Here is a 144,179-nt window from a genome sequence, read left to right on the forward strand (position 1 = left end):
GGAATTGCCTTCACAGATAAATATACCAAATAATTTTCTCAGAATAAGCTATATTTTTTCTTTATTTAGGGGTTACATCTTTAATAAATAAAATTTACCAAAGAGAGTGAATTAAGCCTTTTGGCTTCCTGTACTCAGATTCTTTAGCATGAACTTCCTAGAGTGACAAGGATTTTATCCTCCCTTTATGCTTAACACGCTAGATGAATCTGTCTGCCATCTCTTTTAATTTAAACTGGCAACGCTGAGGATTCCTAACAATATCTCTGACCCTTGAGAAACAAGATATATAGCAGACCATCAATTAGTTGTTTAAAGTGAAGGGATATGTCACGTGGAATACCACGCCTCTCTGCTCTGTTGCACAGTATACCCACACCACGATGTCCATTTATATTTCTAACGAGTACCAAAGAGCTAATACCCTTGAGAAACATCATAAGTTAGCAAGTTTGATTGATGTACATTAGGCAGTCAATGACTTGTTCTATCTGGAGTATTTCCCTTTGTGCATGAGGAGAAGATGGTCAAAATATGTATCAGACCTGAATCAAATTAAAGCCCAGAAGATTTCATTGCAATGCTGCTTTTTGTTTCATACATAAATTTACATAAAATTGAATTACTTAAGATTTCATATCTGCTTCAGTTTTCCTTCCATTTTAGACATTCTCAAATGAAAAGTGGTTTCACAGAATACTGCATTAATTGTTTCTGGAGGGTAACACGATCAACTTGGCTATTTTCTAATTTAAGTTCAGGAGATACTATCATTCCTTGTGAATTTTTCCTGGTTATAAATTTATAAATTATTCACATTCATAGTCACTGAAAGAAACATGAAGGGCGAGTGTTATCAAGAGGTAACAAAATGATTACTGGGAGGCCTGCCCTTTTCTTTAATATTTCTAGTGATCATTTGACCTTCAATGAAGGGAATTTCCCTTCCATAGAGTCATCCCATAAGAATTAATAACTATGACATTGAACACTAAAATAGGTATTTTTAAGTCACCTTTTGTGTTGTATTTTGTTTTGACACAACTAAGCATTGAGACTATTCATAATGTTAGTACTTTGAACATTAGGAAAAATTCAACTTATTAGAGATATTTTAAAATGTGTGATTTAATTCTTAAACATATTTATAGAATGCCAAATTAACTCAACTTAATAATCTGCATCATAAAAGTTTAGAGATGTGATAGGTCTAGGCAAACTGGTTGCCACCCTTAAAATATAATTTTACTTCCTGACTAAATAATTCTTACATAGATAATTGTAGCTTTGTCTTAAATGATCTACTACACTAATCACATATGGATGCAGTTGAAATTTACACAAATCCCTGTTGAGGATGCTGTTGCATAAGGAATTCACTGTTTTGTCTCTGGCCCATTTGCTATTCTTTTCCACCTCCTTTGGTCAATTTCTATTCAGTATTAGGAACTAACTGTCAAAAGTTCTCAGATATATGATCAATTAATTGTTGCTCTTTTTTCCTTGTGATAATCCTTAAATTCATTAATACCACTTTGGCACCCAGATTTCCTGTTTGTTTTGTGATAAATCCTCTCCAACAAATATATTAGCCAGACATTTATTTTCTTTCTCCTATAATACTAATGAATTTCTGAATCTTTCATTTTGACGTTTAGAGCCCTCTCACATTCCTTTTGATGAGATGGATACGTCTTTTCTGTTGAAACAGAACCTAAGGGAGCAAATGTACTTTATTATTAGTGGTATTCAGAAAGGTTAGTCTTACATGCTGCTAGCTTATTATCTGTTCCATTCCATTCTGTCCTTCAGTTGAACTGAATAAAAGATGTGCAGAAAGATGAATCTTAAAAAGTGGAGTAAGTTACTTTTGTAAGCAAATGGAATTCAGTTCACACTTTACTACAAATTCTAGAAGATAGTCTAGCACCAAATTTCAATCTGCTAAAATATATTTCTCAAATATATTAAAAATTGTAAATAATATCCAATTTAATAGGACCTCCTCACCAGTTATTGCTCACCTAGGTAGTGCAGCTATCCCAGTTAGTATGGTGGGGGAAGCAAGAGTAAAATTCAATGAACAAACAAAAAAGCTGAGTAACCTATATTTGAGGTTTACAGACCCTGTTGCTGAAAGTTATGACTCTTGAACCCTAGCACCTCCTTCCTCACTGACTAGACAGATTACCTTAAAATGATTCAGTAGAGCACTCTGTTTCAAATTCTCAAATAGCGTGTCTTTCTTCCCTTCCAGATTTTGATGAACTCTAAAGCAGTAACCTCAGATATGCAGATGACACCACCCTTATGGCAGAAAGTGAAGACGAACTAAAAAGCCTCTTGATGACAGTGAAAGAGGAGAGTGAAAAAGTTGGCTTAAAGCTCAACATTCAGAAAAGTAATATCATGGCCTCTGGTCCCATCACTTCATGGGAAACAGATGGGGAAACAGTGGAAACAGTGTCAGACTTTATTTTTTTGACCTCCAAAATCACTGCAGATGGTGATTGCAGCCATGAAATTAAAAGACACTTACTCCTTGGAAGGAAAGTTATGACCAACCTAGATAGCATATTAAAACCCAGAGACATTACTTTGCCAACAAAGGTCCATCTAGTCGATGTTATGGTTTTTTCAGTGGTCATGTATGGATGTGAGAGTTGGACTGTGAAGAAAGCTGAGGGCCAAAAAATTGATGCTTTTGAACTGTGGTGTTGGAGAAGACTCTTGAGAGTCCCTTGGACTGCAAGGAGATCCAACCAGTCCATCCTAAAGGAGATCAGTCCTGGGTGTTCATTGGAAGGACTGATGCTGAAGCTGAAACTCCAGTCCTTTGGCCTCCTCATGAGAAGAGCTGATTCACTGGAAAAGACCCTGATGCTGGGAGGGATTGAGGGCAGGAGGAAAAGGGGACGACAGAGGATGAGATGGCTGGATGGCATCACCGACTCGATGGGCATGAGTTTGAGTAAACTCTGGGAGCTGGTGATGGACAGGGATGCCTGGCGTGCTGTGATTCATGGGGTCGCAAAGAGCTGGACACGGCTGAGCGACTGAACTGAACTGAACTGAACTGAAAGCAGGTTTAGTGTCACATTTATCTTTGTAGCCCTGGGGCTTACCACAGTGCCTTGCTCTTCACAAGCTAATAGAAAGAATGGAATGAGGAAAGGATGCATGAAAGGAGGCAGGGAGGGAGAAAGGACTGGAAGAAAGAGATAGGCACAATGGCCTACCTATATCTCAAGATGATTGTGAAGATGATAAATTGAATGTGATATACCTGCAAAAAAGAAAATATTTTAATAGAAGTCAATATTTATTAATGTTTGTTGTAAGTCAGACTGTTTGAAATATGTATAAACTATTTAGTTCTCATAGTACCCCTATGAAGTTGTATAATAACCTCTATTTTACAAGTGAGGAAATGGGGTCCCAGGTAGGAAAATTAAACTTCCTCAGGTTACAGGGCTGTGAAGTGGCAGAGCTAAGATTTAACAAGTCTGTCAAACACATTATTTTAATATTTTCTGTAAAATTATGACTATTGTTTGATTTGACTCTGACAAAACTATACCCAATTTATTTCAACTGAAACTAACACATTACAATGCTGCTGCTGCTGCTAAGTCGCTTCAGTCATGTCCAACTCTGTGCGACCCCATAGACGGCAGCCCACCAGGCTCCCCCGTCCCTGGGGATTCTCCAGGCAAGAACACTGGAGTGGGTTGCCATTTCCTTCTCCAGTGTGTGAAAGTGAAATTGCTCAGTTGTGTCCTACTCGAAGTGATCCCACGGACTGCAGCCTACCAGACTCCTCTGTCCATGGGATTTTCTAGGCAAGAGTACTGGAGTGGCTTGCCATTGCCTTCTTCAACTCATTACAATGAGAATTCATCAAATTTATTTCTATATTCCCTTCAAGCTTTCTGTGATTAAACAAGAAACAAAAGGGAGTGAAAATGTGAGAAATAGAGAGAGGGAAGGAGTGGGAGAAGGGGGAGAGAAAGATTTCCTGCCTTTGGTGCCCAAAGTCATGAACTGTTCATTGTTTCAAAGACTTTTTTTGATCATCACAATCATTTTTTCCCCAGAGTGTTACTTAAATTAACTCATTTGAAAGTAGGTCGTTTTTTGGAGAGATCATTTTCAGTGCAACAAAAGAATGGGTTCAAGATACTCTAAAGAAACTACAAATACAACACCAACACTATATAGTTTAACTCTCGTATTTATCTATTTTACACCATAATATTAAACATGATTGTGTAGATTGTTAAGGTATAGGACAGAAGTCTGTACTTAGGGACTAGAGATCCTTCCTGTTCCATGTGGAAGGATCAGATATGAATGTGGGCTCTATAGAGAATAGATTAAAAAGCTATAGCTAGATTTTGTCCATCACATTTTAATTTCCAAGTGAAAAATCTCACTTTATGAATTGTCTGCTTTCTATATTACATGCAAACATTTGCTCTGTGGTAGATCTTTACCAGTTCAATCAAAGTATGAATAAGAGCATGTATTGCAGAGACACCATATAGACACAAATTTTAAAAAAGTGACTCCAAATAGAATTAAAGTTGCTTTTGTGCCCTGCCCAATTTAATTCCCTTTTCCTTAGCCCCGAGATAGACAGTTAAGATTTCAATTTCTATTTTTAAAAATAGATTTCCTATGTTCACAAAATATAAATTATATTCTTGATTTTTAAAATATGTATAAGATTTTATTGAATTAAATTTTCACCTTTTCCAATTGTTTTTTATCCATTCATCATTGTGGGTAAATTACATCTTTTTCTCTCTCTTTCTTTTAAAGTATGATCAAAATCTCCCATTAGATAATTACTTAAATCTATGAATAAAACTTGGTCTACCATCTAAATTCAAAACTTAACGTGGTTTTCTAATGGTAAACTTTTAGGGAGATCTCTGAGTGGAAGACAGTTTGGATAAACTAGTAATTATTACTAGAACCTTAAAAAAAGTTAAACTCTTTGGCCTGTATCTCACATATTGGGTGAAATAAACCTGTTATCCCAACCTCAAAATATTAGATCAGAAATCACTGTAAGAGCTTAACAAAGACCAAATTGGGAAAGGAGTGTGTCAAGGCTTTATATTGTCAGCGTGATTACTTAACTTATATGCAGAATACACCATGCAAAGTGGTGGGCTGGATGAAGCACAAGCCAGAATCAAGATTGCCAGGAGAAATAGCAATAACCTCAGATATGCGAGATGACATCACCCATACAGCAGAAAGCAAAGAACTAAAGAGCCTCTTGATGAAAGTGAAGAGTGATGAAAGAGAGTGAAACATTCAGAGGTGGGAGGGGGGATCGGGATGGGGAATACGTGTAAATCTATGGCTGATTCATATCAATGTATGACAAAACCCACTGAAATGTTGTGAAGTAATTAGCCTCCAACTAATAAAAAAAAAAAAAAAAAAAAAAAACTCAACATTCAAAAACTAAGATCTTGGGATCTGGTCCTATCTGTTCAGTTCAGTTGCTCAGTCATGTCTGATTCTTTGTGACCCCAAGGACTGCAGCACACCAGGCTTCCCTGTCCATCACAACTCCCAAACCTTGCTCAAACTCATGTCCATAGAGTTGGTGATGCCATCCAACCATCTCATCCTCTGTCGTCCTTTCTCTTTCTGCCTTCAATCTTGCCCAGCTTTAGGGTCTTTTCCAATGAATCATTTCTTCACACTAAGTGGCCAAAATATGGGGGTTTCAGCATCAGTCCCTCCAATGAATATTCAGGACTGACTTCGTTTAGGATTGACTGGTTTGATCTCCTTGCAGTCCAAGGGACTCTTAAGAGTCTTCTCCAACACCACAGTTCAAAAGCATCAATTCTTTGGTGCTCAGCTTCTTTATAGTCCGACTTTCACACCCATACTTGACTACTGGAAAAACGATAGCTTTGACTAGATGGACCTTTGTTGGCAAAGTAATGTCTCTGCTTTTTAATATGCTATCTAGTTTGGCCATATCTTTTCTTCCAAGGAGCAATCAAATTTTTACTTCATGACAAATAGATGAGGAAACAATGGAAAAACTGACAGACTTTATTTTCTTGGGCTCCAAAATCACTGCAGATTGTGACTGCAGCCATAGAATTAAAAGATGATTGCTCCTTGGAAGAAAAACTATGACAAACCTAGACAGCGTATTAAGAAGCAGAGACCTTTGCCAACAAAGGTCCATGTATTCAAAGCTTTGGTTTTTCCAGAGCTTGAAAATGGTTTTGCATGAAAATTGGTTTTTCATGTACAGATATGAGAGTCAGACCATAAAGAAGGCTGAGGGCCAAAGAATTGATGCTTTTGAACTGTGGTGTTGGAGAAGACTCTTGAGAGTCCCTGGGACTGCAAGGGGATCAAACCAGTCAATCCTAAAGGAAATCAGTCCTGAATCTTCATTGGAAGGACTGATGCTGAAGCTGAAGCTCCAATAGTTTGCTCACCTGGCGTGAAGAACTGACTCACTGGAAAATACCTTGCTTGATGCTGGGAAAGACTGAAGGCAGGAGGACAAGGGGACGACAGTGGATGAGATGGTTGGATGGCATCACCGACTCAGGCATGAATTTGAATAAGCTCTGGGGGTTGATGATGGACAGGGAAGCCTGATGTGCTGCATTTCATGGGTTGTCAAAGAGTTGGACACGACTGAGGGACTGAACTGAACTGAACACGGGCTGAATTTGGGGGCAGTCATGCCCCTGAGATGACTTGATGAAGAGTGCAGTGAACACTGCTAAGAGGCTGATAAGTGACTATGCTAACTAAGTTACCAATCAAGATTTTCTGTTTTGAAAACAATAGACACATTGTTAAAAGAGAAAAGTCACCAGTAACTCAGTTAAAGATGGTTTTAATCAAAATTAGAAATAGCCGTATGTACTTTCATGAAAATGCAAAAAAAAAAAAAAAAACAGTGTTAGATTATAGAATGTATACCCCTTAGCAACTGAGTGATCTTGGGAAAATTATACATCCTCTTAGAGCCTCAATTTTTCTTATTGGTAAAGTCAAAATTACTGTAGTACTTATATTGAGAGAGATGATTAAATTCAAGCATGAAAATGTTTAGCTCAATGTTTAAATTATAAAATACAATCAATAAATGCTCATTCATATCAGCATCTCAGTTTGGGAAGAACTGTGACCCATCTTCTTTGGGTAGAGAAATAATATCTTGCTTTCCTACATTATTAATTATCCTTAAAGTAGTCCAAACAGAGTGTGATATAGCTATGTCTCTTCTAAGCTGTCTTAAAAAGACATCTTAATAACAGGTAAAATATTAAAAATAAACAGGATTTTCTCTTTCAGCAAATAATAAAAACACACAGATAAATGTGTCTTTCAAAATAAACACATGAAAACACAGGCACAGAAACACACAGCTCTAAAGTGTGATCACATTCTTCCATACAAAAGAGACTCCTTTTACTCTTAAATTTATTTCATTAAAAGAATATGGCCTGTTCCTTTTCATTGGAATAGCACAAATAAAAACAAATGAATATATACACCAAACGTTGTAGATTCTGCAATAGCTGGGGCTCATATTTTCTTAAAAAATAACAAAATAAAGAATAAATTAAAATAAATACTAAATAATCAACCAAGGAAACATTTAAAAGCAATTCACTTTTTAATAGAGTACAAGCCCCAAAGAATTTAGATTAGAAATACCACAAAGCTTTACACATTTAATTAGTTGCATATATTGATAATAGTTATCTTTTCATGTGTGATTTAGAATAAATAATATCCAAGGAATTCAACTTGTTACAGAAGGTTAGTTTTTTAGGTCTTTCTTCTACATTTTATTTATTAATCAACCTCCCTACTGAGAATCTCTAAATATCCCATTGATGATCAATATCTCTCAATATTCAGATAGAAATTCACTGAAATAATTTTCTGTCTTCCATGTCTGATCTCAGTTGCCTTGAATAATGGACACTAGTAGCAAAGCAACCTGCAATTATGCCAATAAAACAAACATTTCCTATAATTATGTTAACAGATATGTCTATTTTAAGGGTGCCTTTTTAAATATTCACAATTTGATGATATGTACATGTGTGAATGTGTAAAGATATATAAATATAAATATATATATATATTCTTTTTGAATAAATATTACTTTAGAAAAAATAAAAAGAATGCTATTAAATGGCTCAAAAATATATTTATATTTTAAAATAAGGACCATCTCAATAAGAGGTCATCTCTCTTACATTTTTTACTGCATGTATACTGTCATGGCAACTCTTTATTACGTGTTTTCTTTTCTACCAAACTCTAGTGCATTGAAGAGAGAGATTGTGCTCTATCCAATGCTTGTGCTTGGTAAAGCGTAGCTGATGGGCTTGTGCCTAGGTTAAAGTGTGTGTGTGAGCCACTCAGCTGTGCCCAACTCTTTGTGACCCCATGGACTGTAGCCCACCAGGCTCCTCTACCCCTGGGGCTTCTCCAGGCAAGAGTGCTGAGTGAACTGCCATTCCCTTCTCCAGGAGATCTTCCCCACCCAGGGATAGAACCAGGGTCTTCTGCTATTATAGGAAGGTTCTTTACCCATCTAAGTCACCAGGGAAGCCAGTGTCTAAGTTATGTGCCTATTTATTTTCACTCAAGTGCAATTAAAATAATTTTGGAGAGCTTCAAAATAAAGCCATAAAAACAGATTTAGTATAGAGAGATTTTTTGTTTTATTTTAGGAAAGGAAGAAAATCAGACCAGAAAATATGTTAGAAAGCATTCATGAAAGTGTTTCTCTAAAATAGATAATGTGTTAATAAATATTTTTGTGAGTTTGAAGATGCTTTTGTTATGTTGATTATTCCATAATAATTTATAAACATATTGGTGAATATAAAGCACATAAACTTTAAAAAAATTCTACTTATAATTGATTATAGTTGCTTACATCTTTATTTTTTTTATTTTTATTTATTTTTATTTTTTTTTTCCAGTGGGTTTTGTCATACATTGATATGAATCAGCCATGGATTTACATGTATTCCCAATCCCGATCCCCCCTCCCACCTCCCTCTCCACCCGATTCCTCTGGGTCTTCCCAGTGCACCAGGCCGGAGCACTTGTCTCATGCATCCCACCTGGGCTGGTGATCTGTTTCACCATAGATAGTATACATGCTGTTCTTTTGAAATATCCCACCCTCACATTCTCCCACAAAGTTCAAAAGTCTGTTCTGTATTTCTGTGTCTCTTTTTCTGTTTTGCATATAGGGTTATCGTTATCACCTTTCTAAATTCCATATATATGTGTTAGTATGCTGTAATGTTCTTTATCTTTCTGGCTTACTTCACTCTGTATAATGGGCTCCAGCTTCGTCCATCTCATTAGGACTGGTTCAAATGAATTCTTTTTAATGGCTGAGTAATATTCCATGGTGTATATGTACCACAGCTTCCTTATCCATTCATCTACTGATGGACATCTAGGTTGCTTCCATGTCCTGGCTATTATAAACAGTGCTGCGATGAACATTGGGGTGCACGTGTCTCTTTCAGATCTGGTTTCCTCAGTGTGTATGCCCAGAAGTGGGATTGCTGGGTCATATGGCAGTTCTATTTCCAGTTTTTTAAGAAATCTCCACACTGTTTTCCATAGCGGCTGTACTAGTTTGCATTCCCACCAACAGTGTAAGAGGGTTCCCTTTTCTCCACACCCTCTCCAGCATTTATTGCTTGTAGACTTTTGGATAGCAGCCATCCTGACTGGCGTGTAATGGTAGTTGCTTACATCTTTAATAAGCTATTCACAGGTCATGCATTGGTAAAGAATCCTCCTGCCAATTCAGGAGGCACAAGAGACACAGGTTCAATCCCTGGGTCAGGAAGATCCCTGGAATAGGAAATGGCAACCCACTTCAGAATTCCTGCCTGGAGGATTCCATGGACAGAGGAGTCTAGTGGGCTACAGTCCATGGGATCACAAACAGTCAGACACGAAGGAGCAATTGGGCACACACACACTAAAATAAAATATTAATAATTTATTTTCTGACAGTAATTAAATGGAATGGTGGAAGGTGATTAGTATTCTGTTTTCTGCTGAGCATACTTGATACAGAGCAAATGTTGCATGATTTTGACAAGTTACTGACTAATGTATTCTTTTAAAGTTACACTTTTCTTAATTATCCTTTTTTTTTCAAGCTAATGTAATGGCATGGCTGTCTTCAGCATTGCAGTGGTCATTTTGAAATGAAGATGTAGTAAGTTATATCCTTGTTCTGGCAAAAACCCTCCCACAAGTCCTCAGTTCCCTTGGGGTCACTTCTGTGACCTACCTCTCCTCCCTTCACTTCCTCAATCAATGGTCTCCTTTCTCATCTCTGAATATGTTAATCATATTTCCTTTTTAATGTTAATTTTTATTTATTTATTTTTAATTTATTTATTTTAATTGGAGGCTAATTACTTTACAATATTGTAGTGGCTTTGCCATACATTGACATGATTCATCCATGGGTGTACATGTGTTCCCCATCCTGAATCCCCCTCCCACCTGCCTCCCCATCCCATCCCTCTGAGTGATCCCAGTGCACCAGCCCTGAGCACCATGTCTCATGCATCAAACCTGGACTGGAGATCTGTTTCACATATGATAATATACATGTTCCAATGCTATTTTCTCAAATCATCCCACCCTCGCCTTCTCCTACAGAGTTCAAAAGACTGTTCTATACATCTGTGTCTCTTTTGCTGTCTAGCGTATAGGGTCATAGTTACCATCTTTCTAAATTCCATATATATGTGTTAGTATACTGTATTGATGTTTTCCTTTCTGGATTACTTCACTCTGTATAATAGGTTCCAGTTTCATCCACCTCATTAGAACTGATTCAAATGTATTCTTTTTAATGGCTGAGTAATATTCCATGGTGTATATGTACCACAGCTTCCTTATCCATTCATCTACTGATGGACATCTAGGTTGCTTCCATGTCCTGGCTATTATAAACAGTGCTGTGATGAACATTGGGGTGCACATGTCTCTTTCAATTCTGGTTTCCTCGGTGTGTATGCACAGCAGTGGGATTGCTGGGTCATATGGCAGTTCTATTTCCAGTTTTTAAGGAATCTCCACACTGTTCTCCATAGTGGCTGTACTAGTTTGCATTCCCACCAACAGTGTAAGAGGGTTCCCTTTTTTCCACACCCTCTCCAGCATTTGTTTGTAGACTTTTGGATAGCAGCCATTCTGACCAGCATGAAATGATACCTTATTGTGGCTTTGATTTGCGTTTCTCTGATAATGAGCAATGTTGAGCATCTTTTCATGTGTTTGTTAGCCATCTGTGTGTCTTCTTTGGAGAAATGTCTATTTAGCTCTTTGGCCCATTTTTTTGATTGGGTCGTTTATTTTTCTGGAATTAAGCTGCAGGAGTTGCTTGCATATTTTTGAGATTAATTCTTTGTCAGTTGCTTCATTTGCTACTATTTTCTTCCATTCTGAAGGCTGCCTTTTCACCTTGCTTATAGTTTCCTTTGTTGTGCAAAAGCTTTTAAGTTTAATTAGGTCCCATTTGTTTATTTTTGCTTTTATTTCCAATATTCTGGGAGGTGGGTCATAGAGGATCCTGCTGTGATTTATGTCAGAAAGTGTTTTGCCTGTTTTCCTCTAGGAGTTTTATAGTTTCTGGTCTTACGTTTAGATCTTTAGTCCATTTTGAGTTTACTTTTGTGTATGGTGTTGGAAAGTGTTCTAGTTTCATTCTTTTACATTGGTTGACCAGTTTTCCCAGCACCACTTGTTAAAGAGATTGTCTTTTCTCCATTGTATAAATTCATAGCTTTTATAATTTTTTCCTATGCTTTCAATTTTTTCTCCCTAATATATTTGAATATTTCATTAATTCACTCTGAATTCTTTCTTATCTGAAATAGTAGTCCAGTCTACACCCACTATTTTATGCCATTAAGCAGCTTTATTCTTTATTCATAGCACTTATTGCTACTAATATATTATACATTGACTTGTTTATACTCTGTTTGCCCCACTTAAATGTCAACTCCACAAGGACATGGATTTATTTCTCAGCTATATTTGCAGCACCTAAGAAAGTTCCTGGCACAAAGTAGGTGCAAAATAAATATTTGCTGAATGGATTGAATGAATAAATAAATGAGAATGTAGTCATTAAGAACTTCTCAGAGTTGACACTTTAAAGAGAATACAAATCTCTGGATATCAGGCAGAGAGAAAATGAAATACTGATAAATTTTGCCCATTTAATATTTTAATCAAGACAGAAAATAAGAAAATTGTACTAGTTAATACATGCTTTTAGGAATCTGATAATAGAGGCACAAGTTATTTCACACTTAGATGATAATTACACAAAAGTTCTTTATCAAGTACATTATTTCTTCTAGGTCCTTAATAAACATTTCTTGCATCTCCTCAATCTTTGTCTCCAGGCTATTTATCTGTAACTCCATTTTGTTTTCAAGATTTTTGATCATTTTTATTATCATTATTCTAAATTCTTTTTCAGGTAGATTCCCTATCTCCTCCTCTTTTTTTTTTGACTTGGTGGGCATTTTTCATGTTCCTTTACCTGTTGGGTATTTCTCTGCCTTTTCATCTTATTTAGATTGCTGTGTCTGGAGTGGGCTTTCTGTATTCTGGTAGTCTGTGGTTCCTTTTTATTGTGGAGGTTTCACCCAGTGGATGGGGTTGGACGATTGGCTTGCCAAGATTTCCTGGTTAGGGAAGCTTGTGTTGGTGCTCTGGTGCATGGAACTGGATTTCTTCTCTCTGGAGTGCAATGGAGTGTCCAGTTATGAGTTTTGAGATGGGTCTATGTGTTAGGTGTGACTTTGGGCAGCCTGTATGTTGACACTCAGGGCTATGTTCCTGCGTTGCTGGAAAATTTGCGTGGTCTGTCCTGCTCTAAAACTTATTGGCTCTTGGGTGGTAGTTGGTTTCAGTGTAGGTAGGGAGGCTTTTGGATGGTCTCTTATTACTTAATGTTCCATGTAGTCAGGAGTTTTCTGGTGTTCTCAGGTTTTGGGCTTAAGTCTCCTGCCTCTGGATTTCAGTTTTATTCTTCCAGTAGTCTCAAGACTTCTCCAACTATATAGCACTGATAATAAAACTTCTAGGTTAATGGTGAAAAGATTCTCCACCTTGAGGGGCACCCAGAGAGGTTCACAGAGTTACATGAAGAAGAGGAGAGGGAGGAGGGAGATAGAGATGAGCAGGAGGAGAAAAAGGGGGACTCAAGAGGAGAGAGACAGATCTACGCAGTTCTCTGTTCCCAAAGTGTTCTCCATAGCCCAGACACCCATACAGATTCACAGAATTGGATTGGGAAGAGAAGGGGAAGGGAGGAAATAGAGGTGTTCTGAGGTAGAAAACGGAGAGTCAAAAGTGGGAGAGAGTAATCAACACACTCCTGAGTAAAAGTGGGTACTGAATATTGGATTCTTAAATGTCCAAAATTGATATCAAATACTGAAAAACAAAGATTAAAAATCTAGAGTAGAGGTTAGACTCTTAAAAATACAATATTAAAAACAAAAACACAAAAAAATTTAGAAATATATATGAAGTTTAGTTTAAAAATATGGCTTCTCCTTTTTTTTTTTTTTTGCAAGGTTATAGTGAAATGAAAATGAAAATTAAGGAGTAATAGAGGACTTTAAAAGAAAATAAGAGAAAAAAATAAAACAAGAAAAAAATTTTTTTCCTAATTAAAAAAAATAGTAAAAAATATATGAAAATGAAAATGAAAGTTAAGGAGTAATGGGGGAGTAATAGGGAATTTTAAAAGAATATAAAAGAGAAAAAATAAAAAAGAAAAGAAAAAAAATTTTTTTAATTAAAAAAAAAAAGTAAAAATATATCTAGGAATTTCTCTGGAGCTCTTGCGGGCAGTGTGGGTTCGGTTCAGTTTCAGATAGCTCCTCGTTCCAGCTTACACTTCTCGATATCTATAGGCCCCTTCCGGTGTAGTCAGTGTTACCTACAGGGATTTTAATCTGTTGCACTGGTCCCTTCTGAAGCGGTTCCCTTTGTTTATTTGGCTTCTGTTTGCCGTCTCTTCAGTGTCTAATTTCCGCCCTGACACAGGCGGGCGGAGGTGGTCTCTTGTTCAGATTCACTTGTTCAGTCCTGCTGCGGTGAGGGCGGGGTGCTGCAGACAGATATCGCTGTGTGTGGGGAGCACTCACTGTGTTCCGGCCACACTGGGTTTGCCCCCGCTCACGGGTGTGTGCTCTTCACGTCTACACTGCTCAGGCTCCCGGCTGCTCTATATGGAGCGGGCCCTGCGTTGCGTGCGGTTCCAGTCTTCGGGTACTCCACAAAAGCGCGGACTCAGTTGGGCCTGCGTTTTGTGCCTTCCCCAGCCCGAGCAGCTCAGGCAGCCAGGAGCTTGAGGAGCGCACTCTCCCCGGGTGCGGTGCGCCTTCTCCCCTCCGCGGTCCCAGCCTCAGCTTCCGTGCGCGCCAGTCGGGTGTGTGTGCCTTGTGTCTGTTCTCTGGAGCTGGCCTCTAGTCACGACCCTCCCGGCGGATGTCGAGCATCCAGAATCTCAGGAAGTCTTTGGTTAGAAACTGGAGGCCTGTTTGCAGTTTGGTAGGCGGTGCTGTCTCTGGGGCCGAGTTTGTCCCTTTCCCCTCCCCCCTGCCTCCTGCCTCCGGTGGGGGATGGGCCGGTCCGCCACCGGCTAGCTCTTCTCTGGAATTGCTCTGTCCCTTTGTTCTGCAAACGGCCGGCTGTGTGTTCGGGCCAGTTAATTTTCTCTCTCTCTCTTTCTATCCCACAGTTTAAGTTGCTATCTCTCATTAGCTCCCTCCGATTGCCCTCAGGGCATTCGGGCCCAGTCCTTACCTTAAGCAATGCCACCCGCTCCTCTCCGTTCCGCCCCCACTTGCTGGTGGCGGATGCGGGTGTCTGAGGTACTATTCTGCTGGGAGTTGCTTTTAGGCATGTAATCTGTGGGTTTTATTTATTTTCCCTCCCAGTTAGGTTGCCCTCTGAGATTCGAAAACTTCCCCCAGGCCCGCCCGTGAGAGGGTTTCCTGGTGTTTGGAAACTTCCTCTATTATGACTCCCTTCCTGGGATGGGTTTCTGTCTCTAGCTCTTTTGTCTCTCTTTTTATCTTTTATATTTTGTCCTACCTCCTTTCAAAGATAATGGGCTGCTTTTCTAAGCACCGGATGACCTCAGCTAGTGATCAGAAGTTGTTTTGTGAAGTTTGCTCAGCGTTCAAATGTTCTTTCGATGAATTTGTAGGGGAGAAAGTAGTCTCCCCGTCCTATTCCTCTGCCATCTTGGTTCCTCCCTATCAAGTACATTAAATTTCTTAGATATATTGTATAATTTCAGAATCTTGATTTTTTCCTCCTCATTAGAAAAATAAGAAACTGGATTATATACTTTTTATATGAATATCATTCTAATATCAAATGGAACTTCTTTCTTTCTATGTAAGTGAGTGTAAAAGGAATTTTCTAATCATTACTGAAAACTAGAGAAGTGATCCTCTGCCAAATATGTCAAATTTGGTAGAATTTGATTAGGAAATATTTTGGTTGAAAAAACCAGAGAGAGCATGCTGAGCAATAATCACAAATTTCATACTTGAAAAATTAAGGGAAAAGGGAGAAAGAGAAGATTATTTTTATAACTTTGTCTTTCTGTCCTTCTCTCCTCATCTCTATGTCTCTGTCTCTGTCACTTTTTGCCTCTTTCTCTCTTTCATGCATGAACACACATTCAGACTCATCAACATATCTTAAATTTGTGGGAGGGCCACTGAAATCAATAGACAAACTCTGTTGAAACCTGTAGACAGCAGAAAACTGAAACATTATCTAATGGGTAGACAAGCTTACAGGAGTAAAGGAAGACCTGATGAGAGAAGGCAAACAGGAGTAAGAGAGGTAGCAGGTCCCCCAAAACTGGTTTGAAAAGAGGGTCTCTGTTTATTGGATTGACATATTAAAGGAGCCAAAATTAGGTTGTTCCAGAATAAAAGTGAAATCTCGTGCCCCTCATTATCTACTTACAACTTGATCTCTGTCTATATAAATAATGGTGTCTCTAGGAGGCTGAAAATCACAATGAATGTAATCTCCTTGCTATTGCTTTTTCTTTTACACTGAATAAAATGTGGAAGATTTCCAAAATCATTGCATTATTTGGCTTCTACTACAGAATAAAGAGCTCTGCCTAGAAGTTTGAGCATGCAGAGTCAATACAAAGATAGACAGATTAAAAAAACTGCATGTTTAATATTAGAAATAATTAATAATAATGTATTTCACAGTTAGTATTGACCAGGAATTGCTTTAAGCACTTTAGTTATTGATGAATGTGTTCATCTTCAAAAGTGTTGATTAATTAAATTAATATTTTAAGTTCCAAAGTTAATGAATTGAAGTGTGTCTCTCTTTTTCATTTACACACATAAATATGTATGCATATGAAAAGACATAGACAGAGTTACAAATATATAAGGAGGTTTTTGTTGTATTGGCAAGAAATTATGACAAAATCATGTGAAGCATAAAAAATTATGCTTAAATCATATTTAAAATGCTAATTAAAAATGAAAAGCATAATTTTGGAAAGTATATGAACAGATAATCCAATCCCTTCTTCCAAAACTAATCCAGGTTACAGCAGAAGACAAAGACTTGAGGCAGATTTTCTACTATACAGATGACAAAATTAATGTAAAACAAGTTTTGTAGGTGGTCCATTGTCAAAGGAAAGAAAGATAATTCATATGCAATCAGTGTGACTCCACATAAAACAACTCTAAATAAAAAGAAAAGAATCACAAAGCTATTTTCAAAACAAATACCCCCAAGTCCTCAAAACAAAATAACTGCTATAGAAAATTACAAAATAATACAAAGAATGTTAAAAATCTTATCAATGAAATTTTAAAGACTATTTAATTGTTGGAAAATTACAATCGATACCAGAAAGATCCTTAGAGGTTAAAACTAATTTTTGTATTATACTATCACACTAGTGACAACAGCAAAACTAGAGCCAAATTCTAAAAGTAAGGTACTGAAACAAACCCTAGGAAAATATGAGAAACTAGGAGGATAGATATAACGTATGAATATATAATAAGGAAAATAATATCGCCTGTGGAAAAGTTAAAATATTCAATTTTATATTTTGTATTTAATAAAAAATAAATTTCTAACAGCTGAAGAAGCTTCAATACTTCAGAATAACAGGGCTCACAGAGTCCCAATCAGCTCTAATAATAACAAAGAAATACAAAAAAACAAAGAAATAAGTAAATGCCAGTGTATAAAAAAGCTGTGATATGTGAGACTACCTTGGAAGTCAAAGAAAATCAGACAACTATTCAACAGTGTAAATACAAGTTATCATACTTGCATTTTGTACCATAAAATCTAAAAGAAAATAAAGCAGTATGCCCATGTTTGTGAAGGAAAAGTTTGTGATAGTATTATATTCTGAGTATTTTTTAAAGTAAAAACTCTTATTTATGTTAAGCCAAAGAAAAAATATTTTCTGAATCTACATTTTGAATAGTTTGCCTTATAACCCTCATTAAATTGACTTTATTAAAGGAACTGCACAGGTAAAAGAAGAATCAAGATATCTATCTCGAGAATAGATGTAAAATACATTTAAATTTGAGACTAACAATACAACACAAAGGTAGTATAAAGGAAGAAGGGGCTAAAGTCTAATAAAATTTCTTCTTGTACATTGTTGGGAGATAATAGGAAGTCTCTTTATTATTTTATTATCTTTAAAACATGTCTATGGTTATAGATATACATACAAATACAGGTATATTTAGACATATATGTGCAGATATTTAGTTTAATAGGTAACCAAAAATAATGCAGAAAAATTGTGCCTTATTCCAAATCACAGGATAAGATTTAAAACAAAGAAATATGCTAACAATAAAGAAAAACTTATAACAAATATGGAAAATTCCCAAATAATAACACTTCAAGTTACAGAAAAAGGTGATTTTTAAAAATTTCATCAACAACAATAATCCAAAGAAAATAATAAACAAAATTCATTTATGAATATAAATAGGAAATAATTATAAATATCTGCAAAATTATCTACCATTATAAAATAAAAATATGAGTTTCAAGTAAAGTTTATTCTAAGAGTATGTAATATGGTACACATTAATAATAATATGCATAATTATATGATTTACTGGAGGGATAGCTTAAGGAATGAAAATGGATGCAGATCATAACAATATGATCTGGAATTGTATTTGATATAATGAAAGATATGTTTCTGAGAAATCAAACTGGTAAATTAAGTTTAAAGTGGTAAACTAAGAGGTCTTAGAACTTACATCAAATTTATCTGAAGCCAACAGTGTGGATAAACTAAAGTAAACCTGACTTTTCAAAGTCAACACCTGTAAGTCAAACAGGGAAATAAAATATGTAAATCAGTCATTTTATAGATAAGGTTTGTAGAGAAATAAGATTACATTACACATAAATGATAGGTTTATCAACTAAAGAGAATATTCATTTTATTTCACTTCATTTAAACATCTGGTGACCAAAAGATGCCTGTGGGGTTAGGGGGTGGGTGTGGGGGGGGCACTACTATTTATTTCAGCTATACATTTCTCTGTTCTCTAGAATGCTTATTAGTAGTGTTAGATTTCCTAGCTGAATATGTCATGACTCCTGATTTTTATTTTAAAATGTATTTCCTTTTATATTCTGGGAAATTTCCTCGGTTTTGTCTTATAGCTCTTCTCTTGAGTATTGTTTTGTTTTGTTTTCTATTTCTAGAAATCAAATTTTTACCTTTCAGTAACCTATTTTTACAAATTTCTCTCTGTCTCTTTTATCAATTGCATTCACATTACTTAGGGTGCTTTTGATCCAAAGGTTTAAACCCACATTTCTAAACTCAAGTTTGCATATGTGATAACCCAGTGAAAACCTGCAATCAAATATAAACTAAGAGGCTTATTTCTATCTGCTCTATCTATAAACTATTATTAATCTTTCTACCCTGAATCCCAGACATCATTCAGTTCAGTTCAGATACTCAGGCATGGCTGACACTTTGTGACCCCATGGACTGCAACATGCCAGGTTTCCCTATCCTTCACCAACTCCCAGAGCTTACTAAAACTCATGTCCATTGAGTCGACGATGCCATCCAACCATCTCATCCTCTGTCATCCCCTTCCCTTCCTGCCTTCAGTTGTTCCCAGCATCATGGTCCTTTCCAATGAGTCAGTTTCCCCTTCAGTCAGTCTCTCCCATCAGGAAGCTTCCATTAGCCCCTTATCCTTATCCATAAAAGGGCAGACAGAATGAAAACCACAATCACAGAAAACTAATCAAACTGATCATATGGTACACAGCCTTGTCTAACTCAATGAAACTATGAGTCATGCCATGTAGGGCCACCTGTTGGTCCTTTAATGGATGAGAACCTGGTGGTCCGGAGTCAATGATAAGAAAGTAAGAGAGAGAAACAGGCTGCTATCCCCTGGTTTACACGGAAAGCCAATAGAGCCCTGTTCTTAGGGCTTGCGCTGTTGCACGGAGGCACCGGGCGCCCTCTGAGTGGGTGAAGGCACAGTGCACCTTCTCGAGAGGGTCTTAGAAACCCGGGCAAGAAAGTGAGCTCAGCGGGCCTCCGCGCTCCAAGGAATTAGCCAGAAAAATAGAGATCGAGGGAGAAAGAGAAAGACAGAAAGAACAGAAAGAAAGAAAGACATGGGGACCCAAGCTCTGATGGAGCAAAGGTGTTTTAATCAACATGGTGTGTGCATATATACTGTCTTACAAGGTGGTTATTCTCAGCAAAGATAAAAAGTAAAATTCCAGACTTACAAAACATAATGTGATCCCTATCAAAGAGAGAGTTGCAAACAATCACCTTTTACCATATGGCTCATAAAAAGGAAGAGGGTACTTTATCACTGTAATGAGAAATGCTTGGATTCCTCAGCCCCAGGAAAGGTGTGCCTCTCCTCTTAATTCCTGAATATTCAGGAATTAATAAGGGCCAGAGGGTTCCTGACAGATCTAAAACAGCACACAGGAAGCCTCTTGCTAAATGCTTCCTGACAGCCACCCAAGACAGATGGATCATGGTGGATAGTTCTGATAATATGTGGCCCACTGGAGAAGGGAATGGCAAACCACTTCAGTATTCTTGCCTTGAGAACCCCATAAACAGTATGACCAGACATCATAAGAGGAACTTATTCCTCTTCATTTTCCAGGCCTCTCAAGGAACCTGCAACTCTTCACTGATCGCTGCTTCCAGCTGTATCCTATCCAGTCCTCTTCCCAGTCCTTCCATTTCTGCCTGGGTACTAGAGATCCAATAGGCACCATCAATCTGACATTTCATCTATAAGGTAGATAAACATTGACAATTCTTTCCAGGGAATTCAGTTCAAGACTGTACAGTTTGATTCTTTGTTGAGGTGGTTGGTTTTAGTTTTGATGGCATATTACTAAATATTCTTTTCTATCTGATAAATATAGGACTGGATTCTTGACACAAATTTCAGTGCTCTCTGAACAAGAAAAAATTTCCAAATGACAGATCTCAATTACCCTTTCTAAAATAAGGACTGAAGCAAAAAGGAAAGGGGTGAGGGGAAAATACCAGGAAAAGGAGAGGATCCTTGAACAATACAGAAGGACATTTGGAAATTTAAATGGATTTAAGTCTTTGTCTAGTGCAGACCAGCACAGAAGGAAAGGAAACAGGCACTCAGAGCCAGTGGTGATGAGGAGAAATACAACCAACCCTCCCAATGTCATTAAGATTCCAGAAAGAACAAAAGGGAGAACAATTTTCCTATAGTATGCAAAATGGGGTTTCACCAATTTTATGTGAACTTCAACAGATGGGGTTATTCAAAATGATGACTGTGTTAATACTAATAAACATTGCTCTTGATTCTCCCAACTCTCAAATATAATCAGAAACCTAATCTTGTGTCTGAAATTCTGTGTTTCTTCTCTCATAATTACATAGGGTGTTTTTTTGCAATGCCAAATCTCACAACCAAACATCAAAATAAAATAACAAACAAAATGAAAAGGAAAACCCTTCACTAATTTAATCAGTAGAGCTGTATAACACTCACACAGAAAAGCTATAAAGCAACGGGCAAATACTGCTCTTTTTTTTCACATCCTCTACTGACATTGAGCCCCATAATAGCTCTGGAAAGATAGGCCTTACTGGCCAGCCAGATGTACCCACTGATAATCAGAATTATAGTACTTCTCAATCTCTAAAATATCATTTCAGATCCATCCACCTGAATGGAAAGAGGGAATATGCCACTGGCAAGGCCCAGACACTTCCATGGTCCCCCTATGCACCCAGTACCCTTTGTCAGTAACTCTACCCATGAATTCCAGTTTTTTTCCTCTTATGCCATCACTAAACTGAAGCTTTATGATTACAAATCCTTGACACCTGAGGACAAATTTCCTAAAAACCTGAGTTTCAGTTACGTACGTGTATATTGTGGATTTTGTGTTACATACTCTTAGAATGGGTAGCTCAGGTAGCACTAGCGGTAAAGAATCTGCCTGCCAATGCAGGAGACAACAGAGACTTGGGTTTGATTCCTGCGTCAGGAAGATCCCCTGGAGGAGGGCATCAATCCACTCCAGTATTCTTGCCAGGAGGATCCCATGGACAGAGGAGCCTGGCAGGCTTCAGTACATAGGTCATCAAGAGTCAGACATGACTGAAGTGACTTAGCCCGCGTATGCTCTTAGAATACTCTTCAAAATGCAAATATGAGCACCACTATATGGTGATAAGAAACTCCATAGGATTTTTCTCATTTATGAATAATAATTGTAACAATATTCATGTATTAAGTTCTTGCCCCATGGTGACTCAGATGGTAAAGCATCTGCCTGTAATGCGGGAGACTGGGTCTGATCCCTGAGTCAGGAAGATCCCCTGGAGAAGCAATGGCAACCGACTCCAGTGTTCTTGCCTGGAGAATCTCATGGACAGAGGAGCTTAGAGGGCTACAGTCCATGGGGTCAAAGAGAGTTGGATATGACTGAACAACTAACAAGTTCTTGCTATATTACTGACATCCTTTTAAAAACTTTACATAAGTTATTACATTTAACATTCTTCCTACTGTGTGGAAAGTGTCATTTTACAAATAAAAATTTAAAGTTCAGAGTTAAAATAGTTTTCTAAGTGAAAGTGAAAGCCACTCAGTCGTGTCTGACTCTTTGCAACCCCATGGACTATACAGACGATGGATTTCACCAGGCCAGAATACTGGAGTGAGTAGCCCTTTCCTTCTCCAGGGGATCTTCCCAACCCAGGGATTGAACCTAGGTCTCCAACATTGCAGCTGGATTCTTTACCAGCTGAGCCACAATGGAAGTCCAAGAATAGCCTCAAGCAGAAATGGTATGGACCTAACAGAAGCAAAAGATATTAAGAAGAGGTGGCAAAAATACACAGAAGAACTGTAAATAAAAGATCTTCATGACCCAGATAATCATGATGGTGTGATCACTCACCTAGAGCCAGACATCCTGGAATGTGAAGTCAAGTGGGCCTTAAAAAGCATCACTACGAACAAAGCTAATGGAGGTGATGGAATTCCAGTTGAGCTATTTAATATCCTGAAAGATGATGCTGTGAAAGTGCTCACTCAATATGCCAGCAAATTTGGAAAACTCAGTAGTGGCCACAGGACTGGAAAAGGTCAGTTTTCGTTCCAATCCCAAAGAATGCTCAAACTACCACACAATTGTACATCTCACACACTAGTAAAGTAACGCTCAAAATTCTCCAAGCCAGGCTTCAGCAAAACATGAACCATGAACTTCCAGATGTTCAAGCTGGTTTTAGAAAAGGCAGAGGAACCAGAGATCAAATTGCCAACATCTGCTGGATCATTGAAAAAGCAAGAGACTTTCAGAAAAACATCTATTTCTGCTTTATTGACTATGCCAAAGCCTTCGACTGTGTGGATCACAATAAACAGTGGAAAATTCTGAAAGAGATGGTAATACCAGACTACCTTATCTGCCTCTTGAGAAATCTATATGCAGGTCAGGAAGCAACAGTTAGAACTGGACATGGAACAACAGACTGATTCCAAATAGGAAAAGGAGTACATCAAGGCTGTATATTGTCACCCTGCTTATTTAACTTATATGCAGGGTACATCATGAGAAATGCTGGGCTGGAAGAAGCACAAGCTGGAATCAAGATTGCCGGGAGAAATATCAATAACCTCAGATTTGTGGATGACACCACCCTTATGGCAGAGAGTGAAGAGGAACTAAAAAGCCTCTTGATGAAAATGAAAGAGAAGAGTGAAAAGTTTGGCTTAAAGCTCAACATTCAGAAAACTAAGATCATGGCATCTGGTCCCATCACCTCATGGGAAATACATGGGGAAACAGTGGAAACAGTGTCAGACTTTATTTTGTGGGTTCCAAAATCCCTGCAGATTGTGATTGCAGCCATGAAATTAAAAGACACTTACTCCTTGGAAGGAAAGTTATGACCAACCTAGATAGCATATTGAAAAGCAGAGACATTACTTTGCCAACAAAGGTCCATCTAGTCAAAGCTATGGTTTTTCCAGTGGTCATGTATGGATGTGAGAGTTGGACTGTGAAGAAAGCTCAGCTCCGAAAAATTGATGCTTTTGAACTATGGTGTTGGAGAAGACTCTTGAGAGTCCCTTGGACTGTAAGGAGATCCAACCAGTCCATCCTAAAAGAGGTCAGTCCTGGGTGTTCATTGGAAGGACTGATGCTGAAGCTGAAACTCCAAATACTTTGGCCTCCTCATGCGAAGAGTTGACTCATTGGAAAAGACCCTGATGCTGAGAGGGATTGGGGGCAGGAGGAGAAGGGGACGACAGAGGATGAGATGGCTGGAGGGCATCACTGACTCAATGGACATGAGTTTAAGTAAACTTCGGAAGTTGGTGATGGACAGGGAATCCTGGCGTGCTGAGATTCATGGGGTCACAAAGAGTTGGACACGACTGAACGACTGAACTGAACTGAACTGAATGAGTTGGAAATCTTTCCTTTAAGCCTTCTTCTGTTTGGCTCTAAAAAAAACATACAAACAAACAAACCAACAAATGGCTATTAACCACTAAGGAAAGTGACTTGCTTGTCTCTACTCATGAAGGGTATATGTAGTATTATTCCCAATAGGAAAGTAGACAGGACATTATTATCTGTTTCTTCTTGGAGTATCCCTCTCTCTGGCGTCTTATAAATCTTGTCATCAATGAGCTCTAGTTAACATATAAAATTGTTCTATGTTATCTTCAGGATTAAAAAAAAAAATGTATTTCTTACCACTGTTGTTGGGATTCAGGAAGGTCCTGCCCTGGGCATTACTCTGGGTTCATAGCTACACATTCCACCATCACCCTTTACTTCTCTTTCTCTGCGGTGTATTATTAATACTTGCATGGCTTAAACAGATTGTAATGTGTACTGTTACTTTAGTGTTATTCCTTTTCCTGCAATGAACTATAGCCTTATGAGCATTGTAATTCTAGGTCTTGTGATTCTTTAGCAAATGAACCCTGTGTAACTGCAAACAACAATGCAAATGTACAAACAGTTCTCTAGCATTTATAGAAGGGAAATCAGACATAGAATCTTTATCTTTGGTAAATAGTTCTTAACTAATCTCCACTCAACTGTAACTTTCATAAGCTTTGTATAACAGTTCTCATTTCTCTAGATATTCTTAGACATCAAGACATGTTCCAATGTAATAGACAGGTAAAATCACACCTAATTGTTACTTAATTTTCATTCTCTTGATTGCCAATGTGTTGGATCATCACTGCGTAAATTTATAGTCCATTTGTCTTTTGCTTGGAATTTGCTGAAATGTTCTCCGAAGTTTCTGCATCCCTTATTCATTCTCATCGGTCAGTTATTAGCACAAATGGCATTGCTTTAGAAAAACCACCTCTCAGATGCGACTTTCTGGTGACTTTCCTTCTCTTTTCCCTAAAACCAACTATAACGCCGATCACAACCCAAACTGTCTTGTGTATTTTTCACTTATTACCTTCTGTTTTCCATATCTCATATCAATATACTCCACATGGACATGTATCCTCTCTTTTCATGCTGCATTCCAGTGTCAAAAAGGACCTCATATGTTACTATATGTGTTAAATGAGTCCTTGTTTAATGAATGAATGGAATAATTAATCAATCACTCATAAAACAATTATATCCAATTGTGGAACATTTTCACCAGAATGTAATTTCCAGGAAAAGAAAGACTGTTCTATTCATTGCAGATTGAAAACAGTGCTTGGAAGACAGTCGGTATTCAATACAAATCTGTGGAATTGAGTTATATTTTGGTTGCACAGAATTTGCTTTTGGTTAGCTACTGATTTTTATCCATGTAACATATAGTCAGAATTGCTAAAGAAAATATAAATAGAAACAGCATTACTATTTTCAAATTAAGTAAGGTAGTTGTATCACTTCCACAGAGATAGACATGCAAACTTCATTTCAGCAAAATGTAATTTGAGGGCTAATCTAAACCATGGTGAAGTTTTATCTAAACAAGAAAACATTAAGAAAAAAGACAAAATAAATGTGAATATACTAGTTCTGTTTTGGTGGACAATTGAGCATGATTATGAAGAATCATGTCTAGAGCCTTCCTAGGCAATATGAAATCACTCTGTAATTTTGGCAAGTACATGAAACAGTTCATTAATGAGTTGATACTTTGCAGGTAGCAATTATTGCCTTAGGTAAACGTTTAAATGTTTGCTTTCCTTATGCATCATGAGGGGGAAAGGTCTCCCAGTAAGTAAAAGAGATAATTATGTTTACGTAAAGATTATAAAAAGCCATATTTCTTTGAAAAACTAATTGCAGTCCTAGCTAAAAATCAAAACCATATTCTACAAAGCACATCTAAATAATGTGTGATCAGACGATGGAGGGAGTTGTAATGCTACCAAATCTCTACCTGTAGTTTAGCTTTTCCAAATATTACTCATTTTTATTTATTTTTTGAACAGTTACTTCATAACAATGAAAACTGATTATATTCCCTCCTTAGGCATGAAAGAGGAAGAGATCAATCTTTCATCGCTACTTGTTTATGTTGGCTTGAGGGTAAAAATACTAGTTTCTAATTGTCTGGCTAGGTTCAAGATCTGTCAAGCTGTGCACTTCTGCATAAACCAACCACTTGACTACAGGTACCATAGGCACAAGAGGTCCTACTACAGAGGACCTTTTGAGGAATTGGAAAATAAACTTCATGGGACAAATAAAGTTACTCTGCTTGATTGACCTAGACTGGGAAGCTGACTGCACTCTGTTCTTCCCTCTGTATCTTGCATTCTCCTCCCAGGACAGGTAGCAGCCTAAGAATGTCCTCAAGGTAATACTAGAACACAGTGTTGCAAATGGGAACCTTCACAGAGAAATTTCCTTCAAACTTGTATTTCTGCTTCAGTCTCTCCAGCAAAGCACATATATTTCCAAACCCAAAGGCAAGAGGGAAAGAAGGTACTCTCTTCAAGGAGGAAGGAAACGGTAATTTACCAATCAAAATAAGGGGAAACAGACCAGACAAAGATGGAAAAAAATGGGCCATCAGTGCTTTGACTGTTCCTTTCTATGCCTCTCTCCAGTGGTGCTATTTTATAATGCTAACATAGGGCAGATTAACAGCATGCTTCAGAGAGTTTAGGTCTCTTCACTGTCGGATGCATGGGTCTTGATACTGACATTAGAGTGATACCCACTGCTGTTGTCTGAGTGTTTGGGTTCTCCCCAAATTTATATGTTGGAATCCTGATGTCTAATATGATGGTATTAGGAAGCAGGGTCTTCTGGAAATGCTTAGGTCATGAGGGTTAAGCCTTCATGAATGGGATTAGTGCCTTCATAAAAGAAGCACCACAGAACCTCCAGCCCCTTCCACCATCTGAGGCAACTACAAAAAGTCTGCTACCCAGAAAAGTGTCCTCACCCAGTCATGAAGGCAGCCTGACCTTGAATTTCTAACCTTCAAAACTGTTAGAAATAAACTTATATTGCTTAAAAACCATACAATCTGTCCTATTTTTTTATAGCAGCCAGAACAGACCAAGACTACTTTTGTAAGAAATATAATAGACTAGAGAGAAATAAGTTTTTTCAATTGCCCTAATTTTTTCAATTGCCCTAAACTTCAGTAGTTGCAAATCCCCTTTTCAATCACATGACTAAGCTCATATAAGCTACTAAGTGGTTAACAAAAATGTATTAATACAAATATTATCATTAGTGCAAAAGAGTTTTATATTAAACATTAAATCATTATATAATTGATTTAATAAGCTGCTTTATAGAAAAATGTGATGCTAATCTTCTCTATACTGAAGTTGAATACTTATATAGAATTTTGTAGTCTGATTTATTTCTAGGTAAGTGTGTGGCAGGATGCTCTGAGAAATGCACAGTTTACTGTATCTACATTTATATAACAACCTCTAAATGGTTAAATTCTCTTTGTAGACTGAAATCCTCTTTGAAACACACATTTCAGAGCTAAGATCTCTGGTTCAAGAAGTATGAAATGTGCTTACTTCTATGTGATGTTGTGATCAATATTGACCCCAGCCTAAAACCTGGAAACAAAATGAAAGAAACATCTGGCTTTAACTAGCATAATATTTGATGCAATTGTGGAAAAAAATATTTCTCCAAAGAATAAGTGTCCTTGAATTGAAATTTTAAATAATGTTGTTAGGTCAGAAGATTTAGTCATAAAACCTGCATACCCGGTTTCTATTTAATCCGTATTCAAACGTTTCCTGTACATCTAATTCCAAGCTGGTTAAGACATATTCAAACCTGTGAAAACATTGGATAAATGCTTTAAATTAGATGAATTTTACATAAAATTTACACTTAATTGGAAACATCACCCACATATGGTTGATGTCATCAAAATATTAATAGTCATATCTGGGAGACATATATGATGGAGAATTTTACAAGCATTCTCTCTTCTAAGACATAAAAATATGATGACACTGTACCCATTTCCCCAAAGAGGGTTTCAATAATGCTTTTTAGTCATTACAGATTTGTGTTACATATTTGTATTAGGGCTATCCAGAGAAAAATCAATAGGGCATGTGTACACCTGTGTCTGTATAGTGTGTGTATATCTCTATCTCATACATGTTCATATATATACTTATTTATAGAGTGTGAGAGAGAGGAGAAATTTATTTTAAGTAATGGGCTCATATGTCTGTGATGATTGTAGAGGTGTGTAAGTCCAACATTTATAGGACTGGCTAGCAGGCTGGAGACCTAGAAAAGAACAGAGCTTACAGTTTGGGTTTAAAGATAGTCTGCTGACAGAATTCCCTCTTCCTTGAAAGAAATCAGTCCTTTTTTCTTTTAAACCCTCAACTGATTGGATAAGGCTCGTCTATGGTATGGAGGATAATCTGATTTACTCAGAATCTACTGATTTAAATGTAATGTCACCTAAATTACTTCAGAGGTACATTTACACCAATGTTTGACCACATATCTGAGTACTAAGGCCTACCCAATTTACACATAAAGTTAAACATTACAGCACTTTAAAAGTGAGGATTTAAAGTGAGATTTGAATTAATTTTGCTTTCTTTATTAGCCTTTTGACTAATCCTTTATAGTCATTTAATTCAAAATTAAATGAGTAATAGAGAGATTCAATTGGGAAAATGAGATGTCTGGAATAAATATTACTGTTATTATTATTATCACTAATTTTAATAATTGCTTGCTACATACTGCTGGTATAAGCACAGATTGCCAGGTGATATACTCAATGGCTTCCGGTGTCCTAATATTCCAAAAGCTTGAGCCTAACAACTATCATTAGTAAAGCAATTCTAATCAAATCATGGTGAACTCTTATGAGCTCTAAGACACTCCAAAAACCTACAGAAAAGCAAACAAAAGTTAATCACTGTAATTGTTAAAAGCTTGCTGTGAATACAAAATGAAGGGTGCTTATCCAGTACATGGATGAGTGTACGGCAGAAAATAAGCTCATAGTAAATGACACCGTAATTTTAATTACTATTATATCTATTTATAGAGAAGGCACTTAATAGAATATAGATAAGAATCTGATCAATATGTAAGGCCCTGCTTTTATCCAAACATTACCATTGTTTGGACATTAGCAATGTCCTTAACCATTGTTTAAAATACATTTACACCTTTCAAGGTCTCACTAATATAATATCAAAATGTTTAAAATAAATGAACAAAGCAACGACATCACCAAAATGAGCCTGATATTCCTTTCAGGGAAAGAAATTAACTACTGAACAATGTGTCCCAAATTCAATGAATGTCTTGCAATTGTACATGTTTTGTCATAACAGAGACTGATTCATAATAATACAGCCACGTATAAGTCTAACTTGTCAGTGTGATATGCCGTCAAAGGGGAAAAAATAACTACTTAGGGAGAGATTGGTTAAAGAGCTCTTTAGGTTGACCTTTTGCTGATAAGTTGATGACTCTCTCATTAGCAGCAACCCTGCTGTTTGCCCTCAATAAAAGATAACATCCTGCTGTTAACACAATTTCCATTTTTATGATTTAATAACACAATTATATTAAAGATGGTTTTTCAAATGGATTAGGCTTTAAGTGAAGATAAAATGTTTTTTATAAATTTTTATTCTGCTTCCCTGCAAATGGAACGATATTTTTCACATTGTGTGATTATACAGGATAGATCTGATAAAAAGGTTGCCAATATTCAACTGACATTTCATAACATGCTTACTACTAAAAAGAAGGATTTCCCTGGTGGCTCAGATGGCAAAGAGTCTGCCTGAAATTCAGGAGACCTGGGTTCGATCCGTGGGTCAGGAAGATCCCCTGGGGAAGGAAATGGCAACCCACTCCAGTATTCTTGCCTGGAAAATCCTATGGACAGAGGAGCCTGGCGAGCTACAGTCCACGGGGTCACAAAAAGTTGGACACAACTGAACAACTAACACTTTCCTAGACTAAATGTGAATTCTCCCATTACTAAAAAGAACAAAAAGTGAAAGTCGCTTAGATGTGTCCGACTCTGCGACCCCATGGACTATAGAGTCCATGGAATTCTCCAGGCCAGAATGCTGGAGTGGGTAGCATTCCCTTCTCCAGGGGATCTTCCCAACCCAAGGATCAAACCCAGGTCTCCCGCAATGCAGGCAGATTCTTTACCAGCTGAGTCACCATTGAAGCCCAAAGAAAAAGAATAATTTGTCACTAAATTCTCTATAATACATATTTTAACATTATTTGTTTCACGTGTAAGTGAAGTGAAGGCGCTCAGTCGTGTCCGACTCTTTGCGACCCCATGGACTGTAGCCCATCAGGCTCCTGTGTCCATGGGATTTTCCAGGCGATAGCACTGGAGTAGGTTGCCAGTATAGCTAGCATTATTTCCCACAGAAGCACCAATTTAATTTCTTTCTGCTATTAAATATACTGCACCTCATTTTTTTTTGAAACACGGGTGATTCTTTTGTAACTAAACTGCAGTCATTACAGGAGTCTGGCCTTAACATATCATTTCTGAAGGGAAGCATCTTATCATTGTGGGAAAAAGAAAGACCATGAAATCTGGCAGACCTATGGTTAAATTTTGGCTTCCCCAGTGATTAGATATGTGTGACCTTAAACAAGCTATATTCTACCCTAGAACAATAATAATTGCCTTATTGAATTAAGTAATGAATGGAAAATTAGATAATAAATATAAAGCACATGACTCATGATACCTATTGCCAAAGCATAGACTCTTTAACTTGGGACATTTTTTAATGGAAAAAAGCTTCAAGGAAGGAGTTTCTTTCATTACTGAGGCTTAGACCCTGACTTGTGAAAATTGTGAAACATAATTTATTTTCTGTGGCAAGTATTCATTTATTTTTATTATGACCCAAATGTTTGTCTACAAAATACTTTGAAGATACTTCTTAATTTTATTGGTAAATCTGTTTGTGAGAAAAAGACTCTTTTTTTAAGAAAATGCATAAAGGACACTATATAAACATTGATTGCATGTTTAAGAGCCTCAGGCCCCTTCTAAGTGATTTGAAAATAAAATGGATGTTTTTATTGGCCTGCCTTCCCAAACACATAGAAGTATGTGTATGCATACACACACACTTGTACCCCAAATTACATTGTCCCAAGTCTCTTGAGTTTACTGTGTTCATTCTTTGTTTTGAGAGTACCAACTCCAGCATATCAGTATGGACATGAATACTGGAAATACCATATTGACATGTGACAGGATATACAGGAAATCTGGGCAAGAGATGATCAGCAGTAACATCTAAAATAAAATCTTGGTATCAAATGGAAAAAGACCCGACTGTAAAGCTTCTCTTACAAATACAATGTAAGTAAAGATAAAAGGCTCAGCTAATGTATAGATTATAACAGTATCTAACATTTTTAAAGGCAGTTAAAACACTTGGAAGAATAGTCTTGTCTTAAGCACAGGCAATCAAACTCATACTTCAGGCTCCAGATAGTTGTATACTTTATTTGCAATAACAATATAATACAATAACATCCAGAAGGGAACAGGAAATGCATTATTATAAAAAAGGATGCAGTTTGTTGAGAGATCAATAGGTAATTTTGTCTATTGACCCTTTCTTTTCTTTCCACCTGCAGGTTCATAAAGAGAAGTAGTTATATGCTAAGGCAGTAGCTTCAAAATCTTATTATTGCTGATCCCTCAATTCAGGCCTATATTTAGCCATTCATCGTATTATAACTAATGTATCTAAATATACATTTTTCTAAATTATCTGAATCATAAGAAGAAAATAAAGCCATCTTTAGGACTTCTTTTACTTTGTCAATTCTGATTTAACAAAATCACGTTCTTAAGATTATGAAGACTAACTATCAGCAAAGAAGTGAACACTGATATATTTTGATTTAAAATATATTTGGAAATTCTGATAAATTTCAAAGTTTAAAAGGCCACAGGTAATTTTTATTCTTATAAGTTAATGCATGCTAAATGTACAGTCTAAAATACCTGTGTGACATCTGCAGTATAACTTTTCTTATTAGGCACAACCTTATTTAAATATCTATTTGAGGCCTTGAAAATACAGTGACTCAATCTTGGGATAAAACCAAAAACACATAATAATAAGCAATATATGACCAAGGAGAGCAGGATGGTGTCTGAGGAGAGCACTTTCCAGAAGAATGTAAAAGGAAGGGATAAATGCGGCAGGATGGTGGTCTGAGGTGGGCACTTTCAAGAAGAGTGTAAAAGGAAGCAATGAATGCAGCAGATAATCTGAGCTCACTTCACAGTTTGGCCAAAGATAGGCTGAGGGAGGCAGCACAAAGTTGATTTTGAAGTTGTTGTTTGTTCTTTTTAGTTACTAAATCAAACATCATTGGGGGAAACCTCTTCAAAGGACTATAAAAGTTAATTTAAGAATAAATAAATGATATATGGAATCATTATTTAATGCTGTTTCAGAAAATTAAATTCTACCAGGAAAAGTTGAAAATAATTCTTATTTTTTTTAGATTCAAAATAAATGGAAATGGCATACTAGATAAGAAACACAAAGTTAATGCCTTAGAAAGCTTTCCATTAATTCAGGCTACTAGAGACATGTGATAACCTTGTGTGGTGAACAAATTCTTTCAAAATATAGTACTTCTCAAAATGTAGTTTTCAGTTGATGAATGCCCTTTATTTCAATAGACTTGACTTTTATTTAAATAAATAGTCCTTCAAGTAATTATCTGTTAGATTTCCATTATTAATATAAAATATTAAGAATCTACTTTAGAATAGAAGTTATAGAACACCTGGATAAACAATAGAAATCTTGGACAATTAAATTAAAATATATATTTGGGATTATTTTTTCTACTATTTACCAAATTAAGATAATTAAAATAACCTGACTGTTATATCTCTCCCTAATGGGAAGATCACCAACATTTCTCCTATCAATTTCATCCTTCTAGTCTGCATATTTCAGCAGCTCTATTCCAGGCAAGACCAGCTGACGGGTTGGGGTCCCCTTCTCCACCCTATTCTTTGGGTGGAGTATCTATCCCAGAAAGACAAGAATCCTGGACACCAATTACCCCTGTGACAACTTGCTCAAAGAGCATGAGCTGGATAACAGAAAGTGGAGAAGATCAAGGACTATTGCCCCCACCTAGCCCTCATAAAGGAGGGCTGCCACTCTGAAAGAAGTGGGTTACTGTCTCTGCCCCCAGCTTTGGAGTAGGAACTCCAAAGATTATGCCAGGAAGAAAGGCAAACTCATTGCTTTCTACAAAATAAGTGAATTTATGTGTAAGGAAACCACTAGAAAAATGAGCTTTAAAGTGCAATTGAAAACAAGGAAGATTTTTCTGGTAATTTTTAGGAGTTGTTACCTCTCTGATAACAACAAGCTCAATCATTGACCAATGAGAAGTTAAAAAGAGAGAACTCAGGAAAGAGATAAGAAGAGCCCTAACTGTATTAAAACAAGCCTTTAAACTAGAATCAAAGGCTACTCCACAGCAGTCTGATTTAACTGGATCAGACTGTGGAGCAATTTATGCCCAGGATGTTGACAAAAACACAGTAAGTATTCATTGGGCAAATGGCAGAGGCTAACAGCTGGGCAATGTACCAACAGAGGTAGATGAGTTAGAACTTAACAGAAATATCAGGGAATGAGGGAGTCAAAGAGAGCCCTTTCAAACTCTTATCTCAGGATGACTGTGCGTCTGCCCATTTTTGCAATCTCTAAGGAAAGAAATCAGAGGCTATATATTGCAGGGAAAATAAATTTCACCTAATTAGTCCAGCCACATCACTAAAAAATACATAAAAGACAATAACAAGCCCCAGCAACAAACTCACAACCTAAAGTTGCTATATAATCTACTATGTATATTTTTCAACAACATACTATGAGACATTAAAAAAAACAAAAAACAAAAAACAGAAAAGTGCATCCCACACAGGAAGAAAAACAGGCAAGGGAAACTTCCCTTGAGAGGGGAGTGGTGTCAACTTAGCAGACTAAGACTTAAAATAGCTATTGTAAGTATATTCAAAGAACCAGAGAAACTATGTTTCAAGAAGTAAGGAAAGTTATGATGACAATGTTTCCTCAAATCAAGAACCACAGTAAAGAGATTAAACTTGTAACAAAGCTACATGGACATTCCTGAGTTGAAAAGTACAGTAAATGAAAAGAGACAATTCACTACAGCAGTTGTGAGCTGGCAGAAGAATCACCGAGCTTGAAGATATTGATAGTGATTATATAATCTGAAAAACACAGAGGAAAAAGAGGATAAAGAAAAATTAGCAAAACTTCAGAGAAATGTAAAACAGATTTAGGTACACAAACATACTCCTAAAGAGTGGCAGAGAAGAGGAGAGAGAAAGGTACGGAAAGAAATATGTGAACAAGTAATGGCTGCAAATGTCACAAATATGATTAAAAACGTTGCTATATACAACTGAGATGCTCAAACAATTACAAACAGCATAATGCAAAGAGGCCCTGTGGATCCAGCTATAGGATAAACACAATACTGAAAGACAAAGAGAAAATCTTAAAAATAGGAAGAGAAAAACAATTTGTCATACAAGGGAACTAAAATAAGATTAAAACCTGGCTTCTTATCAGAAACAGTGGAGGTGTTTCTGCAAAGAGAAGACATTTCAAAGTGCTGATTGGAAAAAACAAAATTAACAACAACAAAAAAACCTGTTGCTTGCAGAATTTACAAGAAATACTAAAGAATACCAGACAGTAATTTTAAATCTACATAACAATCCAGAAAAACAGTTAATACCAGTAAAGGTAATTATTTAGATAATTATAAAGGACATTGAAATTGCATATTTCTTTTCATTTCTCCTTCTGATTTAAAAAACAATAGTATAAAACATAATAAGAATATTACTCAGCCATATAAAAGAATGCATTTGAGTCAGTGGTTTTGCGGTGGATGAACGTAGAGCCTATTATATAGAGTGAAGTAAGTCAGAAAGAGAAAAATAAATATTGTATATGAACACATATATAGAGTCTAGAAAACTGGTGCTGGTGAACCTGCTTGTAGGTATGCAATGGAGACTCAGGCAGAGAGAACAGACTTATGGACATGGGCAGGGTGGGTAGGAAGGAAAGGGTGGGATAATAGAGAGAGTAGCATGGAAACATATACACTAACATATGTAAAATAGATAGCCAGTGGGAATTTGTTGTATAATTCAGGGAACTCAAACTGGGGCTCTGTGATATCCTAGAGGGATGGGATGGGATGAGAGGTGGGAGAGAGGCTCTAGAGGAAGGGGCCATATGTATACCTTTGACTGATCCATGTTGATATATGACAGAAATAAACACAATATTGTAGTCATTCTTCTATTAAAAATAAGCTAATTGTGGGGAATAAAGCAATTGTATAAAATAATAGGTATATAATCACATTATTTGGTGAAGGCAATGGCAACCCACTCCAGTACTCGTGCCTGGAAAATCCCATGGACGGATGAGCCTGGTAGGCTGTAGAACTGTAAAATAGTTGATAATAGTACAAAAGATATGTGTGGGAACAGAGCTGTTTTGGAATAAGGAACTGACACTAAAAGATAGCTTGAACCCATGGGAACAAATGAGAACCAGGAATTGTAAACAAGAAAATATATTACAAATTATAAATATATACTGGCTCTCCCTTCTTTCAGTGTTTTTAAAAGACATGAAATTATATAAATTATCACATATATTATACCTATCTAATTTTAACCATGTATTTTGGGGTGTTAATATATACGGATATAATACACATAACATTAAGAGCATAAAATGGGAAAGAGGAAATACATGTTTACAGAAGTAATATTGCTATAGCTCACTGGAATTATTAGCATAAATATGAAGTAGATTCTGATAACTAAGGTGTTCATATTCTATAGAGCAACCATTAAGAACTTTTTTTTAATACTTTAAAAGTCATTAAAGGAATCCAGATGTTACAATAGATAAACAGTGGTGAGTTAGAAAAGACTATATATTGTATGACTTCATTAACACAAAATGTATAGATTAGGCAGATCTATAAATTACAGTAAGTAGATTTGTTTTGCATAGGTCTTGTTGGAATTCAAGCTGGTTTTAGAAAAGGCAGAGGAACCAGAGATCAAATTGCCAACATCCGCTGGATCATCGAAAAACAAGAGAGTTCCAGAAAAACATCTATTTCTGCTTTATTGACTATGCCAAAGCCTTTGACTGTGTGGATCACAATAAAATGTGGAAAATTCTGAAAGAGATGGGAATACCAGACCACCTGACCCACCTCTTGAGAAACCTGTATACAGGTCAGGAATCAACAGTGAGAACTGGACATGGACAAACAGACTGATTCCAAATAGGAAAAGGAGTATGTCAAGGTTGTACGTTGTCACCCTGCTTATTTAACTCATATGCAGAGTACATCATGAGAAACCCTGGGCTGGAAGAAGCACAAGTTGGAATCAAGATTGCAGGGAGAAATATCAATAATCTCAGATATGTGGATGACACCACCCTTGTGGCAGAAAGTGAAGAGGAACTAAAAACCTCTAGATGAAAGTGAAAGAGGAGAGTGAAAAAGTTGGATTAAGGCTCAACATTCGGAAAACTAAGATCATGGCATCTGGTCCCATCACTTCTTGACAAATAGATGGGGAGACAGCGGAAGCAGTGTCAGATTTTATTTTTTGGGGCTCCAAAATCACTGCAGATGGTGATTGCAGCCAGGAAATTAAAAGATGCTTACTCCTTGCAAGGAAAGTTATGACCAACCTAAATAGCATATTAAAAAGCAGAGACATTACTTTGCCAACAAAGGTCCATCTAGTCAAGGCTATGGTTTTCCCAGTGGTCATGTATGGATGTGAGAGTTGGACTGTGAAGAAAGTTCAGCTCCGAAAAATTGATGCTTTTGAACTGTGGTGTTGGAGAAGACTCTTGAGAGTCCCTTGGACTGTAAGGAGATCCAACCAGTCCATCCTGAAGGAGATCAGTCCTGGGTGTTCATTGGAAGGACTGATGCTGAAGCTGAAACTCCAATACTTTGGCCTCCTCATGCGAAGAGTTGACTCGTTGGAAAAGACCCTGATGCTGGGAGGGATTGGGGGCAGGAGGAGAAGGGGACGACAGAGGATGAGATGGCTGGATGGCATCACCGAGTCAATGGACATGAGTTTGAGTAAACTCCAGGAGTTGGTGATGGACAGGGTGGCCTGGTGTGCTGCAATTCATGGGGTCGCAGAGTTGGACACGACTGAGCGACTGAACTGAACTGAACTGTGGGAATGGGCTTGAAGAATGTGAGACTATTATGTGACATGAATTCCTTTTTGGGGTGAATCAAATGTCTAAAATTGTGGTAATTGTTGTACAACTCTGAAAATATATAGCTGTTGAATTATAACTTCATGATGTGAATTATCTTTCACTAACGCTATTAAAAAAGAAATACAATTAACCTTTTTTGTGTTCATAAGTCTTGTATTTTGTAACTTTCTCAAGTCTTGCTATTACGGACTTCTGGAATACAGAAACATAAAAAAGACCATTTGAGCTACATTAAAGAAACACACACAATATAAAAACAAAATGTGACCTCCAATGACATATTAAGATATATTGGGTTTTAGCATTTGTAATATTTCTTTTTTTTTTCTTTTTATAATACTTAAGAGAATTAGCTTTCCAAATAGCATTTAACTTATTTATTCAAGATTGAGGAAATAAATATACATTAAATAATGAACAACACCAATCTTTGACTAAAAGTAAAATTTTCCAGCAGCTGCAGGAAATTATACAAGTGCGTACCTATTAAAGTTCTTCTACTGAGCCCATTTTTATTTGGGTGAAAGAACAGAAAACAAAAATTGTCAAAATTTCTAGACACCTCTCTTAAATTCTGCTGTGGTTGAAGTAATCTGGAGAAGCGGTTTACCAACTGTTAACAAATGGATCTCTCACAAGCTAGCTGCAAATCATCTTTATATAGAGCTCTTTATGTTTCCTCTGGGGCTAACAAAGTTGAATACTATTGAGAGGTCGAGCAGAAATGAGTATTCTCAGACAAAGAGAGTTGGGAACAGTGTCAAATGCTTTTGACCACAGTGTAAGAAATAAAGAAGTGAGAAGTCATTAAATGCCTGCATGTAATCCCCTGATGGGACTACTTTTAGGGGGAAAAATAAATAAATGACTTTATGTATAAGGCTATTTGTCCCAGGTAATATAAAGCTCTTAAAATAATCCATCCTCCTATATATCAGCTTTAAGAGTCTATTATTCTTCATGTGGGATTTCAATGGATTCTGCATATACCTTTGTCATTTGTCAATATATTTAGATAGATAGAAATGAATCATAATAAAGGGGATCTTAATAATGCCAACGATTTCAATGCTATATGTCTTTCAGAGAAGTTAATTTTTTCTAGCTGAGAATTTCACATAGATTCTGCTGAGGATGGATTAGAAATGATCATTGGGAGCCAACTGAATATCATAGTTTCTTTTGTTTAAATAATTAATGATGTATCAAATGCATGCTTTTCTCTTTCCAAAGTTTCTTATCACTTACACTTCTACATCATAGACATAGATGGAGAAAACCATATTTAAAATTTTGGTATGTATCCATATACGGTCAATGATTTTAACCCAGTAGGATCCATGTAAAATTTCTAACCGACAGAAATGAAGAGAATAAATTCATGCTGCTTTTAACTATATCTATGGAAATTTGTTAAAACAACAATATGACGGTGCAAGATGTTTTTCTTCTACTAGGTTCAAGTGTGATCTCCCAACTGATGAGCTGCTCTGGAGAGATGGTACTCACTGCCTGAGTCCCCAAGGTAAAGGAGTGTGTTATTGGGAATGGATCTCACATGTAATCTAAAGAGTAGATGGTAGTCATGACAACTATATTTGCATTCAACTTTTAACAAATAAGCTTTATCAATTTTAGTTTTCTTATGGCTTTTAGATTTTAAATTTTCATTTCTGTCCATTTTAGCTCACCTGTGAGGAAAGATTTAAACAGCTGCAATAAGCAAATTCTTAACATTTTGGTAGCTCTAAATGCTTAGGAAAACCTCCTCTTAAAATTTATCAGAAAAGATCATGACATGTTAAACATCACTGGACCTCCAACAAGCAAGGTGAGAAATGAGAATTTATTCAGATTTCTTCAGATTCTCTGGGTCTAGTATTTAAACAAAGGTTTTAGGCTTTTAAAGAAAGGTGTACTGGAAAGCATTTTGTTACCGTATTGGTACAAGTTCTCCAGAAGAAAAGAATCATTAGGATGAATATATATCTAGATATAGGAAGAGATCCATTTTAAAGAACTGGCTCATGCAATTGTGGATTCCTGACAAATTCAGAATTTAACAGGAGAGGCATATAGACTGGAAACTCAAAGAAGAGTTGTAGTTGAGTCTAACCACTGTCTGCTGGATAATCCCCTCTTGCTCAGGAAAGTTCAGTCTTTTGCTCTATTCAGTCCTTCAACTAACTAGGTGAGATCCATGCACATTACAGAGGGCAATCTATATTATTCAAAGTCCAAAAATTTGAATATAAATCTGATCTAAAATTACCCCACAGAAATATCCAGAATAATGTTTGACCGAATATCAAGACACTGTGGCCCAGACAGGTGGACACTTGAGCCATCACGATGACAAAGAGTTACTTTGTCATCAAGAACAAAGAAATTAACAACTGTGGCTTATCAAAGAGCCCTGACTGTCATCTGAGTGACAGTGTAATATTATCTATTGATTTTTATTTAATTTAGAAGTTCTCTTAGAACGCACTTATTTCAGAATTTGTAAAGATACTTTTAAAAAGGAAATAAAATTCTGTATCCAGATTTGCATAACCTGAAGATCACTGCATTGTTCTAAGACACATGATCTGAAGCATCGCTTTCAATAAAATTTGTACTTTTGCCCTTTACTAGTTAGATTACTTTCCACGGTGTTAATTATTTTTTGCAGTGCATTGTCCTTCTTAGGAGCAGTTGAAAGTGTACCGACTAATTACTTTTCTTTTCATTCTAGTTCACAATGAGGGTTTTTTTAAATATATATATATTTCTTTTCATAACCCCATGCTAATTTTCCACTTCAGTGAATGTAACACAAAATGAATCAGCCCCTTTCAAATAGGTAAAAAGTCAACCCAGTATTTCTTTTCCCATTAAAAGACACAACAGCTCTCTTAACTATCTTAATTCTTATATACTACAAATTTAAATTTAAATTTCAGCCAGCAACAAAGGCTAACACTCCTCCATCATTCTTGTTTATTTTAGGCCACTCTGTTATTTAAGTGATTGCATTATTTTAAATAAAGTTATTAAATGCTATTCCACTGCAGCTTGACAGTGACAAGATAAAGGTATGGCTTGAAGGACCAGTTATTGCCACCAAGGGCTTAACAGAGGTCAATTTTCTGGTGTGATCACCGTATAATACAGTAAACCTCCCTCCCCCACTGACTATGTAGCAAATATAAAAACTTGATATTGTCCAGAGCCAGAAGTGTTATTTGTTCCCTCACTCATTCAAGACTTTGAAAATAGTGTCAGTTTGAATACTAAAGGAAAATATATACTTTCTTATAATCATATTGCTTATGTTTGATACTTAATGCTTCTATTTCCTGAGATCAATAGACTTTGGAGCCAGGATTTTCCTTCACAATGTTGATTTGTAAACATAGAATCAGACTGTGTTGAAAGACCTTTCATACAGATGGGGGTTAACCTGCAGAGCTACTCATGTATTACCAGAGAATATAAACTTTGTGGTTGTCAGAACATGTGTCTGCCAGATTACAGATCTTTCTCCTCTGTGTAGAATTAGATGTCAGTTCCACATTTTTGTTCTTTGTCTTACTTTCTTTTTTTTTGGAGGGGAGTGGAGAGGGGATCCAAGCTGATCATCCCTCCCCTCCAAAGGTAGTCCTTCCTCAGACTGGGTTTGATACAGTAGGCTAAGCAAGAATTACATAAAATGAATAAAGGAATAATTTATACAAGAAATCCAAATATAATTAAAATATCATATTTCAATAAAATTGAGAGCTATAGTATTGATTGAAGACATTATTAGTGATGTTTAAAAGATTTGGAGAGCAATTTTATATTATTTAAATCTAATGATCTATGAATAATAAGAATCTGATGCATTGGTAACTATAACATGTTTAGAGATGTTTATCTATAGAAGAGAGTAATTTTCACACAAATCCTATGGAAGTGATGGCTCACTGTGTTTTTCTACTCTTTAATATTACTATATTGCTATTATAAAATACAGGGTCAGTGTAGGACAGTTAGCAAATTGAGCAGAGATGGAGATGCAGTAAAGGAACAAGAAGTAAGTGCAGTGATGACAGATCATTTCCTTGGTGCTCAGATGGTAAAGAGTCTGCCTGTAATGCTGGAGACCCAGGGTTCAACCCCTTGGTCAGGAATATCCCCTGGAGAAAGGTATGGCAACCCACTCCAGTAGTCTTGCCTGGAGAATGACGTGGACTGGCAGTCTATAGTCCATGGGGTCACAATGAGCTGGACTCGACTGAGCAACTAACAATTTCACTTTCTATAATGGAAACCCCAAGGCAGGATCTATCCTTAAGAGTGACTGTAGAATACTATATGTGTAAAATAGAAAATAAGAATTTCTGATACTTTCAAATGCTCATTGATTTAGTATAATAAATTTTGATAATTAGTAAGTGAATTATGTATGTGAATTAAAATATATTCATACAATATAAATGTGTTTATCAACTAGTTTTAAAAATAATTCAAATTGCCTGTTATATAATCACAGTTGATAAGTGTTCATAATAGGCATAGATTATAGACAGTCTAGTTTCAAAAATACACTGGGTGATCACACAAGATTTGTATATCCAGTAGTTATAAAAAGTTTAGTAGAGTCAGGATGCTGAGCAGAAAATCAAGAATATTATCCAAAGGAAGTACAGACTGCAGGAATTGTTATATGTTATTTTGTCTCTCAGGAAAAAAACTGTGCTGAAGTTCTAACCCCTGGTGCTTAAGAATGTGACTTTATTTGGAAATAGCATCATTTTCAATGTAATTACATAAGATAAGGTCATAATGTAGTAGTGTGTGCATGCTAAGATGCTTCAGCCGTGTCCAATTCTTTGAGACCCTGTGGACTGTAGCCCGCCAGCTCCTCTGTCCATGGAATTCTCCAGGCAAGAACACTGGAGTGGGTCTCCATGTCCTCCTCCTAGGGAACTTCCCAACCCAAGGATCAAACCTGAGTCTTACATCTCCTTCATTGGCAAGCAGGTTCTTTATCACTAGCACCACTTGGGAAGCCCCATAATGTGGTAGGGTGGTCTCCTAATCCAATAGGACAGTGTCCTAATATAAAAGATGACTAAATGGCCACATAGCGACAGAGACACACAGTGAGAACTCCACGTGACAACAAGTGAAACTGAAGTCAAAGAATGCAAATATCGCCAGCCAAGCACCAGAAACAAGGAAGATACAAGGAAGGATTTTCCTTAGAGGTATCTAAGGAAGGACGGACCTATGGACGCTAGGATTTCAGACCTCCAAACTCTGGAACTGTGAGTCAATGCATTTACATTGTTTTAAGCCATTCAGTTTGTGGTACTTTGTTTTGACAGGTGTAGGAAATTAATACAGAATCTAAAATGCTTTCTCCAGGGAGTGAGTAGTTATTCATGACTAAGTCTAGGTAAGTGAAGATTTTATCACCATTCTGAAGAATGGTTTCCCTCCAAGCCCTACCTTATCTCCTGAAGGCAGAAGCGGTCCAGCAAAAATGTAGTGTTACCTGCTGTGATATTCCTACTGGGATGAGAGAAAGAACAAAGGCTAAGGAAATTCTCTTGCATATATAGTGAGAGAGAGAAAGGAAGAAATGTACATATATGTATAACATCTGTGTGTGTGTGTGTGTGTGTGTGTGTGTGTGTGTGTGTGTGTGTGCAGATCCTTAGAACCGTCAGGCCCCAATCATACAATGAGATTATAAGCATGTAGGTAAAGGATACATCTTGCCAATCCACATCCAATCATCTTACAAATGACTCCAGACACAACTGCCATTCTTCTGTAACCATTTGAGAGACCAAAAGTATGAAGCATCTAGATGGGTGAATGAGCCATCAGCAACATGAGTGATAACAAATTGTTGTTTTGAGCCACTAAGTTTTGAGGGTGGTTTGTTACATAGCAATAAATAATCAAAGAAGAAGCATTTGTGAAACTATAGCATTTGCTATAGAAGAAGCATTTGCTGCTATAAAAATGTTTTTTAATGAAAACATTGGATTGCCTTGGGAGCAAGCAGCAGGCAGATATTAGAAGGGCCTTAGGGAAATTGTTAGTGAATACTGGAATGACAGGTAGGAATTTGACTTGAAGCTTGTTTTAAGAAAAATAATGCTTTTTAGTGGGAAAAATTTATGATATTAAGTTCAGTTCAGTTCAGTCGCTCAGTCCTGTCTGATTCTTTGCGACCCCATGAACTGCAAGATGTAAGGCCTCCCTGTCCATCACCATCTCCCAGAGTTTACCCAAACTCATGTCCATTGAGTTGGTGATGCCATCTAACCATCTCATCCACTGTTGTCCCCTTCTCCTCCTGCCCTCAATCTTCCCCAATATCAGGGTCTTTTCCAATGAGTAGGCTCTTTGCATCAGGTGGCCAAAATATTGGTTTCAGCTTCAACATCAGTCCTTCCAATGAACACCCAGGACTGATCTCCTTCAGGATGGACTGGCTGGATCTCCTTGAAGTCCAAGGGACTCTCAAGAGTCTTCTCCAACACCACAGTTCAAAAGCATCAATTCTTCTGCCCTCAGCTTTCTTTACAGTCCAACTCTCACATCCATACATGACCACTGGAAAAACCATAGCCTTGACTAGACGGACCTTGTTGACAAAGTAATGTCTCTGCTTTTTAATATGTTGTCTAGTTTGGTCATAAGTTTCCTTCCAAGGAGTAAGCATCTTTTAATTTCATGGCTGCAATCACCATCTGCAGTGATTTTGGAGCCCATTCACATGCATGGTAATGTAGAAATGGAACTTTTTGGCTAAGGATTTTCCAGGCAGAACCTTATAATGGCCCATTAATTTATTATTTGGTTGTATATGATAATGGACAAGAAGAGAGAAAAACTAAAGAATGAATTGTTCAGTCTCAAAGAAGAATCAAGAAGAAACTTTCTGAGGCAGGATTTGCTGTGTTCAAAAGTAAGATATTTTCTTACCTCTGTCTCTCCCAGGGAAATACTCTGAAAATAAGAAAGTTCTTTAAGGCAATGAATGAATTTAGGGCACTGGTCATGTTTTCAAGAGTAAGGCTCTGATACCACTGGTAAGCCCTCAGAAACATGTAATTCTGTGGCTCATAAAGCCTCCTAATTACATAATATCACCCAAGACCCCAAAGGATATTGCCCTCTTATACCCTGACCCTCAAACCAAGGTACTGGAAGAGGTCTCTGGGGATGACTTGCTTACTAATGTGAGTTATAAATTTAAGCCCAAAGATTTTAAAAATAATGTTACCAACTTTGGACTAAAAGGGAGAGACTTTAAAGTATAAAGAGACATTCAAAACTCAGGTCTTCAACTTTTACGGGCAAGAAAACTACTCAGGTAAAAGGAAAGAAGTGGGGATGCTCTGGTGGCTCAATGGTAAAGGATCTTCCTGACAGTGCAGGAGACACAGGTTTGATCCCTGATCCAGGAAAATCCCACATGCCATGTAGCAACTAATCCCGAGTGCCTCAATTATTGAGCCTGTTTCTAGAGCCCAGGAGCCACAACTAGTGAACCCATGTGCTGCAACTACTGAAGCTTGGGTGCCCTAGAGCCTGTGCTTGGCAAGAAGGAAAGTCCCTGCAGTGAGAAGTGTATCACAGCTAGAGACACGCTTGTGCAGCAGTGAAGACACTGCATGGTCAATAAATAAACTTATTTAATAAGTTATTTAAATAAACTTATTTTAAAAAAAGTAAAGAAGAGAAAAAAGTAAGTGACAGAGGGAGGAAGGGAGAAAAAAAAGAGAGAGAGAAGGGAAGGGAAGAAGGAAGAAACAGGGAGGAAAGAGGAGAGGACCTTTTATTATGTGAAAGGAAATAGGACTCAGAAAGGAGAGCCCAGAGCTCAGAGGGCAGAGTCAAGATCCAAAGAATCCATTCTCACAGAGCAGGACTGGGCTCTAATCAAGGAACTGGTGACATGTGACCGACTGTATTCCAGAACTGTTCTGTGCCTGTGATTGGCCACATGACCTGAGCTCTCCTGAGTCTGGAATGGGCGTGTCAACTGCAATCATCCGACGGCTCTCCTCTTTGTATGTCAGATACAAGAAAGACAGATAATGTGTCCTTTGGGTTCAGAGTCTTCAGATCAACAGGATTAATAATCCAGATTCAAATGCAAGGAACTGTACCCAAAGATTTTTATTTTCATCTGGAGTTGATTTTAGTGACAAGATCTTGGAACTAAAAACTGAATTTGATATCATAATGTAGTGACATTGTGGGCATTTTAGGAGGGGTGAGTATATTTTGAATTTGTGAGAAATGGAAATAGCACATGTCCAGAAGCTGGATTAAGACAGACAGAAATTTTTGATTCCTCTCCCCACCAGGAGCTGAATCTGGTCTTGACCTGTGACTGTTTAACTAGTAGAATGTATCACAGTGATGTATCATCTCCAGTTCTAGGACTTAAAGGAAGAGAAACATATGTTCTGGGGTAGATAACTGTTGAGTAAGAAGTCCTACTAACCTGCGAACAGTGTCCTGTGAGAGACCAAGATCATCTCATGGAGTAGCCTTAGGGAGAAGGAGAAAGAGAAATCCAGCTAGACCTCAGCTCTCTCACCCAGCACAGCGGTGTTATTCTGTTATCACAGCTGTAACACGTTCCCCCAAAGAATGTCTTTAAACAATGCAATTTATTATCTTACCATCCTAGAGGTCAAAAGTAAACACTAGTTACAGCAGGCTAACATCAAAATATCAGTAGGGTCGGAGTCTCTGAGGGCAGAATATGTTTTCTTGCCTTTCAGAGCATCAGAAGTCTACCTACAATCCCTGGATCCTGGCCACTTCTTCACTGTGACATCACTTCAATCTCTACTTCCTTGTCTCAACTTTTCTTTCTCTGGCTTCCTTGCCTCTCTTGTAAGGACCCTTATGATTACATCAAGTCCATTGGGGTCATCCAGGATATTCTCTTCCATCTCAAGTCCCTTAAATTAATCCCAAGTGAAAAGCCCTTATATCCACATGTGCAAGGGACAATTGTAATGTAGACTTCTTTTGTTAGTGGAGAGGAGTGCTATTGTGTGTATCATATACTACCTGAAGGGTAGTATAAATATGTAGACATGTTAGTACATAAGCTACATTGTCTATCCAACTAAGTGAGCCTTCAGATAACTGAAACTTTAGCCATCATCTGGCAGCAATGACACTACAGATCATAAGAAATAGATGAGCTGACTCCAGGCAATCCACAATCAATCCAATGAAAGATTAAAGTTTGGGGTATTTTTTATACAGCAATAGGCAACCATGATTCTACATTTGAGAACAGAATTTTCTCACTAGGTATCAAGGAAGAAAAACAAGGCCATAAACTGGGCCCTAGTTGGATTGGTAGTTGAAAGCAGTATTCCTGTGAAATTCTCTAAACAGGAACTTAATACAGTCATTTCCAGACAGTACAATAAATCTCTGATAATTATGTAAGGCGAATTCTGCATGAGAGGGAAAAAAAGCAGCAATTCATTAAAAAAAACTGTTAACATATATTCTAAGGATTATTGTTGTTATTCCAAAAATAAAATACTATTGATGTCAATATAGTTCAGTTCAGTCACTCAGTCATGTCTGACTCTTTGTGACCCCATGGACTGCAGCACACCAGGCTTCCCTGCCCATCACCAACTCCCAGAGCTTGCTCAAACTCATGTCCATCGAGTTGATGATGCCATCCAACCATTTCATTCTCTGTCATTCCCTTCTCCTCCTGCCTTCAATCTTTTTCAGCATCAGGGACTTTTCTAATGAGTCAGTTTTTTGCATCAAGGAATGAATATAAAGCATTGTCATGTCTACCTAAATAAGTAGACTATAAATGTCTTCTTTGCCTATATTGAATTATTTCTTCTGAATGGGAAAGTAAAAAAGATGCAGAATATGGAATTTAGGAAACATTATAGATTACCTGGCAGACCACTAACTATGCTTCACTTGCTATACTTTTCTGCTTTACTTTGTATATTCATAGTACCAACTGAACATTGTCAAACTTCCACTATGTGTAAAATAGAGATTATTTGAATTCTGTCATGGAACTGCTATAGCTATTGACTTTCCACAAAGAGTTTAGAGATGATATCCTAAATCTCTATGGCAAAGATGTCTGAAGACCTGAGCATAGTTTTCAAAGTCCAAACATTTGTTCAGTTGAGGCAATTCTATGAATTAAACATGAATTGAGAATTTCCTCATATTTCAGGTAAAATACTGTTTTCAAAGAGTAAAACATATATATTTAGAGGAAAATACAGCTACGGAGACCTAAAAGATACACAGAGAAAATAGTGCTAAAGTTATAACTATCTCATATGGTCTGCAGTGTTTTATAATGAAACTAGATGTGTTTCATTATAAAATTAAAAATAAAAAGAACTTGTGGGTTGTTGTGAAAATGTGACATTTTCTTTACATATTCTTTTCTACCTAAGAATTATAAGTAATTCAATAATCCATATGAGCATTGACACCCCTAAACTTCTTCATGCTCTATGACTATCTGGAAGATAATCATCTATCTTTTTATTACCAAAAACTGAAGAAAAAAGCAGACTTGAATTTTCACATAGGAAGAACATATGCCATATGTCTACTGATATATTAAAAAATCCAAATAATAAATATGAAAAAAATTACTCTTTCATACTTTCATAATGCCTTCCTTCTTAAATTATTTTTGAGGAAATAATTTATAAGACCTGATAAGAAGATGATTTACTCAGATAATATATTCTTTATTCCAACTGACTTTCTAATGATTACAGCCATTTTCTTATTTCATAAGTCTGGAGGAATTTTGAAAGATCACTATCTTTATGCAGTTACTGATTTATTTATGTCAGCATTTGTTAAACAAACATTTATTTCCCACTTACAGTGCTCATAGCATGCTGTTATGTAATAACAGCAAAACAAAAATGAATCAGACACGGACTTGATCCCAAAGGAAGAGAACATTATATGTTCTTAAAAATGTCCACAAACATAGATCAAATGAATTATATATATGAAATCCTACTAGATTTAGAAAGGAAAAATTCTTCATAATGTGAAAATTGAGAGATGATTGGAAGAGAGATGGATTAATTTAGTTTAAAAATCATAGTTGATGTGAATTTGTCCACAGCCCATCATTTTTCTTAAGCAATATTTAGGCTTTTAGAAGGGAATTGGCAAGAACATTCACACAAAATTCCCTCCACTGAGTTATCATAATGCAGTTGGTGTACAAATTAAAAATATATTTGCTGTATAATTTACAAATAAAGTCTATAATTGAAGGAGTGAACAAATAGAGGTCACCTGATAATAACTAAATAAAGAAAAATTACTGAAGATGGCAAAGAAAATAGACAGTCTCATTACAAGTGGCACGTATAGCACTGACGTATTAGCTTTTGATAGATTCGGGAGAACACACCTGTGTTTTCTCTATATCTTATTAACAGATAAACAAAACTTTAGCCTTAATTATGGAAACATTATAAGTGGTGTTTTTTGTTATTACTATTATCTTCAGAATACTTTAAAATTGTATTGTAGTACCAAGGTAAGCATTCTTCAGCCAAACACATCTCACTACTTCATTCCTAAATTTTTCCTTTAACATTTTTAATAGAGTTATTTAAGGTACATTTAAAAACAGATAGGGAAATGATTTTTACTCTACTTTTTCAAAAGTATAATGCAATATGTATTACTCCAAATTGATAATTCTCCCCCTATGACAACCTACCTAAGTAGATTTGAAATGAAAGGTAAAAGAAATATAAATAACTTCTTTTTCAGAACCTTAAAGAGGTGCAGCTGTTCTAGCTAGAGTGAATTATTATAAATTATCAGTGCCAATCAAAGACGTGATTTCCATCTCCTGATTAAATCTATACAAAAGGTCTTCAAACACACAGTTCAGCTGCCACCAAGTGACATATCAATCAAGAAAGACAATTCAAGTGAGTGACTGGGCTGCAGGCAAAACACAATGGTTTGTGGGTGGCCTTTCTCCTCTCATTCAAAGCCGTGTTATTAATCAGAAAATGGGAGTGATCATTTACTGCATGTTGCGTTTACATTTATTGAAACTTTAATGTTTCAGTGTGAGCATTCTGTACCCTACAAACATTGAAATAACAAAGGAAAAGGCTTCAGTGGCTTTTAAACATGTTTACTTAAGGAAAAATATTATAGGCTTACTGCAAAGCATTCAATAAGTGCGGGTGTGTCAAAATTGCTTTAAAGAAAACAAACCAAAAAAAAAAAAAAAAAAAAAAAACCTGGCCCAAACCAAAAACTTAGATCACTTAATTAAGCAACAAAAGATATCAAGCTTTATTTCACATTTTCTAGACCAGTTTACACCTTTAAGTTGGTTGTCATGTCCAATAGGACTTGATTTCCATCATTAAAGTCAAAAGACTTCAGGCAACAGACAAATAAAATCTGAAAAATGCTGGCAGGAATGAATTCATAGCTCAAAGAAAAAACTAAGTTTAGGAAATTAAGCAACTATTAGTTCAACTCTTATTTGTAAATAATTTTGAGAACTCATTACCCTTCAAACATATTTAAGTTTAACAGCATTTATACTTGAAAATTTTTTGAATATATATTATGTAAAAAATTCAACCAATTTTAGTATAATAACTTTATATTCATTATTTATACATCCATTGTAGAATCTCTATACTTAAAAACTTTATTTTAAAACAGAATATTTTATATCTCATTTTGAGAATGACTTAAAACTACCTTCAGAAAAACATTGCCAATGTAATAGTATGCAAAACACTTTTTTTTTTTTAAAACACTTTAAAAATAATTGTCAAATAAATAATTTCCATTCAAATTCATGATTACAAACTACTATTGCTTTTTAAAAAGAGAGAGACTTTGTGACTTTTTTTATGCATAACATACTAAGAGGTCTTAGCAATATTTATAAAATTACTTATCACATATATGAACTAAAAATCATACTACTACTAGGACTAGCTAAGAATTATATTAAGTATTCACTTATATTTACTTGTAATAATAACACTTCAAGATAAATCATTTCGAGATGCCTGTGGTACAATTATTTACATAGTCATACAGGTAACTAGTTAGTACAGTAATTTTTCAAATTACCCATGAATCCATTTTAAACATTGGAAGAGTTCATAGTGATTTATATAGAAATATGAGAACAAGCAATAAATGGAAATACTTCAGGTTCAGGAAATGCAATTACATTTTTTCTGAGAGTCAGAAAATGCCAACAACACCCTCATAGTATTTTGTGGTCTAAATGGCAACCCACTCCAGTACTCTTGCCTGGAAAACCCCATGGATGGAGGAGCCTGGTAGGCTACAGTCCATGGGGTTGCAAAGAGTTGGACATGACTGAGCGACTTCACTTTCTTTTCTTTCACTTTCCCCACCTACATTTTTTTTTTTTTTTAAATTGGTCTGCAAGATGATCACAGTGAGAATAAGCCAATCCATCCACCACTGACTTATATAACTATTTTCACTTTTTTTATTGTGTTCTGTATATAATAGAGAACACATGCTTAAAATATCCCCAGTTTACCATCCTTCAGTATCGTTATTTTGATACCTCGCTGAAACTACTACTTTTTTTATTCCAGAGTAACCACTAGGAAGTAGCACTAATGTGAACTTTCAGGTTTTAAATTCCTAGAATACACATAAAATTTTAATAATGTGTGTGAGCATGCCCTTGTGTTTTGCACATAAATTTTGAAAAGGTGGGTGTGGGTTTTCCACAGAATTACTGCCTTACAAATCAATGTTTTAATTTATTAAATTTTATTTTAAACTCCAAATGATTTATTATTTATTTTTATATAAAATGTCCTCATTACTAACTCTATCAGAGACTTATACTAGAGTATACACTTATTATGAAGATGAATCTTAACCTCAGTGCAGTTCAGTTGCTCAGTCGTGACCGATTCTTTGTGACCCCATGGACCTCAACACGCCAGTCCTGCCTGTGCATCACCAACTCCTGGAATTCACCCAAACCCATGTCCATTGAGTCAGTGATGCCATCCAACCATCTCATCCTCTGTCGTCCCCTTCTCCTCCTGCCCTCAATCTTTCCCAGCATCAGGGTCTTTTCCAACGAGTCAGCTCTTCACATCAGGTGGCCAGAGTACTGGAGTTTCAGCTTCAACATCAGTCCTTCCAATGAACACCCAGGACTGACCTCCTTTAGGATAGACTGGTTGGATCTCCTTGCAGTCCAAGGGACTCTCAAGAGTCTTCTCCAACACCACAGTTCAAAAGCATCAGTTCTTTGGCACTCAGCTTTCTTTACAGACCAACTCTCACATTCATACATGACTACTGGAAAAACCATAGTCTTGACTAGACGGACCTTTGCTGGCAAAGTACTCTGCTTTTTAATATGCTATCTAGGTTGGTCATAACTTTCCTTCCTAGGAGTAAGTGTCTTTCATTTTCATGGCTGCAATTACCAGCTGCAGTGATTTTGGAGCTCAAAAAAGTAAAGTCTGCCACTGTTTCCACTGTTTCTCCATTTATTTGCCATGAAGTGATGGGACCAGATGCCATGATCTTAGTTTTCTGAATGTTGAATCTTAACCTATAGATTTTTTTAAAAATTTCACCATTCCCAACTTATCACAGTAGTAGACACAGAGTAGCAACAAATATTAGCTTATTATTTAATTACCAATTAGTCTTAAAAGACGGAGAAGGCAATGGCACCCCACTCCAGTACTCTTGCCTGGAGAGTCCCATGGACGGAGGAGCCTGGTAGGCTGCAGTCCATGGGATCACGAAGAGTCGGAAACGACTGAGCGACTTCACTTTCACTTTTCACTTTCATGCATTGGAGAAGGAAATGGCAGCCCACTCCCATATTCTTGCCTGGAGAATCCCAGGGATGGGAGCCTGGTGGGCTGCCGTCTATGGGGTCACACGGAGTTGGACACGACTGATGTGACTTAGCAACAGCAGCAGTCTTAAAGGAAATCTTGTAGCCAAAAGAGGTTTACCCTCTATATGAGTTCCTTTGTATCAGTATATTTCCATGTCTTGGGTTAAATAGCTTTGGAGGTCTAATTGGTTTTTATATGCATCATTTATTATGTGTGTGTGTTGTATGCTCAGTTACTCAGTCATGTCTGACTCTTCTGTGACCCCATGGACTGGAGCCCACCAGGCTCCTCTGTCCTTGGGATTTTCCAGGCAAGAGTACTGAAGCAAGTTGCCATTTCCTGCTCCAGGGAATTTTTCTGACTCAGGAATCGAACCCATGTGTCCTGCATTGGCAGGGGGATTCTTTATGACTGTGTGACCATTTATTATACAGAAATACTTTTACTCAACATTTTATTTCAAAAAATAAGTATTAAGAGACATCACTCAGGATCTAAATTAGGCTACTGTGGTGGTTGTATGGTTATGAAATATTCCCTTCCCTTTCTTATAAGATAATTACATGCATCATCTCATTGATGTCAAACTTGGTCACAAAATATAGTCTGTAGTAAGATGCCAATTCTGAGCAGAAGCTTTCACATCTGTTGCTTAGTTCCTGCAAGTTCTCCTTTCTCTGAGCTATGATGCATACAATGGCCCAGACAGGGGCTATTTCTTTTGTTTTAGCCTCCAAATAGAGATGAGACATGGCAGAAGCACTGCTTGTGATTCAGGAGACACAAATCTTTTTTTGTTGGAAGCCCTCAAGTTTTTGTGGTTGTTTGGGACCATCACCCTAGCGTAAACTGACAGAGTCAAAAGAAAAACTTTATTTGAAAGTCATTATTTTCCACAGTTGCATGAATTTTACTTCATATTTATAACAAAATAGCACTTGTTTACATTCACCAATACAACAATATTATTTGAGTGCATACTACATATTAATACAAACAACTGGACTAAATATTTAAATTATACAAAATTTGTAAACAGTGTTGCATACAGGGTCTAACATTATGGTTTATGTGATAAAGAAGGAACGTGAATTATAAGAAATGCTATGGGCAATTCATGATTCCTTGCCAAGTGAGTTCAGGAAAAGGAGAGTCCTCATGGATTGTAGAGTAAGCAGCCATTACTGAACAAGGTGGAAAGCTGCGCATGTGTGCTGTGTTGTTTCAGTCATGTACAACTCTTTGCAATCCTCTGGGCCGTAGCCTGCCAGGCTCCACTGTCCATAGGATTCTCCAGGCAAGAAAACTGGGTTGGGTTGCAATGTCCTCCTCCAGGAGATCTTTCCAACCCAGAGATTGAACCCAGGTCTTTTATATCTCCTGCATGGGCAGGTTGGTTCTTTACCACTATCACCATCTGGGGTTAAATTTTAGAGGGAGACCTGGAGAGCAAAGTGAAAGATTCCCTGTTAGCTCAGCTGGTAAAGAATCTGCCTAGAATTCAGGAGACCCCGGTTCCATTCGTGGTTCAACAAAAGGGAAGAAAGGCACAGAGATAAACAAAAGTTATGATCAGAATTAAACTTAGGGTTTCTTTGGAACTGTAGTAGAATATATGACTGAAAACTTGATCTTTTGGATATTTGCTTCCCTAAATGTTCTCCCACAGAACACTTTTTAACAGAATAAATGTGCCCCATACTTAGGGTTCTACACTCAAATTTGTGTAGGAAATCTCCTAAGGAAACAATGACCAGTTTTATTCATGCTGAGTTTCTCAAAGAATTCACTGCACTGATACACACTGTCAGTCTCCACTATGAGATAAAATTTGCAGTTTTTCCTAAAATTAAATGGCCACAAAACAACTCTTTTACATCATATCTTTATTCATATTTGAAACACACTACTTGAAATTCAACTCAGGAAATTATTGTGTCATAGCTGTCAATACCATACAAAGTAAGGGCAATTAAATGCTTAACTCTCGACAGTATTGGATTGCATATTTTTCAAGTACAAGTAGCCTTTTTAAATAACAAGTTTCATTAGCCCCCATAAAAGAAAAACTGTAGTAGGTGGGCGATTTAAAGTATTCACAGTTGAGTTGAAATTCCTGGCTTCAAATTCCAATTTCCTATTTACTTATAAGGCATGTGACTCTGTACAAATTATTTAACTTATTTTAATTTCATCTTCTAGCTGCAAATTGAAGATAGCAATTCTATGTCTCATTCTTGTGTGTGTATTTGTATATCAAGGTGTCCATGTGTTTGAATGGGTGTATGTATGGTTATGCATGGATGTTTGAGAAAGGAATAAATCAAATTAGTCTATGGAAAGCTGACTGGCACAAAATTCAAAAAATGCTAGTGTGGGTTACTGAGAAATATGTGAAATCTCTCATATTAAAAATTGACTAGTATTTGAAATTTGTATTTAATTAACGGTATCACACATATTTGGAGAATAGTAATGCCTATTTGTATAGCTCTGTTTTTAGTGTACCCTCCATTTGTGGTGTATACATGGATCTACAATTCCTTGTAACACTCTGTAGAGTGGCTGCTCCAGGCGCCACAGAATGACTGAAGACTTTTGAAGAGAGGAATGACAGAAAGAAAGGTGTATTTAAGAAGATAAATCTTGTGGAAAGAATGTAGAAAGGAACCAAGCTATAAGAGAAAATTGGCAACAAGATCAGTGAAAAGACTATACTATTCCTCAGGCATTGTTGAGCATGTAAGCATTATTTCAATAAATGAATTTGAGGCAAAAATTTTATCATATGCTTTAAAAAAATGCTCAAATAGCTTCAGCATAATGGAATAAATCAAATGAAAGACAACTCTATAAAGGAACACAAATTGGGAGATAGAAATTATGAAGTGTCTGATTCTTGATATCTGAAACTAATGCTAAAATTATTTTTCACTGCCACCATGGAAGTCCTATTGCTGCTGGAGTCCTGTGGTCATGGGTGGCCCATATTGGGCCAATGACCCAAATTCTGACATGGAATGAAGGATGAGGAGAGGTGAATATGTCCAAGACTAGCACATATTCCTGACTGATCGCTTGTATAAATTTCAATCCAAGTCATTGAAGTACTCTTTATATTTAAACAACAATTGAAACACAGGGTATGTACACCATGGTGTGTGGTGGTTTAGTCGCTAAGTCATATCTGTTTCTGGCAACTCCACGGACTGTAGCCCACCAGATTCCTCTGTCCACAGGATTTCTGAGACAAGAATACAGGAGTGGGTTACCATTTCCTTCTCCAGGAGACCTTCCTGAATCAGGGATTGAACCCATGCATTGCAGGCATATTCTTTATCGACTAAACCATCATAATACAAGCCTATGTATACTGTACCTGTATATATTTAGTATTTTCACAAAGCATCTTCTAAAGCAGATGACTTGGTGCAATGCCAGTTTTCATCTGGGAATAAAGAAAAGTCTATGGTTGACTTGTATGGATTTTTGCAGAATTAAGGAATGGAATCAGAGAATACATAGAAATTCAAAGGAATTCATAGTAAACAAAATTTAGATAAATAATGTAGAAATTTTAACAACCTCTCAGAGAAGAGACAAAATAATATTTATTGTAGTATTGCTAAATCTCAGGTTTGTTACTTGTTAGATAAAGCAATCTATTTTAATTGCCTCTTATTAAGATAATTTAAATTCCAGGGTATTCTTTGTTGAAAAAAGAAGGAAAATTAAGAATAGTACTAAGGAAGAGAAGTCTTTTTGTACTGGCAGACACTTGTTGAACTAATAATCATAAATTTTGAATTAAAGAATTAAATTTAAATTATAAAATATTTGGAAGAATTACAATTTTATCCTAAATTCTTGTTATGAAAAATAAATACATCTGCTGCCCATATGTTATTTTAGTGCATTCAACTTTATTTGATAACATGTTTTTAATTATTTCTATTATATCAAAATAAAAGTCTTTGCTAACAATGCATCTCACTAAAGTAAAAAATATAACATTTGTTGTTTAGGAAAACTTGTGTGTATGAGCCATAAATTTTCTTGAGTTACTTCAAGTTTGAGGGCATAGTGTACCCACAGAGGAACCAAAATATCACCACATTATATTTCAGAATAAAAGAAATTCTAGTAGCTAGAACTAGGCCTTGTTGAAAATCAAGATGGTCTGGAATACAATACAAAGCAAAACTGAGGCCCATATTCAATAAGGTCCCTTGAACATTCATGCATCCATATTAATGGTGCTATTTTATGAACAATTTTTCATAAATTTATTCTTCCCCATCAGCCCTTTCCCTATACTTGTCCACATCATATTATCAAGAGTATTCTCAAACATTCAGTTGCTTTTGTTTAGTCACTAGGTTGTGTCTGAGTCTTTGCAACCCCATGGACTGTAGTCTGAAAGGCTCCTCTGTCCACAGGATTTTCCAAGCAAGAATAATGGAGTGGGTTACCATTTCCTTCTCCACGGGATCTTCATAACCCAGGGATTGAACCCATATCTCCTGCATTGACAGTCATTGGCAGGAGGGTTCTTTAATACTAAGCCACCAGAGAAGCCCTATATATACATCAATATTGTTTAGAACTAAGTGGTTTGTAGAATAACATGTGAACACATGATTCTATCAACTAGTTGTGGTAGAACAAAACCCCTTAAGTTGAATTATAGTTATTGCATATTCCATAACTGACATGACATGTATATGGTTTCAGGAAGGTAATAAAAAGATATAAATAAATTAAAAAAAATAAAAAAGGCAATCCTGTTCCTTATTATACAATACTATACTTCTAATACTCCCTGACAGTTTAATGCATTTCGTTAGAAAATCCTTATTTCCACTAGAAATGTAATTGTTAAAAACTAGCATAACATTTTCTTTAGTGTTACTTTTTTATTACAAAGAAACCTTAAGAGAAATTATTTCATTAAGAAATTTCAGCATAACTAATAAAGTGAATATTTCAGGATTTTAAGCTTCAGTGTAGCAACAAAAAATAGACACTCCACCATCCATATCTGACTTCACATTCTCTCCAGTAAAGAAAGAAAGAAAGAACAGATGGTTTATTCTTTGATTTTAGCACTAGAAACAGGAAAAGCTCTCAGAATATTTAATGCAGCACCTTTAATTCTGAGCATAAAGAAATAAGGTAGTCTAATACTTTTAAACTAGTAAAAACCTGCAAACATTAAAAAAAAAAAAACCTCACTTGGCTTCTTTCTAACATATTAAATTCATACACAAAATCTAAATGAACATAATCATCAATTAAAGAACAGCAATGGTAAGGAGGCAACTCTACTCCTGGGCATATACCCAGAGATAATCATATTTCAAAAAGATACATGCACCCCAGTGTTCATTACAGCACTATTTACAACAGCTAGGACATGGAAGCAACCTAAATATACATCAACAGAGGAATGGATAAAGAGGATGAGGTACCTATATACAATGGGATATTACTCAGCCTAAACAGGAATGAAATTGTGTCATTTGTAGACACATGGATGAACCTAGAGACTGCCAGAGTGAAATAAGTCAAAAAGAGAAAAACAAATATCATATATTAAAACATACATGTGGGATCCAGAAAAATTGTAAAGATAATCATATTTGCAAAACAGAAATAGAGACACAGATGTAGAGAACAAATGTGTGGATATATTTTGGAGAACGAGTGGGATGAATTTGGAGGTTGGGACTGACATAGAAACACTACTATGTAGAAAATAGATAATTAATGAGAACCTACTGTATAGCAACAGGGAACTCAGTGCTCTGTGGTGATCTAAAGCATCTATAAGTGTAAAGCAACTATATGGCAATAAAAAAGAGAGAGAGTGAGAGAGATGGTAGTGGTAGAAAGCATTGGAGTCCATTAAATACTATTTTGATATATATTTTTAATAACAATCACTCAAAAATAGTTGTTCATCACCTATTTTGTTCCAAACACTGAGTCAAGGATTTGGTGTATGTTATCCTTTCCAAGTCTCAGAACAAGTTTTGAGGTTGTTAGTTATCTAATTTCATAGATGAGGAAACTAAGACTCAGGCATGTCTCCCTTGCTAATGTCATGAACTAGTTGGTATGTGAAGCCAAGGTTCAAAGTGGAACCCATCGCCAAACCTGGTTAGCTCTCCATCATAACTTATTATTCTCAAGAAAAATTGGTAGATATAGTGAGGAGTTTATAAACTTAAGTCTTTGTCCTACCTTGTAAGAATTCACTATGAGCTGAAGAAGTAAGAAAGGGCAACAGACTAAAATCTCTCACATAACAAGCTGTGTACTCTGAGTATGAGGACTAGAGATAGATGTTTAATGTGGTTTAGGGGAGTTTAATAAATGTATCAGATGTTTCTTTTCATTTTCTTTTGCTTAAGTCTACACAACCAATAAAAATGGTCCTGGCTTTCAGAAAGCACTGTTTATAGATCTTATTGATAAGAATTAATTGAATTTAATTGCTTAATAAAAAGAAATCGATAATCCTAGCAGCTGTAAGATCATTCTATGGACATTTATTTTTTATTGAGAAGTCTCTCTGTTCCATCCTGGACTCCACACACATATAAACTATACGGTGCATCACATATAGTGGTGGTGGTTTAGTTGCTAAGTTGTGTCTGACTCTTGTGACCCCATGGACTGTAGCCTTCCAGGCTCCCTTGTTCATGGGATTCTCCAGGCAAAAATACTGGAGTGGGTTGTCATTTTCTTCTCCAGGGGATCTTCCTGATCCAGGAATCGAGCCTGGGTTACCTGCATTGCAGGCAGATTCTTTACTGTCTGAGCTAGGAGGGAAGCTCTTCACATATAAAAAACATGCAACAATCCTCATAGTATGGATTCTGGGAATTGAGGGGAGACCAAAAGCAGAGAAAATGCCATTGTCAATCATTCTTTGAAAACAAAGAATGAAAGGTGAGATAACAGTATTTAACTCCTGTGCTTTTCAGAGACTTTTAAAAGATGCACAGTGGTATTTTCCCAATATCATATAAATGCTTTCTTTATGAGAAATTAGAGAAAGATGGGCCTGTAGGCTTCAAAAAGTATAGTAAGGATATTAGTACATTAGGTTATACTGTTATTGCCCAATATTCTATGTGTGTGTTGCTTGTTTTGATTTCTTTGTCTTCCACTGAGCTGTGTGGAATTACAATTCGTTCTGTGGACACAGGGTCTAGAGCTTTATAGAGCAAATCATACTCTCATCACCAGTCCCCACACAAGACAACAGGGTATTGCAACAGCAAGCAAGAGGTTCCTAGAAGAGGATGGCTTGAAATTAAAGTTGGTTTTGCAATTTCAACAACCAATTCCATTAAGGAGTTCTCTTTTCACTGACAAATTTAGGAACACTATTGTCAAGGAAGGTAGCAATGTTTTTACTTTTGAAAATGACCAGTGTTTTCTGGAAGATGAGAGTTTCACAAGAGTAATTTTTTTGGATATGGCTTTATCAAAGTCAATTTAAAATTTTCATTAATGCAAGAGACACATTATGCAATATTTTCAGTGTTGTAGTGTTAGGTAGCTAGAATAGTAAACAGGAGTACAGAATGGCAGTGGCTAAAAGACAAAGAAGGGAAAAAAGCCCACAAAAATAGAACAAAGGAAGGTCCGAGGACCAGAGTGAGAACCTCAAGTAAAGCAAAGAGCCCTCCTGGCTAGACCAATTTACATAGGGCAGGCTCAGGGGAGTAGAAAAAACATATAAAAAGAGGACCCAAAATTGAACCAGGGGCTTCTCTTCTCTTTGCGTCTTTTGGGTCCACCTGCCCTCATACCTCAAGAATGTATTTTCCTTTGTTTGCCAAATAAAACTGAGCTGTAACACAGAACTGCAACACTAATCCATCCGTTGCTTCAAACTTTTGCTGCAGTGAGACAGAGCCAAGGAAATTACAAACTCCCCCAATATCTATGGTGCCGTGACTCAGATTTAACCCGGTTGAAACAATCTCAGCTCGGCCCCCCGAGGCAGAAGCCAAACAGCAGAAGCCCAACTCAACAAAAGCTCCTGCAGTGGAAGCTGAACACGAGGAAAACCAGTGGAACAGAAGTGACGAGAAGCCCAGCGTGCTGGAAACTGGGACAGCAAAAAAAAAAAAAAAAAAAAAAAAAAAAACCAACAGAAAGCTCATGCCCCTCAGTCCCAGATTCCAGAAGACCTCCGGTTGAGGTAGGAAGTCCTCACCCCTATGGCTGGAAGGACATATGGCTAACAAAATCTTAATTCCTTTACAATCTCTCCTTTCTTGTTCCTTGAACCCCCTGTGAACAGGCGAGCTGCAGTGGTGCAACTGAGGGACTCTGCCAGGGGTTACTTAGTAGCTGTTGCCCAAGCGGCTGGGGGTTCTTCTCTCCTTAATCTTCCTTGTGCCAAGGATCAGGCCAATGAAAACTGTGAGCACAGCTCAGGTATTCAGCAGATTTTCCAGCGAGTTATGAAGGGGATTCCTCGGCACATTTTTTCCCACTACTTTTTCCTCCCGTCCTTCAGCTCCTCTCTCCTGGGACTTAAGCCTGGCCAAGACCCATGGTGCCTGGCTTCAGGACCTAATGAAGCTCAGACTCTTGATGTCTCATTGCAAAAATTTAGTGAGAGACACGGCGATCAGTAAAAGGTAGATTTATTCGGATTCAGAGAGAAGCACACTTCAAGAGTGTGGGCCATCACCGAGGGGAGCAGCCATGGAATTCACATTGTGGTTAATTTTTGAGGGATGGGTGATTTCATATGCTAGTGAGTGGGAGGACCATTCCAACAACTGGGGAACCACCCACTCCTCTCTTTTGACAGTGCCTTGGAACTATCTTGGCACCTCTGGGTGTATCATTTAGCTTGCAGATTGAGGATCAAGGTTTAGTTGAATTTGACTTGTCATCTTGGACCCATTTGATTTTAATTGGTTTATGCTATGCCCTTGGGCTGTCATTCTTTCAAAAGTTAGGCCCTGCTCCCTTCCCTCCTGGTTCATGATCTTCCCCTGAGCCCTGTTGAGGACCACAATGTTGCATTTACAATCTTCTTGAGGGACAACCAGAAAATAGCTGGCCCTTACGGGGGGGGCAGTAGGGGGGTTAATGCTGTATAATACCCAATCCCTCTAGATATTCAGGCCTTCATCTTCCATGTTTCCTACAACATGGGCCACAACAGCATCTCTCAGTGAACCTGCTAGAACGGGTGACAGGAACACAATGCCTGCTAGAAGTCCATCTGTTGGTGGCATCCCTTCAAGGGCAATTGGGCTTCCAGGGCTAGTGTTTGCCACTTTGAGAGTTAGCCCTCCAGGCCATTTGGACCCAAACCCTTGCCACCATTCTCCAAAAGTTACAAACATAGTCCCGCATCAAATCTCCACTTCACTTTTATGGAACATCTGGTTTGTTGCCTCTTATCAACTTGTTCTTAAGCCACTTATTAACTCCTACAACCAGGACCCTGCCTCTTATAGGCAATACTGCTCCACCTCACTTATTTTTAAAATATTCTTAATGCTCCTAACAGGACCAGATAACCCACTCCTTTGTCATTACTTATGTTATTACCTAGAGTGGGTCTATGACAATGAAATGTTTACCATTGGAGACACCCTAAGAGGTAAAAGACTGGGGGGGAGGGTAAATCAATGACTTACATTCCCTCAGTGCAATAAGAGGATAAAGCTTATGGCTATTTCTCCAGGTTTCCAGTCTCAGGGCACAGACTTGGATTGCTTTACATCATGATATCTATTCCTATCCTCTGGTAGACAAACCAGAAAAGAGTTAAGATTAAAACCCCTTAATCCTACTCTGCACTAGTCATGCTGGAGACTTTGGGGGCATCCAACTCCAGCCCAGGGGTCCCAGGAGGTTGACCTGCCTCCACCTGCCTAGGGATCTGGCCCTTGATATGCTGTCATGCCTCAACCTGCTTGGGGATCGCCTGTCCAGGAGTCCCAGGAGGTTGACCTGACTTGACCTGCCCAGGGATTCAATCTCCAGGAGGCTGTCACGCCTCAGCCCGCCTGGGGATCTGCACTCTAACCCAGGGACACCTGGCTCTCAGGTTGCAACAGTACTGGGTAGGATAAACTTCAAAAAGACTCACCCTTAAGGAAGTCCACCCATGGAAATAGAAGGAGGCCTATTAGTTCTTTTTTTTTTTTTTTTCTTTTCCTCCCTGTCATCACTGTCTTTCAGATGGGAAATAACCAATCCACTTCCTGACAGATGCTCTTGAGATGCATCCTTGATAAGTGGAAGCTGTTCGATCTTTAAAATTCTTTTGTGCCACTGTGTGGCTACCATATCCTCTGGGGGGTAAGGAACACTGGCCTGAGGATGGGAGTTTAAATTACAGTACCATCCTGCAGCTAGACTTATTCTGGAAAAGACAAGGGAAATGGACAGAGATCCTCTATGTCCAACTTTTCTTCTAACTAAGAGATATGAAGGAACTCTGTCTTAAGTATGCGATTGTTGTAGGCCCTAAAAGTGAGCCTACTAGGCAAATGGTGTTAGGCACAGAAAAGCAAGAGAAGGAAGCCCCCCGTGAAGGCTCACCTCCCATGGCTCCCAACTTGTCTGGTGCTCCTTCCTGGTATCCAAACATGTCCCCATATCTGGGAGCACCCCCTCCACAAAAGCCAACTTGACTATGTCCCTTAGTTGAAACTGAAGGAGAATTCAGACCAACCTGGGTCCATAAGCCCTTCTCCCTCTTAAAACTAACACAGATCAAACAAGACCTGGGAAGCTATACAGATGACCCAGGCAAATATATAGATACATTCTAACACATTACCTTGACCTTTGACTTGACATAGAAGGACATTATGGTCATATTTAACCAAACTTTATCTGACTTTGAGCATACCAAGGTCTTAAAGGAAGCCCAGAGGTATACCATGGGGTTTCACATGTCAAGCAATAAATATCCAGTAGGGAAAACTGTGGTCTCTTCCTCAGATGCTAGTTGGAATTATAATGACCCTGAGCACATCTGAAAAAGGGATCACTTTCTGATCTGTGTAAAGGCAGGACTAAAAGCATCCCAGCAAAAAGTAATCAGCTATGCCCGGGTCTCAGCAGTAACTCAGGAGCCCAAAGTGAACCCCAGTGCCTTTCTGAAAAGGCTAAAAGAGGCCCTCCAAAAGTTTACCAATCTGGACTTAGACTCTTACGAGGGACAGGTGATTTTAAAGGACAAATTCCTGTCCCAATGTGCATCAGACATCAGGATAAAGTTACAACAGCTACAGCAGCAGAACCCTGCTGCCTCTTTAGATGAGATGGTCCAGACAGCCACCAATACTTTTTATCACAAAGAGAAGAGCAAAGCCAAGGCCCAGGAAAGGAGAAAAGGAAAGAGACAAGGCATGCCCAGATGCTGGACGCTCTCCAGGGAAGCCCTGTGACAAATCCTGAGTCCTTGAAGGACAAGGCATGAGACAAATGCCTAATCTGTAGACAGGCGGGGCATTGGGCCAAAGAGTGTCCAAACCATGACAAGTTTCCTAAAATGGTTTGCTAAAAATGCCATCTATTGAGATGTTGGGTGTCACTCTGATCTTTGGATCCAAGAGCCTCAAGGTCAAGTGCCAAGCCTTCCTCAACAGGACTGAAGCAGCCCGCTCCAGCCAGCCCACCTGACGTAGATAACCATCATGGGACTGGAGCCAAGGGTGCAACTGGATGTGGCAGGTAGGTCCGAGAATTTCTTGGTTGACACAGGGGCTACCTACTCTGTCCTGACCTTCTACTCCAGAGCCTTCTTCTCCCAAACTTGTAACATTTTGGGTGCTACAGAAAAAAAAAAAAAAAAAAAAAACAATTACAAGAAGATTCACCTGAGTACTTCTTTGTTGCTGGGATGGACAAATATTTTCCCACCGGTTTCTGGTGGTCCCTGAGTGTCCTACTCCCTTATTGGGAAGAGATATACTCACGAAACTGGGAACTACCCATGTGTTGGGAAGCTTTTCAGCTCCTAGAGCCCTACAGCTTCTGGCTACTACTGAGGAACCCATTACACCCTCTCCAATAGGGAAGGACCAAAAACTATGGGAGGAGAAAATTAACCCCCAGATGTGGGACCATGGGACTCCTGGACATGCCCACCAAACTGAAATGGTCATCATTGTCCTCTGAGATCCCACTCGGTTTCCAAACCAGAAACAATGCCCCCTCAGAAGAGAAGCTCAGGAAGGATACAACCTCTAATGAATAAATTCCTTGCCTGTGGGCTATTGGTCCCCAGCAGTTTCCTGTGTAACATCCTGATCCTCCCTGTAAAGAAAAAGGACAGGACCTGGTGAATGGTCAATATCTCCAGATCATAAATAAGGCAGTAGTCTCCCTCCATCCCACAGTACCCAATCCCTGTGTAATCTTGGGAGAAGTCCCACCCAGTGCCAAGTGGTTTACAGTTCTGGATCTCTAAGATGCATTATTTTGTATACAACTAGCTAAAGAATCTCAATATCTTTTTGCCTTCTAGTAGGAGGCTCCAGAAGAAAAACACCAACAGATGACTTGGACAGTATTACCTCAGAGGTTTAGAGACAGCCCGCACTTATTTGGGCATGCTCTTAGCTGGGATCTCTTAGATCTGGAGCTGAGACCTAATGGGAAAATATTACAATACATAGATGACATGCTAATCTGCTCTCCAGATGAGGAAAATGCCCAACAACATGCAATTCAGGGTCTAAACTTTTTGGCAGAGAGGCGATATAAAGTCTCCCGTTCTAAGGCACAGACGGTTGAGACAGAGGTCACTTACCTAGGAGTTCAGATTACACACAGGTCCAAGAGGCTGTCCTCTGATTAAGTACAAGGAATCCTCCAGTTGCCCTCCCCCATGACTCGAAAACAAACGCAAGCTCTCCTGGGGCTAAATGGGTATTGCAGACTCTGGATACACAACTACAGTCTAATTTCCCAGCCCTTGTATGAAAGCTTGAAGGGACGGGACGATTCAATCCCACTGATGTGGGGACCTACTCAAAATAAGGTAGAGACTATACTAAAACAAGCTTTAACTCAAGTACCTGACTTGAGGTTGCCAGACCCAGAAAAAGCATTCCAACTTTATGCCCATGAAAAGGAAGGAACAGCTTTGGGAGTGTTGACTCAAAGGTGGGAATCTGAGCCCCAGCCTGTAGCTTACTTATCCAAGAGGCTTGATCCAACCACCCAAGACTGGCCTCCCCGCCTTCGAAATCTTGAAGTTATTGCAATCCTGATAGAAGATGCTTTAAAAGTCTCTTTTTGGGGCAAGTTAACTATTTTTACCAGCCACCAAGTGAAACAACTCCTAAATGGGTGAGGCCGTTTATTGATGTCTGATCAAAGGATCCTCAGGTATCAAGTAGTGCTGATGGAAAATCCAGGCCTGACTATATCCGCCTGTGAGATTCTTAACCCTGCCACCCTCCTGCCTACCCCTGAGGGCTCTTTCCCCTTTCACTCTTGCCTAAAAATCTTGGACCACTAGACAAAACCTTGAGAGGGATTGTCAGAAGATCCTCTGACCAATCTTGAAAACATCTGGTACGCTGATGGAAGCAGCTTTGTCCTAGATGGAAAAAGAAGAGCCAGATAAGCAGTAATCTCCAATTTTGAGACCATAGAGGCTAAACCTTTGCCACCAGGTACTTCAGCCCAATTAGCTGAGCTCATAGCCCTGAATCGAACTTTAGAGCTGGGAAAAGGAAGAAGAGTAGCCATTTACACTGACTCCAAGTACACCTTTCTGGTGCTACATGCACATGCTTATATTTGGAAAGAGGCCACTTGACCACTCGTGCATCTCAAACATGGTGGTAAAAACCTTAGGCTTTTGGAGGCAGTATATCTGACCATCAAGGTTTGAGTCTCCCACTGTGAAGGACACCAAAAAGGGAGCACTGAAGTGCCACGAGGGAACCAAGCAGCTGATCAGGCAGCTAAGAGAGCAGCATTACAGAACAGTGACCTAATAGGGATTGCCACCTTAGTTCCATAGACTAATTTGCCAGAAACTCCTTCATATAATGAAGGTGAGACTCTTAAAGGTAAGAGTTAAGGCTTTCAAGAAGATCATACGGAGTGGTTCCAAAAGAAGGGACTCCTTTCTCTGCGTGGGAACCTCCAGTGAAAGTTGGTTAACTCCTTACACGCCACAACTCATTTATGGGAGAAGGCCCTCCAAAGATGACTAGAAAGGTCCTTCAGAGGAACAGGCCTCCAAACGACTCTAAGGCAAGTGGTCTTCTCTTGTTCCACTTGCCGATTAAACAGCCCCCAAGGAGCTTGAATACTCAAGCTGTCCCAGCCCGTCCAACTATGTGGGACCTACCCAGGAGAGGACTGGCAGATGGATTTCATCCAGATGCCAGTTTCTCAAAGGTATAAATATCTATTAGTGATGATAGATACATTCACAGGATGAATTGAAGGCTTTCCCACCCTGACTGGGGAGGCTAAGGAGGGGGTAAAAAAAACTGCTCTATGAAATCATTCCAAGACCTGGTCTGCCTAGGTCATTACAAAGTGACAGTGGGACATCATTTACTTCTGAGGTCACCCAAGGGGTCTCTAAAGCACTGGACATTACTTTATTGTGCCTGGAGGCCTCAGTCTTCAGGAAAAGTAGAAAGAGTGAACCAATTCTTAAATTCAGCAATAAAAAAGATAACCCAGAAGACCTCCCTGGGATGGAAGGAGGCTTTACCAGTAGCTCTCCTCCACACCCGTATTGCCCCTAAAGAACAGGTTGGTCTTAGTCTATATAAGATACTATATGGGAGACATTTTGTTTATGTCACTGACCTCCTCCTAGATCCAGAGTCTCAGACCCTCCAGTCTTATACCATGATCATTGGGCAATTCTGACAGGATATACGCTTGTTGGGTGTCAACCACGATCCAAAAGATTCTAAAGAGTCACCACTATATGCTCCAGGGGCTCAAGTCCTAATTAAAATCTGGAATGATGGGTCCCTAAAGGTTTAACTCCTGCCCACATGGAAGGGCCCCTACCCTGTAATACTTTCTGCCCCCACAGCAGTCAAGATACCAGGACATGACTCTTGGATTCACTACTCTTGAGTCAAGCCATGGAAGAAAACAGAAGAGGACACTCAATATGCCTGTGAGCCCCTGGGAGACATCAGATACCTATTCAGCACTACATATGAGTGCCATTCTATTGAACACCCCCAAAATTTAGTTTCTGGGGATAAGATTTCTCAGGCTAGCTCTAAAGAGCCAGCACAGCTTGGAAGGGGTTGTACTCCAAAATAGACAGAAGATAGATCTCCTGATCCCTGAACAAGGAGGGGCTTGAGCCATCTTAAATGAGACATGTTGTTTCTGGGTAAATACATCCAGCTAAATTTAAAAAGTCTCACGGTCCTCAAGAAAAACTTTCAGATCCTACTGTATCTCAAAGAGAGAAATGGAGAGCTCTCAGGGTGGCTACAATCTCTTTTGGGGGATCCTTCTCCTGGTGAGGGTAAATTGGCAGTTGGCTAATGCCCCTACTAATCTTTGTTGTCAACATATTGATGCTGCTTATGATTGTTCCATGTGTTATCAATTGTCTAACCTGTTTTGTCTCTGCCCAGGTCAACAACATCCAGTGCCAGTTCAACAAGGATATATAAAACTACAGACGACCATGGAAAATATCACTCACCCTTTGATGGACATCACTATAAAAATTCTGAGGCTTGAGACTAGCAAGAGGGGAGGCCCAATGCCCCTCCCCATCTCAGTTCAACAAGAAGTATCCAGAGAGACCTCAAAGCCCATATTCCCAAGAATCGGGCCTCCCATCTCTTGAGGGGGGAGTGTTAGGTAGTTAGAATAGGAAAAAGGAGTCCAGGATAGCAGCAGCTAAAAGACAAAGAAGGGGAAAAAGCCCACAAAAATAGAACAAAAGAACATCTGAGGACCAGAGTGAGAACCTCAAGTAAAACAAATAGCCCTCCTGGCTAGCCCAATTTACACAGGGCAGGCTCAAGAGGAAGAGAAAAAAAAATACATATATATGTGTATACACGTGTGTGTGTGTGTGTGTGTGTGTATTTAAAGAGGAGCCAAAATTGAGCCAGGGGCTTCTCTTCTCTTCACATCTTTTGGGTCGGCTCGTCCTCACACCTCAAGGTTTCATTTTCCTTTGTTTGCAAAAAAAAAAAAGAAAAAAACCTTAGCTGTAACACGGAGCTGTAACACCAATCCGTCCATCACTTGAAATTTTGCTGTGGCGACACAGAGCCAAGGAAATGACAAACTTCCCCCAACAGGAGTATAATAAAATAAATCATTTATATTTATTTAGGAAAAATTTATTATCGTTGCATGACTGCTTCTTTTAAAGGTATTTTAAAGTATGTTTTAGAAGCCTAGGTAGAGTAACCTTGCACACAGACCTTATTTTTAAATCTAATTTTAGATGAATTTATCTAAAATGAATGTGTGGCTCATCCAATGTTACTCTAAGGTTGAGAAATACCAAAGAAAAGATATTTGCTCGAAGGAGGGAGTGGTGGGGGTCTTCCTAAACTTCTTCGTATTGATATCACAGTAAGATGCGTATGCAGCTCTTGCTCTATGGATTTCACTTCTAGGTTTTGTTATGTAGATTTAGATTTGCTCTGCAGCAGCAGCTGGAGGCTTTGGTTTTGCAGATACCTAAACTAGACACTCTTGACTTTAGAAGTAGTTATTGACTTTCTGTATCCTAGGCAGTTTCATATTGATCCTGAGGCAACTCAATTACCCAAACCTGGAAGAGGCAATGAATTTGAATAGTGTTCATGGTTTCTTTTATACATCTTTTTTCCTTTGTGGTGAAGGGCAAAATGAATCAACATGGGGATATTTTGGTTCTTTTCTTGAAGGTAACAGAAAAGAATGGTAACAGAAAATTATCTTAAAGAATCTTTAAGATAAAGCATTCACTAGTCCAGTGTGGAGATTATTTATGAATACTTATTCTATTTGACTTTTATAGTATAAGTGATTAAAGCATTTTCCTTTTTTAAAAGAATTCTAGATGACTTCAGTGTTAAACTTCAAACAGTTGAGATTTTAAGGAGAAACCAAAGTCTCTTTTTTTCCAAAATTAATAGTAAGAAAAATGTTATATCCAGAGGAGAGGTGAGATATATTGCAGGACAATTGAATTACTTTTTATTGAGCCAGGACTAAGTGATTTCTTTCTTTCTTTCCTTTTTTTTTTTTTTTTTTTTTTTAATGTGGAACTATAGCAATTCAGAGGTCTGAAGACATTAAAGAGAGAACTTTCTAATAAGAAATGACTTGGTGGTGACTCCACTAGATACTATCAATGTGATGACTGGTAAATTACTTGACATTATGATGCAAGTAACTCCAGGGCTCCTGGAATCAATGTTGATAATTGCCACATCATCTCATATTGGTTGTTAAGAAGAATAAATTAGATAATATACACAGTTGCCTTATCTCAGTGCCTGATCATACATGTTATTTACATGTTCAACTCCAGTATTTAACAGGTAAGAGAGGCACAGGAAAGTTATGTTACTTAATGAAGGTAACAAAGCTAACAGACAGCAAAATGGATTAGAAATACTACTTCTAGCATTTTGAAATTTGTCATTATAAATTGACGTATGCTTAGTTCTCATATTCATGTATCTAGATGGTTTTCAAATTAAGCACCATGAATATTTATTGAGCCTCTCTTCTGTTCAAAGCATTGACTTAAACCCTGTGGGAGATGCATTCATAAATCAGCACTCTCATGAAGCTTATCATTTGATAGAAAAAAAAATAAGAATATAAGATGAGATTGTAAGACAGGCACAACATTCTGTAAGAGGAAAGACCACTTCCAGTTAAAGGCAGTTGGAAAAGATTCCCTACATGAATTGTTATTGAGATGTATTTTAAAAATAGGTTTATCATATCCTTGCAAAAGTTTCTTATAAATTGTTGGGCTACTTGCACTTCCTTCTGAGAACAGGTTATGCTTACACTGCTGTGTTTTCACTCATTGGATTTTATGCCTTTCTCTTGTTGCCATAAATATTTTATTTCATGCTAAAGATACAATTGCTCAAGAGTATCATTGTTCAAAAACTACCATCACACCATGTTTTAAAAACATTAACAACAACCTAGTAATAAAATTATGTGGTTTCAGAAGTTTTCCTAGTCTTTTGTTTGATTACACTTATTTTTGCACCATTATCATAAAATCCACATACAGGAAACAACCTTTCATTTATCTCTGATCATTGGTTATATATATATTAGTCTTTGTATATGACCAACTCCATATTTCATTTAAAATAATTTAAAAAAATAAGAAGGTTCGTTATAATGTCTGATTTACTTTTTTTGCATTGTTTTCTCAAAGTATAATTTGAAATGCTGTTAGTTTCAATTGTATAGCAAAGTGATTCAGTGACATATATGTATATTCTTTTTTAGATTTTTTTCCTGTATAGGTTATTACAAGATATTGAGTATAGTTCCCTGTGCTATACAGTAAGTCCTTGCTGGTTATCTATTTTATATATACTAGTGTGTATTAATCCCAAACTTCTAATTTCTTTTTAATTGATCTTTATAGCTTAACTCAGCTTTAACAATCCGTCCTACTCTTCATACCTGGTCTCACACATCTGAGGAATCCTTTCAGCCCTTTGGGGTTCTCAACACACTGAATTGTCATCACATGTTCCATATACTAGAAAATGAGCTGTTGAAAGGCTGAATCTGAGTCCTTTACCTCTGACATGCAATTTTTTTTTTTTAAATGAAGCAATCAAGTGGAGCTCTTTTATAAGATGGAGAATTTACCCTCTATGGCTGGAGTCCAAAAGAGATTTAAAAAATCAAGAATAAATAATAAAATAATTTATATATTATTTTTAAAAAGGATATATAAAAATACATAGAGTAGGGATTCTCCTGCAGCAGGGAAAATGAAGGCCAAGAAATATGAAAAAAATCTAAAGTGTTAGTAAGAAATATATTAAAATGACTTGCTTGCTTTAATTTTCTCATTTAATCATAACATTCCTGTTTATTCAACATACTCAGGTGAATAGCAATATTGCTTGAGTGTGTTTTATAAATATTAAAGCAAAAGCTAAGTAATAGTTATGAAGAGAAAAATTTAAAAAAATAAAATTCACTTTAAAAGGAAACAGCTAAAGAAGCTTTCAATAAAAGCTACAATGCCCTCTGGTGTGCATATATTTTAAAACCAATCTAATGCATAATTTTCATATATATTTTCTAACCACTAATTGCTAAAAACATTCCATCAGTAAGTGCAAATATTCATGCCATATTTAATTCCAAAAGACCCTAAATGCTCATATAAAGATACTTAATGTATTTTTTAAATATAAATGCAAATCAGCTTAATCTTTTTTGTTTGTGAATGAGGGTAGAAATTTCTGACTAAAATGCTGAAGCCTTAAGTTCTCCATGAGTTTGTCTGCAATTCATCACAGGATTATGAATAACCATGACCGGAGAACTATGCAGATTTCCTAATAGAAAAGCCATGAATTTTTTAACACCCAGGGGTTCAAATTATAATAAAGGAATAGCACCTGTCACTGGAGGCCAACTACAAGATCACCTTTGCAATCCCTGGAGCAATTAAATCGCCAACAAGTTAGCCTTTTTCTGGCAGTCTCCAAAGACACCAACATACCTATATATCTCAGAGGGCCACAGGTAGGACAATTGCCTTCAATTACACTTATTCATTTTGAAGCACTATTTTTCAAATATCAAAGTTTTTTTTTTTTTTAAAAAGATTCTAAGGGTGATTTCCTGTATTTTATTAAATTGTTAGAAGAGAGATTTTATGGCCCCTTCTAATATCACTGATAAGGTACGATCTTTCTATTTCAATAAAATATCACTCTATATAGTATGCATGCAGATGTATTTTCAGCATTACTGTTTCTATAAAAATACTTCAATTCATCTTATGATAAACATTTACAGGAAAAACACAGAGAAAGATTATACTGGATGCTTTAGAGGGAATTTGCAGAGAATTTACTGGTTATGTTTGCGCCTCTGAGAAATGGTGGTCATGATTCCAGCCCCATTCTGAGGGATCACTCCTGCAGAGTCGCCTGTGTCTTCAGCTCCAACATGCCACTGTCCTGACCACAACTTCTAACTCTAGGGATGCACGGTATAAGAGGAGCTCCCTGTGAGGGAGACTGGTAGCTGGCCTCTCACCCACTCACAGCAGTAAATGAGATAATGGGGAAAACAGAGGACAAAGATATAAGAATCCAGAAGTCAGCAGAAACCCTCAGGTGGAAGGAGATGCAGTGAAACAAAAACACCCAGAGCTTAAACACCTCAAGGAAGAGCTCTGTAGGAAAGAGGGGGAAGGCCCTTCTTCTGAGGAAAGTCTCTACGTTCTACTCCATGAGTCCAGGCTGGATGGCAATGCAGACAGTTTTCTATCTGGCTTGTGTGCTTGCTCAGTCAGCTTGCTGTTCTCAATAAACTTACATTAGCTGAAGTTACCTTAGCAACTACCCTCCTTTATAGCCTAAAATGCCTCGTTAAAGCACTTCACTGTACTCTAGTGATTTCAGTATTTGCACATCATATGTTTAATAGTGTTGTTTAAAAATGATCTATTACAAGGCAGGAGAAAAAAAATAAAAAGTTAAAATATAAGTAAATGAGTTCTTTGAGAGCATACAATTAATGACTATTTCACAGCATTTGATACTGAGAAAATAAAGTTTTAAAACCTACAGTGCTGGTAAATTTACTGAATAAATGCTGGAAGACTAGCAATTGGGAATTAATGATATTCCATACAAAAATTTAAGTTCCTCTTATAACCAGTCTCTATATTAGCTACTGGAAATTGAAACATTACATAATGATATTCTACATTAAAAATACACATATTAGTAGAACACTCTGTAGAAAGAAGTATATAAATGTAAAAGTCATTAGTGAATATAACAAAAGCATAGCAGAAAATGATCTTGAGGTCAAATTTGAAAAACTAAAGCTGTGGATGAAGAGGCATAAGAGGAATATAAGAACATGCCTTTCAAATAACCTGAGAAAGCAGTCTGCCAAGTTCCCATATACAGAAAGGAAAATAAATAATTATGTAATAATTATAATAAATAAACAATTTATTTAAATAAATAATTATGTAATCATATATATATATGTGTGTGTATATATATATATATATGTAGTGAGGATGGCTCAGATGGTAGAGAATCTGTCTGCATTCAGGAAACCCAGGTTTGAACACTGGATCAGGAAGATCCCCTGGAGAAGGGAATGGCAACCCACTCCAGTATTCTTGCCTGGAGAATTCCATGGACAGAGGAGTCTGGCAGGCTACAGTCCATTGGGTTGCAGAGTTAGACATGACTGAGCAACACACACACACACACACATATATATTTAATTCCTGCCAAATCTATATAGACATTTACCTCCCTAAAATACAAACCAATAGGCACAAATTCCTCTGGCTATTACCTTGTTGGCTGTTACCTTGTTAACTATTACCATACAAGATAGCTATACTGCACTAACACTAAAGAATTGCCAAACCTTAAGAAAATTAGCATAAGGTGAAGAAAAAGATCTAGAAAGAAATAACTAATAAAAAAAGACTTGAATAATAAATATTTTAAATTAACATTAACTTCACTCATTTAATTGTAACTTGGTGTGCAAGGCACTTCATTAATGGTCAATTGCTACAACGTAATGAATGTTTTCACATGCTATCATTTTGCATTTTACATAGCAATTCTATGTTTTAAAAATAGAAGTGGAACTTTTTATACTAAGTTGTGAGAGGCTAGAGACTTTAAATAATTGCTCTGCTTAAAGAAAAAATGATCATTTAAAAGGAGACTAAAGCTTTTAATTGGAAAAAGAAAACCATGTATACAGGTGTGTGTTAACGTGTATGTGTTTATGCAACAATAAAAGTTTCACCTTCAGTCACTATTTAGTAGGAAATTGAAGATTTTGTCACCTAGAAATGATAGTTTTGTTGAAAATGTTTAGCCATTATGCTTGTAAAACTTAAAGACATGCCTTGTCGTGTATGTTACTAATATTCCAGTCAGAACGAAGAATGTACATATATATATGTAAATTATATTGGTTTCAAAAAAGGCTATTTAATGTAGAATTTCTTAACTTTCTAGGCCATTATAAATTCCTGAGTTTCCCCTGTGGACCAGTGGTAAAGACTGCCCCTGCAGGAGACCTGGGTTCAATCACTGGGTTGGATAAATCTCCTGGAGAAGAAAATGGCAACCTACTCCAATATTCTTGCCTGGTAAGTTCCCTGGTGATGCAGACAGTAAAGCCTCTGCCTACAATGAGGGAGACTTGAGTTCAATCCCTGAATCAGGAAGATCTCCTGGAGAAGAAAATGGCAACCCACTCCAGTACTCTTGCTTGGAAAATCCCATGGACGGAGGAGCCTGGTCGGCTACAGTCCATGGGGTTACAAAGAGTTGGACATGACTGAGCAACTTCACTTCAAGTTACATGGACAGAGGAGCTTGGCAGACTATGGTCCATGGGTCGCAAAAGAGTCAGACATGACTGAGTGACTAAGCACACGAACAGTTTGATCACTCTATTATTCTCTTTATTACCTATATCATTTCTTCTAGGTTTGCTCTTACATGCACATATGGTCTTTGCAAATATGCCATGTGTGTGTGTGTGTGTGTGTGTGTGTGTGTGTGTGTGTGTGTGCTCAGTCATGTCCTACTCTTTGCAGCCCCGTAGACTGTAGCCTGCCAGGCTTCTCTGCCCATGGGATTTGCCAGGCAAGAATACTGGAGTAGGGTGCCATTTCCTTCTCCAGGGGATCTTCATGACCAAGGAATCACACCTGTGTCTCTTGTGTCTCCTGCATTGGCAGGCAGATTCTTTATGACTAGTGCAACCTGGGAAGCCCCATAAATTCCTAGGGTTATTACAAAAATTTCTCACTTCTGGGCTCTACTTCATATATATTGAACAATTATTTCCCAGGAAATCATTGTGATTCTGTATTTATAATAGTTTCCCCAGGTAAGTCGTAAGCTCAGAAAAGTTTAGGAAACTTTTTCTAAGGAACAGAAATACCTAATGTTTTGTTTCTTTGATTGCTAATAATTAGAAAGGTTTTAGATTTGAAGGGGACTATATATTAAAGCATTGTTTCTTAAATTGGCCTGCTCATTAAGAATCACCTGGTAACTTTTTAAAGCAGATTTGGAGACTTTTGCAGATGTACCTGCTTAAGAAACTTTAGGAATCTTCATTTTTAAAAAGTTTCCTAGATTAAAATGTTGTTAGCACCACCTGGTGATCTTCACACCAAGGTTCTTTTGGAGAACTAAAGGAAAAAAAAATGCTCTGGTAAACAAATAACTAAATTTGCTTTGCTTAGAAGCCTACCAGCTTTTTACTTTAATCTCTCTCTCTCTTTTTTTTTTTAACTACCTAATATGCTTTATCATTGTGCTTTTAATCTGTTTTCTACTCCATAGTGCTGTCAAAGTTATTTTTACAAAATACTAAGCACTTTGACTCATCCCCTTCTTAATAAACGTGTAGCCCAGAGTGTACACAAAGAAGCCCCAAAACCTCAGTTTTGGCTCACAGAGATGTTCATGCTTCCTTTCTTTCATTAAAGACATTAAATATCTACGATGTGCCAGTCACAGTTCTGGGTTCTACATGTTGACTGGCAAATAAAAAGACCAAGTCTGTGTCATCATGGTATTTTCTTTCTAGAGGCAGGAGACAGGAAATCAGATAAACAATGCCAACATATGTTGATACAAAAATAGAGCACTATCTCTATGATTCACTGAATATCAGTAGTCAACCCAATTATAGGATAGCACCTGAAGTCCTTTGCACTTTAGGGAGTCTTTAAACAGGTAATATTGGGGGTATATTAACTTCTGAAATTGAATGTAAAATTTTCTCCATGTATGCATGTTCAAAAATTTTTGAGGAGAATGTCCCTTGTTATTATCAGATTGATCAGAGGGGTTACTGATCCCCCAAAAGTTTAAGAATTATAGAAGACATGACTTACAAATTCAAAATAGTCCAGGTCTTAGTCAGAGGTTGTATTAGTTGTATTGTTATTTTCAATAGCTGCTATAACAAATTGCCTAAATCAGTGGCTTAAGACCACACAGATTTATTCTCTTATAGTTATAGAGGCCACAGTCTGAATTCTGTTTGGGTAAAAGTCAAGTGTCACTTGGACCATTCATTCTCCAGGCTGCAGAAGGAATTTGTTTCCTTACTTTTTCTAGCTTCTAGAGACCTTCTTCATTCCTTGGCTTGTGGCTCCTTCCTCCAGCTTCAAAGCACATCACTTAAACCATTTGTTTCCATCATCATTTCTCATATCTGATCTTCTGCTTCTACCTTATAAGGATCTGTGTTAATACATTAAGGGCATGCCTGAAAAATTCCAGGGTAATTTTTCTTATCTCAAGATTTTTAACTTAACTACTTCTTCAATGTCTTTTGTTTGTTTGTTTTTTACCAGGTAAGTAACATGTTAATTCTGGGGATTAAGACATAAACATTTCAGGGGGTGGAGGGCAATGGAAATATTTACAAATGGTTGTTCAGTTACTTGTAATCACTGACATTATAAACTCTAGGTTTTCTTCTCCTTCTTGCAATGCTTATAACGATAAAGTCATCCAGTCCCTTTATATAGTTTACATTAAGAATTGGCAAATTTTTCTCTAAAGTAACTATTTTAAGTTTTATGTTGTAGTTATGCAACTCTGCTATTATATGAGAAAAGCAGCTCTAGGCAATGTGGTAATAAATGAGGAGAGATATGTTTGAATAAAACTATTTACTAAACCAGGCCTGGAGGGAATTTGGTCGATAGTCCAGGCTTGGCCCCTGATTTAGATAAGAGAAAACTAAAGAATATATGAAGCATCTATTTTACGTGAGGTTGTTTGGTAATATGTTTAGAGAATATTGCATAACCTGGTGTTTGAACACAGACTTAGGTTTAAGCATCATTTCTCTCATGTATAAGCATTATAAAAATAGAGAACTTTATCTAAACAACTACTTACGTGAAATAGACACATTTACTTAATTGGGTCATTTTTAAGACGAGATCTTATACTTGAAGGTCATGGCCCTGAACTAGGCATGTATTGAGCACCCAATAAATACTATTTTATATTATATACAGGCATAGATTATGGGATATTAACATTATTTCAGTTGACTATAGATAGATGCCTATAAACTTAATTAATAACAAATAGAATAAATGCATATTATTTTTATCATGGGTAGTTATTCATATTTTCAAAAGCCACAGTTAATATTTAGATATATGTTTGAGATTTTAAATGAGTTTAAAACACTGATTAATGATTATAGAAAACAAAATTTAAAACTAGACTTATTTACTTGTTCCTATTATGGTGGTAAAAATAATTCATATTTCTGATTTAAGAATAATTCAATTTGAAAATGCATATTGTGCTTTCCTGGTGGCTCAGACAATAAAGGATCTCCCTGCAATGCAGGAGACCTAGGTTTGATCCCTAGGTTGGGGAGATCACCCGAAGAAGGGAATGGCAACCCATTCCAGTATTCTTGCCTGAAGAATCCTATGGACAGGGGAGCCTGTTGGGCTAAAGTCCATGGGGTCACAAAGAGTTGGACACAACTGAGCAACTAAACTTAAAGTCCACATTAAAACCCCCAAATTTACACTTACATAATATTTTCACTGCTCAAAAAGTACCACTGACATTATGACAGATAGACTTGGCAATCAACTAAAAGTCAAATTATCTCTCCATTTATGATTATAAAGCCTTCACAGATACTTTTCAAGGAGGATTCTATTTGAACTTGACAGCACTGATTGGTGATTTGGTATTTTAATACATACTCTTTCCGAATTCAAAAACCACATTTTCCTTGTTTAAATTATAGCATTATTCACGTGAAAGTCCATTTCATAACTCATAGACTAGGAAATGGCAATCTACACTGGTATTCTTGCCAGGGTCCTTTCTTCCAGAACAGAGGAGCCCAGCAGGCTACAGTCCATGGGGTCACAAAGAGCCGGATGAAATCAAGACTGATTACAAATGAAGTATAATATTGACAAAGCCCAGCTGCTTTTCTAAGTGTATAATATGTATAAACTAGGCAGAAAACATTCACTTTCATAATGATAATTTATGAAATTACTTTGACCAAGCACTTCTTCAACATTTCCTGTAGAGAACTATTACAAATGTTGTTACTAGTTTAAGGCTTATTATACAATAATCATAAAAGTCAAATCCAACTATTTTGATTTTATTTATGTTAAGTGTTTTTCTAGACATAAAAATTCTTTTTATTAAAAAATTTGGCTGGGAATATAAATAATGTGGATATTTTTATTTATTTATTTTCTTCAATTGCTAGATTAGTTAGCTACATTTTTTCTTTTATTTCATACAACTTTACATACTATTTATAAAAAACCCTTCATTTTAAAACATTGAGAAATTATTTGCTAGAACTTAAATCCAGTTGAGAAAAATATAAATACTTGCAATTGTCTTGTGTAAAAGTACTTTTTTCATATATCAATCCTTATATATCACTGATAATGTTGAATAATGACTGATATAATTAACTAAAAGTTTTACTTAATTTTGTGTGCCAGTTGTTTTGATGTTATTAGCTATCATTAGTTCTAAACATGTAAAAACTCCTAAAGTATATTTTATACTTTTATATTGATATTTTATTAGTATTTGATGCTATGGATACCAAAGAATTGAGTAAGCATTGATCCTTTTCCTTAAGTAAAAAGATTGTAATAACACAACAGAAAACATTTAAATTATATAATATTTTTCATTCATTGTTCATCTACACCAGGTGCTAGAAACACAAAAATGAGGAAACAATATCTATTCATGGCAAAGTTAGATTTTTAGTAAGGAATCATTACCAATACTTAGAAAGTGTAGAGTTTTATTAAGATATTTTAGGACAGTTGCATAACCATTCATATATGATAAGAATAGGCATCTGTGATGAGTATGATGATAAGAAACATTAGAAATGATAGATATTTGATATGAGAGTTGAAATACAGAATATATATATAAAATAAAACATTATATACTATGAATATATATTGTGGTATATATAAACATGAAAGAGCAATGAAAGAACTGCTGGGAGATTTCTGGCTTGTTTCATGAATGACATGTGGCATTTGAATTGTGACTTAGTGGATAGACAGTATTCTTACAAACCAAAGTAAAAGAAAGAGATCTTCTAAAAAGAAGAGACAGATTAATCAAAGAAAAGAAAGTGAGGGGAAACATGGGTCATGCTTGGGGAAAGGTGAATGGTTCAACTGTGTTTGAGTCAAGTCTCAGGTTATATGATAAGGAGTTATGATAGAGCTGATTAAAGGTGCCTCCTTAAAGAATCAGTGCTTCATTCAATATGGAAGAGCAATTCTTAAAGTTTCTGGGAAGGAGATATGATATAGAATGTGCTTCAGTTCAGTTCAGTCGCTCAGTCATGTCTGACTCTGCAACCCCATGAACTGCAGCATGCCAGGCCTCCCTATCCATCATCAACTCCCAGAGTTTACCAAAACTCATGTCCATTGAGTTGGTGGTGCCATCCAACCATCTCATCATCTGTCATCCGCTTCTCTTCCTGCCTTCAATCTTTCCCTGCATTAGGGTCTTTTCTATCAGGTGGCCAAAGTATTGGGGTTTCAGATTAAGCATCAGTCCTTCCAATGAATATTCAGAACTGAATTCCTTTAGGATGGACTGGTTGGATCTACTTGCAGTCCAAGGGACTCTCAAGAGTCTTCTCCAACACCACAGTTCATAAGCATCAATTCTTCAGTGCTCAGTTGTCTTTATAGGGTGACAATATACAGCCTTGACGTACTCCTTTTCCTATTTGAAACCAGTCTGTTGTTCCATGTCCAGTTCTAACTGTTGCTTCCTGACCTGCATACAGGTTTCTCAAGAGGCAGGTCAGGTGGTCTGGGATTTCCATCTCTTTCAGAATTTTCCACAGTTTATTGTGATCCACACAATCAAAAGCTTTGCTTAGTAGGACAGAATACAGTGTTTAGTAGGACAGAATACAGGCTCAGAGGAATCAGAGGTAGAGAAAGAATTACAAAACAAGATTAATAATGGATTAAATTAGTGATGAAAAAGAACATGGAAGCACTGATCAATGAAAGAGAATTGTACTGATAGAATTTCTCAACTACAGTAATGCATAATGGCCAAAATGACCTTGAAAACAGAAAAGCTGACATTCAAGGCTGTGCTTTTCATTTATTTCCCATGTGAACTTAAAATTTCATTTTCTCATCTGAGACCAAGAACTAGTAATAGAACCTACCTCATAGACAGGAGAATGACGTGAGATGTTGTGTGAAATGATAGGTTATCAGTCAGTATCAGTTCAGTAGCTCAGTCGTGTCTGACTGCTTGCAACCCCATGGACTGCAGCATGCCAGGCCTGCTTGTCTATCACCAACTCCTGGAGTTTACTCAAATTCATGTCCATTCAGTCGGTGATGCCATCCAACCATCTCATCCTCTGGCAACCCTGTCTCCTCCCGCCTTCAATCTTTCCCAGTATCAGGATCTTTTCTAATGAGTTAGTACTTTGCATCAGGTGGCCAAAATACTGGAGTTTCAGATTCAGCATCAGTCCTTCCAATGACTATGCAGGACTGATCTCCTTTAGGATGGACTGGTTGGATCTCCTTGCTGTTCAAGGGACTCTCAAGAGTCTTCTCCAACACCACAGTTTAAAAGTATCAAATCTTCGGCGCTCAGCTGTCTTTACAGTCCAACTCTCACATCCATACATGACTACTTGAAAAACCATAGCCTTAACTAGGCAGACCTTTGTTGGCAAAGTAATGTCTGCTTTTTAATATGCTGTCCAGGTTGGTCATAAATTTCCTTCCAAGGAGTAAGCATCTTTTAATTTCATGGCTGCAGGCACCATCTGCAGTGATTTTGGAGCCCCCAAAAATAAAGTCTGCACTGTTTCCACTCTTTCTCCATCTATTTGCCATGCAGTGATGGGACCAGATGTCGTGATCTTTGTTTTCTGTATGTTGAGCTTTAAGCCAACTTTTTCATGTTCCTCTTACACTTCCATCAAGAGACTCTTTAGTTCTTTTAATCTCTGCCGTAAATATGGTGTCATCTGCGTATCTGAGGTTATTGATATTTCTCCCAGCCATCTTGATTCCAGTGTGCTTCCATCCAGCCCATCATTTCTCATGATGTACTCTGCATATAAGTTAAATAATCACGGTGACAATATATGATGAGAGGTTAGTACCTAGCATGTCCTTTATTGGGTACTGATGAAAATAGAGTAGAGTATTTGATGCCAAATTAATCGAATAGGAGAAGCAAAAGAAACAATAAATTGAATGTAATTGACGTTTCTATTCTGCAATTGAGCTATTACTAGAAATAGAAAAACCTGGACAAGAAGGAGGGCGATATTTTCAAATATCTTGCATTGTTAGTTCTTATCATTTATCAACTATCTTGACTGCACTTTGCTATTTTTTCCAAACTAAGTTATTTTACTCAGTGACACAACTGTTTTTATTAAAACCTTCTGGTCTTTTGTCCCACTTTTGCTACCATAAAGAGCAGTTGGCTTGCTTCTGTCCCCACAGGTTTCCTTGTCATTCATCGCCCTCTGCTCTATTGATTAAATGACTTTTTGTGAATTTGTATTCAATCCAACACCTCCTTTTTTAAAAGGTAGACCTAGACAAAAGATGCTGTTTCTGGGGCCAATTAAATCGTGGCACAGTAGATGCTTTGTTCAAAATCTATAATGATTGCAATAACTGGATCAATTATGTAGCCATCTGCATTGATTGGTAAGACGGCTGACAATTCAAATTGACCATCATTTTGCATTGAAACCACTGCAAAAACCTCTACGATAAAAAACAAACTTTGTATTAAATAGAAGGCAAAAGAAAAATAAAAAACTCATCAGGGAAGAAAAAGTATAGTAACTATGAATAAGAAAAATAGTATTATTTTACCAACATCACTCTGACCAGTACACATTACTAAGTCTATGGCCCTGTTTAAGGAATTTGAATATAATATGCTTAAAATGAGAGTTTTAAAAATATGAAGATAAAAATTAATAATAATGAAAGGTATTTAGAAACATACAGCTCTACGAAAAATGTAGGGTGAAATATATAGATATAACTTGTTAATTATGTAACATAAAATGTTTAATATTGAAGAAAATACTGCAGTTGTGTTTCTGTCTTTTTTTGCTTACAAATATGAAGCTAATGTTCTACCTAAAAACATGTATAAATATATGTATCAATTTTAATATTTAAAAATATAATGGTTCTCTATGGTACTGTTAAGTTCAAAACTAAATTTTCAGAAAGCTTGGGTTCATATCATGGTCCCTTCTGTTGTTTGTGATGAAATATTAACACATGTATCAAATAATACTTTGGTTCTTTAAGTTTAATAAGTAAAAAGTGTTTTGTGAGCAGGAGGACTAGAGCGATGGTATTAATTTTTATTCAAAATATGTTAACTTTTCACTATTCAGAAAATAATTTCTACTTCTGAAAGTAGCAACGTGAGCTCAAATATATGCGCTTATGCCTTACAAGTTGCCACCAACATCTTTAAAATAATAAGGCAGGTCAATCAACAATATAAATTATTTTCTTTGATTTTATTAACTCATCTCTATTTATAAAGGTAAATGATTCAAATACTAAATCTTTCATTTACTTTAAAATTTTTTCCAGTGTTTTGATTGACTTCTCAGCAACATTTCAGCCATATATAGGTGGAATAAATTAGCTACATATTTAAATTATCTGGATGTCTTAGATTTCAGTGTCAAAAATTCCTATGTTTGAAAACTATCTAAAGTCATTTGGTGATCAATATTTTAATTTTAAGAAAATGAAAACCACAAATATTATTATAATACTGTAATCATAACTGAGAAACAGAAGACACATTATTCTAAGCTTATAGAGTTTATTAAATTTAAAAATATCAAAATACTCAACATACCACAACTTAGTGGAAATGAGTAAAATAAAATTTTATTATACAATATTAACTATTTAATTACTGATTTCTACTTAAATCAGTGCATATTTTCTTTTCTCTATTTTTATTAATAGAGCTACATTTAGTGACCAATTTAAAAATTAAAACTTATACCCTTATGGGTGATTCTTATTGATATTTGGTAGAAACAAACACAATAAGGTAAAGCAATTATCCTTCAATTAAAAAATAAATAAATTTAAAAAAAAAAAACTAAAAAAATGTATATCCTAAGGAAGTTTTCAATTGAGACTATCTTCAGTAGAGATCTTTGTATTAATTTAATTTCTTAAAAATCAACTTTTTCTAGTTTAAATATATTATTTATTTACCTTTACTTAATATTTAAATCTTAAAGGTAAAACACATTCAAGAATTCATATTTCCAGTATCAGATTATGTGTGTTAGTTGCTCAGTCGTGTCCAGCTCTTTGCAACCCCATGGACTGTAGTCCACCAGGCTCCTCTGTCCATGGGGTTCTCCAGGCAAGAATACTGGAGTGGGTTGCCATTTCCTTCTCCAGGGGATCTTCCCATCCCAGGGATAGAATCCAGGTTTCCCACATTACCAGCAGATTATTTACTGAGTCACCAGGAAAGGCCATTGGATTATGTATGACTGTCTAAAAATGAATTTACTTTATTTAAAACTCATCTTTACTTTATTTAAACTCATGAATATTAGAGGATGATTCCTCATTTTTGTTAAAATTAACAGTGAGAAGGTCACAGCTTCTACATTTATTTATTCTTTCAAGTGATCTGATGAACAAAGAGCATGAAATGCACTAACTCATATTCTTCTGATGAACATAAGTTACACAGAGATTAATGAATAGATAAAACACCTGTTTTCAATTAATATTTATTAAAATAATATTCTCTGTACTCACTAATTAAGGCACAATTTTATCACAAAAATAAATCAGGGCAAATTTCTTAATTCTAATAATTCTCATAAGACTTATAGTTGTCTGATCAATATCATTCACTTCTGTTCTTTATCAGACAGGTAAAAATAAAAAGTAGCATAACAGAAAGTAGTTATTTAAAGCTAAAATAAATGCTCAAGTCTTTATCAAATTCCATGTAAATGCAAAATTTTGATTTTAGTGATTTGCTAAAAAGTCATTATTTACATTAAAAGTTCTATCCCTTTCCTTTAAAAATATTTTAAGAAAAGTGTGATATCAAACCATCAAAAATGATTTACACCCTCCATCCTCGCACTCTCACACATCCGCTCACTGTGAGTGTGTTGCACTGCTTCATTCATGTCCCACTCCTTGCGACCCCATGGACTGTAGCCCGCCAGGCTTCCCAGTCCGTGGGATTCTCCAGGCGAGACACTGGAGTGGGTTGCCATGCCCTCCTCCAGGGAATCTTCCCAACCTAGGGATTGAATGTCTCATGTCTCATCCATGTCTCATACATCTCCTGCATTGGCAGGTGGGTTCTTGACCACTAGCTCCACCTGGGAAGACTTACTATCATCTTTCTATCATCAGTAATTTACCTATTGATGGTTACTTTTCTGTATGTATATTTATGTATCTATAGCTGCTTTTATCATAATATTTATCTCCTAGGTATGATTATTGATAACAATCTTTGTAATTACGTACCATAGCTGACTGACAGACTTGCTTAATTAAAATTAATTTCCTGCTAGCTCTGAAAAGAAAAAGAATGTGCTTTTATCACTCAAAACAGAAACTGAAAGGAGAAATATTTGAGGTGGAATTAATTACCAAAGAAATTAAAGTTTTATAAGTTAAAAACAAGAAAATAGCTTAAAACATATGTAAAAATTCTATCTATTATCTATTTTGCTGTCATCTCAATTAAAATTGAGCAAGTCTGTCATTCAGTTATGCTATGTAATTACAAAGATTGTTATCAATAAATCATACATGAGATAAATATTGTGACAATGAAATCAGCTATAGATACATAAATATACATACAGATAGATGATCATTGATAGACAAATTATTGATGGTAGAAAGATGATAGCAAGATAGCTAGATAGATAATAGTTTTTTTACATATGTTTTAAACTACTAGCTTGTTCATAATTTATGAGAGTTTAATTTTCTGTAGTAATTAATCCCACCTCAAATATTTTGCAGTTCAGTTTCTGCTTTGGGAGATAAAAGCACATTTTTTTTCTTTTCTAAGTAAACTGACAAAGCAATACAGGATTATGGAAAAATGTACACAGGGAATCAGTTCAGTTTTTCTTCATAGCAGGAAATTGGTGCCCTCTACTGTCTATTTGTAGATTATTTTAGACTGTATTTTCCTGCTATTTCTAAAAATATTAAAACTGTAAAAATTCAGCATTGTGTCATGAAATGGCACGATATTATGTATGTATATAATATATACATTTTAATTTATATGATTGACAATATTTTTCAATATTAAGGCAGTACATATGAATGTTAGAAGGACAAATGAAGGAGTTGGATGGATAGGTTGTCAACTGTCTATTGGAATTTATACAATAGTAAGCAAAAGAAAACAAAAAAAGCACAACACTTTTAAATGAATGAAAAAGCAAAGCAGTGAATTTTAAATAAGCATTAAAGTAATTTTTAAAATAATGCTTAATTTTTACTCTTATCAGCACTTACATATTACATGGCACAAAGAGTATTTTTTTTGCATTAGTAATTCATCAAAATAAGAAAAGAAATATTATCAGATCAGATCATAATTGATCTTTTAATATTTAAAAAATATTTTTCCTAATTCCTCCTGCACCTTTACAAAAATTCACAGAAATGTTTTAAATAAAGCAATTGTGAATATTATACCATAGGTTGTAAACATAATGAAAACATTTTCCTCATCATCTTATTTTCAGTTTTCACAGTTTACTCCTAGGTTTTCTATATCCTTCAAATTATAGCATAAATTAGGAACTACAATGTCACTAAGGGCTTCCTCGGTGGCTCAGTGGTAAAGAATTCACCTGAAATGCAGGAGATGAATATTTGAACCCTAGGTTGAGAAGATACCCTGGAGAAGTGAATGGCACCCACTCCACTATTCTCTGTCCCATGGACTTAGCACTAAATTTAGCGACTAAACAGCAATGTCACTAAAAGCTCACATTTACAGAAAAAAAAAAATACAGAAGATATTTGCACACATTTAAAATAATTCTCTAATTATAAATTTTTAATATATTAATATATTGATTCAATAGCTATTATCTATCTGTAAGCCAACTAACTCAGCTAAATTGAAGGTTAAAACCATAAGTGTATTGGTTTCAATGAGCAGTTATTATGATCATATATAGTTTACTTATACTACTGAAAAGTCACCAGCCCTTTTATGTAAAAGATCAGAATATATTTTTAAATGTTTTATTCCAAAATTTTAATTATTTTTTCCCCTAAACCCTTGTGTGTGCTTAGTCACTCATCTGTGTCCGACTCTTTGTGACCCCATGGACTGTAGCCTGCCAGGCTTCTCTTTCCATGGAGATTCTCCAGGCAAGAATACTGGAGTCTGTTGTTTATGTCACCCTCCAGAGTATCTTCCCAACCTAGGGATTTAACCCAGGTCTCCCACATGGCAGGTGGAACCCTTACTCCATGCCAAAACTCAATAAAGGCATATATTATTAAATAAATATGGGTATTTACATACACGTACTTGCAAGTAGAGATAAACAGACAGACAGATAGACACACATTATGCAGTAGTTTGAATATTCCTTGGCATTGCCTTTCTTTGGGATTGGAAAGAAAGTTGACATTTTCCAGTCCTGTGGCCACTGCTGAGTTTCCCAAATTTGCTGGTATGTTGAGTGCAGCATTTTCACAACATCATCTTTTAGGATTTGAAATAGCTCAGCTGGAATTCCATCACCTGCACTAGCTTTGTTCATAGTGATGCTTCCTAAAGCCCACTTGATTTCACATCCCAAGATGTCTGGCTCTAGGTGAGTGATCACCGCATCCTGGTTATCTAGGTCATTAAGATCTTTTTTGTATATTTCTTCTATGTATTCTTGTCACCTCACTGGACAAGGGACAACAGACTGGTTTCAAATTGGGAAAGGAGTACATCAGGCTGTGTATTGTCACCCTGTTTATTTAACTTTCATGCAGAGTACATCATGAGAAACGCTGGGCTGGGAGAAGCACAAGCTTTAACCAAGATTGCTAGGAGAAATATTAATAACCTCAGATGTGCAGATGATACCATTCTTATGGCAGAAAGCAAAGAGGAACTAAAGAACCTCTTGATAAAAAGTGAAAGAGGAGAGTGGAAAAGCTGGCTTAAAAGTGTAAATCTATGGCTGATTCATATCAATGTATGACAAAACCCACTGAAATGTTGTGAAGTAATTAGCCTCCAACTAATAAAAAAAAAGAAAATAGTATAAACTAAATTTAAATGCATATAAGCTAGAAAAGTATTTGCAAGATAGGACAAAGGTTTAATATTAAAAATATTAAAAGCTCATATAAAGTGAAAAAAAAAATCAACATTCAAAAAATGAAGATCATGGCATCCAGTCCCATCACTTCATGGCAAATAGATGGGGAAACAATGGAAACAGTGACAGAGTTTATTTTCTTCAGCTCCAAAATCACTGAAAATGGTGTCTGCAGCCATGAAATTAAAAGACACTTGCTCCTTGGAAGCACAGCATATTGAAAAGCAGAGACATTACTTTGCCAACAAAGGTCTGTCTAGTCAAGGCTATGTTTTTTCCAGTAGTCATGTATGGATGTGAGAGTTGGACTATAAAGAAAGCTGAGCACTGAAGAATTGATGCTTTTGAACTGTGGTGTTGGAGAACACTCTTGAGAGAGTCCCTTGGATTGCAAGGAGATCCAACCAGTCCATCCTAAAGGAGATCAGTCCTGGGTGTTCATTGGAAGGACTGATGCTGAAGCTGAAACTCCAGTACTTTGGCCACCTATTGCGAAGAGCCGACTCATTAGAAAAGACCCTGATGCTGGGAACGATTGAGGGCGGGAAGAGAAGGGGATGACAGAGGATGAGATGGTTCGATGGCATCAACAACTCAATGGACATGAGTTTCAGCAAGCTCCATTAGTTGGTGAATGACAGGGAAGCCTGGAGTGCTGCAGTCCATTGGATTGCAAAGAGTTGGACACAACTGAATGACTGAACAACAATGACAAGACAGACAGATAGATATACAGGCAGACAGACTGATACCAATTTAAAAGGACACTGCACAAATCCTTTTCAAGTAGTCCTAAAAATCATTATAGGTGACTGCCTCAATATTTCGTGATGCTACCAAACCCAGAATTGTCCAACCATATTTATTTTCCTATCTCAACACAAAGCTTATATATATATATATATTTATATATATATATATAAGCTAATACAAAGTCTATATTTAATGTGTGTATATACATATATGTATATATTTAGAGAGAGAGAGAGAGATAGAAATTATTCTTGAATATAACTTCTGACAATTTTATACTCATTATCTTATAAAAACCTATAAGGAAATGTAATCTTCAAAAACATTGAGTCACTATGCTCTAGCACAATATTTAAATAGACTGTATACTTCAATTTAAAAAGGAAATCAGTAATTTAAAACAAGATAATATATTAGCATAGTACTAATCCATAGAATTACATAACATGTATCTTCTTCCACTGTTACATTTATGTACAATTTAGAAAGAAATATTCTCTTCCCACTACTGATCAAAAACATTTTGCCACATTTTTTTAAATTATTAAACATAACATATATTTTTGATCATTTATTCACTTTTGAGGTGTTTTTCTAAAACATTTTTCTCCAAACTATATGTTCAAATATAACCATACCTCTCTTCTTTTTTAAAATGTCCAAAGGAAAATGTCCTCAATATCACTACCCATTTATTTTGACGTATCTTGAGGTACATTAGACCCACTGTCCTGATTTAATGAAGCAAAGACTTTATATAAAAGTTATAGACACTGAATTAAGCTCCTTTTTAAATTTATCACACACCTTTTATTGGTTTTTATTTATACTTTGTTGCTTGAACATTAATCATAAAAAAGCAAAAAAGAATTAAATTGTCCATTTCTAATGAATTATTTCATTAAAACAAAGCAAGGATTCTTCAAGGAAATACTGTCTTAATGTAGCAGCTCATGCATGTAATCATTACTTCCTATGGAAGTAGGAGCCTGATGTAGAATACGATTTAAATTGCCATTCTTTCACATATTTTCTTAAAAAGTCAATATATAATGGCTTAAAGTACATTAGGTTTCACATAGAAAAGGAATAAGAATTTTTGCTTAATATGTCTGCTCAAGAATCTCATACATGCACTATTATTTCTGAATATGATTAGCATAACTCATAGTATTCCCTCTCAAGTCTTACCTTTAACCTGTCTTCTGACCATCAACAGTCTTGAGTATTTTTTGGTGGTCAAAATACAAAATCACTATCACTCAAAAGGCATAATCATGTAATCTCTATTAGAGAGAGAGGCAGTGCCATTGGGAAGCAGAAAGTCTCTCTTTAGGTGTTATACAAATGCAGAATGAAAAGAAAGGACCTTCTGAGTAACTGTTAATACAAACGGTCTCAGTGCAGCATCCCAGTGCTCTGGCCCTATCTCCGTATTCACTCCCTCCACTCTTATCTGCATTCTCAGTGTCCTGAAATTAACTAGCTGTCCTCAGAAAGTCTACCACAGATCCCACGTTTGGAGAATCATGGTAAATTTTATGTACAATCTTGACATTCATTCAGGTTCTAACAAAAATGTTCAACACATTAGGTCTTAAAACACTTACTCATTCATTATATAATGAAAACACTACAATGTTTCTGGATCTCTGACATGCTCTGGTTAAACAATGCTAAACAAAGCACAATGTCAACACTCCCTGCTGATACAGAACTAGCCCTTGAGAGGCAAAACCAATGTTAAATAATAATGCTGAAATTAATGTACTTATTCCCTTAGTTTACTCAACAGACACTTATTTATTCATCTCATCCAGTACATATTTATTTGGTTCCTGTTCCAGATACTGCTATAGAGATGTAAATAAAACAGAAAATCCCTACTTATGTGAAGTTCAAATTCTAAAAGACAATAACACAGGGAGCTCAGCTCTGTGCTCTGTGATGACCTTGATGGGTGGGATGAAGGAGAGAGGAAGGGAGCTCCCAGAGGGAGCTATATGTGCATACATATGTGCATACACATAACTGCATCACTTTATACAGCAGAAACTAATGCAACATTTTAAAGCAAGTATACTCCAATAAGCAAAAGGCAATAACAATAAGAAATTAACAAATAAAGTATGTTGAATGAAAAATAAAGAGTATTTTAAAAGAGAAGAGAATAACAAGGAGAATTTACTCAATGGGGAAAGAAACCAGTCTATTTTTCCCATTAACATTCAGACCATGAATTCTTGCTAAACATTATTTGTCATTTTATCTCTGTGACTATATTAAAAAAAATACACAGAAGTTCAATATCATTTAATACTATGGGGAATTGGGTGGGCTTAACACAATAAAGAGACATTTGAGTGCAACAAAACTAGGTATATATGTGTGTTAGTCACTCAGTCATGTCCAACTCTTTGCAACCCCATGGACTGTAGCCCACCAGGCTCCTCTGTCCATGGAATTCTTCAGGCAAGAATACTGGGATGGGTGGCTGTTATCTCAATAATTTCAAAAATTAAGGATCTTTTAAAATCCATTCTTCATTTTCATATGCAAAATAGAATGAGAAATTGAGCTATCTCTTTCATAAGACATATTTTCATATTCCTTCCTTTATTTTCAATACTTTGTCACATTTTCTTTTATTTTCTAGTAATATCTCTAGAATTTTAATTTATCCACCATGTGGTTTTAAACTAAAATCTGCCTTAAGTAATAATGATACTATTTCTATATCACATTTTCTTTCTATAAATAAATATGGTTTTGACAATAAACACATAATGGCCAACTCTATCCCTGATGTTTAGTAGGTTTTGGAAGTACAAAGGAGATCATATTTTGTCCATACCATTCATTATGCCAAAGTGTAGTGTAGGAAAATGTTTTCCAAAGTACTGCCTGTAAGGTCATGGAGCTGCACCATACATCCTTCTCAGCAGGAAAACCTGCGATTAAGTGTGCAAGTTGGCATATAGCCTCCCACTTTCTGTTGCACCTTTTGGTTCACTACAGTATTCATGCTAAAGCCAAAGTTTCTAATAGATGCCCCTAGCCAATGAATAAACCAGTGGGGTTATTCCTACTGAATTTTGGAATCATCTAATGGGAAATAGTTATTCTGGGTCTACCTATGGGCCTGAAAAGAAATCTCTCAGGGATATACTGCAGAGTGATTTAACTAAAAAATTCTTTCTTTCTTTTCTTCCTTCTTCCCTTTTTCCACACATCACTGTCCGAAGGTCTTCTTTGCCTAATTCTTTGTTAGATCCCCTTTATTTTTGAAGATATATCCCCAAGAAATTTTGTACCTATCTAATACCATCTTGGTGTCTGTTTATTGAAAGATCCAAACTGATGAACTAGTGTTTAATGTAGTGCATGAGTGCATCCTCAGTCATGTCCAACTCTTTACAACTCCATGGACTGTAGCCCACCAGGCCTCTCTGTTCATGGATTTCCCAGGCAAGAATATCAGAGTGTGTTGCCATTTCCTCCTCTAGGAGACCTCCCCAACTCAGGCATCGGACCCAAGTCTATTGTATCTCCTGCACTAGCAGGTGGATATTTACCAATGAACCACCTAGAAAGCACCTGCTTAATGTAGTAAAATTAATTAATTCATGCAGTAAAAAGGTACAGTCGATATAAGAAACTATGAAAGTTATATTGAAAATGTGGCATTATTGAAACTCCAAAAAATATTGAAACTGAAAGAAAGGTATGATATGGGAAGACAGGACATTTGAAATTTTTACTTTAATTTATGGATTTGGTAAAAGCTCACCAACTATATTAGCATATCTGGTTTCAACTTTAGGGTTCACCACATATTTCTGGGCATTGTTTATAAACCCTTTAATTTTTTAAAGTTTGTATGGGCATTTAACATCATGTATGCAGAGTATATCATGTGAAATGCCAGGCTGAATGAGGCACAAGCTGGAATCAAGATTGCTGGGAGAAATATCAATAACCTCAGATATGCAGATGACACCACCCTTATGGCAGGAAGTGAAGAAGAACTAAAGAGCCCCTTGATGAAAGTGAAAGAAGAGAGTGAAAAAAATTGGCTTAAAACTCAACTTCAAAAAACTAAGATCATGGCATCTGGTCCCATCTCCTCATGGAAAATAGATGAGGAAACAATGGCAACAGTGACAGACTTTTATTTTGGGGGCTCCAAAATCACTGCTGGTGGTTACTGCAGCCATGGAATTAAAAGACACTTGCTCCTTGGAAGAAAAGCTATGACCAACATGGACAGCATATTAAAAAAGCAGAGATATTACTTTACTGACAAAGGTCCATCCAGTCAAAGTTATTGTTTTTCCAGTAATCATGTATGGATGTGAGAGTTGGACTATAAAGAAAGCTGAACACCAAAGAACTGATGTTTTTGAACTGTGGTGTTGGAGAAAACTCTTGAGAGTCCCTTGGACTGCAAGGAGATCCAACCAGTCCATCCTAAAGGAAATCAGTCCTGAATATTCGTTGGAAGGACTGATGTTGAAGCTGAAGCTCCAATACTTTGGCTACCTGATGTGAAGAACTGACTCACTGGAAAACACCCTGATGCTGGGAAAGATTGAGGGTGGGAGGAGAAGAGGATGACAGAGGATGAGATGGTTGGATGGCATCACCGACTCAATGGACATGAATTTGAATAAACTTCGGTAGTTGGTGATAGACAGGGAAGCCTGGCATGCTGCAATCCATGGGCTTGCAAAGAGCTGGACATGACTGAGTGACTGAACTTAATTGAACTGAAGAGTAATCTACAGATGATCAATTCATGGAAAATAGATGGGGAAACAGTGGAAACCGTGTCAGACTTTATTTTTCTGGGCTCAAAAGTCACTGCAGATGGTGATTGCAGCCATGAAATTGAAAGACACAGACTCCTTGGAAGGAAAGTTATGACCAACCTAGACAACATATTGAAAAACAGAGACATTACTTTGTCAACAAAGGTCTATCTAGTCGAGACTATGGTTTTTCCAGTGGTCATGTATGGATGTGAGAGTTAGACTATAAAGAAAGCTGAGTGCCGACGAATTGATGCTTTTGAACTGTGGTGTTGGAGAAAACTCTTGAGAGTCCCTCGGACTGCAAGGAGATCCAACCAGTCCATCCTAAAGGAATTCAGTTCTGAATATTCATTGGAAGGACTGATGCTGAAGCTGAAACTCCAATACTTTGGCCACCTGATGTGAAGAGGTAACTCATTTGAAAAGACCCTGATGCTGGGAAAGATTGAGGGCAGGAGGAGAAGGGGATGACAGAGCATGAAATGGTTGAATGGCATCACAGACTCAATGTACATGGGTTTGGGTGAACTCTGGGGGTTGGTGATGGACAGGGAGGCCTAGTGTGCTGCTGTTCATGGGGTCTCAGAAAGTCAGACATGACTGAGTGACTGAACTGAACTGAACTACAGATCATGCAGTGCATGAAAATCATGTTGTTTAAAAATCAGAACACAATTATTGTTAGATTTACAAAGTATCACACTGCTTTAGGGACAAAATTTTTGACAAGCATCTTTTGATCTGAGGATCCATGGAGTAAGGCTGGATTAATTGTACTAAAAGGGATGAAGGGGGAAAAATGCATCAGATTCTGATGGTTACTGCTTAAAAATACTTATTAATAACAGAAAAACTGTAAAGAGGGAATGGGTATACATTAGTGGGAAGTTACAAGGGATATAGGAGTTTATTTTGGATGAAACATGGCATTCACAAATAGGTTGCCACATCTCTGGAAAACTACTTATACTAAATATTTGCCTCATTGCATTTCATGACTAAAACTGCAAGGAGAAATTGTATAAATTTTGCATCTTTTAGAACCTAGTCAGGACAAATCCCTCTCTATTTTTGTGCCAGAATTAAATATTCAAAATCTGCCCCCCCCACTTCCCATAATAATAGAAGCTGAAAAAACTGGCAGACTGTTTTTCTTTACTTTAAATTTAACAAAATAAGGCTAATTGCTAAAGTAATTAAACAAGGAGATGGGATGAAAAGTAGCAATAATATAAAACCTGGTAGAGATTGTCAATTTAACAAATGATTTGTAAATTACAAAGTCTTTTATTATCAAATGTATCCACCCTACCTCCTGTGGCATGGCATGCTGTTAGAAAGCAGTTGTCTTTGAGTGTTTGCCCTGTTGATGTCATTCCCTGGGAGGAAAGAAGTTTTCCATGATTAAGACGCTAAAATAAAATTTTCCTCAGAGAGTTCTTTTTGAAAATAAACATATATTGAAAGAACTGCATGAGAACATGATGCGAAGAGTCGACTCCCTGGAAAAGACCCTGATGCTGTGAAGACGGACATGAGTTTGAGCAAACTCTGGGAGATAGTGAAGGACAGGGAAGCTGGACGTGCTGCAGCTCATGGGGTCGCAAAGAGTTGGACACAACTTAGCAACTAAACAACAAAAAGTTCAAGACGTAACAATGAGACTGAAGTGTTCAACAGAGAGGAAGAATTTGAGAATGAGAATGCTAATTAAGGGCGTTTATATTTGCATACTCTGAAAGATCAGCTCAAAGTGTTATTATTTGCAGAATTCTGATTGCCTAGTCTTGGCATCGCTGCTGTCATTTGCACACAAATGGCCTAGGAAGATGGCATAACCAACTGCCCATAGACTCGTGTCTATACTGGTCTCCACTAGTCAGACCATTGGTATAATTGAAATAACGACCCCCTGCATGATCAACTGCTGCCTGGCAAAACTTACCTAATGCTTTTAATTTCACAAGTCAAGTCAAGCAATGCTGAAAGAAAATTAAAAAATATTATTTAAAAGACAATTTAAGGAGGGTGGGATGTACAATAGGATTGAAGAGTCCTTGGGCCCCTTCTGGGCCCAAGTTTTGCTGAATATCTGTATCCTTATGTCTATATCTATTTATCTATACACAGATGCTCATAAACATCTACAGCACCTTTCTGAGCATTAGTTTCTACAAAGTAAAAAGCATTTTGTAATTACTTTCCAGCCCACATCCTGTATGAGGTCATACTAGCTAAAATGTATAACAATATTATTCAAAAGTAATGTTTTATCTTTGGAGGCATTTGCTTCAAGTTCTACCAAAAAGAAATTATCAATCATTGTGGATATATTGTAGGCATATTTTCTCGTTAAGAATAGGAAAAAAAAATGATTTCTCAAACCACCTTTTTAGTGCATGTATTCATTCACGCATTCATTCATTCTTAACTAAATAATTAGTGAGTGACTTCAGTGCTTTAACCAGTGTGATTGGTCCTAGATACAGAAAAAGTCTGTGTCCCCATGGAATTTACACTCTACTGGCAGAGAGAAACAATAAATAGTCACTAGTGTCGGGGGAGTGTGTAATTTCCTTGGTTCTGTCTCATCACAACAAAAATTTGGAGCCACAGAAGGGCCAGCATTACAGCCCTCAGACAGACCAGTGCTACAGCCCTTGGATGGATCAGTGTTACAGTTCTGGGTTGCAGCTCAGTTTTATTTAGAAAGTAAAGGAAAATACATCCTCGAGGTGTGAGGACAGGCCAACCCAAAGACTCAAAGAAAAGAGAAGCCCCTGGCTCAGTTTTCTTTTTATATGCTTTTTCTCCTCCCCCTTGGCATGCCCTATGTAAATGAGCTAGCCAGGAGTGCTGTTTGTCTTACCTGAGGTCCTCACTCTGGTGTTCGGACCTTCCTATGTTCTATTTTTCTGGGCTTTTCTCTTCCTTGTCTTTTAGCCACTGTCATTCTGGACTCCTTTTACCTATTCTAACTACCTAAAATTCCCCCCCTCAATAAATGGGAGGCCCAATTTTTGGGGAATAGGGGCTTTGAGGTCTTTCTGGCTACTTCCTGCTGAACCGGGACAGTGAGAGGCATTCGGCCTCCCCTTCATGCTAGTCTCAAGCCTCAGAGTTCTTATAGCAGTGTCCATCTAAGGGTGAGTGATATTTTCTGTGGTCAGCTATAGTTTTATATATCCTTGTTGAACTGGCACTGCATGTTGTAGCTTGTTGACCGGGCAGAGACAAAATGGGTTAGACAATTGATAATACATGGAGAACTCCTAGGTAGCATCAATATGGTGATAACAAGCATTAGTAGGGGCATTAGCCAACTCCAAATTTCCCATCACCAGAAGAAGGATCCCCAAGAAATCTCCAGCACTTTGAGGTCCAGTAGGATCTAGAATGTTTTTCTTGAGGACTATGAGACTTTTTAAATTTAGCTGAAGGTATTTACCCAGAAACAACATGTCTCATTCAAAATGGCTCAAGCCCCTCCTTGTTCAGGGATCAGGAGATCTATCGCCTGTTCGTTTTGGAGTACAACCCCTTCCAAGCTGTGCTGGCTCTTTAGAGCTATCCTGAGAAATCTTATCCCCAGAAACTAGATTTTGGGGGTGTTCAATAGAATGGCACTCATTTGTAGTCCTGAATAGGTATCTGGGATCTCCTAGGGGCCCACAGGTGTATTGAGTGTCCTCTTCTATTTTCTTCCATGGCTTGGCTCGTGAGTAGTGAATCTAGGAGTCATGTCCTGGTACCTTGACTGCTGTGGGGGCAGAAAGTATTACAGGGTAGGGGCCCTTCCATGTGGGCTGAAGTTAAACCTTTGGGGACCCATCATCATTCCAGACTTTAATTAGGACTTGAGCCTCTGGAGCATATAGTGGTGACTCTTTAGAATCTTTTGGGTCCTGGTTGACACCCAACAAGCATATATCCTGTTGGAATTGCCCAATGGTCATGGTATACGACTGGAGGGTCTGAGCCTCTGGATCTAGGAAGAGGTCAGTCACATAAACAAAATGTCTCCCATATAGCATCTCGTACGGACTAAGACCAACCTGTTCCTTAGGGGCAATACGGGTGTGGAGGAGAGCTACTGGTAAAGCCTCCTTCCATCCCAGGGAGGTCTTCTGGGTTATCTTTTTATCGCTAATTTTAAGAATTGGTTGGCTCTTTCTACTTTTCCTGAAGACTGAGGCCTCCAGGCACAATGGAGATAATGTGTGATGGCCAGTTCTTTAGAGACCTCTTGGGTGACCTTCTAAGGTCTGTGTAAATGATGTACCTTTGTAATGATTATCACTCTGTAATGACCTGGGAAGACCAAACCTTGGAATGATTTCATAGAGCAATTTTACCACCTCCCCAGCCTTCTCAGTCTGGGTGGGAAAGCCTTCAATCCATCCTGTGAATGTATCTATCATTACTAATAGATATTTATACCCTTGAGAAACTGGCATCTGGGTGAAGTCCATCTGCCAGTCCTCTCCTGGGTAGGTCCCACATAGTTGGAAGGGCTGGGACAGCTGAGGTCGTCAAGCTCCTTGGGGGCTGTTTAATTGGCAAGTGGAACAAGAGAAGACCACTTGCCTTAGAGTCGTTTAGAGGCCTGTTCCTCTGAAGGACCTTTCTAGTCATCTTTGGAGGGCCTTCTCCCATAAATGAGTGGTGGCGTGTAAGGAGTTAACCAACTTTCATTGGAGGTTCCCAGGCAGAAAAAGGAGTCCCTTCTTTTGGAACCACTCCGTATGATCTTCTTGAAAGCCTTAACTCTTACCTTTAAGAGTCTCACCTTCAGTATATGAAGGAGTTTCTGGCAAATTAGTCTGTGGAACTAAGGTGGTAACCCCTATTAGGTCACTGTTCTGTAATGCTGCTCTCTTAGCTGCCTGATCGGCTGCTTGGTTCCCTCGTGGCATTTCCGGCTCCCCTTTTGGTGTCTTTTACAATGGGAGGCTGAAACCTCAGCAGGCAGATGGACTGCCTCCAGGAGTCTAAGGATTTTATCACCATATTTGATTGGGGATGCGTGGGTTGTCACGTGGCCTCTTTGTATCCAAATAGCAGCATGTGCATGTAGCACTAGAAAGGCATACTTGGAGTCTGTAAATGGCTATTCTTTTTCCTTTTCCCAGCTCTAAAGCTCAAGTCAGGGCTATGAGTTCAGCTAATTGGACTGAAGTAACTGGTGGCAAGGTTTTAGCCCCTGTGGTCTCAAAATTGGAGACTACTGCTTATCCAGCTCTTCTTTTTCCATCCAAGACAAAGCTGCTTCCATCAGTGTACCAGATTTCCTCAGGATTAGTCAGAGGATCTTTTGACAGCCCATCTCGGGATTTTGTCCAATGATCCAAAGTTTCTAGGCAAGAGTGAAAGAGGAGAGAGCCCATGAGGGTAGGCAGGATGGTGGCAGGGTTAAGAACCTCACAAGGGGGTATAGTCAGGCCTGGATTTTCCATCAGCACTACTTGATAAGGGCATATAAGGTTTAAATGAATGGAAAGAAGTGCAATTTTTTTTCTTTAAAATGCTGATTAAAAGCAATTAGAAGCATCTATATAATGCTTTTATTTTACTAAACAAATAAACTATCAAAAATTTGAAACATATAACAACAGTTGGGTATAAGTAAATTTAAAAGCCAAGTGATTAAAAGAATGACCTCTTCAGAGATTAAAAAGTTGCTATTAAATGATTCCTTTTTCCTTTAATAAATAATAGAAACATGGAATTTTAAAGCATTAGAAAAACAAGAGCTTTCTAAAGAAAATGTTGATATTTCAATGTTATTAACAATAAATTAGATCTGATTTAATGATAAACAAATAATAAAGATTTCCTTTCATGGTGTAACTTGGCATAAACAGCATATACATTGCACAAAAGAAACTATATCAATTCCACCCCTATTTCTTTTCATATAAATAAATTTTGTACTTGGGACAACATTTTGGGAATTGGTAAATAAAAATTCAATTTAATATTAATATTTTTCTGAAACTGTGAATTAGAGTATGAGAGTGTATGTATGTGTATACCATTACACACACACACACAATGTAGAATTGCAAATAATCTGTATTCATTCAAATCACTATGCTGACTTTCTTCAATAAACTGCATGGCTGAGTTTCCAATAACTCTGTGAGGAATAGGCAGTTCTAGATGCAGTGCTTTCATAATTGACTATTACTATGCTCAGTTTCACCTGATGGAGAAGTCTATTAGAACAATTTTAAACCCTTCAAAGCATTCATTGGCCTTTGTTATTATTATTATTATTATTATTATTATTATTATTGTGGTCTCTTAGATTGTAATCATGTATGGACCAGAATACATTGTATCGATGTATAAAGTCAAAGCTTTAATTGCTTTTCAGAAACTTTTCCTGTAACAGCATCTTGATAAATCAAGTGCTTCACATGAATTCTTAAGAGAATTGTCACTATTAAATGACAAAAAGCATATAGGTCTATGCCCTAGGACACAGTTGCAGAATTTAGATAAACTTCAGCCTCACTTTTCAACATTCTTGCATGAAAGAGAATATCAGGAAAAACACTCCTGTTTTGATATGGTCTTACTCTTGAATTTCATGGTTGGTTTAAATTGATGTTTATTGTTGTTCAAAAAGTACCAAGTAGAGAAACAATAATAGCACTGCTATTTTGTCACCCTGCTTTTTTAACTGATATGCAGAGTACATCATGTGAAATGCAGGCTGTATAAAGCACAAGCTGGAATCAAGATTGCTAGGAGAAATATCAATAACCTCAGATATGCAGAAGGCACAACACTTATGGCAGAAAGTCAAGAGGAACTAAAGAGCCCCCTGATGAAAGTGAAAGAGGAGAGTGAAAAAGTTGGCTTAAAACTCAACATTCAGAATATTAAGATCATGACATCTGGTCCCATCATTTCATGGCAAATGGATGCGGAAAAAATGGAAATAGGGACAAACTTTATTTTGGGGGGCTCCAAGATCACTGCAGATGGTGATTTCAGCCATGAAATTAAAAGACGCTTGTTCCTTGGAAGAAAAGTTATGACCAACCTAGACAGCATATTAAAAATCAGAGACTTTACTTTGCCAACAAAGGTCTATCTAGTCAAAGCTATCATTTTTCCAGTAGTCTTGTATGAATCTTTCCCAGCATGTGAGAGTTGGACTATAAAGAAACCTGAGCACCGAAGAATTGGTTCTTTTGAACTGTTGTGTTGAGGAAGACTCTTGAGAGACCGTTGGACTGCAAGGAGATCCAAGCAGTCCATCCTAAAGGAGATCAATCCTGAATATTCATTGGAAGGACTGATGCTGAAACTCCAATACTTTGGCCACCTGATGCAAAGAACTGACTCATTTGAAAAGACCCTGATGCTGGGAAAGATGGAAGGCAGGAGGAGAGGGGGATGACAGAGGATAAGATGGTTGGATGGCATCACTGACTCAATGGACATGAGTTTGAGTAAACTCCAGGAGCTGGTGAATGACAGGCAAGCCTGGTGTGCTGCAGTCCATAGGGTCACAAAGAGTTAGACACTACGGAGCAACTGAACTGACTGACTGACTAATGGCACTGCTGAAATATATCACTGTTTTTGCTGATACTCTGAAGAGTTGTATTAAATAATCATTGTTAACTATAAGTTTTAAATGAATACTTTGACTTTTGTACAAAAAAATTAATTAACATCATGTTGAAATTGCTTTTAGCACTTCTACCTAAGCATTTGCATTGAATGCCACCAAAAGTGTCACACTGATAAACTCTCTTGTATATTTTCTGAAGGAGATATCTGAAGGGTCAGATGAGTCTGTGTTCCAAAATGAGTAGATCTTAAAATACTTATGTAAAAAAGTCTTGGCTTTGCTTTGAAATACTTGGGCCCTCCACTTTTGTGTAGAAAATGCAATTAAACATTATTTTCTTGTTATTAATCTCACGTAATATTCAAAAGCTAATTCAAGCATTGATTAAAACATTAAACCATTGATTATAACAGTGTGTGTGTATGTTCAATGACTCAGTCATGTCCTACTCTTTGTGGCCTCATATACTGTAGCCCACCAACTCCTCTGTCCATGGGATTTTTTGTGGAAAGAATACTAGAGTGGGTTGCCATTTCCTACTCCAGAGAATCTTTCTGACCCCAGGATTGAACCCATGTCTCTGGCCACTCATACATTAGCTTGCAGATTCTGTTCCACTTGCACCATCTGATAAGTCACTTCAGTCGTGTCCGACTCTGTATGATCCCATAGACAACAGCCCACTAAGTTCCTCTGGCCCTGGGATTCTCCAGGCAAGAACACTGTAGTGGGTTGCCATTTCCTTCTCCAATGTGTGAAAGTGAAAAGTGAAAATGAAGTAGCTCAGTCGTGTCCGACTCCTAGCGACCCTATGGACCGCAGCCTACCAGGCTCCTCCATCCATGGGATTTTCCAGGCAAGACTGCACCATCTAGGAAGCCCAATTAGAACTGTAGTATTATCAGTTGCGAGGCTTCCCTGGTGGCTCAGTAGTATGGAACCTGCCTCCAATGCAGGAGATGTATGTTCGATCCCTGAGTCGGGAAGATCCCCTGAAGAAGGAAATGGCAACCCACTCCAGTGTTCCTGCCTGGGAAATCTCTTGGACAAAGGAGCCTGACAGGCTACAGTCCACGGGGTGGTAAAGAGTTGGGCACAACTTAGCAACTAAACAACAACAACATTATCTATTGCATTTGTTGGAATCAGTACATTGTCAAGATGCCAGTGGACTCAATATTCTAGTTAATGATAATCCTTTCTCCCCACCCTAATGGTAACCACTTTTCTGGCTTTGTGAATATCACTGGTTGTTTTTTTATTTGTTTGTTTCTTATTTAACAACCACATTTCTATTTCTAAATAGTAGCATGCAATATTGTTTGTTTGGGGAACTCTATATAAATGAACATATATGGATGTGCTTGGGGGAGTTGTTCTGTGTAATACTAAGCTTTTATGATATCACAATTTGTTTCATGAAATTAGAGTGTATTCATATTCATTATGAATAGTATTTGAAACTTTAATTGTATAGGAAAATAATAACTTTGTCAGTCTTATGACTACTATGTCCTCAATTTTACTTTCAAAAATCTGTTTGGAATTCTATACTACCTACCATTAGAATAAGAGAAATATATTGAGCAAGGGATGGGAATTCCCTGATAGCTCAGTCAGTAAAGAATCTGCCTGCAGTGCTGGAGCCCCAGGTTCAATCCCTGGGTCGGGAAGATCCCCTGGAGAAGGAATGACAACCCTCTCCAGTAGTCTTGCCTGGAAAAATCCCATGGACAGAGGAGCCTGGCGGGTTCCCATCCATGGGGTTGCAAGAGTCCAATATGACTTAGCAACTAAACCATCACCACAACTAGGGGATGAAAAGCTGAAAAACACCAGAAGGAAGACCAAATTTATAGTTAATAGCTGTGAAAAGCATCTATTTCCTATAGATCTGGGAAAACAAATCCAGATGATGTTGCGATATCTGAACTGGGAAGGTTGAAGAAGGACCCTGGAGGGTTAGAAATCAACTTTCTAGAAGGGTTGTAGCTGTCTCTGGAGCTCCGAGAGTGGGACCCAGGCATCCCTCTATGTGACAGTAATGTAGAGCTGCTGCTGGCGCCTCTGGGCAGGCTAGGGGACTTGTTCCACTGTAGTAGAAAGTAGCTGGACACTGTGACAGACTATTGCTGTCAGGGTGAGGGTTCTTGCTCCGTTAATGACAGCAGGGACAGAAAACACAAGGGAGAAGCAAGTTTTCTTCAACTCTTTCAGCCTTCCAATCTTACTCTATGCCCTCTACTGGCAGACCATAATAGGGAATTCCCTGGTAGCTCAGTTGATAGAGAATCGGCCTATCGTGCAGGAGACCCAGGTTCAATCCCTGGGTGGGAAAATCCCCTAGAAAAGGAAATGGCAGCACACTCCAGTATTCTTGCCTGGAAAATCCCATGGACAGAAGACCCTGGCACACTACAGTCCACGAGGTCCAAAGCCATATGAAAAATAAGAGATATCATTTTTAGACTTTAGTGCTAGCATGGCAAAGTAGAGAAAGACAAATTTGGATCTGGGAAATCATAGCTTAATAACTCACATGAAAATTTTAATTGCACGATTATGCCTGGGTTGCTCAACAAACAGGAGGCTGAGGATGTCTGGGTTGATAGAGACTGAGACCATAATCATTCACAAATATAAATTTGAACTATGAAAATATTGGTACATAATGATAGAGGGTAAAGTTTAAAATATAAACTCTGTAATAAACATACTTCCAACAGGTAGATTTTTCAGTTCTTTTATGTAGTAACTCCAAAGAATGTCATCATAAGTTTTGTTTTGTTTTTTTTTTTTTCCCCAAACTTAAAGCTTTTCATTTGGTATTGAGATGTTGTAGTACTTTCAGATGAACATCAAAAGGACTCAGCCATACATATACATGTATCCATTCTCCCCAAATCCCCTCCCATCCAGGCTGGCACATAATATTGAGCAGAATTTCCTGTGCTATACAGTAGGTCCTTGTTGTTTATCCATTTTATATATAGCAGTGTGTATATGACCTTTCTCAAAATTCTACCTATCCTTTCCCCCTAGCAACATGTTTGTTTTCTAAGTCTTTGAGTCTCATTAGACTGTGGCTCAGATTATGAACTCCTTATTTCCAAATTCAGATTTATTGAAGAAAGTGGGGAAAACCACTAGACCATTAAGGTATGACCTAAATCAAATCCCTTATGATTATACTGTGGAAGTGAGAAATAGATTTAAGGGACTAGATATGATAGACAGAGTGCCTGATGAACTATGGACGGAGGTTCATGACATTGTACAGGAGACAGGAATCAAGACCATCCCCAAGAAAAAGAAATGCAAAAAAGCAAAATGGCTGTCTGAAGAGGCCTTACAAATAGCTGTGAAAAGAAGAGAAGTGAAAAGCAGAGGACAAAAGGAAAGATATACCCATTTGAATGCAGAGTTCCAAAGAATAGCAAGGAGAGATAAAAAAAAAAAAAAGCCTTCTTCAGTGATCAATGCAAAGAAATAGAGGGAAACAATAGAATAGGAAAGACTAGAGATCTCTTCATGAAATTTAGAGATACCAAGGGAACATTTCATGCAAAGATGGGCTCAATAAAGGAGAGAAGTGATATGGACCTAACAGAAGCAGAAGATATTAAGAAGAGGTGGCAAGAATATGCAGAAGAACTATACAAAAAAGATCTTAATGACCAGATAATCACGATGGTGTGATCACTCACCTAGAAGCCAGACATCCTGGAATGTGAAGTCAAGTGGGCCTTAGGAAGCATCACTATGAACAAAGCTAGTGGAAGTGATGGAATTCCAGTTGAGCTATTTCAAATCCTAAAAGACGATGCTGTGAAAGTGCTGCACTCAATATGCCAGCAAATTTGGAAAACTCAGCAGTGACCACAGGACTGGAAAAGGTTAGTTTTCATTCCAATCCCAAAGAAAGGCAATGCCAAAGAATGCTCATCTCGAACGCTAGTAAAGTAATGCTCAAAATTATCCATCCAGGCTTCAGCAATATGTGAACTGTGAACTTTCAGATGTGCAGCTGGGTTTAGAAAAGGCAGAGAAACCAGAGATCAAATTGCCAATATCCACTGGATCATTGAAAAAGCAAGAGAGTTCCAGAAAAACATCTATTTCTGCCTTATTGACTATGTCAAAGCGTTTGACTATGTGGATCACAATAAACTGTGGAAAATTCTCAAAGAGATGGGAATACCAGACCACCTGACTGGCCTCTTGAGAAACCTGTATGCAGGTCAGGAAGCAACAGTTAGAACTGGACATGGAACCACAGACTGGTTCCAAATAGGAAAAGGAGTACATCAAAGCTGTATATTGTCACCCTGCTTATTTAACTCATATGCAGAGATCATCATGAGAAACGCTGGGCTGGATGAAGCACAAGTTGGAATCAAGATTGCAGGGAGAAATATCAATAATCTCAGATATACAGATGACACCACCCTTATGGCAGAGAGCAAAGAAGAACTAAAGAGTCTCTAGGTAAAAGTGAAAGAGGAGAGTGAAAAAGTTGGCTTAAAGCTCAACATTAAGAAAAACTAAGATCATGGCATCTGGTCCCATCACTTCATGGCAAACAGATGGGGAAACAGTGGAAACAGTGGCTGACTTTATTTTGGGGGGCTCAAAATCACTGCAGATGGTGATTACAGCCATGAAATTCAAAGATGCTTACTCCTTGGAAGGAAAGTTATGACCAACCTAGACAGCATATTAAAAAACAGAGACATTACTTTGCCAACAAAAGTCCATCTTGTCAAGGCTATGGTTTTTCCAGTGGTCATGTATGGATATGAGAGTTGGACTATAAAGAGGTCTGAGCGCCAAAAAATTGATGCTTTTGAACTGTGGTGTTGGAGAAGACTCTTGAGAGTCCCTTGGATTGCACGGAGATCCAACCAGTCCATTCTAAGGGAAATCGGTCCGGGGTGTTCATTGGAAGGACTGATGTCAAAGCTGAAACTCCAGTATTTTGGCCACCTGATGCGAAGAACTGACTCATTTGAAAAGCCCCTGATGCTGGGAAAGATTGAAGGCAGGAGGAGAAGGGGATGACAGAGAATGAGATGGTTGGATGGCTTCACCGTCTCAATGGACAGGAGTCTGGGTAAACTCCGGGTGTTGGTGATGGACAGGGAGGTCTGACGGGCTGTGGTTCATGGGGTCGCAAATAGTCGAACACGACTGAGTGACTGAACTGATCTAAACTGATATCGTGCTTTATAAATTCTTGTGTGACTAATGAAGAGTAAATTTTATTTAAAGATTGATTTTAATTTACACCTTAATTCATATGAAAATCATTGCATTTGAAAGATCATGTGAAATAGCAAGCAATAATTCTACCTTCTATGTGTATTTGGAGTCCTAGAGAGATTAAGATATTTTCCTTTTTTTTTTTTTTTTTTTCCCTAGAAGATGCTTCCAGATGTCTCTTTGCTTATGTGGACAAACCTTCCCTAGAATTTTCTTTTATGCTGCTATGAAAAGAAAAATTTTTGAAGATAAGCTTAGCAGTTGTCATAGCATTTCCACGTGAAAGAAGTACCAGAACTTCTTGTAAAGTTAGCAGTTATAAGCCATCCTGTGCAGAGCTGTTTACGGAGAAGGAGATGAGCCAATTTTAATCGGGTCCAAGAGGCTGTCTCCAAGGAATGACTGAGATCCTTTCCTTGTTATTACTGCAAACTGATGAGTTAAGATGGTCCAATGAATCAGTGTTAGAAAGAAAGATTTAAAAAATCCCCAAAATGGATCATACCAAGAAAAAAGATTCTCTATACTGACTTTCGACACAATTCCAAGATTAGAGGTTTATAGGGAAGAGCTAATTCTAGCCCATATGTGAGCTGAGGTGGAAAAATTTCAACATCCTTGTATGCTGTTTTTTAATTTGTGTTTGGGAATACATGCTGAGCATGACTGTGTAAATTAAGACTTCCAGTGTTGGGTACCCTGAGGCCTGATCAAGGATGAAGCAGAGCGAGAGTGAGTCTGAAGTTGTGAATGACCTGTTTTCAAGGGCAGAAAATGAGAGCAATATAAATGGTTTTGTTGTTCTTTAGTAAAAATCAGGATTCTATATGTTGATAAAAGGTTACTCTCCCTATCTGGAAATTAGAAACTGGACTAACGCTATTGTCAAAGGAAGTTTCGGTATTTTGCAACAATTTTAGATTGTGAGGATTCTTAATAAGATTATATGGTAAGGACCGCATGATTAATAGGAAACAATAGAGAGAACTACATTTGGACTTCAATCGAATAAAATATGTCCTAACAGCTAATATACATGTGTGTCTCATACTAATTTTGGCATTACAAATTTTGTTGGTTGTGGTTACCTAAGAAATAAGGAATTTATTTTCCAAGAATGTGAGTAGATACATGGAGGTTAAAAGTTTGGCAAGGAATCAAATACCTAGTCAGGGGCAGACATGCACTGAAATAAAAAGCTGATGTCATCTACAATCTATTCCAGAACACTCACTCAAGACTCAATATATTCAGTAGAAGCACATAGTTTAAAACTGCCATTCAGGGCCATCACTCTTCAACATCAAAAAAAGAGAGATGATGTCATATCAACTTTGTATTTTATGTGCATTAAAGTGAGGGCAAACATCTCATTTATCTTCTGATATTACACATGTTTAGTACATGGAAATTAATCAATAAAGATTTGTGGAAGGAAGGAAGGAAGAGAAGAGAAGAGAAAAGAAAAGTCAAGTTGCAAGTTTATCACTATCACTTCAGGATCAATTTACAAACCAAAAAAAAAAAGAAAGGGTAATTAAGAATTGCTCCATGAGTTTACACCTAACTGGAAGCATGAAATCCTTATGCTAAATACTTGTGTGCACCCAATTTTATTTTAGAACTACTTATCACCTTTATCACACATTGAGTAGCTGAAGAAATTGTACTGAAGGCATATATCATAAAGGAAAACGCTAATGTGCTTCATTATATGAAAATTGAAAATTTTGTTCATAAAATTTGAAATACCAAGAAATAAAATTAAAGATGTAAATAACAAACTGAGTAACAATAATTGTGAGAAACACAACAGATAACAAGGTAAAGTGTTCATATATAAAAAACTTTTTCAATGAATTCAGAGACAAAGGAAACAAAGGAAGAAGGATGTGTGATAAATAGATATATATAACAGGTAAGATTTAAGGACTTGTAAAGATAGCCACAATATGCTATGTTAAAAAAGAGGTTATTAAACAGTACATACAACACCATAAATGTATAGACTCACAATGATCTCTGGAAAGATTAAACATCAAGACTGGATAAGTAAACGTAAAAGGCTGTTATATTTTATAATGATGATTATTATCTCTTTCTCTTTCCACCTCTTCTCTTAGTAAGTCTTTCTTTACCGGTGGAAAAAAAAAGTAATAACAAGGAAAGCTTAGGGAAGAAAAATAACTGAACAATGAAGGACATTTAGAATGCAGCCATTTATTAGAATCTAATTCATACTTAAAACTCAAAGAATGGAATATATATAAAGAAGGAGAGCTATATATTAGAGAAACATCGTGCTCTATAACAACAGAGTATCAAATTAAACTGGATTCAAAATATATTTTTGTGCTGCCTAACTCTATAGACATTAATACGTCACCTATAGGTCCTCTTATCAAGTGTCACTATAGTCTCTAAGCTTTGGCATTTGTGTGTGGTGGGAGGGGGAGAGTTGAGGGGTAAAGATGGTTTAGTCAATATTTGTGCTTTTTTTTTCTGTTCTTTATATTCACTGTGCTAAATTAAAGTTGTTTTTTTGTTGTTGTTGTTGTTTTTAATGATACTTTTTCTGGTCTCTGTTATCTATAAGAATTTCACTATATGGCAGTAAAATCTAACCACTATTTCCTTGACGACTTAATTAATCTTCACCTTTTCTGTTACTGTTATTTGTTGTTTAAAAAAAATCTTTTCAGGTTAAAAAGTAGAAAAATAGTTGTGAAATATTCTCAGGTTTTCATTTTCTACATTTCCCCCTAGTACAAATGAAATTTATTCTCCTCCATGGTAAGAAACCAGATTGTCTCTGGTTTAAACAGAGAAATTATTTCCCAGAAGCAACTTTAAGTTAATTTTAGTAACTTCAAAATGTCATCTAGTAAAGAAGAAAATAGGGCTTCTCTGATGACTCAGTGGTAGAATTTGCCTGCAATGCAGGAGATGCAGGTTCTATCCTAGGGTCAGGAAAGTCCTCTGGAAAAGAAAATGGCAACCCACTTCAGTATTCTTGCCTGGGAAATCCCATGGAGAGAGGAGCCTGGTTGACTACAGTCCATGGGGTTACAAAGGATTTGGATACAACTTAGTGACTCAACAGCAATAACAAAGCAGAAAATAATGTACATCTTCTAGGGTAAAAGGATTAAATTAGATAATGTATATAGTGTATATATCCAAGACCCTGGTACATAGTGCTGTTTATATATGAATGATTTAATAATTTTATAATAATCAATTCATTGTCCTTGAGGATTAACAAAATGTGCTATTTATATTTTTATATATTTTAATATATAAATATTAAAATTTTATATTATATATAAAATTATAATATATAAAATATATATTATATATAAATAAATATATTATATATTATTATATTATTAAATATTAAATATTAAATTAAATTAAATATTAAATTAAAATATTAAATTATTAAATATATATTATATATATATTAAAATATGTAAATTTTAAAATATAAATGTGCTATTTATATTTATTTATATATTTTATATATTTTATTTATATTTTTTATTTATATTATTTTATATAATATACTTTATATTATATATATTTATAATATAAATATATTATATTTCCCCAAAATTTATATTTTGGGGAAAATAATAGACTATTTTAGTCTGCTATTCCTTAGCTAAGATAATGCCTAAACTCCTAAACTAATCATGTGGTCTTTTACTAAAAGAATCCTAAGATTCCTTTGCATTTCAGGTTTTACAATTTCATAATTACTTTGAATCACCAAAACTTTGAAATATTCGGATATATTTATATTTATAATGATCCAAGGTTTCACTGGTGGCTCAGCAGTAAAGGATCCGTCTGCAAGGCAGGAGATGCAGGACACACATCTCTAGGCCGAGAAGATCCCCTGGAGGAGGGCATGGCAATCTAGTTCCGTATTCCCACCTGAAGAATCCCAGGGACAGAGGAGTCTGGTGGGCTACAGTTCATGGGGTCGCAAAGAGTCAGACATGACTAAAGTGACTGAGCGTGCATGCATATTGATCCAAAATGCATCATCTGTATATGGCTAGTCTGTGTAACTAAACTATTCATAACCATTTGTAAATGGCTGGTACACAAATGCATTATGCAATAAACACCAATGAGGTAAATCTTTTCAGTGATATTCCTGTTGATGTTAAAATAAATGAGGCAAAACACTAAAAAATGAGTTTCATTTTTTGGGATAATCAGTTCAGTTCAGTTCAGTTCAGTTGCTCAGTCGAGTCCGACTCTTTGCGACCCCATGAATTGCAGCTCTCCAGGCCTCCCTGTTCATCACAAACTCCCGGAGTTTACTCAAACTCATGCCCATCGAGTCGGTGATGCCATCCAGCCATCTCATCCTCTGTCATCCCCTGCTCCTCCTGCCCCCAATCCCTCCCAGCATCAGGGTCTTTTCCAATGAGTCAACTGTTCGCATCAAGTGGCCAAAGTATTGGAGTTTCAGCTTCAGCATCTGTCCTTCCAATGAACACCCAGGACTGATCTCCTTTAGGATGGACTGGTTGGATCTTCTTGCAGTCCAAGGGACTCTCAAGAGTCTTCTCCAACACCACAGTTCAAAAGCATCAATTTTTCGGTGCTCAGCTTTCTCCACAGTCCAACTCTCACATCCATACATGACCGCTGGAAAAACCATAGCCTTGACTAGACAGACCTTTGTTGGCAAAGTAATGTCTCTGCTTTTCAATATGCTGTCTAGGTTGGTCATAACTTTCCTTCCAAGGAGTAAGCGTCTTTTAATTTCATGGCTGCAGTCACCATCTGCAGTGATTTTGGAGCCCCAAAAAATAAAGTCTGACACTGTTTCCACTGTCTCCCCATCTATTTCCCATGAGGTGATGGGACCAGATGCCATGATCTTAGTTTTCTGAATGTTAAGCTTTAAGCCAACTTTTTCACTCTCCTCTTTCACTTTCATCAAGAGGCTTTTTAGTTCCTCTTCACTTTCTGCCATAAGGGTGGTGTCATCTGCATATCTAAGGTTATTGATATTTCTCCCAGCAACCTTGATTCCAGCTTGTGCTTCTTCCAGCCCAGCATTTCTCATGATGTACTCTGAATATGTTAAATAAGCAGGGTGACAATATACAGCCTTGACGTACTCCTTTTCCTATCTGGACCAGTCTGTTGTTCCACGTCCAGGTCTAACTGTTGCTTCCTGACCTGCATACAGGTTTCTCAAGAGGCAGGTCAGGTGGTCTGGTATTTCCATCTTTTTCAGAATTTTCCACAGTTTATTGTGATCCACACAATTGAAGGCTTTGGCGCAGTCAATAAAGCAGAAAGAGATGTTTTTCTGGAACTCTATTGCTTTTTTAATGATCCAGCGGATATTTCGGGATAATACTTGGTCTCATATCATCAGTTCACTTCAGTCGCTTAGTCGTGTCTGATTTTTTGCGACCCCATGGACTGCAGCGCGCCAGGCCTCCCTGTCCATCACCAACTCCCAGAGTTTACTCAGACTCATGCCCATTGAGTTGGTGATGCCATCCAGCCATCTCATCCTCTGTCGTCCCCTTCTCCTCCTGCCCCCAATCCCTCCCAGCATCAGGGTCTTTTCCAGCAAGTCAGTTCTTTGTATCAGGTAGCCAAAGTATTGGAGTTTCAGCTTCAGCATCAATCCTTCCAATGAACACCCAGGACTGATCTCCTTTAGGATGGACTGGTTGGACCTCCCTGTAGTCCAAGGGACTCTCAAGAGTCTTCTTCAACACCACAGTTCAAAAGCATCAATTTTTCGGTGCTCAGACCTCTTTGTAGTCCAACTCTCACATCCATACATGACAACTGGAAAAACCATAGCTCAAATCATAAAACCTAATAAATTCTCTTAACTATACTTAGACTTTATAACATGCACATTTTACCTTATTTTATTCAATAGAATTTCTATTAAAGTTTATAACTTGAAATAAGAGCCTCTTGATATTTCCTCCTGAGATAAAGAGGGCCACAAATTCTTTGCCTTTCCCAACCCCTCCCCAGGAAAAAAATGACCTTCTTCCCATCTTTGAATTTGGACAACATGGAACTGTTTTGTTCAGTGGTGTGGTAGAAGAGACACTACAACTGCTTGGGGCTAGACTTTGAAAGGACTGCAAGATTCTGCAGTGATATCTTGGAACCCTAATCTGTCATGTATAAAACAAAATAGAGTGACATGGCGATGGCACTGAAAGGGAAAAGTGCCCTGTTGAGTCCAATCTTGCAGCCATGTCCAACAAAGTGTTAAATAGATACGTGAGGGAGGAAACCAGCATGGAATTTGATCATTCATTCTCAAACACTCTGCTTTATGATACATAAATTAGACACAAACTTTCTAGCCAAGATTTCTCTGACTTTCTGTCTCAAAAATGATGATCACATGTGTTCAAACCCATAGCCTGTGCAACAGCAATAGTGAACCCTGAAGCATACCATGAACTTTGTGTGGCTATGATGTGTCAACATGGGTTCATCAATTCAACCAATGGACCCTCTCTAATGGGAAAAGTTGATAAAGGCAGGAAGCTGTGCATGTGTGGAAGCAGAGGGTATATGAATATACACAAGCAGTATATGTTTCTTCTTTTCAATTCTTCTGTGAATCCAAAGTTGCACTAAAAATAAAGCCTTAATTTAAAAAATTAGGGGAAAAATAAAACTTTTCCAAAACCAAATATCTAAAATTTGAGTGATTTAAAGACAGTTTATTCTTGTTAAAATTTGTTAAGGAATTACATTTTGAGAAGAAAAATTAAGTAGGAATATGGTTTTGAAAGAAAGAGAATTTTTGAATGTTTGATGCCTTTTTAAATCTGAACTTGACATGCACAGATTACTTTGAACACCCAGAATATTATTCTTATAATAATTTAATACAAAAATTAGATGTGTAAAATTAGATATAGTAAGCTTATCTAGTTTACTTGTATATATGTACTCATACAACTAGTAAGTCAAATAAAAAATACAAATTGTTATCAAATAAACCTATAAAATATATAACCTTGCAAGTAATACCAATGTTGTAGTTCCCAAGCTGTGTGTGGACTCTAGCTTGAGAAACTCTGTTTTAACTAATTCATTTGGTTTACAAGGTTAAATTATTGTTATTATGTAATCTTTTTCCAATATGCAGAATCTAAGCTTTTATAATGCTAATTATAAATTAACATGAAAACTGAAATGCTTCCAGGCAGTGAACTATACATATTGGACAGAATGTCTCATCAAAATATTTATTTTATCCTCTTGTAATTGATAAGGTAGCTGTAGTTGCTAAAGGCAGACATTTTATTACCATATTACAATGCATGTAAATGGACTGTCAAAAAGCAGAGTTTGAGAAAGTAGTCCATAGAGAAGTGACTCTACTTGAGTGTAAAAGTCAGCAGAGATCCATAGATGTCTGACCACTTTGATGAGAATGGGGTGGGTTTGGTGACAGAGAAACAATGAAGACATGCAATTTATTAATCTGAAAGGCTGTTACTACCCTAGCAAGTAAATTAATATCTCTGAGTAGTTGAATTTCACATGAAAAAATGTATTTTCAAAGCATTGGGAAATTCAAAGTCTAAAAATTTTGTATGAAAAATTACCCTTCTATTATTTTGTTAGCATACATTCCACTAATGAGTAATGAAGTAGAACTGTTTTCATCAAGTCTTTTCAATCTCAAATAATACAAAGATCATAATATAAGTTTAACTATATTATCATTATGACCAAGGATCATAATCATACAATCTCTTGATTTGAGTACATTCCTAATAAACTTCTTTCTAATGTGACAAGATACATTTGACAAAAATAATTTGACTAAAGATTTTTTATTAAAAAAATGTTTTGTTTTGTTTTGTTTTGCTGTAAATGATTTCATTTGCTTTCACTACATATGATGCAAATACTAAATTAGTAATGTAAATTATCAATGTGAGTCTTCTAAATTTAAGGTTTTGTTTGCTTTTTGTAAAAAGAAGTCATATTCTAAGTACCTTGACAAATATACCTTTCCCTTAGGTTTTCTTGGGAACAACCAACAAAACACATTTAACCACAAATTATTCCTGCAAGCATTATATAACAATTCATATGATAAAGCAAGCTGCAGCAACGAGATACGTATTCTAATAAGGTGTTTAGATTATATTCCCATTGCATACTTGCAAGTGTTTGCAAAGTAAATTAAGCTGGAAAGTTATCATTTTCTTGTTACTGATAGAGTTCATCTATATTCACTTGTGTTTCCTTTTTAATATACATTTTACTATCAAATTCCTTCAATCTCTTTCCTTCCTTTGGACTAGCCTTCTCTTATTCTCTCTCATTATGATGGTCTTAGAGAGCAAAATGTATTTTATGAACCCTTACAAGGGTGCTGAGCAAGATAATTAATTTTGATATTTTTGTTCCCAAATGTTAATCTCATTTTTAACAAACATAAACTGAACACTGTATTTTATTTTCTTTAAATGATTAAATATGTCCTAGTCCTCCAACTTGTCCAGTTAACATCTGACATCAAGAGTACCTAATTTTGTATAAAACTTTATAGGCATAAAGAAAAATAAGAAAACTGGGCATGGGCAAAGTTCTGTGTACATAATGTAGTTATAATAATTATCACATTGATTTCCAATTATTCACTTTTGTATCACATATCGCCAATGAAAAGAACAAGTATTATTCATGTTTGGTATCACCAAAGCAGATCTCAGTATCTGCTACAATGGGAGTTCTGTACAAATCGTGGCTGAATAAATGGGTGGGTGGGTGGGTTGTTGGGTGGATAGATTGTTGAGTGAACAGCATAATGCATTAACTCCACCCAAAAAGAAAATTATGATGAAAAACTAGATTCCAGATATAAAAATGCTATATAGCAGTGTATATTGTTAGAGAAATAAAGTGTCATAATACTTAGCATAAATTTGGCCCACTTTTGTTCAGCATAAGCAGAACTAATTATATATAAGAAGCCATGTGAAATAATTCTGAAAGACAACCTAGAATAAAATCTTTAAATCCTTTGATGTCATCTCTCAAAAAGCAGCACTTAGACATGCATACAATTATGCAAGTCAATCATTTACATAGAGAAAAAAGTACACTGCAGAGACAGAAATTTAATAAGAATCAACAATTAACATTATTTCATCTATTCAAACATCTTAGATTTTGAAATATAAGTTATCACACTACACAATATCCTTTGGAATTTAGAGTGATGACACTAAGGAAAAGGAACCATTATTCTCCCCCATTCAAAGCTACTGAAAGGAAGACCAAAAATCAGGGTAAAATATAGTTTTAAAGGGTTGTCACAACAATGCACTTCACCTGACTACTCAGCATTCTTTCCATGGGCCATGTTGTGTGGTCCTCCTGTTCACATTCACCTATAATTTGTTCATCCTCACACTATGGCACTCAGGTAGAACTGCATTCTATCCTTATAAATGTTCATGAAAGATGTAGCTGGCATTTACTCCATGTGTGACTTCTCCAGATTTTATCAGTAAAGTGCCCACCTGGCCAAGTTGTTTAATTTACATTCAAAGAGAACACCTAGTCCTACTTTTATGCCAGAAGGCACCTTAAATTACCACTGTTAACTTCCATACCTCAAAACTGACTCTCTACCCTCACAAATAGTTTATTCATTTTCTTCACACAGTTCAACTCTCCAGAAGTTGTACAAAGCTCTACAAAGCGTGGCTGGAGTATCAGTTACTGAGAAAGACTGAGGGACCCTTTGTCAATTATCCACAGACAAAACAACTTCATCATTCTCTCTCAGCTGTCAATTCTGATGCAACTTGATTCACAGGATGTCTCACACAAACTAATCTGACATTGACATTTATTGAAGAAATATTTAATGTACTGGACACCGTACAAGGCACACAGAACAAAACAGTAAACAGAAAAGACAATGGGTTTGCTTCCTGGAGCATACATTATTAAGACTGAGTGAAGGTCAGATAGAGAGTTAAATTAATATACAAAGAAAATATCAAAAAGTTAGCAATATGTGGAAGACAGAAACAACAGAGTAGAATATCTTTCAGAGAGACAATACTGTGGTCTAGATAACCTAATATTTGCATGCCCTATTACTAAAGGGAAGACCATTCTCAGACAGGTTCAACATTTAGTAATATATTTCACTTGGAGAAGCAGTGTCCAGCACAGAGAAGATGGGGGTGGGGGGTGGAGTTTGCTTGTAGGAAAAAAACCAATGTCACTGCCCCAGAATCTGAGTATTCTGAGCCATAGAAATGGAGAAAATACTTGTCTAATGAAATAGAAGAGTCAACAGCAAAGAACATAGCCAACAAACCTCCACGGAATCACAAGTATTCATATCATGAAAGAATATTTATGCTGAAAAATGGAAGATGAAAAAGGAAGTTACAACTTCAGAAAAGGAAGAAAAGACCTTCCAATGTAGAAAGAGTAATATGAGGACCCTAAGTGTATTAGTGAATAAGCTCTAGCTATTGTGCTCATTACTTTGCCAACAGAGGTCCATCCAGTCAAGGTTATGGTTTTTCCAGTAGTCATGTATGGATGTGAGCATTGGACTATAAAGAAAGCTGAATGCTGAAGAATTGATGCTTTTAAACTATGATGTTGGAGAAGACTCTTGAGAGTTCCTTGGACTACAAGGAGATCCAACCAATCCATCCTAAAGGAGATCAGCCCTGATAATTCATTGGAAGGACTGATGTTGAAGCTGAAACTCCAATACTTTGGCCACCTGATGCAAAGGACTGACTTACTGGAAAAGACCCTGATGCTGGGAAAGATTGAAGGTGGGAGGAGAAGGGGACGACAGAGAATGAGATGTTTGGATGGCATCACCGACTCAATGGACATGAGTTTGAGTAAACTCCGGGAGTTGGTGATGGACAGGGAGGCCTGGCGTGCTGCAGTCCCTGGGGTCGCAGAGTCGGACACGACTGAGCGACTGAACTGAACTGAACTGATTGTGCTCGTGCTCAGTCATGCTTGACTCCTTGTGAGCCCACAGGCTGTATTCCGCCAGGCTCCTCAGTCCGTGGGATTCCCCAGGCAAGAACACTGGGGTGGGCTGCCAGTTCCCCTTCCAGGGAATACAAGGACCCTAAGTGGGAATAAATTCAGTGGATTCTAGGAACATAAAGACCAGTGTGTCTACAGTGTGATGCTTAAGAATGCAGTGGTATTAAAAGAGGAAAGAGAGTTACAAAATGTCCAGAAATACCAGGGTAAAGAGGCAGAGCTTTATTTTACCATGACAGAAATCTACTGGATAATTTTAAGTAAGGTTGTGACAACAGTTCAGTTCTTTAGTCGTGTCCAACTCTTCAACTCCATGGATTACAGCACATCAGGCTTCACTGTCCATCACCAACTCCCAGAGCTTGCTCAAATTCATGTCCATTGAGTCGGTGATATCACCCAACCATCTTATCCTCTGTCGTCCCCTTCTCCTCCTGCCTTCAGTCTTTCCCAGTGTCAGGGTATTTTCCAATGAGTTGGTTCTTCACATCAGGTGGCCAAAGTATTGGAGCTTTAGCTTCAGCATCAGACCTTCCAATGAATATTCAGGACTGATTTCCTTAAGGATGGACTGGTTTGATCTCCTTGCAGTCCAATGCATTCTCAAGAGTCTTCTCCAACACTACAGTTCAAAAGCATCAATTCTTCGGCACTCAGCCTTCTTTATGGTCCAACTCCCACATCCATACATGACTGCTGGTAAAACCATAGCTTTGACTAGACAGACTTTGTTGGCAGAATAGTGTCTCTGCTTTTTAACATGCTGTCTAGGTTTGTCATAGCTTTACTTCCAAGGAGCAAACATCTTTTATTCTCATTTCATTTAGGCTGCCATAAATCAGCTACTTCACTTGCAGTCTTAAATGTTTCTCCTCTGATCCAGACAATTGCCCTGATGTAGGGATCAGATCCCTGTTTCAGTTCCCCCATCCACCAAGAGCAGGTCCAGTCCTACTAACACTCCTGTTTTTCCCACTAATTCCATCATCCTACTGAGTTTTGTGTGGTCCTATATATCCTTTTCCAGTAGTCAGGTACTGCTGTCTGCTCTTAGCTGGTGTTCTGCAAGCACTTCTGTGTCTGAAGGTGTATTCCTAATATATCCATGGAGGGAGATGTAATTCATATCCACCTACTCCTGCACCATCTTGTTCTCTTCTGCAAGCATCTTTTAATTTCATGGCTGCAATCATCAGCTGCAGTGATTTTGAAACCTCCCAAAATAAAGTCTGTCACTGTTTCCATTGTTTCCCCATTTATTTTCCATGAAGTGATGGGACTGGATACCATGATCTTAGTTTTTTGAATGCTGAGTTTTAAGCCAACTTTTTCACTCTCCCCTTGCACTTTTATCAAGAGGCACTTTAGATCCTTTTCACTATCTGCCATAAAGGTGGTGTCATCTGCATATCTGAGGTTATTAATATTTCTCCTGGCAATCTCGATTCCAGGTTGTGCTTCATCCAGTCTGACATTTTGCATGATATACTCTGCATGTAAGTTAAACATGAAGGATGACTATATACAGCCTTGATGTACTCTTTTCCCAATTTAGAATCAGTCCCTTGTTCCATTTCCGGCTCTAACTGGTGATTTTTGACCTTCATACAGGTTTCTTAGGAGACAGGTAAGGTGGTCTGGTATTCCCATCTTTTGAAGAATTTTCCAGTTTGTTGTGATTCACATAGTCAAAGGCTTTGGTGTAGTCAATAAAAAAGAAGTATATGTTTTTCTGGAATTTTCTTCTTTTGCTATGATCCAATTGATGTTGGCAATTTGGTCTCAGATTCCTCTGCCATTTCTAAACTTAGCTTGAACATCTGGAAGTTCTCAGTTCATGTACTGTTGAAGCCTAACTTGGAGAATTTTCATCATTATTTTGCTAACATGTGAGATGAGTGCAATTGTGCAGTAGTGTGAACATTCTTTGGTATTGCCTTTCTTTGGGATTGGAATGAAAACTAACCTTTTCCAGTCTTGTGGCCACTGCTGAGTTTTCCAAATTTGCTGGGATATTGAGTGCAGCACTTTCACAGCATCATTTGTTAGGATTTGAAATAGCTCAACTGGAATTCCATCACCTCCACTAGCTTTGTTCCTAGTGATGCTTCCTTAAGGCCCACTTGACTTCACATTCAAGGATATCCGGCGCTAGGTAGTGATCACACCATCATTGTGACATAGCTTGTCATAATATTTAAAAATAGTAAAGGTCATTTAGGATTCTATACACAGTTGTACCAGCATAAGACAGAAGAATGAAAGCAAGAAGAGCTAGGACACTGCTGTGGAAGTTCAAGTAAAAAATGATTATGGCTTATGGCAGGAAGATGAAAAAGAGTGAATGCATTGTGGAGAAGCTATTATAAAATGTGATAATTTGGGTTGTTGGAAAGGGTCATGGATAACTCTCAAATATTCAGCTCTCACAACTGACAAGATGGTTGCTAAACATTTTCTGAAACAAGGAGGCCTAGGGGTAGAGAATACTTTGTTCATGTTAAGTTTAATTTGCATATTAGATATTAAAGGTGTGGCATAAACCAAGTTGAATATATGAGGTTAAACTCAGTAAAAGGTAAGAGCTGAAAAAAATTTAAACTTCATGTAAATGAAATGAATGGTTATGATAGTCGAGGTAATCACTAACAGAGATGTATAGACAGAAAAAAGAAGAGGTCTCTGGGATGACTCATAAGGCAATATAATGTTTGGCTAATCACACAATTTCCCTATTGAAGTTGTAAGATATTATTAAAAACTTAAAGGGTTGAAACAAAACAAATTTATTTTCTTAAAACTTTGGATATCAGAAGTCTAAAACATATCAGCAAGTTTTCTGGAGTCTTTAGAAAAGAACTTATTTCCTTGCTTTTTTTCTTCCAGAATCTGTTCATATTCCTTGATGCTTGACTGTACAAAACTCCTACCTCCACTTACATCATCGCATCACCTTTTCTGATCCCTGCTTCCCTCTTTATCTCATAAGATTCCTTTTGTTTACATTGGGCTCACTTGGATAAACCAGGGTTATCTCCCCACCTTGAGATCCTGAACTTGATCACATGTGCAAAATGCATTTTGCCATATAACTTTTTCACAGATTCTGGAAACAGTGTGGATTCAGCTACATGGACTATGACTTCAGAGTCCATATACTAGCTTTTCCTGAATATCAATAACCCTTGGAATTAGCGTGGAGAGAGGTGTAATCTGGGGAAGAAATTATGCTAGGATCCAGCAGTAAATTTATGGGATTTTTAAGTTGAAAGGAACATTAAATATCACCTAGTTCTCCCAATTATTATATAGATGAGAAAAACAATACTAGGAATAATCAAATAGGGTTAGGTCTCAATAATTGGTGGTAAAACTAGAACTTAAATCCAGGTCACTTTACATGCAGTTTATAAAATTCCCTTCACCATAATACACATTGGTGTTTAATAAACTTGTGTTGGATTGTAGCTATCATTTGCCAGACTTCTTGAGTTTGAATTTTGGTTCCATTGATTATAAGATATCTGACCCTGGTTCTCTCTGTTCCTACTTTTTACATTTGCAAAACCAAGATAATAATAGCCTAGGAGTAGCAGAGACATTACTTTGCCAACAAAGATCTGTACAGCCAAAGCTATGGTTTTTCCAGTAGTCATGTACCAATGTGAGAGTTGGACCATAAAGAAGGCTGAGGACTGAAGAACTGATGATTTTGAACTGTGGTATTGGAGAAGACTTTTGAGAGTGTCTTGAACTGCAAGGAGATCAAAACAGTCAATGCTAAAGGAAATCAATCCTAAATATTCATTGGAGGGATTGATGCTCAGGCTTGTGGCCACCTGATGTGAACAGTCAACTCATTGGAAAAGACCCTGATTCTGGGAAAGATTGAGGGAACAACAGGATGAGATTGTTGGATGGCATCACCAACTCAACGGCATGAGTTTGAGCAAGCTCTGGGAGACAGTGAAGGACAATGTTGCTATAGTCCATGGAGTTGCAAAAAATCAGACATGAGCAGCTGACCAACAAGTATCTAATATAGGATTTCTTATATGGATTTCAACATATAAAACTATAGAAGATGCTGGGAATATGAAGGATCAGAAAGGGGATTATAAATGTCCAAGCAGCAGTTACCATTCAGTCAGCCTGGCAAGATATCCAGCAGTGGAAGTGAATCTGGGAATTAGATTTTGTGAAGAAGTCTTTGGGAAACTATGGTGCCTACATATTTTTTTCATCAGTGGATCTACAACCAAGGCCCTGGGGGTGGGCCTAGAATGGCTGGCTGATGGACAACTGATCCAATAGTTGGGAAGACAGTCTCTCAGCTGAGTGGAGGGCAGCAAGGACATTCTAAAGTCCATTGATAAATTCTGTCTGTCATATCTTGACATCAAAGGGTCTCTTAAAAGTATAACTCACTTCACTTCTGCATTTCAAATCTCCCACAAGTTTCTATAGTGGCTAATTTTAACTTGAAACTATATTAGTAAAGGGCTTCCCAGGTGGTGCAGTGGTAAAGAACCCATCTACTAGTGCAGGAGATATAAGAGACATGGGTTCAACCTCTGGGTTGGGAAAACCCCCTGAGATCTGCCCCTGAGATGGTAATTCACACCAGTATCCTTGCCCAGAAAATCCCATGGACAGAGGAGCCTGGATGGCTGCAGTCCATGGGGTCACAAAGAGTCAGTCATGACTGAGTACCACCACTATATTAAGAAAGAAAATTCTTGGAAATATATTCCCCAGCTTAATCAAGTTGATGCAGTTAATATGCACTTAGTTTTATTGGCACACACAAAATTATTTTTTCACAAGTGAGAGTCTAATAAATTCATTGCAAAAATCCAATATTTAAAAATTGATCCAAAATTGTCAATTGATGACATTCTTTAAAATTCAAAAGACCATTTAGAAATAAATTATATAAAAGGCTATATATATATGTATACACACACACACACACACACACATATGATGATATGAAAAGTTTCACTGTTGAAAATTAGAAGAGAAACCTTATTTATATAAAAACTGCATTGTTTAAGAAATGTTTAGTACTTTTGGATGATGAGTACTTATGTGTAACTATATGGTTTTTGTTTGATTTCTGTTTTAAACAAAGCACATTTTTTTTCCAATAGGTTAAATATTTTTGAAACTTCAGTTACCAGAGATACAGAAATGCTCATTTACGCTCAGTTTCATGATCCAACATTCTCTATAATTTCTTTAAAGATTAATCATTGATTTGCAGTTTACCTCTGTAAATACAGAATGAAACTGTGTTGCTGCAATTTTTACTCAAGGACCTATTTTTGATCTAAAGTACTTTGATTTTTCTACAAAATAAAGAATAATATATGAGTGTCTTTAGATTCAGCTTTAATGGCCTTATTGTTTTCTCCTGATCTTTTCTAATCATCTTATCTAATCATCCAAAAGTTTATCAAAACTTTAAGGAAAATAGTTATCTAAGCTTGTACCAAATTTAGAATATTGCGAATGAAAATTATTACTTTGGAATTTCAAAATTAGATAGCTGTTTAGACTCTGAAATGTAGAGAAGCTATTTTTCATATATTTCATTGATTTTTAGTATAACTGTTCTTACTACAACTTTCCAATTTCATAAGTTTGGAGCATGTTCCAATGTGGATCATCTTTGCTCAGAAGAAAACATGATTTCTAAAATTCTCTTTATACAAAATAACTCTATATACTAAGTATTTATTTATCTTCTCCTGGTGAATTATATTTTCACAACTGAAATAAAGATTCTTTTACAAACAGTAAAACTGAATATTAGAATGTTCAAATCTCACTTTGAAGTGTAAATCCTGGTATGAAACTATAAAACAGAAGGTTGCTAACAAGTATAGTATCTTTTATACTGTGTCAAGTATATTTTTGTAAAATTGGCTATTTTTAAATAAATGCTTTACCTCTATCACAATTACATTGTTCTTTCAGCTTGTGTGTGTATACCCAGTTACTTAGTCACATCCGACTCTTTGCAACCTGATACAGAAATATATTTCTTCTACAGATATTGTTATGTACAGAGTTTCAAACTCCATTTATCAGTATTCGTGTATTTTTAGGAGACATATTCACAGCTAACTGAGCAACCAAGTATTCTCCTGTATTTCTTGGACTCATTTGAAGTATTAAGAATTGTTAAAGAAGTTTAATATAATGAAATACTAATTAGTGTAACTATTAACTGTGAAATTGCTTGCATTTAGCTGATAATATTATGGTTCCACATACATGAATCTTAAAATGTATCACTTGGGTACTTATGGAAAGAGATGGGAAAAGAGAGAGGGAATAAAATCATAGTTAAGTAAAAATTAAGAGCATACTTAAACGTTCTTCATTGCAAGAATAATCCATAAGACCCAAATTCAAATTATTTTTTAACAGCTTTTCCCTTTGAAAATGTTGTTATAGAATATAAAGAAAGGAAACTAAGTATTCTCAATTGCAATCTGAGGTATTCTATTTTGCATTTCTCTCTACCATATTTTATTTTACTTCTCCTCATAATATATGACTTAGTCTGGAGGTATTTTCTATGTGGAAATATAGAAACCAAAGATTGGAGAGTACCTTTAAAATCATCTGGAAGAACATCCGTGCTATCTGAAGTGAATATCCTCAGTATAGCATTGCTACCAGTGGATATCTAGTATATATTTGAGTACTTCAGGGACAGGAAGCTCACTGGTTACAGAAAAACACTTTTCTCCCTTTGATCAGGTAAATCATTAGAAATTCTCCATTATTCAGAATCTGAGTTAGTTTTCGCTATATCCACTGGAGATATATAGAGCAAGTCAGTTCTTCTTCATGGCTACTTGTAGCAGCAGTGAAATAATATGTGTGCATGTATTTCTCATAAGCTAGTCCCAATAGCACCTCCTCATTAGTATAGTGGTTAGTATCCCTACCAGTCATGTGGGAGACCGGGGTTCAATTCCCCATTGGGGAGGTTGGCAATCTTTTAGGGTTTCTAGGTGGTGCTAGTGGTAAAGAACCTGCCTGCCAATGCAGGAGACTTAAGAGACACAGGTTCAATCCCTGTGTCAGGAACATCCCTTGGAGGAGGGCACAGCAACCCATTCCAGTATTCTTGCCTGGAGAGTCTCATGGACAGAGGAGCCTGGCAGGCTACAGTCCATGGGGTCACCAAGAGTGGGGCACAGCTGAAGCAACTTAGCATGCATGCAGTCCCAATATGCAAGCATGGCTTCCTGTAATCTCATCTAGTCTTTTTTGTTGTTGTTGTTATGCTCATCACTTTTTTATGTTTATTATATTTTTTTGGAATTTCTTTTTTTTAATGTATTTATTTTAATTGGAGGCTAATTACTATATTATTGTGGTTTTTGCCTTACATTGACATGAATCAGCCATGGGTTTACATGTGTTCCCCATCCAGAAGCCCCCTCCCACCTTCCTCCCCATCCCATTCCTCTGGGTCATCCCAGTGCACCAGCCCTGAGCACCGTCTCATGCATCGAACCTGGGCTGGTGATCTGTAATAGAAAGTACCAAACAACATTTCAACTAGTCTTATTTATCATCTAGTTAGGCAGATTTGTAATAGGAATTTTCTACTAATTGAACTGCATCACTGACTCAATGGACATGAGTTTGAGCAAACTCAGGGAAACAGTGAAGGACAGGGAGGCTTGGCATGCTGCACTTCATGGGGTCACAAAGAGTTGGACACAACTTAGTGACTGAACAACAATAGAAATGCAATATCAATTGTATATTAAGAAATATGAAAGGCTAGAGCATTCTGCCTTTTCAAATGTTATATCCACCAAACTACACCAGTAGAAAATGAATAAATAAAAAATTTAAAAGGTAGAACTGAGTTAGAGAACTGTAAGTAGGACGAATTCATGAATTCATTTATGCCTTTGGCAAAAGCACATTACTCTTTAAGTCAGTTTGAAGCTGTTTGCACAGTAGGGTATTTCACCTACTAATGATATCGCAGATGGCACGTGCATGGCATCAATGTTTATTGGCATCTTCAATGTCAGTTATTTTTAAGAAGCTCTCTTCCAGGACTCTGAATAAATTATCTATCAAGTGCAGCAGCGCATGACAACACCCACATTACAATTTGCAGTCTTGCGAAAGCTCTCATTATTTGGTGTAAATGAAATCCCAAGTCATTAAAGTTTTTAAAAAATGAAGCCACCATGTATTAAAAATAAGAGCAACTGAAAGACCTGCTAGGTCATTCTTTCAGTCTATCATATGCATAGTAATGAGCCAAGAAATAGGTTCAATCCCTCAGCAATTGTTTACTTTCCTTTGAAAGACAAAAGTTTCTGTCAAACATCACAGAAAAAGTTCAAGCAGGCTAGTTTCATCTATTCCACTGGGAATACGCTTAGAAAATTGGCCTAGAGAAAAGACAACACAAGCAATGATGATAAGAAATAACATACTCTGAAATTTACAAAGTTATCAGTCAACAAAAAGTGTACGGTGTCTGCAGAATAGCTATGAGTGATTCATATGTCTATTTGGCAGAAAGTTTTTTTTTTTCCCCTCTCATATGCTGTAAGATTTATTTAAAAAAAGAGAGAGAGAGAGAGAGATGGAAAGAACTTTTCTTTAATCTGGCTATATGGGTCTTATCAATTTCAGGGAAGATGGCAATACTTTCTCGACAATGAGTTTAAACATATCTCATTCTCTCCTGCTATGTTTACTATGAATTTTGATGATGCTTTATATGAACCTCAAAGCTATTGATATTGCTATGCTTTTAATCCATGAAGTAATGTTTATCACCCATCAAAACACATTTCATCACAAATCAATACATGGTAAATGTTACCAACACAGCTTGTTTTATTGTTGCTTTTCCTATGCAGTAAACATATACAATAATACGGTGTAACATCTTAATAATGTGAACATTGAGGAAAAAACATAAACACTCACTTATAAACTAATGGAGCTTAGGCATGATTCCACCTTGCAGTACCAATATGTTTTAGACATCCTCCCTAAAATGTAACCCCCTTGGTACACCTGAATCTGTAGAATTGTTTTAAAAAAGAAAAAGAAGGAAAAGGCTCTAACAGTTTTAGCCAGAAAAGTCTAAATGCAATTAGACATTTGATCAATGTGGCTGTTTCCTATTACTGTTAAGTTCCACACAAAAAAACACTCATCTTTTTTTTTCTTCTCCAGTGTATTTTCCTCACTTGACATGTTCCTAGAGTGGCAGATTGACTGTTATTTCGTTGCTAAGTCATGTCCAACTCTTTGCAAGCCCCTAGACTGTAGCCCACAAGGCTCTTCTGTCCATTTCCCAGGCAAAAATATCAGAGTGGGTTGCCATTTCCTTCTCCAGGGGATTTTCCTAACCTGGGGATCTAATCCCCGGCTCCTGCGCTGGTGTGCTGATTTTTTACTACTGAGTTACCAGGCAAGCCCCAATACAATTTAGCATGATAGATGCTCAGCAATATTTGTTAAATGAGTGAATAAATAACTGAAAGTAAAGGTCAAATTCTTGGGTCTTATTAATCTCAAATGACCCTACTTTGGCAGGGGTTGCTATGAAAATGTGTTTTACAAATAAATGCAAAGTTTTCTAAAATTGGTATTCCAAGTGATGATAAAGTTACTAGAAAAAAATCTAGTACTGAAAGAAATTTGAGCTGACTCTTAAAAACCAAGTTCAAATGGCATGTTTTTGCTGATGAGGACATAAGTGATAGAGATAAGCTAAAGGATTTTCTTATGGACACAGATCTAGTTCCCAGCCAAGCTGGAAGAAATGAAGGTGCTGTTTTCATTATCCTGTGCTCCTTATAGTTCTCTGAGTCTCTGTCATTCTATAACTCCCACAATTCCAGCACCATCTTCAGTCATCACTATTATCTTCATTAACAAATTTTACTCAGCTAAGAAAGTGACTAGAGACCTTAACTAATACCCTTGTATATATACAGTTAGATTTTAATCAAATGGTCTCAACAGGAAGAAGTGAAAAAGACAATGTGAGAGGACTTATTCAATGAATGAGTAGAATCATGTATATAAAAATACATAGTTGGGTCTAGTAGCTCTGGACCCTCCGCTTCTTGAAGCTGCCTTATCTATCTTCCTTGATGTCTACAACACTGTAATCTCCTAGAAATTATTCTAGTTTTCTGCCATCCCCTCAGAATTATTTACTGTATTATCTTTTCCCTTCTTTATATACAATCAATAGAATAAATCACAAGGAATGAACTTTCAGTTTTCTTTTCCATGTTGCACTTGGGAAATGCCATCTAATAACCTATCTTCAGCTCTCCCAGTTCTGTGAATTACTTTCATTTTTATATGTCTAACCTTATATTTTTCCATGCTACTGCTGCATAGCCCATTGGAATGTTTATTAGCAATATTCTGAAAAGCTATTCTATCTTTCTTACTCATTATGTCTACTCTCTATTTCCTCTCTCTCTCTTGTGCACACACACATACACACACACACACACACACACACACACATTGCTAACCATCAGCAAAGACCTCCATGATTGTATTTAACCACCACACCTACCCACTGTTAATTCCTAACAATATACACAATATCTTTCCTCTCCATTTGTATGATTACTATCTTAATTTAGAAATTCATTAATGTGTCCTTCAGTTACTGAACTATATTGAAAATATAGTCTTTCTGTAGTGTCTCTTGCCTCTAGAGTATTTTATATACTCATCTTTTTTAAGAACATATTACTTCTTTGTTAAACACCCTCCCCAGCCAGTAGCAAATACTAATTTACCATCTGTTTCTATAGATCTGCATATTCTAGATATTTCATTTGAATGAAATCTTACACCATGTGGTCATTGTGAGAGGCTCTTTTGATTTGGCATAATGGATGCAAGTTTCATTCATGTTGTATGTTGTAGCATGTATCAGTACTTCAATATCTTTTTATTATTTAAATATTTCTTTGTATGGAGACACTCCATTTTTATATCTATTAATCATTTAATGGACACAAAATTCCATTTTGATTAGGGGTCCTGACAGAAAGTGATAGTGAGGAAATTATTTATAAATCTTTGAAAGTTGGTATTTTCAATGTGACTATTTACTCTCAAATTTAATATAAACATCTTAACAGAATTTAATATCAAGATAAGAAGAACAGAACAGGTGCACCAGTTTCAGATTGAGTTGCTGGTAGTTACTGAAATAATTTTGCATTGTTGAAGAGAGATGGAAGCTGAATAGTTTTCGAAGAGTGAAGAAACAGCAAAGATTTAGTGTAAGAAGGTGTTGATTATTCATTTCTCCCCTTTTACAAATTAGATAGCTGTTAATTGTTAATAGCCCAGCTCTTTAAAAAAAAAAAAAAAACCTTTATACCTTGACCAAAATAATGAGCAACACCAAGAGCGATCTCTTTCATAAAGGACACATTCAGTTCTTAGTAGTAGACTGAGTTATATGAAATTGTCATTTTTACAGATGGATAACTATTGCTTAATGTATGGTCAGATCTACTAGAAATGACTGAAGACCATTGGTGAGAAGAAATATTTTCCTTTTGGTGAATTTATAATAAAATGAAAGAAATATAAAAGTATTATTGTTAAAATAAATAAATACCACAACAAATCATATTTAAAATATTTATTGTCTTTTTTTCACATTTCTTTCTAAGAGTGTTTCATACTTGCCCATTCTTTTTGAATTTACACACACAACTCCTTTTATGTGGAAATTCAACCTTCACAACACTAAATTCAAAGGTCCTGACTGCATAAACCAAAGTTACTTTTTAATAGGCTGGCTGTTAATTTATGAGTTGGCTCAAAAAGATAGCCTTGGGTAAACATATTCAACAAGAATATTCAATAACAGCAAAATGAAATATAGGGGAAATGCATTGAGGGAAAAACAGGCAAGAAAAAGTGACTCATACCAAATCAACTGCTATTTCTCTACTATTGTTGTTCAGCATCCCAGTCATGTCCAGTTCTCTTCGACCCCAGGGACTGCAGCATGCCAAGGCTCCCTGTCCCTCACCATCTCCTGGAGTTTGCCCAAGTTCATGTTCATTGCATCGGTGATTCTGTCCAGCCATCTCATCCTCTGATGCCTTCTTCTCCTTCTGCCTTCAATAGTTCCCAGCACCAGGGACTTTGCCAATGAGCTGTATGTTCACATCAGATGACCAGAATACTGGAGCTTCAGCTTCAGCAGCAGTCCTTCCAATGAACATTCAGGGTTGATCTCCTTTAAGATTGACTGGTTTGATTCCCTTGCTATCCAAGGGACTTTCAGGAGTTTTCTCCAACACCACAGTTCAAAGGCATCAATTCTTTGGTGTTCTGCCTTCTTTATGGTCCAGCTCTCACTACCGTATGTGACCGCTGGGAAAACCATAGTCTTGACTATACGGACTTTTGTCGGCAGAGTCTCTGCTTTTCAACACATTGTCTAGGTTTGTCATTGCCTTCCTGCCAAGAAGCAATTGTCCTCTAAATTTCAAAGCTGCTGCCAGTGATTTTGGACCCCAAGAATAGGAAATCTGTCACTATTTCCACTTTTTCCTCTTATCTGCCATGAGGTAATGGGGTTGGATGCCATGATCTTAGGGGTTTTGTTTTTGTTTATCTTAAAAACTGGTTCTTTAACTTTCCTCCTTCACTCTCATCAAGAGGCTTTTCAGTTCCTCTTCACTCTCTGCCATTAGAGTGGTATCAACTGCATATCTTGGGTTATTGACGTTTCTCCCACCTATCTTGCTTTTGGCTTTTAATTCATCCAACCTGGTGTTTCTCATGATGTGCTCATCATACAATTTAAATAAACAGGGTGACAGCAGACAGTACTGTCTGCCATAATCCTTTCTCGATCTTGAACCAAACTGTTCTTCCATACAGGGATCTAATTTGTAGTTTCTCTACTACACAACCTTATTTTCTCCTTGTAAATTCTCATAACAAAGGTATGCATCCAAAAACAAACTTATGTTTTATTTTTCTATATATTATATTATGCTCTATAGCTATATTTTATATTAATATATATATTAATACATATATTGGCAGTGGCAAATATATGCAATGTAAGCTAAACACCATGAGGTCAGGATGTCATTTGAGATGTTATCAGAAATTAAGTAGATATATACCAGACCACCTGACCTGCCTCTTGAGAAACCTGTATGCAGGTCAGGAAGCAACAGTTAGACCTGGACGTAGAACAACAGACTGGTTCCAAATAGGAAAAGGAGTACGTCAAGGCTGTATATTGTCACCATGCTTATTTACCTTATATTCAGAGTACATCATGAGAAACGTTGGGCTGGAGGAAGCACAAGCTGGAATCAAGATTGCCGGGAGAAATCTCAATAACCTCAGATATGCAGATGACACCACCCCTATGGCAGAAAGTGAAGAGGAACTAAAAAGCCTCTTGATGAAGGTGAAAGAGGAGAGTGAAAAAGTTGGCTTAAAGCTCAACATTCAGAAAACTAAGATCATGGCACCTGGTCACATCACTTCACGGGAAAATAGATGGGGAAACAGTGGAAACAGTGTCAGACTTAACTTTTGGGGGCTCCAAAATCACTGCAGATGATGACTGCAGCAATGAAATTAAAGGCCGCTTACTCCTTGAAAGGAAAGTTATGATCAATCTAGATAGCATATTAAAAAGCAGAGACTTTATTTTGCCAACAAAGGTCTGTCTAGTCAAGGCTATGGTTTTTCCAGTGGTCATGTATGGATGTGAGAATTGGACTGTGAAGAAAGCTGAGCACCGAAGAACTGATGCTTTTGATCCGTGGTGTTGTAGAAGACTCTTGAGAGTCCCTTGGACTGCAAGGAGATCCAACTAGTCCATCCTAAAGGAGATCAGTCCTGGGTGTTCATTGGAAGGACTGTAAGTTGGCTAGAATTAACTAGTTCAGACGCTATTGAATTTTTGACATGATTAAAAGAAAAAAGCTTTTAGCCCCATAAAGGTTTATTCTTAGCAAAGAGTAATAAAAAGGAAAGGAAAAATTATATTGATACCTCTTTTTATATTTAAGGACTTGCTTTCTCAAGGACACAGAAAAATAAGAGGGTAAAATAAAATTTGAACAAATTACTTTGGCCAAAACTATGCATAGAGTTTGGAGTTAATTAATAGCCACTACTAAGTTAAAAAAAAAAAATAACTATTTGGAAAATAAAACTTACTGAGTTGACTTTGTACAAAGTTCAGAGAGCAACCTATGGAAAGTTTATCTCTATGAATGACTAAATTCATAATTATCTGTGAAATCATCAAGAATGACTAGAGGTAAAACATTAAGATATTACATTAGTAAATATGGTCAGAGAACTGGTACTTTATAATCTCATAAATCAATAAAAAGGAAAATAATTCAGATAATTCATATTTGGCTTTTGGCTGTGTTTTCATTTTGTTGTTGTTGCTTTGGCATATTGAAAATGAATGCCACTACTGCTCTGAATCGTCTCTTCAATTATAATAAAGAAGAACCAAAGGTGAAGATGACTCAGTAAGCATTAGAAAAGTATCTGCTCTACCTTCACTCCTGTTTATCATCTGTATTTACCCCAATGCATAATAGGAAAGATTGGCCATTTCCTGCATAATGGCAGTCTTTAACAAAGCTAATTTGCATTCTCTCTAAACTCATTAGAAGGTTTAAAAGCTTCCACCTGAGATGAAAAAACATACAATTTTTAAAACGTATATAATAGATATATGGATGATAAAATACAAATGAAACAAGTAATTTTGCTGTATTATTTTAAAAATCAAATCACATTTTATCTGCAATGTTTATCACTAGGAAATTGAGTCACCTTTATTTAAATAGTAATTTTTAGATTAACGTGACACATTAAAACAATCAATGAAATACTGTTGATAGGGGAAATTAAAATTCCAAACAAATTTTTTAAAGCATGCAACCCTAGAGAAAACAATAATAAGGCTGATTAATTATCAACATGAATCCTAGTAAAGTGTACAGACATGACTTTTTCAGTTTAGCTAGATACCATAAAATAATTTTCAGCATCACTGCGAAAGATTCAGTTAGTGTGTGACTGTGCTGCAGGCTGAAAATACTGATGAGAATATCCCCAGCTATTTATATAATCTACCGTTTGTGCACTAATCTATGAAATATCATAATGAGCTTGCATTTTCAACCATATTGACTTCTTGTATCTTTTCTTTTTTTCTTTTAATCTTGAAAGCACATCAAGCCTGAAATCCACATCCGATGAAAGGAAAGTTGGTGTTGTTGTAAGGTATTCAAATACATTCTGAGGGATGAAAATATATATCATGAAAATTATTCCCATTCCCTCTGAAGAATATTCTTTCAGAAACATTTAAAAAATCATGCTGGTTTCTTTTCTTGAAATCATCTGAACGATTGAAAACATCAATAGAGGGCACTCACAGGCTGTTCTGGAAAGCCTTTCATTTCATTGCTTGTGACAATAAAACCAAGCTGAGAAAGCAGTGCGTTTTAGCTGCATAAAGTTGCAGTTGCTGTGATGGAAAGAACAAAAAGTCTACATTGTCCTTGAGCCAAAAGATAATTTCACAAATCTAATCCTTTACTGATTCACTTCTCTGTATCAGATATTATCATCCACCTCTATGTATTCCCTTTCTAATATACCTAACTTTGTCTGTGGCTCTTTCAAGTGAAATGTATTTCTAGTTTTAGACCTCATTACTGATAACTAAAGAGTTTCCCAGGTGGTGCAGAGGTAAAGAATCTACCTGCCAATATAGGAGATGCAAGAAACATAGGTTCAATCCCCGTTTCAGGAAGATCCCCTGGAGGAAGAAATGGCAAGCTTCCCTGGCATTTTTGCCTGGAGAGTTCCATGAAAAGAGGAGCCTGGTGGGCTACAGTCCTTGGGGTTGCAAAGAGTCAGACACGGCTGGGTGCACATGCACTGACAACTAAACTTAACCTAGGAAAATATTTAGTCATGCAGTCAGTGCTTGGTGATCTGTACTGATGGAGCCACATCAGGATATTCCCAAATAAGAGCTATTTACAAATAATTATTGGTCTTGACATCCTACCTTTATGTTTTGCTTTTGATGTCATGTTTTATATCAAACTAATAATGATTATAGAAGGAAATCTACGGTGACATCTAAAATTTAAAACAAGCAGTAGTAATGGTGATCCAGAGATGGTTATTTAAACTCTTTGGAACCATATAACATGAGTGAGTTTAGGAACACCTAATGTTCTCCAGAATTTCTGGAAATTAATGAAAATCTTTCTGATTTTAAGGTAGTTGAGAAGTGCAACTCAGTCAACCATGTGTCCAAAAGCAAGAGAAATGGAACATTCATGAACAGAGTTGGTAAAGACTACGAGGACTTCCCTGGTGGCTCAGATGATAAAGAACCTGCCTACAATGCAGGTGACCCAGGTTCAATCCCTGGGTTGGGAAGCTCTCCTGGAGAAGGGACTGGCAACCCACCCCAGGATTCTTGCCTGGAAAAATTCCATGGGGTCGCAGAGAGTCGGACAAGACTGAGCAACTAACACAAAAAAACAAATTTCATCAGCTAGCTATCTTAGTGGATATAAACTAATACTATATTGTGGTATTCATTTACATTTTCCCGATAATGATGTTGAGCACCTTTGTATATTTTGTCATTTGTAAATATTTTTATTGGGGAAATGTCCATTCAGATTCACTGTTTTTTTTTTTTTTTTTTTTTGAGTTGGATTTATGTTTTTAGTTAATTGAATCGAGATGTCCTTTATACACTCCAGTTGCAAATATTTTCTTCCATTCTGTGGTTTATCTTACCACTTTCTTATTAACATTCTTTAGAGCACAAAGGTTTTAAAATAGTCTCTCCTTTCCTTGGTAGTTGTTCTGTTTATTGTCTATAAGTAACTTGATGCATATAAAATGCTGTATTAGGTTCCCAGGGCTGTCATAATAAGGTACCATGAATTAGGTGACTTACATAACAGAAATTTATTGCTTCACAGTTTTGGAGACTAGAAGTTCAAAAATCAAGATGTCTGCAGGGTTAGTTCCTTCTATGATGAAAAATCTATTCCATGCCTCTCACCTAGCTTCTGCTGGCCCCTTGGTAATATTTAGTGTTTTTTTGGCTTGTAGGAGTATGTAGGATCACTTAGATCCCTTCCTTCATTTTCACACAGTATACTCTGTGTGTATATGTGTGTGTATGTGTACACTCTCCCTTCACCTAAATGTAACTAATTATATCAGTAACAACCCTAATTTAAAGTAAGAACACTTAGCTGCTTTGGGTTAGGACTTTTAACATATTGGTTTTTGAGGGACACAGTTAATTCAACCCCCAGCAGATATATTTTCAAATAGATACTTATTTGTACTTACATAGACTTTACTTAGTAAAATCTTGAAATTCACATAAACATTTTCAAAGTTTTGTTCATACACTGTATCCTTTACTTTTCTTATAACCATTTGGTGTGATCATCAGTGTTTATAGCTCATGTCCATTTTGTAAATAGAGCACCACTGCCCTGGTGGTTCCCTGGCAGCTCAGTTGGTAAGGAGTCCACCTTCAGTGCAGGAGGCCCTGGTTTGATTCTGGGGTGGGGAAGATCCCCTGGAGAAGGGATAGGCTACCCACCGTATTATTCTTTGGCTTCCCTTGTGACTCATCTGGTAAAGATTCTGCCTGCAATGTGGGAGACTGGTGTTCGATCCCTGGGTTGGGAAGATCTCCTGGAGAAGGGAAAGGCTACCCACTCCAGTATTCTGGCCTGGAGAATTCCATAGACTCTATAGTCCATGGGATTGCAAACAGTCACACACGACTGAGCAACTTTCACTTTCCCTGGTGGATCAGATGATGAATAAAGCAACTGATGTCTATAGAGAGATTTCTGATTTGCTCTAGTTTACTAAGTTTCATGTAACAAAAACACAGGGGTACAATCTCCCATTCTATATCCTCTCCAGGATCTTTCACATCCTAGAGTGATGCTTATGACTACATTTATCTATTTAAAAGAAAGGTAATACAAGTAAAAATCACTATATATATATATATATCTATGTATATATATATATATATCTTATATATATGCATATATATATATATGAATATGTGAGAAATAAACCTTATAGATAAAATGGCATACATTTATATTCAACAAGCCTACTGCCTATTTGCTTTGAGTTCTACTCAGCTAGACAACCTGGGACATACAGAACTAATAAAAAGTGTTATCTATGCTTTCAACATATGTATTGTCTATCAGGGAAGTTAAAAATAATATAGAAAATAATGAATAAGAAAACAAGGTCAGAGAAACTATGATGAATTGTTCAACTGTGAAATTCAGACAGTGGTCAAAGGAGAACTAAATCTGGGTAGATTGAATATTCTGGGATACCTTTCTATTATAATTGAACTTGAATTAAGACTGATACAAGGGGATGGAGCCTGATGTCATAGAAAGGAGGAGGCATTCCAGTTGAAAGCAAAAACATGACCCAAACTAACAAATTGGAATTGTGAATACTTTCTCTGAGGAAGTGTGATAATTTGAATTACAGGGGATGAAGGAAAAAAGAACTGCAGACTTGATAATTAAGAAATGAACTTTGCAGTTCTCATTTCATTACTTATATTTATTGATTAATAAGTGACTGCACTGCTTTAAGATTCTACACTAAGTCCAACACATTCTTCTGGAAAAAAAGAGAATCACTCTCAAAAACAAGATCAAGTGTTTACTTCATGGTATTAAGAAGTATTAAAGCATATTCAAAATAATGAATTGGAAACACTAATAATTTAAGTGGTTCTTTAGTCTACATACTGAGGAGGTATGGAGTGTGGACCAAGAAAGAGCAAAATTCCTCTCCAAGGAAAGTCAACTCTAATCTGGTGGGTCAGTATTTTAACCTCACAGCCTACTCAATCCATCTCTATTTTTCTGGAACTACCAACAAGGCTGCCAAATGTGATCCATGCACTTGTCCACTAGAAACTGAATGGGAGCCATCAACTCATTTCACACAGGTCAGCAAACAGCAATCAAAGGCTAATGGCTTTCTGTCACCACCAGCCCAGGCTAGGTGCAAAGGCCAACCTGGAGGTCAGAGGCTCTGCATCCCATTACTATCCCAGGAACTGTCTAGTCCCCCTTTAAAAGGCAATTTACTTGGAGCAAAATTGAAAGTACCACCTGATTTGCTGTTTTCTCAGTGCTGCTTTCAAAAATACTGAAAAGTTTCTAAAGTGACAGAACTGATGGGCCGGCCTCTTTGTTAAATGTTTGGCAAGTTTGAGGGAACTACCATGAAAGAACTAACAGAGAAAAATCAAGTCACACAATGGCAAGAGGTGAATCAACATTCAATCCATGACAAAGACTCATGCTAAAATGTTTTTTATAATCATTAAGTGTAAAATATAGCCACACAAAAGTGTTTCCAAGAAAATAATTTCTTTTTTTTTTTTTTTTTTTGTCACAAAGTAACCATTAACTGACATTACTGATTAGAGGCAGGTTGGTTGAAAATTATTACTTTTCTGGCTACATCACTAAAAAATTAAAACTATATGGAGTGGTAGACTTAATACTTGACTCTAGAAATTTTTTTTTTTTTTTCAGAAACCGTTTGACTCAAACTGTTACATAAACAAGTTCTATATGTCTTATCATAGACTTTAGGATCATTTTGTCTTAAAATTAATGCAAAAACTGTCAACAAATGAAAAATCAAAAATTGAAGTGAATATACTCTAAAATTAATGAAGATTAAACTTCAGGCACTCTCCCTCAACACATAGGTCATATCTAAAGCTCTAGTAACTTTCTGTCGATTCATTTTGTTATTTTTCTCTTAAAGAAAATCTTTCAAGTTATGTAAAACTTAGGCTACATAACTAGGGCGCATCCCTAGGACTGATTAATCCTATCGTGAATCTATAAAAACCAACAAACACTATATCTAACTGTGCATTCTCAGTCTACACAAAAACCACTAGAAGCAATATTTGAACATATACTTCTCTGTGGGCCTCTTGGGGGAGACACAGCCCAAATAGTGGTTGCAGCATTTTCTCATATTATTTCACAGCAAAACTACTCAGAGATCCACACACAAACACAAGTACAAATGCAAATGCAAAGACAAAGGCAGAGTGAAAATAGACACTAAGATCTGGAAAATGCTAAACAATTTCATTTAGGAAGGAACTGAAAATATCTCATTCACTATGATATTTAACTGCATTTAGTAAGATATAAAACTATAGTTAGTTAGAAATTACATGACTTTCAATAAAAAATGTACCAGCTTATCAGCACTGTTTTGAGGGGTGAAATAATTAATAGAATTGATGCTTTACAAGACCCTATGTAATTTATTCTATAATTTATATTCAATAAAAACTGTCATAATTTATCATAGCCATTGACTTTTTGCATAAATTATGTATATATGTATGTATACTATATTATTCAAAGGCATATATATACACATATATGTGTGTGTGTGTATATGTGTGTGTGTGTGTGTGTGTGTGTGAGAGAGAGAGAGAGAAAGAGAGAATAGGGCTTCCTGGTAGCCTGGAAGGTAAAGAATCTGCCTACATTACAGGAGATCCGTGTTTGAAACCTGGGTTGGGGAGATCCCCTGGATAAGGAAACCCACTGGCAACCCACTCCAGTATTCTTGTCTGGAAAATCCCATAGACAGAGGAGATTGGTGGGGCTACAGTTCATGGGGTCTCAAAAAGTTGGACATGGCTGAGCACCTAACAGACACAGACAAAGACACAGACACACACTCACACACACACACACACACATATATATATGTAAGTTAGAACCAAACAGGGAACAGACTGGTTCAAAATTGAGAAAGGAGTTCGTCAAGGCTGTATATTGACACACTGCTTATTTAGCTTACATACACAGTGCATCATGCAAAATGCTGGGCTGGATGAAGCTCATATGCTAGAATCAAGATTGCCAGGATAAATATCAACAATCTCAGATATGCAGATTACACAATCCTAATGGCAGAAAGTGAAGAGGAACTAAAGAGCCTCTTGATAAAGGTGAAAGAGGAGAGTGAAAAAGCTGGCTTAAAATTCAACACTCAAAAAGCATCATGGCATCCAGTCCCATCAATTCATGGCAAACAGGGAAATAATGGAAACAGTGACACACCTTATTTTCTTGGGCTCCAAAATCAATGTGGTTGGCATTCATGAAATTAAAAGATGCTTGCTCCTTGGAAGAAAAGCTATGACAAACCTAAACAGCATATTAAAAAGTAGAGACATCACTTTGCTGACAAATGTCCATATAGTCAAAGCTATGATTTTTCCAGTAGTCATGTATGGATGTGAGAGGTGGATCATAAAGAAGGCTGAGCACTGAAGAACTGATGCCTTCAAACTGTGGTGCTGGAGAAGATTCTTGAGAGTCCCTTGGACTGCAAGGAGATCAAACCAGTCAATCTTAAAGAAAATCAACCCTGAATATTCATTGGAAGGACTGATGCTGAAGCTCTGATACTTTGGCCACCTGAAGCAAAGAGCCAGATCCTGATGCTGGGGAATATTGAAGGAAGGAGGAGAATGAGACGACAGAGGATGAGATGGTTGGATGGCATCGCCTATTCAGTGGACACAAGTTTGAGCAAATTTGGGGAAATAATGAGGGACAGGGAAGCCTGGCATGCTGTTGTCCATGGGGTTGCAAAGAGTTGGACATAACTGAGCAACTGAATAGCAACATGTGTATATACATACACATACATACATATCATGATATCATACATATCATACAAACATCAGTCATGTTTTTCAACACAGCACAGAAATCTGTTTCTAGAATTATCTTTAAAATATGTACCTATGGAAAATAACTTAGAGTCATCAAAGTTTAGGAATATCTTGGGTTATGCTGTTTTAACAGATACTGTTTAGATTCTAAAATAACTTGCCTCGAAAGCTAGTTTTTTGCTAATGCTTTTTTTTTTTTTTAGTTGGAGGCTAATTATTTTACAATATTGTAGTGGTTTTTGTCATACATTGACATGAATCAGCCATGGATTTACATGTATTCCCCATCCCGATCCCCCCTCGCACACCACCACCCCCATCCCTCTGGGTCTTCCCAGTGCACCAGCCCTGATCACTTGTCTCATGCATCCAACCTGGGCTGGTGATCTGTTTCACCATTGATAATATACATGTTTTGATGTTGTTCTCTCGAAACATCCCACCCTCGCCTTCTCCCGCAGAGTCCAAAAGTCTGTTCTGTACATCTGTGTCTCTTTTTCTGTTTTGCATATAGGTTATTGTTACCATCTTTCTAAATTCCATATATATGCATTAGTATACTGTATTGGTCTTTATCTTTCTGGCTTACTTCACTGTGTATAATGGGCTCCAGTTTCATCCATCTCATTAGAACTGATTCAAATGAATTCTTTTTAATGGCTGAGTAATATTCCATGGTGTATATGTACCACAGCTTCATTATCCATTCGTCTGCTGATGGGCATCTAGGTTGCTTCCATGTCCTGGCTATTATAAACAGTGCTGCGATGAACATTGGGGTACATGTGTCTCTTTCAGATCTGGTTTCCTCAGTGTGTATGCCCAGAAGTGGGATTGCTGGGTCATATGGCAGTTCTATTTCCAGTTTTTTTAAGAAATCTCCAAACTGTTCTCCATAGCGGCTGTACTAGTTTGCATTCCCGCCAACAGTGTAAGAGGGTTCCCTTTTCTCCACACCCTCTCCAGCATTTATTGCTTGTAGACTTTTGGATAGCAGCCATCCTGACTGGCGTGTAATGGTACCTCATTGTGGTTTTGATTTGCATTTCTCTGATAATGAGTGACGTTGAGCATCTTTTCATGTGTTTGTTAGCCATCTGTATGTCTTCTTTGGAGAAATGTATGTTTAGTTCTTTGGCCCATTTTTTGATTGGGTCATTTATTTTTCTGGAATTGAGCTTCAGGAGTTGCTTGTATATTTTTGAGATTAATCCTTAGGAGTATATCTGCCTAAAGAAACAAAAGACCTATACATAGAAAACTATAAAACACTGATGAAAGAAATCAAAGAGGACACAAATAGATGGAGAAATATACTGTGTTCATGGATTGGAAGAATCAATATTGTGAAAATGAGTACACTACCCAAAGTAATCTATAGATTCAATGCAATCCCTATCAAGCTACCAACGGTATTCTTCACAGAACTAAAACAAATAATTTCACAATTTGTATGGAAATACAAAAAACCTCGAATAGCCAAAGCAACCTTGAGAAAGAAGAATGGAACTGGAGGAATCAACCTGCCTGACTTCAGGCTCTATTACAAAGCTGCAGTCATCAAGACAGTATGGTACTGGCACAAAGACAGAAATATAGATCAATGGAACAAAATAGAAAGCCCAGAGATAAATCCACGTATATATGGACAACTTATCTTCAACAAGGGAGGCAAGGATATACAATGGAAAAAAGACAACCTCTTTAACAAGTGGTGCTGGGAAAACTGGTCAACCACTTGTAAAAGAATAAAACTAGAACACTTTCTAACACCATACACAAAAATAAACTCAAAATGGATTAAAGATCTGAATGTAAGACCAGAAACTATAAAACTCCTAGAGGAGAACCTAGGCAAAACATTCTCTGACATAAATCACAGCAGGATCCTCTATGACCCATCTCCCAGAATATTGGAAATAAAAGCAAAAGTAAACAAATGGGACCTAATGAAACTTAAAAGCTTTTGCACAACAAAGGAAGCTATAAGCAAGGTGAAAAGACAACCTTCAGAATGGGAGAAAATAATAGCAAATGAAGCAACAGACAAAGGATTAATCTCAAAAATATACAAGCAACTCTTGTTGCTAATGCTTTTAGATAGTTTTTATTTAGACTTAGAGAAAAGTTCAGAAACACATAGGAGGTTCTCGTATACCTTTTAACCAGCTTTCCTTAATGTTAATATCATATACAATCATAGTACATTTATCAAAAGCAGGAAATTAACAGAGGTCAATACTGCTAACTAAACTACAGAGCTTATTTTAATTTCACTCCCTTTTCCCGAGTGTCTTTTCAGGATCAAATCCAGGATCCCACATTGTACTTCATTTCTGTTTCCTTAGTCTCCTCCAATCTGTGACAATTCAGTCACTCCTAGTCTTTCATTCTGAAGCTTTTAATAGGAATTCCATTTATTTTCTCAAACAAGAAGATAGACATCAATTTCCACTGTTGCCACAATGATGTTATTACTATGCCAAACATGGGAGGGGGGATCGGGATGGGGAATAAGTGTAAATCTATGGCTGATTTATATCAATGTATGACAAAACCCACTGAAATGTTGTGAAGTAATTAGCCTCCAACTAATAAAAAAATTAAAAAAAAAATAAATAAAAGCCAGAAAAGCAAAAAAAAAAAAAAAAAAGTGAAATTATCATTCATTTTTGAAAATAAAACTACACAAATATTTAGGGTCATGAAAGGAAGAATAATTTGAATATATACATTGCTCACATATAATCATAATTTTTTTCATTCTTTCACTAGCATAATATCTGTTAGAAATATGTGTTATTTAATTTCATTTTATAAGTGATGAAATTGTGTCTCAGAAAAGGTACTTTCTCCAAATCACTTAACTGATGAGCAGCAAACCAGAATTTTAAAATAGTTTTTGTATTACAATTTATATGTCCTAGATAATCTCCCATGCATGCCAACTAGGTACGATTAGGTTTTTGTAGACTGTAACACCTGACTCCTAAAGCATCTACATCCATTTTTGCTGTCTTGCACAGCTTCAGCTGCTCACTCACAATAAAATATGACACAACTGAATATAACTGTTGGTTGCCAAGTCCAAGTGTGATCAATAGATTGTCAAGTTTGTACTTAATTTTTTTTTTTATTTTTCCACTAGGCAGTGTCAAATACTACATATAGACAAATAGTAAGTCTTCCTAACATCTTTCGCATGAATTTCAATGAGCCAAAAAGTTGCTTTCCAAACACCAGTACTAAATTTCTCCCTTCACATTGCCTCCTAGTTTTGAAAGGAATTACATTCAGAGAGGTCTACACACACACCTTTCCCCAGACTTCCTTGTCACCAAGTTACTATGCCATCCGAGCTGTGCATCATGGACTGGGTGTTTTCTGTCTCAATAAGCCATAAAGTTGTGTACACACACTAGCACTTAATCATCAAACAGAAGTGGTATATACGTGGCTGACTAGTGTATACAGGCCCAAGCAGACCCTGAGGGTACAAATAAGTTACATGAAGAGTGGTCCAAATACCTAAGGTGCCTACCCTGCCACACTACCTTTTTCTCAGCCTGTATCTAAGGCTTCATGTGGAGCTCCCTACAATCAGCACACAGAAGAAAAAAGAACCCTGGCCTGGTTTCGAGATGGTTCTGCATAATATATAGACACCTCCCAAAAGTGGACAACTATAGCACTGAAGCCCATTTCTGGACATCCCTGAAGGACAGGGATGATGGGCAATCCTTCTTGTGGGCAGTACATTGAGAAATTCACTTAGTTGATACCAGTATATGGGCAATGGTGAGTGTTTTGGCAGGATGGTCAAGGACTTAGAAGAATACAATTGGAAAATGAGTGACATGGCAATCTGAGGAAGAGGTATGTGGAGATACCTCTCTGAATAGGCAACAAATGTAAAGATATTTGTGTACCATGTGAATACCCACCAGAGGGTAATTGTGTGAATGCCTACCAGAGTTTGTTTGTTTGTTTGTTTTTAAATAATTCTATGCCTGTGACCTGTTCTGTGTATAGCAGTGTGCTTTTTCCCCAGCCACCCTAGTAACCACCTAAAAAGCTCATGAACAAAGTGGCCAGAGTGGCAAGGACAGAAGTTACATAGGGTCTTCCCTGGTAGCTCAGCTGGTAAAGAAGCCTCTTGCAATGCAGGAGGCCCCAGTTCAATACCTGGGTCAGGAAGATCCACTGGAGAAGGAATAGGCTAACCACTCCAATATTCTTGGCCTTCCCTGGTGACTCAAGTGGTCAAGAATCCGCCTGCAATGCTGGAGACCTGGGTTCAATCCCTGGGTTGGAAAGATCCTCTGGGGGAGGATATGGCAATCGACTCCAGTATTCTTGCCTGGAGAATGCCCATGGACAGAGGAGCCTGGTGAGCAATCGTCCATGGGGTCTTAAAGAGTTGGACATAACTGAGTGACAAAGCACAGCACAGCACACAGCAATATTGACTTTCACTCATCAAAGCAGGCCGCCTACAGTCAGTGCCCACTCTGCCAGCTGCAGAGGCCAACACTGAGTTCCAGAATATGGTACGACTCCCTGGGGGTGATCATCCAG

This window comes from Cervus elaphus, chromosome 31 (genome assembly GCF_910594005.1).
Source record: "Cervus elaphus chromosome 31, mCerEla1.1, whole genome shotgun sequence".
Lineage (NCBI taxonomy): Eukaryota > Metazoa > Chordata > Mammalia > Artiodactyla > Cervidae > Cervus > Cervus elaphus.